At 38.8% G+C, this 144,179-nt stretch overlaps 1 protein-coding gene and 2 long non-coding RNA genes across 3 annotated transcripts; 2 read left to right on the forward strand and 1 right to left on the reverse strand.

Annotated features, from left to right (window-relative positions):
• Positions 1–1,038: 1,038 nt before the first annotated feature.
• On the forward strand, positions 1,039–15,473 carry LOC121521712. Its single transcript, XR_005992878.1, has 3 exons — positions 1,039–1,146; positions 1,344–1,422; positions 15,263–15,473. It is a non-coding gene; the product is annotated as an uncharacterized LOC121521712 (long non-coding RNA).
• A 27,626-nt stretch (positions 15,474–43,099) lies between these two features.
• Positions 43,100–103,428, forward strand: LOC121521711. The gene is made up of 6 exons (XR_005992877.1): positions 43,100–43,182; positions 76,058–76,232; positions 96,594–96,702; positions 101,926–101,972; positions 102,288–102,383; positions 103,080–103,428. It is a non-coding gene; the product is annotated as an uncharacterized LOC121521711 (long non-coding RNA).
• LOC121521710 (transforming growth factor beta-3 proprotein-like) lies at positions 58,478–77,675 on the reverse strand. The gene is made up of 7 exons (XM_041805855.1): positions 76,929–77,675; positions 69,062–69,225; positions 66,194–66,323; positions 65,979–66,086; positions 65,383–65,548; positions 65,116–65,269; positions 58,478–61,024 (listed from the first exon to the last, which is right to left on the reverse strand). The coding sequence occupies exons 1-7, from the start codon at positions 77,272–77,274 to the stop codon at positions 60,866–60,868; spliced, it is 1,227 nt and encodes a 408-aa protein (XP_041661789.1). The 5' UTR covers positions 77,275–77,675; the 3' UTR covers positions 58,478–60,865.
• Positions 103,429–144,179: the final 40,751 nt, after the last annotated feature.

Genomic DNA, 144,179 nt, shown 5'->3' on the forward strand with positions numbered 1-144,179 from the left:
ACCAAACAAACACAGCTGCTGCTTATGGAAAGCATCACCACCATCAGTCCACCCTTAAAAGTGCTGTGAAGTACATTACTTGCACCACTGAAAACACGCAGCAGTTACAGTGCTTATCACGTTAATATGATATCCACAGATCCAATGCTGCAGATACAATAGCTTTTAGAACATTTTATCATCTTTCAAATCGTGGTTTTGATTTTACAATCTGTAACTTTACTGTTCTGGTTCACATGCACTCATCACCCACCAATGACAGCAGCTGGATATTGTTTTATGTCACAAAGCTGTACACAGGCCTAACAATCCAGAACCAAACAGCAGACATAAGATGCCTATCTGCTGGACACGGTGGGGCCTCAGAAGAGCTTAGATTGAAATGTTCTCATAGGGGCTTCAAGACCACAACAGGACCAAGTTGTCAAAAAATATTAAAGAGATACACAATGGTTTTGAATTTTGGTTAAATAATATAATCCAGTCATTTTTATATTATCTAGCATAAATATAGAACTAATATTACCAATTAAATATTTTGATGCTGTAAAATGGTATACACAAATTTGTCTCCATATAACAGCCTGGTCTTTGGTGTCAAACAAAAAGTGTAATATTGTGTTGTAACTTTTGTTTTATTGGTCTATATTGAGCCATAACATACATAACATGATATGTAGCTACATCATTAGCCCTTTTAATCCAAATAAAAGTTTGCAATTGTATCAGGGAAAATCAATCTAAATTGAACTAAAATCAGCTGATTAACTAGTTCAATTTAGATAGGGTAGTTGATCCTGGAAAGTATGCACTGATGTTTAAAATTTCGTAAAATTGTCACCCAGATTAATCTTTCCTAAATAAAATGTGTGGAAGAAATTTACGTTACCTTTCATATGCAGCCCACTTTTGTGGAACAGTCCATCTGAATCGGGGGTTTCTGGTCTTGGCATAGCCATTGGCTCACGTTCTATTTGTGGTATCGCCGTCCTTGCACCCCTCTGCTCCGTGAAGTGGTTCCGTCCGGGTAATGTTTGACATCGAGCGGGAAAATAATCAAACGTCATATTAACTGAAAATGCAAAAACGGATGACAAAGGACTGTTAAACACAAACAAGGTGTAGCGGCCGTTAAGGGGGACAAAGGTAAGAAAGTAAAGAATTAAAAAACGATGTGTGTTTGAAGATAAAGTCATAAAAAACGTTTTATTGTCGACTTTACCAGACACAAATTTCCTGCAGATGATAACCAATGTATTAGCTTCATTCTCGCAAAATTAGCGTTAGTCATCCCCTATCATCAAATGAAGAGGAGTATTACAAAGTTACCTTCTCCTGGACAGGTGAGCAGCCGCAGAGTGACTCCAGCAGACCCCCAGGTAAGAGAGGAGGACTGTGAAGACCTGACAGCAGGAGCCGAAGGTAAGCTAGCGATGTAGAGCTCAGGCGGCTCAAACTGACCGTTTTTAAACTGTTTGAGTGCTTCGTTTTGGCGGTTATGGTTTCACGCGCTCTAATTTGGTTTTGCTGGCATTAAAATCAATTCAAGAAAGTATTGTGAAGAAAAGGAAAGTGTAACTGTTATGTTCCGACTGCATGTAAGCTGTACTACTGGATAAGTAAACTAAAATGAGTTTTCTTAACACTACGTGCTGCATGGCAAATTCTGAATTTGAGAGGTCTTGAAGGTTGTTGGAAAAGCTCAAGTATATAAAAAATTAATATTTAGATCATACAAATTATTTTTTATACATCTGGAGGACACTCTATATTGAATTTTCACAGAAATTTCTAAAAAAGGATTATTCCATTTTATATTTTTTGTTCATTTAAGGTGTCTCGCCATGACAGAGACACCATGACAGACATGTTTACTGTTGCAATGAAAATGCTGGAGGTTACATCAATAACCTCTGTGTGAACTAGTGGGAAATGCTGCTGAAATAGGTTGTTTGCAGTCACGTGATCCAGAATGTCTAGTGGGGGTAAAGTAGTGGGGGACAGCCATAAGGAATAATTAGGAATGGAGAAAAGTTAACAGCTTTAAATTGACATCTAAGCTGGAATTATCATCTGAAAATTTCCATGTACATTGAGTACAATCCCTACATTTGACAAAAAAAGTGTTTTTTTTTATGACAGTTTAAATATTTACCCAGAGTGTTGGCATTTAATATCACAAATTACTCAGTCTCAAGAATCTAGGGGAGTCTTGTTGTGAGCTAAGAGGTTAATTGAGTCCCTTTAGCATATAAAAACCCTCATTTTGTTACAAACATGATTTTAATTGAAACAGTGAGCTGTGCCTAATGATCTGGATCTCCTACAGAGACATATTTCCCGTCATGACAAGCGAGGCTGGAGGTTGGTTAGACGGACTTCAACTGAGGACACTCGGCTAAGAGTTCAGTGTGCTAAACCATAACAAACATAACGTACACCTTACAGAGTGCAATTTTTGTTGGAAAGACTCCCCGATTCAAAACAAAAATAAGCAGCAGAGGTAGGCCAATCTGTCTCACTACTGATCAGTTGTAGGTACATGGCGGTAACCAGATTCAGTTCACCTAAAGCAAAAATCCTAGTGCCATTCTACTCTTTGTACAGTCAGATTACTTGCACAAAATGACATTATGTAAGTCTTAATGTCTGTTATGAGGAAGGCTAATAACAGTAAAACTATATTTTGAAAGTATGTTATTCAAAAAGTGAAGAAAAAAACTGAAAATACATCTACATCTACTGAGACAATTACTGTATATTTAGGACCATTGGGGGCTCTGATTTTATTCCTCTGTAACAAATATATAAATCAATAAGAAAAAAATGGATTACAGATATAAATCTTGACAGCACCTGCTCTCATGGTCCGTGGTGCACAGTCTCTGTCCTCTTTGATTTACTCTGCTTAAAAAAACCTGCTGTTGAGTCATTGTCTGGCCTCCTTAGGCTTAAACTGATCCAGGATCCTTTGGCCGGCTCTCATGTGTTCCTCTAACTATTGGACAGAGCAGGTGTGTGAATCACCACGCAGATCTCTGATTTGCTGTATCAGCTGTCCGTCCCTGTGCCCTTTTGCCCTTCTGGCTGACTACCATGTAAAGTGTTTGGATTTTTAGTGAAGTAAGAAAGCGACATTCCTCTGGAAACGATTCCTTGGCAAGAAAAGATCAACTGTGAATGTGATCATTGGGTGAAAAGGGAAGTTACATCACCCCTTTGATAAGCCAGGTTAGTGAGTTATGATCAATCACAGTCCGAGGCTTCCACAGGGCCTGATGAATGTGAAGCAGCGCTAAGAGCCGCCTTTGGCTCTCTTCAGTCAACTACTGAACTCACCACCTTTACACACTGGGATTTCTTTTGAGAGTTTATCAAAAAAGACATTTTCCTAACACGCCCAGTATACAGTTAGTAAGCATGATGTTCTCCTTACTGAACTTATCAGCCTTATGCTTTCGTCAAGTAAAGCTTTTTTGGGTTAAACTACTCGTGTGTCTACATGAAAGCTCAGATTTTGGAGCCACTAAATACAGAGTAAAAGCTTTCAGGGTTGAACAGGCCTCCTGGCAGCTAAAATGCTGCTAAAGTTAATTTTTCAAAGCTGTAATCCCCCTTTATCCTAGTTTACCCTCTGCATCAGTGCAAGGGAAGTTACTGGTTATTATTCTAATCCCACACTGCAATTAGCCCTCTTTTTTTCAGGGCCCTTTTTGTATTCCCTTCAAAACATCAGTCATCACACAAAAATGTCTGAGTGATGCAACTGATATCCTTCTAAGAGAAATACAGGATGATGATGATGGGGTTTTCCCCTTCACTTACTGATTGGCCCGCTGGAAGCAAAACTGAACTCAATCTCAAGCTGAAATGAAGGTTTAATGACCCATGAGGGGGAACTTTGGTTGCTTTATCAGCAGATAGTAAACTTATTAAATAAAGAATAGATTAATGTGAATGCCGTGTTTTTCTCTAGTAGGACAAAGCCTTTAATATTGTTCTCATCCACTGATGCATGCATGGTTTTATCTAGGTTTCAAATCTAATTTGACATAAAAGACTTCACATCGGAATGAACCACAAACACTCCAGTTGATGGAGGACTTGCCATAATGATGGAAGTCATGTGAAATGTAAAGTTAATGATGTTCTTAGATTGGTCAGTTTAAATCCAGTTAAATGCACGTTAATTGCGTTTAGTCAACTAGTCTAAAATTAGGTAAACACTCATAAACCAAAGAAAGTTGAGGTACTAGCTATTTAACATGGGATCCAACCTTGATTGGGTAAATGGTGTAATTCAGCTTTGCAGAGTGTGGCTATTGTTAGTTGTACTAGCACTGCCAGCATTCAATTCTCCTGACATCCATACCCCTCACAAGCTGCAACCTCTGGTTTTGAAAAATGAAGCCAGTGCTGAAGTGCAAGAAAGTGCAGTACAGCGAGTGTCCACTTGAGGCTGGCTGCAAGAACACAGGAAGTCACATACACACTACATGTTAAAAAGTCTGTTTTTTATACACTAGAAATTAACTGGTTAACTGCCTGGTTAAAAAAAGAACCATCTCACTAGCTAATGTCTTCATGTACTCACACTGTACAGGGGATGAATTCTTTTATACCACAATTGTTTTGATTATATTTAGGAAAAACCTCACTGCGCACTGATTGGCTCATCTCATTTGATTGACAGATAGCTTGACAGGCAGACGCTACCTTTCTGTCAACCAGAATGCTAGCTAGCTTAGTCAGTCTATGTACACATTATTCCTCATTTTCTAGATCAAAATAGAGGTAAACCCTTCTGTTCCTGTGAGAGGCAATCATTGCTGACAGTCCACCATTGTTTACAAAGGCTACAGCCATAGTAGTAGCATGTGGCTGTCTCACGGTTTGATTGTGGATCTGAAGCAACAAAAATATTAAGAACTAATTTATCAGACCACTAATTTTGGTGCGTACTATTGTGGGATTGGATGTTCGAATTGGGCACATCCCCAATTAAAATCATAAATAGAGTGCTTGCTTTACATCTCTAAATACATGGATGTGAATTAAGGCAATATTTAGCTACTCTGCTTTGTGGAAAAGTTAAAAGAGAGGAAGAGGATCTAAAGGGTCATACTGGATTATAAACTTAAAACTGAGAGGTAGTCTGGTTTAAGGCCATGTAGGCCTTTAAAAACTAATGCAAAAAGCCAACATAAATATGAAGACTAACAGTGAGACTTTAAAGTAGAAGTAATGTGTCTGGTTGTTTAGCTGACATTGAACAAAGAGCAATGCAGAAGCATAACTCTGAGCTGACTTTCAAAACCCTTCAGATGCCATCCACAAGCTCTATTTCTGTGCAAAATAAAAGGTCTCTGTAATTAAAACTGGCTGAACTCATCAAAATAAGCAGTTTTCAAAGGTGCTTAATTTTTAAAAGTAAAGAATATTAAATTCTGCAACGTGGGCGAAATGCTGCTAGTGCTGTGGTCATGGTGATTAGTGCTGTTTTTTTTATGCCATATCAGTACATTTTACACCTTTGTAAAGTGTCTTGAGATAACTTCAGTTATGAATTGGCAATATTCAAACGATGATTGATTAATTGATTGATTGATTGATTGATTGGTGTAGGCACTGTTTAGGAGTTTGTGAAGTGTTGAACTGTGAAAAGTTTTTATTTAAAAGATGAAATGTTCAGTCTGGAATTAACTTGGTTTAAACAGTAAGGCACAAGTTCTCATGTTGGATTTTCAGATGTGGACAAAAGTGGCACAACACAATTTAAACACTATTTCATTTTTACAAGAACTCTGTCACCTTTCCAACAGCTTTCCTGTGTTTTTAATACTAACAAATTCAGTTCCTATAGTCCTCTCTCACTCTTTGGCACAAGTGTAAAATCCTTCCTGTGACTCTTTCCTTTCCTTTTGGCCACCATCGCTCTCTTGAGATGACGTAAAATGCTTTGCTGGTTTAAAACTAATATTGTTGTATGGGATTTGCAAGGAAATTAGGGTTTCGCTTGAAGCCTGCAGGGCCCTTCGACAAGCGGTTCCCAGTGAAAAGTGATCTTATGGAGGACTCAGTCACCTTTATGTCTTTTAAAGTGAACTCTCATTTTCTTTGCAATAGGAAGAGTTTGCAAAATTAAAAAGCGAATAACAATGTTTTCATTTAATTTAGGAAAATCTTTGCTTAAAAACACAATTTCCAAGCCTTAAATAGTGATGAAATAGATGTGAATCACACACTGCAGTTTGTCGTGGTTTCATGTTGATACATTGCAGGGGCATTTAAAGTCACTAGCGGTTATATTCCTCATTTGCTTCTAAAACCACGCATTATAAAGTGGCTGCTACTTGCACTGCGTCCTGGTGTCTGTTTTTGAAACAGCACAAGAAAAACAGTGAGCTGCCATGATCTCTCACTCTGCTCCCCACATCAATCCGCACTGTGGACTGCAGATGCCTTTTTTCCCTCCATATGACTCTTATTAGTCTGATATGAAAATCCGGCTTCTTTTTGATTCTCGTGGTCCAGAGCCATTCTCACTGTGTGTGATTTTAAACCTCACATGTGTAGTCTATGCTGCCTCTGATCAGTCCCTGGCCACCCGGCCACAAAAAGCCTTATTTTCTTTGGATGTACAGTGGAGTAGTTTCACACAACCCTGGAGTTTAAATAAAGCCAGTTTGATATTTACAGTGGGACTCTTGGATCAGATTCTTGTCAATAATTGCAACAGTGAATGGAGACTTTGGAGGTTTTTTTACATGCAGCCATTGACCTTTTTCTTCTAGGTCAGGAATCAAAATTACATTACAGCGTGCAATAAATGTTTCATATAGTACTTCCATTAAACTGAATGACCCTCAGCTCCTTTGAAGTCGGTGTAGCATTGGGAGCTGCTCAAGAAGCCGCGGGGAGGGAGGTTTCTGGATCAGGTGTCCTTACACTGTCAACACTTTAAGAAATAAAAGCCTCCCTGCTCCTTCCTCTGAGAAAACGCCCTCATGTTTTCAATTTCCCGGCGAGCGGTGGACTTTTGACTCCTTTTTTCAGTATTTTTCACACTAAAAATCCCCTAATGTTGGAGTCTCTTACGATATGTTAAAGCCTGTAGAGCAGCTGACATGTGCACCAGTTTTAGCTTTAGCAGCTAACGTCATCCCTTCGTTGCTGCTGATTATTAAGCAGCAGGAGTGAAAGACCACTGCGGTGAGCTGCTCTGTGGTGTGTAATCTGCCTGTAATTTAAGGCTCATGTTGTGTCATTCAAGACTTGAAATTATTGAGGACAGAAAAACTGTTTTTTATTAAAGTGATTGGGCAGTAAGTAAACAAAGTGATAGCTTGTTAGGAGATGTGATATTTTGATTGTTTCTGTTTTGTGGAAATGAATGCTAAGCTCAAATCAAGAATTTCTTTTGTGATGAAGTGCTTTTTTCTTTTTTGAAGCCATTTAGGGCTACCTAAGTCCTTTATTACTTTTTAGTTCAAGCATTTCTAGTATTACTTTTATAACCAATCTGACATTTACTTCTTGTTCTTTCCGCTTAATTAAAAATCTTAAGTTGAATGCATCAACAATTCCATGAAATGGTATTTTGAACAAAAGATATGAAAGGAACAAGATGGCCACAATAACAACAAACTAATTCTATTTTAGAAATTGATGACACTATTTTTGATAAAGGAATTTAAAATCATTCCATTGGTGTGATTTCAGTGGCTAGGATAAATACCCTAGCCATGGATTATATCCATTTACTTAATAAAGATGCAACTCCATACTTTATATAAACTTAGCACAAAAAGTAAGGAAATTTGTGTTTGGTACATTATTTCTTTGTTGTAACAATGCTTCTTGGCAATACGTCTTATGCCGTTGGAATGCCTGTTTATTACCCTTTTAAATGGTGCCACATTTGTAAGGAATGAACAGCACGAACAGCACACCCAGGCTGATCCCACAAGTGTTCAGTGGGGTTGAGATCAGGACTGCTGGCAGGCAGAGTTCGGTTCCAGACTGTGGAGATATGGGATTGCCACTGGTTGTAGAATCTCATCTCAATATCTCTCTGCATTGAGAGTGCCTCCAATGATGACAAGCCTCATTTTTCCAGTGAGGGGCATGCCGCCCCACATCATCACACTGCCTTCACCAAAAGATGTTTCTCTATCAGTGCAGCAATCGGCATAGCATTGTCATCATCTTCTCCACACTTTGACCCTCTGATCCAACTGCCGTAGGCAGAATCTGGACTCATCGCTAATCATACCGTTCCTCCAAATGTTCAGGTTCCAGTGCATGTGTTGCTGACACCAGCACAAATGGGCTTGACAGTGAAGGGCAGTCATGGCAGGCCTCCTGGCAGCCCTATGAGACCAGAGGTTGACTGATGCAGTCTGTTCCAGATTGTCTGGGCAGAGAGCCATCGGCCATATCGTCCTGCAAACCCTGACTGCAAATCTGTAGAAGACAGTCTATGGTACCTAAATGCTGACAGGGTGAGGAAATGGTCTTCTTGGGACGCCCTCTTCACAGCCTGTTTCTGACATCTCCCGTTATATGGAACTTGGCCTTCAGTTTGGAGATGGTACAAGGGTTCACTCCAAACAATGCTGCAACTTGGTTTTGCAGAACACCAGCTTGAAGTTGCCCTATCGCACCGGCCCTATCCAGATCAGTCAAACCTGGCATGCTGATTCTTGGAGCAGACACCTACTGACCACTGTAGCAGGGCCCATGTTCACAGGTGCTGCCAATCAGGCACCTGATTGAGGGCATGTGGAGGTACCAGAAGCTCAAAACAAGAGTCAATACAGCAAAATAAGCTGTTTGGCATTGGCATTGAAGAGTTGGCAAATTGTTCATGGGTGTAACCCACATACTCAGCTCTGCTGCTCATCCCACAAATGCATGTTCCTTACAAATGTGGCACTATTTGAAAGGGTAATAAACAGGCTTTCCAATGGTTTAAGATTTATTACCAAGAAGCATTGTCACAACAAAGAACTAATGTACCAAACACAAATGTCGTTACTTTTTGTGCTAAGTTTATATTATGTGCACATGTGATAATATGTTGGTTTCTGGGTAAGTTGTATCCATGTTTCTTAAAAGGCCAAAGCAATAGAGCCAGTTAGGCAAATGTTATTATTGGACTGTTTGTTATTTATTTTTTGTGTTACATTGTCTCACTGGACAGCACTCCAGTTGAATTCCAGGTCAGATATGATTGTTTCTTTTAATTACCATTAGTTCTTGGGGTGGGAATCACTAGTGGACCCACAATACGATATTGTTATGATACTTATGCCACGATTTGATATTATTGCGTTTCTAAACATTTTGCAATACACAGAGTATTGCGATAGCATATATTGCGATATATTGTATCTATACCATTTTTTCAACTGTTGAGCTGATTTAGCATTAGCCTTGCCTTCACTTCCGATCAATAGACATCTGCAGTAAGATGCTGCAGATGTTTTATCATTAAGTGGTGGCAAGTGTTCCGTCTGAACAAACTGGGGAAAAAAGCTGGCTCTGTGGTTGGAATCAAGTTAAACTCATTGAAGGATGTGGTAGAGAGATGCACAATGAAGAAGGTGGAGGCCATTCTGGGGAACATGAATCATCCGATTCATATCACCCTAAATGACCAAAAAAACAACAGTGGTGGACGGCTCCTCTCTCTTCGTTGCAGGATGGAAAGATATAGAAGATCTTTCATACCATCAGCAATAAGACTATATAATTCTACCATAAACAGATGAGACTCCAGACAGATGAATTTCCCTTCGGGGATTAATAAAGTTATTGTATTGTATTTTACTGTTAGCATATTACCACAGCAAATAGATAGATAGATAGATAGATAGATAGACAGACAGACAGACAGACAGACAGACAGACAGACAGACAGACAGACAGACTTTTTTGATCCTGAAGGAAATTCAAGTTTCAGCTGTTCCATTATACACATAACAAGGGCAGTAAATACAATGGAAATGGAAAACAATGCGGCACTCCTTGCAAACTTCATGTGTCGTCCATATTGTTCGTGCCCTGCTAGCCTAATGTCCTTTTCCTGGTGCTGCCATATTGGTTGTACTAACTTTCTCCTGCTGTATGACCGTCAACTCTGCCGACCTCAATGGACAAAGGGCGCAACAACATCATCAAATGAACAGAAAAGCAACTGATGCTATTTACCTAGTATCATAGACTTCAGTTCATATTGGCAATGAATTTGAAAAAAAGATACTTGGCGGAAGATTTGATGCGATATATCGCAGCGCAAAGTGTTGTGATACCATGCTGTATTGATTTTTCTTATGCAGCACATCAACATTAAGTTTTGTTGAGTAGCAGTATTTTAAACTTTGTTACTTAACAGCATTTTTCTTTTATTTTTAACTAAACTGAAAAATGCTACCGTAGCTCATGTTCCCTTAGAAATAACAACCCCGGCACAGAACCACATTACTTCACTACTATTTTCCCCATGTTCTGTCAGGAAAGGGGAGGCGTATTTAATTGCTCTAAAAAAATTTAACTTAAGATTTCAGCATAAATAAAGTTCCTTTACAGGCACAATAAAGGTATTTCTATAATGACATGCACCTAGGATTATAATGATGATTGAATGAAGTATACAAAATGACTGTGAAAGGTTAAATGTAATTCATTTATGTTTTTATTTGATAGAGACATCAATATTTGAAATCAGCCATTCATTAATTGCATCAAACAGATAGGACAATGACAGTCCAGACCAATTTTTGTCTCTGGCAGATTAATGGCATAACAAATAAGAAAATATAAAACAGCACATTATCTCTGGTGACTCAAGTTCACTGTTTTTGGCAGATTTGATTCTGCTGTTTATTAGTCACATTTCTCCCTGACATGAGCAGTGTGATCTTCCTCTGTCTGACACTTTTTAATATCTTATGTGTATTTCTCCCCAGATTCATAAGCAACATGTGGCGTCTGTGTGATATGAGTTATTGCTGAAGCTGACCATTTGATGTTGCTTGAATATCTGTACCAGATGGGGCTGAGCTGGGTGATGCACTTAGAGGCAATTTGCAAGTGAGACATCTCTGTCAGCCTATGATGGATGAGTTTTCCCTGCTTATGTTTAATGTGACATAAATAACTAAATACAGCCGTACACTCACGTCATTTCTATGTTAAACTGATTTCACTTGATTTTTAGAAGATAGTATGGAAAATTCAGGCTTCTATTTAATTTGTAGACCACATTGTTATTCCCCTCCTGGCATGTTTCTGATAAGAGCTTAGAAATGGAGAAAAGGGAATAAAGAAGAACAAATGGAGGGAAAAAAGTCATTGGGAGCAGAAAGGTGCTGCTAAATGGTGACGCTCGTGTGTGGTCTCTCCATATCAGATGCCCTATAGGAGGACATGCACGCATGCTGTTGATATTTAAAAGCCTTGAATGTTTGTTTAAAGTGAGTAATTGATACTTGCCACCAGAAGAATTTCCCCCAATTTGGCACCGAGTGTGAGAACAAGGGGAGTCCAGTTTGCCATGTCTGCCTGCTGTCGGCATGTGTTATGCTACGGGAAATAGGCTGGCCCAGGTCCTCCTCCTCCTGCTTCTATGGAGTCCACAGCAGCAGCAGCACCAGACCACACATACTGCTACTTTTATGGTTTTCAGCCGAGGATTCCTACTGTCCCTGCCAAATTGCCTATTATTGAACATTTCAATAAACAAGCAAAGAAATGTAATGCCTTTGTTTTGTTTGGAAGCACAGTTGAAACACTTTAAAGTCAATTTTTAGGACACCAAAGAATGAAGCGTTTGAGGAGAGCGCAGACATCTCAAATTGAAAATTTAAGCTCTTACTGGAAGCCTGGAAGATTGGTAGCAATCCCAAGAAAAGCTCCTTAACTGAATTACTTTCTGAATTCATCTCTTGAATAACTTGCTTCTACTTCTCTTACGCTGCTCCTTCAGAGACAAAATGTCTTTCCACTAGAGTTGTTCCAACAACGATACCAGGATCTGAAAATGCCTCCAATACCAGCAAAATCGGGACCTGGGCCCGGCAGACAGCAAGTTCAAGGGGCTGCAAGCTTAGCTGTCACTAATACTGGCTTTGCTTACGTGATTCTTAACATGTACTTTGGTTAGGATTCCTTTATCATACATCAATTTAGTGGCTTGTAAAAACACTGAATAAAACAGCTTAATGTCAATGTCACACCTGGCCTATCAAAAAAAGACTCCCTAGTATGACTATGCAAAAAAATAATACTAATGATAGCTGTAATCCCCAATGTTGTTTTTATTTCCAAAACCATCGAAGATTATCTCAGGGAGAGCACAAAGGTAACGCGAAAAATCTTTAATATTATTCAACTATTAACCTCAGTTAAATCAAGACAGTGTTTCTCCCACCATTCAGTTGGGAAGACGGCCTGGACTGGAATTGGCAGATAAAAGGATTTCTGCTGATTTTAATGGCTGATATATTGGCAGTGCATTTCAACAGTATGTATCATATAGTGGCCATAAATATCTGCAAAATGTACAACTGCACCATTGGGTGTAGGCAGTTGCCCAGTAGAGGTGGGAATCTTTAGGCTCCTCAAGTCACGATTCGATTTGATTACAATTCATAGGGCTACAATTCAATTCTTAATCGATTATTGATGTATTTTGATGCACTTGGGTTTTTTTTTTTTTTGCCTTTCTGTTGTTCTCACTCTGTCCAACATAATAAAACATTCAATTTGTGTTTTAGAAAAAAAGAGATTAAATTTCCGGTATCCTCTAATGGAAGATGTGTGTAAACTGGAAAGTTACAATTGCACTGAACCAAAAGAATCAGCATCCTATCCTGTTACATATCTGAAATTACAAACATAAAAATGTATTTGTTCATAGATGAACAACTGGTAATCTAAATCCTGCTGTTATGCGCTGCATGTCATGTCACCTTTTTGTTCCTGCTATTCCATGGTATTAAATATTTAAATAATCGATTATTGGACATTTATAAATCAATTCAGAATCTTCCACCACGATGCAGGAAACCATTTTCTTCTCCCACCTCTATTCCCCAGGGTACAACACACTCAAGGGGCCACCGGGGAGCCCAGATCCTTTTGAAGGAAGTCCCACATGTAAAACTACCAGACCGTCTACCCTCTCACACTCTCTTTGCGCTGAATACACTTGGTGTTTGTGTACAAGAAAAAAAATAAAAAATAAAACGTATACATCAAGTCTGGGCATGTAATCAAAACATGTCCCACTACAACTTTTAAATCTCAGAAGGTTCAAAAATTATTTTACAAAATATGTGTTTCAAAGTTCTACTTTTCTTGTTTTTATATATGTGTCTAATAGAAATGAAAAAGATGTCAAATTATCATTCCCTTCAGTACAACAATTCATACTGAATTAGCAATTAGTCAAAATAATCACAATCAGATATTTAAAAAAAATGATTCATATTCTGTTGTAGTTATTTCACATAAAGAACTATCATATTTTACTGTATATCCCCCTTAGGTATCAGAAGTAGTACTCAGTGCTTTGAGTAATTTTTAAATTACCTTCCTTTATATTTGACTTGAGTTGGTTCATAGATTAGTACTTTTACTTTTACTTAAGTAAATTTTATCCAAAGTAACTTTACTTTAACTTGAGAGTAATAGTTGTGTACTTTTTCAATATCTGACTACAACATAGCTGTAGTGTAGTCAGAACTGAACCATATTTCTCTATGAAATAAAGAGCAAAACAACACTGAAAGCTTTTCATGATGGAAAAGATGTTGTCACTCTTCTCCCGGTCTGCTTCAGCATGGATTTGCAATCATTACGGGTAGGGTCTGTCAGTGTATCCTATGGCTGCTGCCACAGTAGCTATTAGCACTGAAGTAGCTGTGGGAAAGCGGCAGTTTAATCAGAACTGGACCATATTTTCCTTTTAAACAAGATTTCTGAACATTTATATTGAACGTGCTAATAATTACTGTCTTAAGTTGGAGTGGTCCCAATCATCTTCCGTGTAGCTAAGAGACGAAGAGATCACTTTAACACAACTCACACCACAAGAAAGTCTGGCAAGACAATCTTTAAAACTATTGATCACTTTTTCCTTTTCTTATGTATTCTACTGGCTCCTTTTAAAGAGATTTTTTTGAAATATTTACAATACTAAGACAATTATTATTCACCCTCAGAATTTTGATATTAGTTGACACATGAGTATGATGCTCTTATAGTGCAGGTTATGAATATATAGTAAACCAACACATCCAGTTTTCAAAAAAAAGTGGTTTTGATTCTGTGTAAGAAATCCCATCTTTATGATGACCTGAATGGCTTTCATCCATGTTCTACGTCAGTGGTTCTCAACTAGTTGAGTCCTGGGACCCACTATCAACTCCTCAAGGAGAATCGCGACCCAAATTTTGGAGATCTTCTTGGGCAGTCAGATGTGTTTAGTGAAAAATAGTAGAACTTGGGCCCAAGACAGTACACAAGGTGTAACAAAACAATGAAACAGGGAAAACATGCATGCTTTGTAGATACTCATGGACAATTTGCTGTCCGGGCTCCTATCTGCGACCCACTGAAAAGGGCTTCGCGACCCACTTTTATGTCTCGACCCACCAGTTGAGAACCACTGTTCTAGGTAATATGTTAACTTTTAATACAGAGAGCTGCATGCTGAGTAATCTCAAAAAGAGTCACTGATCAAGGAAGATGATACACCCTTGCAAAATTCATTGACTTTTACCCTGCGCCTGTTGTTACCCCCCTCCCTCCCATCATCAGAAGGCTCTGTCCTGCAGCCAGTCAAAGAAACATAACGGGTTATCAGAACGGGTTTGCTTTCCAGCCATCTGAGAATCTGTGGATCAGCACTCCAGTTAAAGGAGCACTAAAGTGGACGTGGCTGCTTTGATCTCAGGCTGTTTGACACCTTAAAACACAACATGAAAAAGTGCACCAAAAGGGCTTAGCCACGGCAGGATTCCTCCTCCGCTGTTATCTTTGCCAACACGGCGCTGCCTCAGAAGAGGGAGGATCTTTGCACTTTGTTTTCATTGTCGCCACTTACACCGCCAGCATCTCCTCTCATGCGCAAAATGGTGCTTGAATATCATTTTGATCATTTCATTATTCTCCTTTCAGCTGCCCTCATTCTTGTGTCAGTACAAAGTGTGGGCCCTAATCCTTTAATGAATGTCTTCTTCTGGGGTTTCAGATGGCAGCACATTCCCACCTCGGCACGCTGAACAGCTGGACGAGAGCAGCACAGGGTGTTTCATTTGATCCCACATTGTCAGATGTTCACATTTGCAGAGCAGCGATTTATCTTCATACATATCTGTGCTGACAGATGAGCTGGGATGAATGGAAGAGCAAACAGAAGCCTCACAAAGAAGAAAAATCAGTAGCTGGACAGACATCAGTGCACAAACTCACTCATTAAACATCATCGCTGGAAATTTCCTTTTGGTGTTTTTGCTGCTCTGAAAGACAAACAAGTTGTCTGACTTTTTGAGAATGGATAGGCCTTCAGTTCATATTTTAGTTTAATAATGCAAAAAGCTTGAAAATGTAGCATCCCATTTTAATAATGAAAATACTTCCCCAGAAGTCAGGGTCTATGCAAATACTTCAAACACTATGACAGTAAATTTGTGTGACAGAAACCAGAATGCCAACCATAGAATAATCAGTTTATCAAACTATCCAGTATTGGTGCCTTGTCAATTGGGGCATCCCTACCTCCAGGGATGGAAAAATATGAATACAGCAGTATCATTGTTCTGGCTTTGAAATGCAGTTATTCAAGCACTGGCTCCAAATATCAGTGTTTTGATAACTTGTTCAAAAATAAAGAAAATTTAAATGAATGTCCTTGTTAGCTTAACTGACAATTTCACTTCATTCTGACCAAAGAAGTTAACTATTAAAAGAAGTAAATTCTGCAATTAGTCTTTCATCCCAGGGTCATTATTGTATACAGCTAGTTTGATACTTTGGTCGATGTATCACTGCAGGTATGGGAAGCATTCATTTTAACTGATACTGATACCCTTATTGATACTCCCTTTCAAGTTTTTAAAACTCTATTCAAGGCAATCATAATTTTTACATAATGTTGAGGGTCTTTGTTGTGGTAAATTATAAAGTAATAGGAATTTGTAAGCAAGAATCGAGACTGACATTGTGTTTGTGGTACTTTTACATGTTTTTACATGTTGATTTGTACAGTGAGAGTTAGGGAGTGTGAAAATATTTTCACCTGCCCAAGGGGGGCCCAGCAGAAAAAGTTTAGGAAATACTGGCTAAAACAATGGTTAAAAGGTGAATTTAACTGATGGCTTGTCTGACAAGGTCAGAGAAGCAGCTGCAAACACTGTAGCTCCCTACACTCACTTCCACCTCTGCTAAAGATAAGTTACATCAATGATAAACATGCTATTTCCAACAGGTTCTTCACAATAAAAGTCACTACATTTTTTTCAAATGCTTTTATTGTGAATTCCCACATCGGAAATTGTGGTATTCTCAGCATCAGCTTGACAAACCTCAGCAGGAGGGAAATGAAACTTAAAATTACACTTGCAGAGAGGCATATAAGAACATTTGTCTGTGATCTTAGACATGAGTTGAGTATACCATCACAGGGTTGTTTTGGGGGAGAAAGGTGCATGTTAACACCTGATTATACATTTAAATCTCTCTTAGTTTTTGTAACGCCATGATCTTCAACTGTTAGAGCAAAGGGGGAGAAAAATAAAAACACCTTTATATGAATTTTAGGCCGTATTGGAAAGCTGTACTATCTACATGTGTCTATTCTTTGTTAGACCATTTCAAGCAGAAATCATCTGCGTACAGCTTGAGTTAAAAAGTTATAAATGTCATAATTCCATCTATTTTATATCTCTTGGTGAAAAAATAATTCACCAAATAGTCATTTACTTTGATGACCTTGAACACATCATAATGTAACAGCCTGTCAGATTGTTCAGCTTATTTACTTTTTTGAATAACACAAAGTTTGGGAGCCTTTTAATGGCCGATCTGAGCAGATGAGAAGGATAACTGTCCTCCAACAGCTGAAGCTCGTGTTCAGAGTGCATGCTTTCCCAGCTCAGCCTGAGCTTTCCATTTTTACTGTCATTTTCCTCAAGCCAGCAGTTGAAGGTAAAGCATTTTGGTTTGATATTGAGCAGAATGCTTAAGCACTTTGAGCTTATAAAATAAGATAAACCTTATTGTCCCCAGACGGAAATTTGTCGTGGACAAAAGTGCGGAGCTGCTCACAGTTATTACCGTCTCACAAGAACTGATTTATGTTTTTGCAACAGAGATATGATCATATGATGTTAAGTCACAGGACCTATGATAAGCTGATAAGCTGCATCAATAAACGGAAACATTATTGATTGGGTTCTAATGTAACCATATTCGATCTCCATCCTTAATTGTATGATTGTCTTGCAATATGTAAATTAGCAAGGATTCGCTGTATTGTGGGCAAGATTACGTAGATTGTTTGGTTTCATGAGTTTCCCTGCAAATCCCACCTGTCATGAACTTTGTAATCTCCTTTTTTATTGTGGAAAAAAATTAGAACGGCTTTGTTGGTGTGGAGGTACAGTGCTTAATATCTTTATTAGACCACCTGTCATATTTGTCTCAGAGACCATCCAGCATCATGAAGTGCTTTAATGCAGAATCTTTCATTTTCAGTGAGCTCTCCATGATTTACCATTTTGAACAGGAATAAGGAATTTCAAACTGAATTCACCCAAATTTTTTGCCGGCTCACTGGGCTTCTCTGAGAAGTCAGAAATTAATCAAGCATAACATTCAACCACTAAAACTCATTTTTCTCTTCAGGAATGCAAGTAAATAACTATAATTTGACATAGTCAAGAAATATTAATGTGCTTTACTATTTTTTCAGTCTTTTTTTTGGTAAATCAGTGAATTTGAAAATTCATGGATAACAATAAATATATTTTAACATTAAAAATATCATTTGGGTTAAAGAGCTTCTACATATTGGTGTTTTAACCATTGCAGTAACATAAAAAATGATTTTGGTAATTACCAATGCTGTTAATTTAGGGCAGCTGTGGCATAAATCTTACTTTGGTTAGGGTTAGGGCGGTCTAATAAATTTGTCAAGCACTGTATGTAGAGACATCAGAATGTAACTAATTCTATTTCTATATTAGTCTGAAACTTGTCACAGTATGTTCAAAGAAAGGCCCATGAAACCAAAATCTGATTAGAAACCTGAGTCAAGTAAGATTTGGGGTTCTTTCATTTCTGTTTAACAAAGCTGAATAATTATCAACCTTCATGATTCCTGGTGTGATCTTAATGTTTGATTTAAACAACATTTTGATGATCTTTCTCCACACACAGGTGCAAAAACAGTGGCTGCTGTAGTCATCAGGGAGGATGTATTTACCACATTCCTTGCATTCCTCTGAACACCACAGACCTGAAATTAGTGGGCCTGAAGGCCATCTCATCTGTGAGAACCTGCTGCTGTCCATGCTCCTTTTCCAGCTATCCACTGTCTTTGTCATCTGTCTGTACAGTAAGACAGCAATATATAAATCCTCATCCTGCTGTTGCTCCAAGAGCCTGACACAATGCTGAAACTGCAATTAGTTACATCATCCTAACAGGCCAAAAGGGCAGATAATTGTCCCTTAACTGCAGAATATCAGCTTAATAATAGCTCCCAAGGTAGGGTGAGTGAAGCCAAATAACACAATCACAGTTTCTTACAGCCCTGAGGGGAAAGCATTCTGTGTTTTTTCAGTTTCACAAGTAGATAAGATGGTGGGAAATTTCGTTGTGCATGGTTGGAGTTAGAAATACAGTTGATTGCTTATGGCAGTCACCTCCAGTGTTTAATAGCACCTCTTTAGACATCCAAAAGCCTCAATCAGGACAGCGAAATAATGAAACTGAAGGAGCCTGAGGCTCACTCAAACAACATGTCCTGTGACAGACTGTGTAACAACTTCTCAGACATGAAAACATCTATGGTGAAGCCTGGTGAAGAAGTCATGCCATTTCTAACAAGGTTTTCATGTCAAAAATATTGTTCCAAATAAGTGTATTTGAAACAAACAAGGTCATATGACATGAGAAACTGAGTCTTGATGGGCATGATCATCTGCTTTGAATGGCTAAACTTAGAAGTCTATTGTAATGAGGATATTCCAATCTTTTGTTCATTAACTGAGAGATAAAACAGCTGGAAAAAGAGTAATCATAACCTGAATTTGTAGCTCTAATAAAAACTTAAAAGACAGGTCCTCACAGTGTGTATTAAGTATATTATTTTCAAACAAATCCATGATATTTGTCTTAACCTAAAGTACTTTCAGTGTCTCAGCTTTACCAGACCAACACAGTATGTCATGCTAACTTGCTTCTATGATTATCTCTTTTTTTCCTTTGAACATGTAATTATAAAAATGTATTGCCTGTTATCAGCAGGGACACTGATTTTTGTGGTTTTATGTTCTGTGATTTAAGAGGTAGGACCGAAAGAAAGACGTGTTATGAAATGTATGACTTCTTAATCCCACTGCTTCCCATCTCTTACTCCAAGAACAGATACTTTGAGGCAATACGTTGTCTAAGGAATTTATAGTGTAACACTCAGATGCACTCATAAAGAGTAGAAGCAATGTTGGATTATCTGTCTTGGAAATGTGGGGGTGAAGGTGCAGTCCTCCCCATCCTGACGCCAGATAAGTGTGACGACAACCAGAGGTTGTTGGCCAGTTAATGAAGGAAGTCCTGTTGGTAGACTGGAGACACCCTTAAAATAGTTCTTCCAGTATGTTTCAGGTAACAAAAGCATTTTTATGTAAGGATATACAGGCAAGATAAAACTAAGTAAGACTGTTTAGTCTCAGTTAGGGGCACAATTCAGTATGAGTTTAGTTCAGTAGGAGGCAAAAGCAAGAGATCCTGTAAGGATATTTTTAGGATTCTCCTGCCAATGATTTTAAAGGGCCAGTCATGAAAGTTCCAGTTTGTTTTAAAACAACCTGTGATCACTGGTACAGCCTGCAGTGTAATGAACATCAGACAAAAAAGAGCAAAACAAAACAATGTAAAATAAGAAGCAATACATAAATTATAAACATCTCTTTATTTATTTACAACAGAAAAAACCCAAATAAATTCTGCTCATCAAAGAGCAATGTACCATATATAGTTTGATAAGTGTGCAGTCACTGATTTGGCAAATAGCAGCAGCTTTAGGTGTTATTTGTGCCATACAAATGCTGTTGTGAGTAGAGATGAGTGTCTACATGGTTCTGGTACCAACACAACTGATACCTACCAAATCGAATTACAACAGTTTACGATGTTTTATTTTGGTACTCATCCCATCTCAATGCGATCCCCTGCCACTCCAGATGAAAGGAAAGAAATGTGTTATTGACTGTATGGTTGATGTGCACTCACTTTATTTCTCTAGAGCAGTGGTTCTCAACCTTTTCAGCCTGTGACCCTAAAATAAAGGTGCCAGAGACCGGGGACCCCCATTGTACCTAAAGGTGGTTGAACACAGCCGTGCACATTAAAGAATAGTCATGTGCAGACAAGGCCGCTCATTAGGGGGAAAAATGAGAGAGCTTTCTGGGGCCCAGCCAAACTGGGGTCCAGCAAAATCATGGCCCATTGTACAGTGAAACTGTGGTATATGTTTATCAAAGAAACAAATATCTTTTTAATTCATTTGTGTAGTAAGTAGCCCTCTTGAAAATGTAAACTCTTTTGTTAAAAACAGAATTAAAATATGTTAAAAAATAGCTAAAATGGCTTAATAATGGCAAAAACAAATAGTGGAAAAGATGGTTAAATTGGATTTTAAAAGTAGCAAAAATGGGTTAAAGTAGCAAAAACAGGCATACTAAGTGGTAAAAGGGGATTAAAAAGGGGGTTAAAAAGTGGCTGAAATGGCATTACAGGACCAAAAATAGGTGGAAATTTGGTGAAATGGGATTAAAATTTGATATAAAGTGGCAAAAAAGGGTTAGCTGAGGCAGAAAGTGGAAGAAATTGGTTAAACTGGCAAAAATGGGCATATCAAATTCTGAAATGTGGTGTAAAAAGAGGGGTTAATAGTGGCAATAATGGGACAACAGAGCCAACAATTGGTGGAGATTGTCAAAATTTGCTTTAGAAGTGGCAAAAACGGGCAAAATTTGGCATAATTGGTGTAAAGTGGCAACAGTGTAATTTAAAAAATATTCTTAGTTTTTTAGGGCATCTGGAGACCTCATCTCAGTGTCTTGTGACCCCCAGTGGGGTCCTGACCCCAATGTTGAGAAACCCTGCTCTAGAGCATAAATGTCTTTCTATTATTTTGTTGTCTGGAACAATGTCTCTGCTCTGCTTGTGTTTTCCTACTGAGGACAGTCACACTGAATGACACATAAACTTTATTTCTTTAATGCAGTGCCAGAGTAAAATAAAAATTTTGCTTGAGCTTCTTACATGAAGAAGTTATCCCCTTTTTCTCATCACATCTTCTTAAAGGTATCAATTCAGGCACCATTTAAGTAATTTAAAAAGTGTTGATTTAGAACCACAGCAGAAAATAAAAAGATACCCATCCATATGTGAGCTAGTCATTGAACACAGCCTGGTTTATGTAAACACAGGATGGGACTTTGTGACTCAGCTTGAGCACTTTCAATACATGATTAAATCCAGGCTCCTTTTGCTACCGCATCTACACGTAGCCTTCAAAGTGTGTTAGCAATTTGCATCGGTAATGTCCTTGACCCTCTTCACTTTCACATCCAGAGGTTTCATAAAAACAGCACAGAGAAGTTTAGGAGAGGGATAAGAAGCTGGCAGGTCTTGTACCGACAATGTTTTTTCTTGTTAGTTACTACTTCCTGTAACTTTTCTTCCTTGTGTGTCTGTTTGTGCCTGCTTCTTCTTTGTTTGTTGTTTACTAGTTAGCAAACAGTTAGAGCACCACCACCTGAAATGCAGTGTGGATTTTCATCGAGTGACTGTATGGACCAAACTGTGGTGTCCAAACCGTTACACCCCTGGTCTACTGGGAATGAGGCATGTTTTCGGAATATCTGAATAGTCATTTATTTATTACAAAATTGAAGTATTCACACAGTTTCATCACATAAATACACATGATTAACGGCATGATAATGGTAACAGGAAGTACTAGCTTAAAGAGTTAATCATCAGTACCAGCTGCTATAAATATCAGCTGTTTTTTTTTAAGAGCATATTCTCAGGACTGTCTCAAGCAACCACCCTGCAAACCTGTTTTTTGATTAGGAGAATCAATTTTATTTTATTTAGAAAGTCTAAGCCCCATAGGAAATTGAAACATTTTAATTTAGTGTGTGCAGAGCCGACTGTCTGTCAGCAGGTTGTCAAAGTTGTAACTCTGGCCCATGTTTAAGTGCACCTCATGCATACTGCCATAAAAATATTTGCTCCTTAACCACAAGATCTGAAGGTGTTCTGAGATTTTTTTAAAAGCTATATTTCTCCTGATATAGGTACAGTTATTTGCCATTTCCATGATAATACCAGCACAAAGTATGCCTTTAAATTATGTTCCACCTGCACTATTGGCTCTATAAAATTCTACATATTGGCCTTGGGAACAGTGAATGGCCTTTAATTTGAGCCCTTCACATCCTCAGATGCATAATGAATCCACACCAGCCAGACACTAAACTCCTCCAGCTTCTGTAAAAGTCTGTGGTCTGAATGTACTTTATCAAAATACAGTATGGCCTCAGACATACCTCAGCATGTATCTGCAGTAAAAGGATAATGGAGAGAACAGAAGTACATGCTCCGTCTCTTTCGTTATCAATCTGTCATCCACCTCTCATTGTCCTCTAGCTCGACCGTGTCTTTTGCAGTTAGCTGTGCAGTCATTTTTTCCTCCTGTGAATTATCGTTTTACATTCACTGTGTGGTAGCTCAGAGGCTCCTGAGAGAGAGGAAGGCATTGCGATCTCATGGAAACTTTGCAATGGAAGCCAACAGGGAAGAGTGAGTTAGAGGAGAGGGGGATACAAAGACAATTTTACGGCTGGTTGAGGAAGATTGTCAGGAGTAAGACATTTTAAGAACCATGTCTCCTTATCTTATACCCCCAGTCTACAATGTCCAGTTATTCCCAGAGTGCCGTATATCCTGTTTGGATTAGCTCTTGAGCCATAAAGATATTTTCAAAGTCTGAAGAGCCAACTGTGTGAAATGTAGGCTTATAGCTAGGCTTGCAAATTTTATGACCTAATTTTTAGTCTGATTCTGATTGTATCAGCACTGGACTGTCCCTTCAGACTTCTGGGATTTTCGGGGGGATTTTTAACACCAAAAAATGCCCCATTTCCCAGCACATTTCTTAAACAGCCATGCAAGTTACTATATTTTGAGGCTTTTTTGTCCTGTTAACTGTTTGAGTTTATGAATGCCACAGATCCTCTGATAATAACCGGGGGCCTTCATTGACAAGATTGGAGAAGGAAACAGGCCTTTATTTCAAATTCCTCCTGGCAGAGTAGTATAATATCTCTGTAGGCTACAAAGCAAATATCATTATAAGATAACTTTAATATAAATATATCTAAATATTTTATGTCCTGGGGTATATCTGATAACAATCTGATATTAAAATGATAATAACAATAAAGTCTTATAATAAATGACCAGTGCTTTTCTTTTTTCAAGTAAGAAGAGGTTTTTATTGAAAGAGTACCTAAAGACAGTGCTGGAAATCAATATTTAAAATATAAAAAGATTACTTTTATGAATACAGTAAATGCATACAATGTTTGGTTAAGTTTCTCATTTTCTTCATTTATGTCACATACTCTCTGATGTTTAATAAGAAGATTAAACTTCATCTCACCCATTAGTTGAGCCTACTTAAAAAAAACATGGAAATTTGTTGCCTCAAAAATAACAAGTAAACTACACTTTACTTTTGTGAGTTAAAAAAAAAACATGTTTATTTTTAGTGCGCAGTACCAGTTCTAAATGAACCATGTAAGTATTCACCACTACTAATCAATTATTTTAAGTGCTCAAAACTGAGATTCAAATGTTGATTTAAGTTTGCAGGACTTCAGCTAAAGCTACTTTGAGTGTGCGACCCACTGAACCAGTAGTTGTTAATTCATTGATGTCAGTGCGCCATCCAACATTCATTGACAATAACAACATTAACATTTCCCCCCATAGGTGGGACCTCTTTAATTGAGACACCAACTTTACTTTTGGTGCATTTTATTTATTTATTTTATTTAACCAGGAGAAAACCTCACCACGGTAATCCCAAATCTCTTTTTCAAGAGTGTCCTGGCTGAAAACAGAGTGCATAAAGGTTAGGGCCCAAAGGCATTCTGGGAAAACTTTGCACATTTGTCAAAACTCAAATAATTTGAGTTATTAAAAAAAAAAACTTAAATTGTTCGACTACGGTTCACTTAAAACTAAAATGAGTGCTATCAAATCATAAAAATAGAGTTGAAATAGCTGTTTTGGATTTTAAAATTAACACAACTTAATTTGTTTAAACCAAATAAACTAAAGTAAATGAGCCCTTTAGCTGTTCCGGCCAAAAAGTACAAGTAACTTGTTTATAATAAGTATTTAGAACAGGTTACAAAAAATGAGTTAATTTAACTCATTGATTCTGAGTAAAATTGATGTTGCTGTTTATGGTGTGTCAGCATTCTGGTGAATTAATCATATTGGACTCTTGTAGGGATGCACGATAATTAACGGTACTGATAAATTATTGGCTGATACTGCATATTTTTTACATATTTTTATTATCCCGATTAAATATTAATCGATAGAATCCACCGATAATAAAGCGTTTGCTTTCTTGCTCACAAGGCTACACATTCTGAAACAGGTGGCACCACGGTACGTGACCCGCTGTTAAGCACCAGAGAAGAAGAGGAAGCAGCCTCTCCATTTGTTAAGCATGACGGTCTGATATCGTTTGGTTTTATGTCTGATTTGACTTTAGTCAGCTGAATTCTTGTTTAGTTGATTGAAATGTCCGATTTGACCACTTGTCAAGATACTTATACATTTCAAGGGAAAGGGGGAAAACGTATGTCAGTTGTCTGAGTATGTTATACTTTGCTTGATACACAAATGTTTAACTAAAAAAAGTTAACTAAAAAAAAGTTATAAAGTCAGAATAGTTCTTTGTTTTTTTTATGTAAACACAAGTGATTTAGTTAGAATTCATTATAAATATCTTTGCTCACTACATATTAATTCCTTCTTACCCCCAGATGTGCATAAACACATCGAATAAACTTATTTTTTTAAAAACAACAATTGAAAAAAAATGATCAGTTCTCATTGGTTATCGGCCATCAGGAGTAGGAAATTCTTGGTTATTGGTATCGGTTAAAAAAAATACTTACCGTGCATCACTAGACTCTAGGTTCATTATTCTGTGTCCTCAGATCACGTGAAAGTTTGACATCTTAAAAGCTGTGAGCCTAGAGCCATTTTAGTTCTTGAAACCACTGCAAGTACTGATTGTGATGGCACTGAAACATGTGAACCAGACCAGAACTGAAGATGAGCAGAACTGGCCCTGGTTCAAAAGCCTGAAAAGCTGCATTGTTAAAAATGGAAACACATGCCAATTATTATGTTAACCCTTGATGATACCCTGGCTTAGGAAATGGGGCTGGTCCATAGTTGTTTATGTGGGCAATGGCTCTGGCCAAAATAAGGGGGGCTGACCATTAACTGACTACCAGGCTTTATTTGAGGAGTTATAATATTGCAAAACAGCTGCCGAAAGACTGTAGAGAGTCTTGAAAAAAAGTCTGAGTGAAGTCACCTATTTGGTTCCTGAAGCCGTATTTGAAGCCAATCTGTGGTGGCCACCAGACCACAGACTAAGTTTTGATTGACATAATTATAGTCCTATCTGCCATGTCCCTAATTATGCATAGCAGCATTGTTTTTTGAACCAGGCTGTAAACACGTTTATTTCTGCTGTAAAGATGGACATTTTAACATCGTGTTTATGTATTCCAATACTTCTGCAGCCAGCCTCTAATGGACACTTAAATAACTGAAGTTTTATACATGTCTGCATTGGCTTAATTTATCAGAAACTAGATGAATGAACAGAGATCGTGTTAAATGGTGTAGTGTCATGAGATATTTTAGTTCTTTCTTTGGATGGATCTCTTAACTAATTGCTCCTTGAATAATAAAGATATCTATTGAACAACCAACTGAGCTTGGTATCTTAAACAAAAAGTGATTATTATGGAGTATCAAGACTCACAAGGGGAGAATATATAGGGATTGGTTGAATTTGAGGTAACTGCTTCTATTACAACGTCTTGACTTAAAGAAGGGACTGACTGACTGATGTAAAGGAAACCATCCCACTAGTATTATGCTTTGAAATGAAAAAATCCTTTGGGCTGACAACCACGATAAGATAAGATCCAACACATGGGCACACTGCTCTTTTTGATGTCATGTTAGTGAAAATATATCTTCTCTGCTCTCCCTTCCAACCACAGATCATCACTTGGGCCAAAGTTTTCTTTGCTCCTCAGGCTCTTGGCCAACATAATGTACTCTGATTCCAAAGGGTTTGTAGGCAGGCATTTTAATGGTATTCATTCTTGAGAAAAGACAGGCGGAGCATCAAAGCAAAAGCCCCTCACTCTTGTATCTTCTCCATGTGGAATAAAGTTGAAGTGAAACTGTATCTTTACAGATGAAGCCACAATAATAACCTCTTCCAGTGTGCTTTTCATGAGATCACCATACTCCCACAGGGATGCCACATTTAACTGGCAAATTAACAATAAGAAGATCAGCTTTCCTTGTAATTAATTTCTGTGGCATTTTTATGAACTTACTTTGGGCTATTGGGTCACAGTTAGTAAAACTTAAAGGTAAATGTAATGGTCTCTGAGGAAACTTTAGTGGGGGGAAATACTGATGAAATCTGGATATATTGGAAGTTTTTATAACACTGCAGAGCTCTCATTTAAAATTTTTCTTCACGTGGATTTTGAACCCATTTTTACTTTTGCATTTTCAGTGTTTATCTGGCCGTTTCATTTACCACAGCCTGCAGTGAGCAGAATAAGCTTAGAACTGTAGCTCACCAAGCATTACTTTCAATAAATGGCATGCAGTGCAGCACAATGTAAGTTGCATTGCCCATTACTGATGTAAAACATATTAGTCCTTCGAATGTAATGAGGCAAGAGAAGGGAATGAAAATGAAAGCAGAAAAATGGAGAACAGAGAAGGTGGGGTATGACGCTGGAAAGTTTTGATGGTTTAAATCAGGGCAGCACAGGCATACCTATCTCAATTATTTTAGATATTTCTGGATCTAGTAATGTAGTTAATCTAAAATAAGATGTTTGATAAAGAAGATCAAATAAATATGTGTTTTAATTCTTCCAATGAAATGTTGAATTCAAAAATCAGTCCTTTCTCCCCCAATTTCTGTGAATGCATAGACTGTTAGCCTGAAACATTGTTTTATTTTAGGACCTGTTTTGTTTATTACCTTCAAACATGACATAGCAGTTTAAGATTAAGCAATGGAACAAACTGAAAAGTTGATCTTTCCAGTATTTCAGACTACTATTGACATCCTGAAATGTTGTGCAATTCCTTTAAATGCAAATCTTGATTGTCTGTCTGCTGACTTCAAGCCAAAGCATCTCCAGCACCCTTATGCACCTGACTGCAGTATAGGTCATAAAGCCTACTGTTTTATTGAAGTACAGTCATGGACGAAAGTATTGGCAGCCCTGGAATTCTTCCAGAAAATACACCATTTCTCCCAGAAAATGTTGCAATTACAAATATTTTTGGAATACACGTTTATTTCCTTTATGTGCATTGGAACAACACAACAAATCTGAAGAAAAAGGACAAAATTGACATAATTTTACACAAAACTCAAAAAATGGGCCAGGCAAAATTATTGGCACCCTCAACTTAATAGTTGGTTGCACACCCTTGGGAAAAAATAACTGAAACTAATCTTTTCCTATAACCATCAACAAGCTTCTTACACCTCTCAACTGGATTTTTGGACCACTCTTCTTTTGCAAACTGCTCCAGGTCTCTCAGATTTGAAAGGTGCTTCTTGCAACAGCAGTTTTAAGATCTCTTCATAGGTGTTCAATGGGATTTAGATCCAGACTCATTGCTGGCCACTTAAGAACTCTCCAGCGCTCTGTCTCCAACCATTTCTTGGTGCTTTTTGGGGTATGTTTCAGGTCATTGTCCTGCTGGAACACCCATGACCTCTGATGCAGACCCAGGTCTCTGACACTAGGCCCTACACTGCAGCTCAAAATCTTTTGATAGTCTCCAGATTTCATGATTCTTTGCACACAGTCAAGGCACCCAGCGCCAGAGGTAGCAAAATAACCCCAAAACATCTTTGAACCTCCACCATGTTTGACTGTAGGTACTGTGTTCTTTTCTTTGTAGGCCTCATTCTGTTTTCTGTAAACAGTGGAATGACGTGCTTTTCCAAAAGCTCTACCTTAGTCTCATTTGTCCACAAAATGTTCTCCCAGAAGGATTGAGGCTTACTCAGGTACATTTTTGCAAACTCCAGTCTGGCTTTTTTATGTCTCTTTGTCAGCAGTGGGGTTCTCCTCAGTCTCCTGCCATAGCGCTTCATCTCATTCAGATGACGACGTATGGTCCAAGCTGACAATTTTGCACCCTGAGTCTGCAGGACAGCCTGAATTTGTGAGGAAGTTGACTAAGGATGTTTATCCACCATTCAAACTATCCTGCGTTGCAATCTTTTGTCAGTTGTTCTCTTCTGTCCACGTCCAGGGTGATTAACCACAGTTCCATGGGTTATAAACTTCTTGATTATATTACGCACAGTGGACAAAGGAATTTCAAGATCTCTGAAGATGGTCTTGAAACCTTGAGATTGTTCATATTTTTCCACAATTTTGCTTCTTAAGTCCTCAGACAATTCTGGGCTCTTCTTTCTCTCTTCCATGTTTGGTGTGACACACACAGGCACACAACACAAAGGTTGAGTCACTTTTATACATTCTAACTGGCTTCAGGTGTGATTTCTAGATTGCCAGCACCTGTTACTGCCACAGGTGAGTTCAAATGAGCATCACATGCTTGAAATAAAGTGATTTACCCACAGTTTTAAAAGACTGCCAATAATTTTGTCCAGCCCATTTTTTGAGTTTTGTGTAAAATTATGTCAATTTTGTCCTTTTTCTTCAGATTTTTTGTGTTGCTCCAATGCACATAAAGGAAATAAACACATGTATACCAAAAATATTTGTAATTGCAACAATTTCTGGGAGGTATATATTATATATTTGATGTTACAGGACAAAATCACACACAAGATTGAAGCTTTGTGGCAGATTTGTCCCATTTCCAGCTATCATAGCCTGTGTTGACTGCTTAAGCTAGGTCTTCATTTGTGACACCAGCTGTCCCCACCCACCTAACCCTTTGTTTCCACACCTCAACTGTCAACAGCTGCACTGGAACTAGCCAACTTAATTCACATAAACTTACACATTATTTTAAAGGTAACTGGAAGTTCTGAGGCTTTTTCTTTTGGTTTTCATTTCAGCATTTGTTTTGCTTGCCGTTGGACTGAAATGAAACCACTCGCTTACATTCAAAGTGTAGCAACGGATGGAAGCTTTGTTGGCAAGGGAAGGACGCTACATCTGAACAGACCTGTGAAACACGATGACACTGTGACAGGATCAATCTTCAAATGTGCGCATCAGAATTGGTTTTAAGGGTGAAAACAGCCCTAAAATAACCGCCTTTCTGGGTCAAATATCCTCTCTGGTGACTCATTTAATGTCAATATAAGAAGACAAGCTAAGTGAAATTTTAATCACGTAACATTTTGATGTCTATTCAGATTCTGCCTAACCTGGCATGCCAGATGGATGTGTGAAACACATCCATCTGGGAAACCTTCAATAGACAGTGTTTGAAAAAGGGCAGAGCCTTTGAAAAAAACTTGGGTGGTGATTGGATGAACGTTCTATCTTTAATATCTTTACAGGCCAATCAGATCAACAAAACACATGACGTAGCCGCTACCAAGACTAGCCACTACGGAGGAGTAAACTCCATAGAGAGCTGCATAACACGACTGTAGACATGTCAGTACACAACTTTTGTCGTTTTTGAAAAGAAAACAACTCACTGCTGTTCTTTGTTCGTCTTTTAACGAAGAAATGTCGTCAAGTTCTGATAAAACTGGCACTTTAGCAGCATCCACGCTAATGCCTTCTGCCACTATTCAAACTGATCTCTTGTTGCTGCTTGTACACGTCATGACTCTGCCGCGCCCGAAAGTACTGCCCCTGGACCCTGATTGGTCCAGTCACTTTCTAACCAGGCCCAAACAGTTCAGACGGGAGCTTTGCAAGATGGATTTGCCAGTAAGAAACACAGAAATGGGCGTATCCATCTGCTTTGCAAGGTTAGATTCTGCCATTTAAGTCTATAAAGAAGCTGCACGTGTGTCAGTTTGTATGGATAAGTTAATGACCTTCTTCCTCAGCCTCTGATGTCTGGTGATATCGGGTGATTCCAATGTTACTTCAGATAAAAGCAACCAAATACAGCTCACTTTCACCTGCAACATAATTATTATTTATCATTTAAACAAAATAAATGATAATAAAGTTTTTTCAGTCATTTTAATGCTCAAATGTCTGGGAGAGAAATTATGATTTGGTGCATTATGATTGCATAATGTCTGGATTTATTAAACACTGTACATATCAAGCTTTACACAACTTATGACTCCATCTTCTTTTATTTTCACAATCTGATTTAAGAGACTAATCCCATTTTTTCAGCATTTTTATTCAGCATCCTACTTTTCTCAGGTTGACATCTGAGTGTAAGATTTATATGTAATCTGATTGGAGCCAAAGAATCCCAACAAAAGTCTGTTATAAATCTGTTCTGCAACCACATCTGTAGATATACTTGATCATAATAGAGAGCCTCCGATGGATCTACCATGTGGTGCTAACCAACAACATACCTGAAAAACCTCCAAATTTCCCTGCTGTCTATTTTTAACTCTACATCTTACTGGATGTGCTTTTGTAAAAATCACATTTTAGGACATATGGTATGATTTAGAGTTCAGATCATTTGACCAGCTTCAAAATGGGAGTACAAACAGGAAATCTTATCTGTGCTCTTGTTTCTGTACCAAAGGTTCAGATGGGAAAAGTACAATCCATAAAGAATGAAGATACTGAGTGAGTGGCTTAAATTGTGATGAAAATAAGAAACAGGAGTAAAAAAGGGTAATTTTCTCACAGGGTTATTCTTAGTTCCTCAAAGCAGTGCATTAATCATGTATCCTTTCACATAATCCTGTACAGTTGACTTTTATATACAGTAATAGATCTTTTCTAAGGAAAGAAATCTGGACATGAAATCAAATTCTTTCTTCTTCTTTGTTGTAAATTCTTGGCAGTAAGCTGTGATTAAATTGGCAATTGCATGGCCAAGTTCACGAAACCTCCTTTAAGTAAAAGCATCCAAAATGCTGACAATCCAAGAAAGCTAATTGAGAAGCTGAAATAAGGAGTGCTGAAATGAAAGGGTTCTTTTTTATGCCCTAGCAACCCCCTGCCTTTTCCACCTTCATTGCTGTAAATCAAAGCCAGATGAGGGGCTGTGCACCCCTGCTCCCCAGAGGTAGAACAACTCTGTTCATAGTTAGCAACTACATGCTAATGAAAGCTCAGTGACACTGTTAGGGCAAACCTGCTGTACCCGTTCACTTGTTCTCTCAGCTCTGGCAACATGCTCCATGGTTGTCAACGTTTCAGCTTGCAATTCAGTTGCAATCTTTATGTGGGATCCCCTCCCAGTTGCATCTGAAAAGCTGTGATTGATCTGCGCTGTGGGGCTGTGATTATGCAACCCAGCGGTTTTTATGTGCTTTGATAATTTAACTCGTATTAGCAAGATGACACATTTTTGACTCAAGCAGTCAGTAAAACCTCGAACGTGTTTGCCATTTGATCGCCTCCCAGCGCAGCTCTCTCCTTGTGAGGCCTAACATTTGGAAGAGACGCTCTGCCGGGGGATTAATTCATCAAGCACATCTGATAAATGTTGTTTGATGGAAATGGTAAGCAAACTATCAGTGGAGCAGCAGACGCCTGAATGTCACAGCCACCCAGAAGGAAGGGGACACCTACCACTGCCAGGGAAATTCATGACAGATACTGTTTACTTCCTGACTCCTGCTTTACAGCGTGTGGGGTGGGGTGCCGTCTGGATTTCAGACTGCACTGTTTTGTTGCCTCTACATATTTGGATTAAATGTTCAAATAAATCTTAGTCAGTTTGTCTTTAACAAGGAGCCTGGGTTTGTCATTCATGAATTTAAAGAGATTTAAGATTGCCTGTCAAGTTGCAGAATCAGTTTTGAAATCAAATACCGGCTTCTTTTACTAGACAGCAAGCAATTTTCTTTGCGTTTGATGGTTGATCTGCAGCCCAATCGATGAAAAACAAATTCATGTGAATAAGCTAATCTTGAGCTGGTTTCTCCTGAGCGGAGGTAGGAATTATGTTTGAACCTGAAATTTAACCATTATGTCATTAAAGTACAAAATGATAACAGATGGTAGAGCTGCACGACTAATGGTGACTACACACTAGAGGATTTTAAGCCCAGTTTTAGGTTATATTTTCCCTCTGATCGGGGGGTGTTACCTGATTTGATGTCCAAATAATCCTCAAATGTGTGGTGTCAGTACGATTATTTTACTGCTCCCATCTACGTCACAGTCTCCTCAACCCAGAATCTTAAATCAAATGTGTCTGATTAAGAAGGAATAAGAGGAAACTGGGTGGCATCACCAAACAAACATTTCATACTTTTATAGCTCACAAACAAAAAACTAATACTGCCTTCTCAGCCAGGATTCCACCCACAGTCTTGTCCTTTTTTGGCTGACCACTGAGGCCAGCCTTACACAGGGGTCTGTATGTCCCTAACTGACTGCCTGACTGGGTAACTGAGTGGGTGACGATACTTTCAGAGCCTTACAGAGTTGTATCTGTAAAGAAGTAGCAACATCTAATGGTACTTCATGGAGTATAGTTGACGCCATGCCCCGGTAGCAGGATTAAGTTGTATTCTACCATAATTACCTCAGATGTAGCTTCAGCATAGCATCACTTTTACTAGAACTGATCATGTTTCTGTACAAAATAAAGAATAAAAAAAACACTAAAGGCTTTTCATGATGGGAAATATGTTCTCCCTCTTCTGCCAACCTGCTTCGGCACGAGTTTGTTAGAGATGCGGGGGGGAAAGGGTTAGTTATTGTGTGAGTAATTGTTTATAATGGTTGCTAGTGGAGTAACCAAGGTGTAGCCACTGCAGCAGTTTTGTCAGAACTGGACATTATTTCTTTCTTTAAACAAGGGCAAAGAGCAACACTGACAAAATAGATGTTTCTTCTTCTCCTGGTCTGCTTCAGCACAAGTTTGCTATAGGTGGGGTTTGTGGGTTCGTCCAATGGCTGCTGCTGCGGTAGCTGTTAGCTTTGATAGAGCTGTAGGAAAGCAGCAGTTGAATCGGAACTGGGCCACATTTCTTTTAAAAGCAAGAAAGCAAGCAAGCCACACCGAGACATATCATGCAAATATTCAAGACCCATTTTTTAGAATAGTCTACAAAAAATCCTGCTTTCTTCATTTTTGTACATTTTCCCTTCAGTACAAATTCAATCTAATATTGTTTTGGTTATAATATATAATGATTTATTGCTTGTGTTTTTGGAAAATAAATAAGATGAGGAACTTAAGGAATAATTGCATATCAAATCGCAACCGCAATATTGGGGAAAAAATTGCAATATTAACAAATTAGTTTAGAAATTTTAGGCTGGACCAACAGACCTACATTAGCTGGAGTCTTTTTCTTTTTTAATAATTGTTTTTTACACTTCAAAGTGTGCTTCAAGGACTACAATTCCTTAACTTTTTCATACTCAAACTTTAAATTGTGTGTTGGCATAGTGGCAAAAGTCCAATATTGTGCATCCCTACTGAAAAATGTATATTCTTAGATGAGGATGAATACCCAACACTGTAGCTTTTTCTTTGATAATTATCTCTTATGTTGTCTGAGATAGTTGTACTACTCAGCAGTCCTTAATCAAATGGAGAGGACTCTCCTGTATATCATGCCCCAGCGCAGAGGTTTTGCCCCACCATAGAGGTCTCCAGCTGAATGCCCTAGCGTAGAGGTTTGCTCAAGGGCTGCAGCCAGACCCTCTTGATCAAATGAGTGACACAGTGGAATGACAGGTGTATTTAGGGGGCCACCCCCCCATGTTTGGCCAGTGGTTAAGTGTCATTATGAACCAAAAAATCCAGCTTTGGCAAAAGATGGGTTGCAGAATATGTTTCAAACATAGACTATATGAAATTGTCCCTAAAGTTAATATATATACAGTGCTTAACAAATTTATTAGACCACCTGTCTCAGAGACCATCCAGCATCATGAAGTGCTTTAATGCAGACTCTTTCACTTTCAGTGAGCTCTCCACGTTTTACCATTTTGAACAGGAATGAGGAATTTCAAACTGAATTCACCTTTTTATGCCCAAATTTAAGCCGGCTCACTGGGCTTCTCTGAGAGGTCAGAAATTAATCAAGCATAACATTTAACCACTAAAACTCATTTTTATGTTCAGGAATGCAAGTAAATAACTATAATTTGACATATTAATAAAGAAATATTAATGTGCTTTACTATTTTTTCAGTGTTTTTGTAAATGAGTAAATTTGAAAATTCATGGATAACAATAATAATTATTTTTTAGCATTAAAAATATCATTTGGGTTAAAGAGCTTCTACATATTGGTGTATTAACCATTGCAGTAACATAAAAAATGATTTTGGTTTTACCAATTTTTACCAGTGCTGTTAATTTAGGGCAGCTGTGGCATAAACCTTACTTTGGGTGGTGGTCTAATAAATTTGTTAAGCACTGTATGTATATATATGCAGTATATAACTGTAATTAATAATTGGGATCTAAATATTGATTAGAATGATCATGATTAATATTTTTGCCAAAATCGAGTAGCTCCAACAGGTCTTGTTCTCTCCCTAAAGGAGCAGGCCCTTAACATGATAGATCTTACTGAAACTGTTAAACAGCTAAAACACATAACTTGATTCAGTTAAACACTGGCTATATGGACTAGTAGACAAAATTGGTTAGGCATTTTTGGGTTTGTTTGACCATCTTAAATGATGGGGGGGCAGGGGGTTAATCCCTGGAAATTCCCATAGACATTTTACTATACGCTCACATTAAATGTCTCTGGACAGTTTTATTTCCTGAGAAGGGAGGATTGCACTTAGATCTCCATCTTTTGTTTAGTAGCCCCCAGTTCTTATCAGAATGTAATGGATAGAGGGAAATCTAATCCAGGGGTAGAGATTATGGTCGTCATGGGACTTCAAAATAGTCAGACCCTGCATTTACAGCACTGATGAAAGATTCCGGCCTGTATAACTGATCAGATGTAATCAACAGAGATGAGGTGTAATTGTTAAGGCTGAAAAGAAAATCCTGCTCAAGTAGGTTCCCTCTACAACGTCTTTCTGGGTTAAGAATCGGACTTGTCTTTCAAATGCATTCTTGGAAAGGTTTCCTGGCAGCAATCATAAATATCCAAACTGTCAAAAACACCTAAAAGAGGAAACTTTGGTAAGCGTTAATTGCACATGTACATAAACAGAAGCTGTGAGAGTCTGTGGTTACTAATTGCAGGTTATAGAGATAACTATCATAGAGATAACAGAGGTCATTTAGTTCTCATCCTAAACCTATCTTTATAACTGGATCTTAAAATGTGTTATTAGATATTTAAAAAATGTATCATAGGTGAAGTTCTTTAAGTCTTTGAACTCTTACTCAAAGTTGTTCCTGTGTATTTGTAAAAAGAAAAAAAAAAACAGGTGCAGTTTATCAAAAATATCTGATGCAAATTGTAAATTGCCTGCACAATAGCTTTTTTTTTTTGACAAAGAAATGCCAGTATCAGAGTCCTTGCAACTTCACTGCAGACAAATGACTGTGCGGTTTTACTCTCTGTGACAAAGTGTTTTGAGCGGTTTAAGTGGTAGCTTGATATATCTTCTTTGTGAAGCCTGCTGTACAAACTCAAATTAGCAGTGTGCAGACCATAAATTAACTGTAGAAGAGGAGCAGAAAGACTTCTCATGCTTCAAATACATCCATTATGGAAAGCTTTGAGCCAGTAAAATGATGTATTTGAGTGTGGAAATATATAAATTAATGAAATGCTAATGGCTCCATGACTGAATACTGTACCAGAAGTTTAAAGAATTAAATGTTGCTTAATGATTGTCCTTTTCAATATTAACCAGAAGTTTCTCTAAAGGACGGATATGTTAAAACTTTGCATTTTTAATCATTTAAAGAAAAAATGAGAAGTGGAATTCAGCCAATGCATGAAAAAGTTTCCATTTTCAAATAACACTAAAAAGATTAGATAGAAAAGCATCTGTTTGAAATTGAGCACATATTTAGGAGCCCCAACGAGGTGGGTTCAAACTGTAAGGATATACAGTGCCTTACCCACCAGAGTTTGAGTAGTAATCAAGTTTGTTCTGACTTAAGTTAGGGTGAATACTAGTTCCTCCAGATAAACATCCTTATTTCTTGGTTAATTATATCACTCAAGGGAAATTTTTGTTATGAAAACTAACTGGGACCAATTGGTCTTTTCTCTGAAGAGCATCTGTTTATCTGTTTCTGGCATGTCTCAGTACCACTGTTAATAGTTTGTCCCACTAAGGCTTCACTCTGGCTTAGTTTAGCAATTTGCACAAGAATAAAGAACAGATTTATGTTGAAAAAGTGTCAACAGCACCAGGGTGAAAAAATAGGGCTGTTAAACACACTAATTAATTGTGATTAATTGCTGAATTTCAATAGTTAATATCCATTTATCTCTTTTGAGTTTATTTTATTGGTTTATTTGGCAGGGAGAGATGCAGTAAACATAGAGAACAGAACAACAATTTTCCATGTACTACACCACAGCATTTGTTGCTAATGCTAATTTCCAATGCCTGTCCCTGAGAGGGAATCATATAAAACATACAGAAAACATAATTACATAAGTCATTTAATGCTACATTCAGTTTACTCCATATATCCAAGACTTGGAAGTGTACAATACATATGTTGTGCAAAGATCTATATTCACAGATATACAAACATACTTTCATACGTACATTGAAAATGAAGGGGAAAAAATCAGTAATTAAAAATATATTTAGAAATGTCTTAGAGACGTCTAGGATAAAAACACCATCTCTGCTAACACCATACCTATCTATAACTACATGATTGACTCACTTTTAAAATTTCTATTAGTTTTGATTTGAAGTTTCGCTGACTTTGGTTTACTTTAAGGTTGGTAGGAAGTGTATTCCATATGTTAGCTCCCTTAAGAGCACAGGCAGTCTGACCTAAAGAGGTGCTCCGAAATGGTACTTTACAGTTTCTTGCAGCTGTATTCCTGGTTAAAGATCCGACTGCTTGTAAAGGTTGCACCATGCCACATAGGGCCTGAGGAGCTTGACCATGTAAACATTTGTGGATGAAATTGGCATTTACAAGGATGTAGCTTTTAAAACTTAGCATGTTTAGATTAATCAGAGCATGACAGTGGAAAGATCTTGTGGGCTGTTTATTTAGTATTTTTAATGCACGATTATATAACCTTTCTAAGAGTTCAGTCACTAAGAGACTTGCCTGTGACCAGGAGGTGAGGCAGTAACTGAGGTGTGAGAGAATCATAGCGTGCAAGAAAGTTTTGGCTGCATCAAATGTTAGGCAGTCTCTGATTTTACACTGAAGGTGTACAGATTTACTTTAATAATTCCACAAATTCTCTTGATGTGATTGTTGAATTTCAGTTGAGAATCCGACATCAGACCTAGATATTTGACTTCAGAAACCTGATTTATTGACTGACCGTTAATTTTTACATCTAGCGTAGTCAAACTGGGCCGCTTACCGGACAAGAAGCATATGCAGACTGTTTTGTTAACATTTAGTGTCAGGCATGAGTTTTCAAACCAGCGGGATATTGATTTCAGATGGGTTGACAGTTGGTCAGAAACCACATCTGAGTTGCATGTTTAAACTCCAAGTATTTTACATTGTCACTATAATTTAGCCCATAGTGACAATGTTTAGCAGCATCTTGATTTAGGAATCAAATAAATGCCAAGAGATGTATTAACTGGTATAGACTTAGATTTAATATTTAATTTGGTGTTTCATTGCTTAACCAGTGTGATCTCAAATGATTCCTTGAAGGCAGGAGACAGTGTAAGATGTTTATTTTTTCAAACACTGTCTCTGTAACTGTTACACATTTAGAATCAAGCAGGAGCGCATGTACCAAATGACACTACCAAATAAATGATGCTCAGTGTTCACCAGTTAATTTTTCAGCATTTATGTTTTTTAGGTGTCCCAGTTTAACTGTTTTCTCTGTTTAAGTAACCCAGTTAAGGTGAACAGTTAAGCTGAGAGGTTTTCTCAATTAACTTTTGTTTTTCTTCCACTTTGTAATGTGTATTGTCTTGAGCTAAGAGTACTTAACTTCCTGTTCAGATTGAAAGTCTGCTTTTATTGAGAAAGAATAAAGGAGCTTCTGGTAGCTAACAGCATCAGTTTAACTCTGGAAAGGGGACTAAATGAAAATAGCTATACAATGTAACTGTAAGAAAGTAAAATGCTTGATATCACAAGGTGCACATTACTTTTGACTCTTTAATGTCCATCCCTGTTGGAGCAGGAAGATGTCATAATGAGCATCAAGCTGCTGTACCACTACAGTAGCTGAACTATAGAGCTCGGAATAGCATTGGATTAATTCAGATACTTCAATGTGTAAAATTCTGACCTTAATATTGTCACAACTAATGCTGTTATACTTACAGACCTAGTATGTCACAAGGGGAGAAGGAAAAAACATCTTAATTCTTATTTGTTGAATGGAGAGCAGAGTGTTGGTGTGTGTCTCTCTCCTTATCAATCTGTTTCTAGGGGCAAAGGGAAGGGCTAGATGAAGGAAAAGAGCTCCCCTTTGCCATCATCTAGGTGAGGGAAGTACTGGGCTGAACAGGCTGTGTGATGTCAAATGAGAAAAGGTCTATATGTCAAGGCAAACTGAATATTGACTGAGATTCACAGCACACCATTAAGTGAATTTTATCCTTGAGTTAGTCGTATTTAAAGTCAGCTGAATGAGTTAATGGCATCGATTTTGAGTGCTTCATCATTTGCACCATTCTGAGCTCCAATCCAGATTATTTTGTTCATTGCAAGCTGTGTTTTGCTAACCTTGCAAAGCAGATGGATACGCCCGTTTCCTTGTTTTTCACTGGCGAATCCATCTTGCAAAGCTCCCATCTGAACCGTTTGGGCCTGATTAGAAAGTGACAGGACCAATCAGCGACGAGGGGCAGTACTTTCAGGCACAGCAGAGTCGTGACGTAAACAAGCAGCAGCAAGAGCTGGTGCAGTTATGGAGGAAGAGATTAGCGTGGATGCTGCTAAAGTGCCAGTTTTATTGGAACTTGACGACACTTCTTTGTTAAAAGACGAACAAAGAACAGCAGTGAGTTGTTTTCTTTTCAAAAACGACAAAAGTCGAGTACTTACATGTCTATAGTCACCATGTTTCGCTTTATTCCTCAGTAGCTGTGCACGCGCAGCTCGATAGCAGCTATGTCATGTGTTTTGTTGCTCTGATTGGCCCAAAGAGATGTGACAGACAGAACGTTCACCCAATCACCCGCCGAGTTTTTTTCAAAGCCTCTGCCTTTTCTCAAATATTTCCTGTTGAAGCTTTCCCAGATGGATGTGTGAAAAAACTCCATCTGGGAAAGCAGGTTAGTGTTTTGCCATTAATGTGGTGGAGTTCAGTTGTGGAAAAATGGATTCACTTCAGCATAACATGTCAGAATTTATTTGCTTATCTTAAGAAGACATACCAAGAAAGTGTTGAAATGTGAGTATTTTGTATTTGGTGCTACCTATTGACTTGGTGTTGTCTCTGTCAAATAGACTCAAGTCCTATGGCATCCCGTTTATGGTCTCAAGTGGCCAACATAAACAAATGTTGTGAAACTGGGGTCTTTTCTCTCCTGATATTTGAGCTCTGACGGGTACTTCACATACAGTGTCTGTTACTGTGTGTAGGAACAGCATGAAGGAAAACTAATTTTAACTACCTTCGTTTTCTGGAAGAAATTTTACCAAACACATTTCTCCAGACTTCAGTTTGTTTCAATTCCAGCACAAAAAAAAAATCACAGACCACTTGTACTCAAAAGTAATGGGCATCAAACAACTTGGCAGGGTCCAGGGTAAAGATCCAAGAGGGACTTCAGTCCAAGCTAGTTCACAATGCTAGCAAACAAACTTTAACTTGAATGATCCAGAGATGTCCTCCTGCAGGGGGAAAACTGTTTAGCCTTTGCTGTGCTGTTGCTATGACAGAACAATTTGAAGATAATATTACTGTATGAATAAATACTATGTCATCAGTATTCTCTGCAAGTTTGCAGTGTTCATTTGGCAAAACTTTTTTGAGGTTGATTAATCCTTCATAAATTTGCCAACAAGTAAGTGAAAACATCATGCCATAAAAATCAAATTACCGAATTGAGAAACCTATTAAAACAGCCGAATTACTCAATAAATATTCTCAACTGGAGACGTTACTTGTTATTCCATCTTTGGAAGTTTTAATAGTAAAACGATTGTTCGATGCAGGGTGGGTCTCTGTTTCCAATTACGCTGATTATGTTTGCGGTGCTGAAAAGATAAAACTGAATTAAAATGTTAATCCGGGAAATAAGAGAAACATGTTAGTCACTGGGCTGGAGAAGTGGCCTGTTGGACGGCCTACAGCTTGACTACAAGGATGTTTGTTATTTGCCTTTTGCAAACATAACAAAACACAGCTGATCAGCTCGGTTTACAGCCACAGAGAAACCACTATTTAATTTGGAAGAGGATATAAAGAGATATGGGCCTGGGGTCTTAAAATGTAGGGGTGAAAAGCAGTAACAGAGGAAGAGGACATCTTATTTTGTATGTTTTTGTTTATATTTGCTCATCTGGACAAATTGGATTATCCACACATTCGAGAACAGAGAAACTGGACCATAAAGGGTTTGTCTAAGGGTGTTTAATTTCAGTGAAACACCTTTATAGGACAGAAAAACTCTTAAGAGTTCAGTTCCTCCTTGTGAGGCTATTTCCATAAAGACATCAGTAGACATATTAAGTGGGCAGTCTGCCAAGTCCAAACCTCTTTGTTTTGTGTAGGAGCCTGTCTGGAGAATGTGAGAGGGGTCTGCCCATATTAGTTTTTGTTTACAGTGACGACAGGATGTGGCTTGAAAACTATGCTATGTTTGTTTAAGTATCATAGTGACTTGCGGATTATAAATCCTACATGCGCAAGCCAAAGCATCTCTCTCACACCAGCAGTTTTATCTGATTTTGCTGCCACATGACTTACAGAACTCTGCAACTGCTTCGGTGTTATGTTAAACACTGAAGAGATTAATCTAGGTTGCAGAAGTAGACAAGCTTCTTTTACACCCAGCTTCTGTAAGACTATAATAAACAGTGTATTTGGAATTTTAAATAGCTATGGATTAAACATGTAATTAAATGCAATATTAAAGCCCCTGTAAATCAAAATCAGATTATTACTTAGACACACCAAATATGTTGAAACAGCCACAAGCAGAAGACCCCATAAGATCACAGAGTGGGGTCAACAACTGCTAAGGTGCATGGTGCCTAAAAGTCCCCAACATTGCCGATTCCATGGCCGAGCAGCTGCGTGCAAGCGTCACATCACCAAGTCTAATGCCAAGCGTTGGATGGAGTGATGTAAAAAACTCTCACACTGGACTGTGGAGCAGTGGAAATGTGTTATGTGCAGTGATGAATCACGCTTTCTGTTTGGCAGTCAGATGGGTGAGTCTGGGTTTGGAGAAGTTACCTGGTATGGTAACATGATGTGAGAGAGCCCAAAATTAGTCACCCCCCCCCAAAGCTACAATGATATAAAACCACATAGCACTTTGTCAACATACAGTCTGTTGTTTAGCTGGCCAACCGTTCCTTCATCATAAATTAGCAACCTGCAAATTACCGTGTTTCTGTTCAGTGTTAGTTGAATTTGCCAAATCTCGCAGCCACAGTGGTGGACACGTTATTAATGATATAAAAGAGTGATTTGTGACAGAAAACAGTGTAAATTTCAATTTTAAAAATATGCTATCAAATATTTCCAGAGGATGAAGGTTGAATGAGTTAACACCCATAATATATTCACAATTATCAGCACCGGAGGCTGAAAGCTCAACCACGATGCAGGTAGCTAGTATGAGTGCAACAACAGATATACAAAAGAGCTGCACAGTGCATGGAAACTTTGTGTTATTAATAGGGATGGAGACTGTGTTATTTTTGGAAATGATACCCTAACCGGCACCACAGCCGATACTTTTTTATTGTTTATTGGAAAGACAGAATGACCATACATTTTTAACATAAGTGGTATAAGCTGAGCAGAGCTTAGGTTAAAAAGGTCATGAGTCCATCTGTTATCATTATTATATTGCTGAAATAACATCTTCAGAACTGCAGTTCTTAAAGTTTCTTGTCAAAAATAGTATCTTTTTCTTGATGTGAAGTCTGAACACATCGCTAATCGTCCCTTTTACTGAACTGACCTTGAATGCATCGTAGTATAACCTCTGTCTTCTCCATAACTGAGCCAATTCAAGTTTATTCTACCGATTTCACCACAGATTTTAACACGGACTATTTTTGACTTTTCAGCACTGATATGAGCACATAAAGAAGTAAGTTGATCTGATTGCATGCTACTCCCAGGGAAGCAGGAGTCTTCTTTCAAGGCAACGGTTGAAGGTACCACAATTTTGTTTCATTTGATGCACAATGATGAGCTTTTTTTCACCCCTGCAAGAGCTAATATGTTTTTGCCCCCATTATAAGATGAAATGTTATATCACAAAACCCATGAGGCTTGTTAGCAGATTGTTTAGGGTGTTTTATATTTCAAGCTCCATCTGTAGTTAATAATTAAAATATTCATGCAGAAAGACATTTTGAACTTTTTCTGTCATAGACCCTCTAACACAGACTATGTTTTACATACTGGATTCAGTGATAGTGTTTGGCTCATAGAACAGTTGTCTTTCTTGGTTTGATATGTTGGCTCTCTAGATGAAACTAACCTTTTGGTATAAAGGCCCACACACTACTATAGCTTATACACACATGTACACACATATAAGTGCAGACTTCCACTGGGTATTAAGGCCTGTGGTACAGTAAAACACACACACTCACCCATACACACTCACACATTCACACTGTATGAGATGTAGAGCAGCCAGTCGCCTATGGAGCGCTGCCAGCCAGAGGAGTCGTGAGGTCTCGTGCAGATTAATGGGGAGACACAAAGCAAACATGTTTCTCATTGACTTTGTGGATGAAGAGCAAGTCTTTGCTTCTGCTGGTTACTTGGCAACACACAGACCCAGGCTGAAATATTGTGTTACTAATAGGAGAGTAATTACAGCACTTTCAGAGATGTACAACTTCAACTTTTTCCACTTTTCGTGAGTAATATTGGCATAGTGTTTTGTATTAAAATTGAGAAAAGCCCAACAGTGCAGTTTCCTGTATCCACAGGATAGTGATGTAAGAAGCAGCTGAACATTTGAACAGTTTGGATATAAAATACTGCACTCTGAAACACAGTTTGTTTCCTGAGTCAGAATGTAGCAAAAAAAAAAAAAAAAAAATTATACCTGAATTATATGGGATGATATGAAGAACCCATTTCAGCATACAACATAAGAAAATAACACCAAAATTTTGGTTTAGCTACTTTAATTTCTGTGTCAGCTCAGTCTGTAGGGGAAGTGGCTTCTGCAGATAATATTACTCCGGTTGTTAAACCTTATTCGGGAAAAACTAGACGGAAACAGAGCATGTTGACATCAGATTAACAGATCTTCAGCAAAGCTGCTATTAGTGGGGATTTTTAGTAGCTCAGTATTTACAGCCCCTCATTCGTTCATAAGTCACAGACACCGCCCACTTCTTTTGATAATCGTGGACATAAGACTAGCAAAAAGACTTCAGCAGGTAGATGGTTGTAACGGAAACTCAAATCCATGCTTGGATATGCTCAAGTCACACTTGATCAACCCATTTAAGCACAACTTTGAAGACACCAACACTGACATACACCACTTTCCACATTATTATGCAAATCACATTTTTCTCTTATTTTCCTAAATATTAATGCAAATGACAGTCAGAATATTTTTCAAGTCCTCAGCCGTTAGAGCATAATTCAGATGTTTTTGAACAAACTTCATCATGATAACCATAATTTAAAAAAAAAAAAACTCAAAATGCACTGTTCCACATTATTAAGCAAAACAGAGTTTTTAACGATTTTATAGGTTGTAAAGAAGTGAAAATGGTCATTCATTGAATTTGCAGCATTAGGAGGTCATATTTACTGAAATCAAAAGCTATTTCAATCAAAAACATCTGAACAGGCCAAGTTCCATGTTAACATAGGAGACATTTGTGGCTGATTCAGAGCATTTACAGACGGGTTTGTGCAGATAAATACTATACAAGAACTTTATTTATCCCCGAAGGGAAATTCAATCATCTGGGAGTCTCATCTGTTTACTTTAGAATTATACAGTCTAATTGCTGATGGTATGAAAGATTTTCTAAATCTTTCTGTCCTGCAGTGCAGGGATAGTAGCCGTCCACCACCGTTGTTTCTTTGGTCATTGAGGGAGATATGAAGTGGATGATCCATGTTTCTCAGAATGGCCTCCACCTTGCTCAGTGCGCGTCTCTCCACCTCATCCTCCAATGAGTTCAATTTGATTCTGACCACAAAGCCAGCTTTTTTTAACCAGTTTGTTCAGATTCCTTACATCCTTGTGTTTTACACTGCCTCCCCAGCAGACTGCATCATAAAACAGAACACTTGCCACCACAGACTGATAAAACATCTGCAGCATCTTACTGCAGATGTCTATTGATCAGAGTCTTCTGAGGCAAAAGAGGCGGCTCTGCCCCTTTATTATTATGCCCAAAGGCATAATGAGGAAGGTTTCTGACAGACAAAATAATCGGATCAAGAGAGCAGCTGCTAAAATGTCATTACAAAGCAGCAAACAGGTATTTGAAGCTGCAGGTGCCTCTGGAGTCCCACCAACCACCAACCAGGTGTAGGATCCTCCAGAGGCTTGCAGTCATGTATAAACCTACTATTCAGTGCCCCCTAGCCAATGCTCACAAGCAGAAACGGTTGCAGTGGGCCCAGAAATACATGAAGACTAATTTTCAAACTGTCTTGTTGACTGATGAGTACCATGCAACCCTGGATGGTCCAGATGGAGGAGAAGTGGATGGTTGGAGGATGGCCACCATGTCCCAATAAGGCTGTGATGTCAGCAAGGAGGGGGCGGAGTCATGTTCTGGGCCAGATTTGTGAGGATAGAGCTGGTAGGCCCCTTAGGGTCCCTGAAGGTGTGAAAATGACCTTGGCAAAGTATAGAGTTTCTGACTGACCACTTTCTTCCATGGTACAAAAAGAAGAACCGTGCCTTCTGTAGCAAACTTTTTTTCATGCATGACAGTGTACCATCTCATGTTGCAAAGAATCCCTCTGTGTCATTGGCTGCTATGGGCATAAAAGGAGAGAAACTCATGGTGTGGCCCCATCCTCCCCAGACCTAAACCCTATTGAGAACCTTTGGAGCATCCTCAAGCTAGTTCACATCAAAACTGCAGCTCTGGGAGGATATTCTGATATCTAGCAAAGAAATAAATTCAAGCAGAAACTCTCCAAAAACTCACAAGTTCATGGATGCAAGAATAGTGAAAGTGGTATCAAAGAAGGGCTCCTTCTAACATGGAACTTGGCCTACCTGGCAAGCTCATAAAGTCAGTCTGGAACAAGCAGATGCCCAGAATTCAATCTGCAAACACCTCTACTTATATTTACCCTCTGCCGTGGCTAATATATTGAGCAAATTCATGCAATACTGCCCAAACACAGCCACATTTGGCCGATAATAATAGATTATGCTTTGTCGTTTTATGCATACAGATTTCTCCACATTGTATAAATTTCTACTATGCATAGAAATGATTAATTTCAACATTCTTATCTCCACAAGATATGACCTTAAATCAGTTTTTCAATGCAGCATACAATGCATTCAGATGCATTTAGATGGCAGCTGTTGTACCTCTGTTATGGCACAACAGCATAGTTCTCTCTGTATCCTATGATAGAAAAGGACAGGATAGGATATGATACAATATCACAGGATACAAAACAATACAGGATAGGATATGACATGAAAGGACATAAATTACGTAACGCTGTGTAACGTAACACTGTGTAACGTAACCCTGTGTTGCGTTACGCTGTGTTGAGTTACAATGTGTTGTGTGACGCTGTGTTGCGTTACAATGTGTTGCGTTACGCTGTGTTGCATTAGGCTGTGATGCCTTACGCTGTGTTACATTACGCTGTGTTACATTACGCTGTGTTACATTACGCTGTGTTACCTTATGCTGTTACATCACACTACGCTACATTACACTACACTACATTATGCTATGTTATGTTACGCTATGTTACGCTGCATGGTGTTCGTTGCGCTTTTTGTTATGTTATGTTGCTGTGCTTTGTGTCAGGTTTCATTGTGTTAAGGGGTTGTATGACGTGTTGTATTGTGACACATTGTGTTCCATCGCGTTGCGTTCGTGTTGCGTCACGTCCCATTGCGTCACGTCACGTTGCGTCACGTCACGTTGCGTCAAGTCACGTTGCGTCAAGTCACGTTGCGTCAAGTCATGTTGTGTCAAGTCACGTTGTGTCACGTTGCGTTGTGTCACGTTGTGTTACATTGTTACGTTGCGTTGCTTTGTATTACGTTGTGTTGTGTTAGATTTTGTTGTATGTTGTGCTGTGTCGCATTGCATTATGTTATATTACGATTAGTGCTGTCAGTTGATTAAAAAAATTAATTCAGCAAATCACTTCACTATGCTGTGATTAATCATGATTAATCACAGCATTTCTTTAGTTTTAGTAATTTTTAGATTTTTAAACGTTCTTATTATCAAGTGTTTATTGTCATTATTTTAACTTTATGTACAGCTCTTTGAAAGTGCTTTTTACTAAAAAATTTTATTATTATTGTTATTATTATTTATAAATTAACATTTAAAATACTACCATTATATTTTTAGTTGAAAAAAATTAGTACAGGTATGGTGTTAAAATGAAGAAATATTAAACAAACTAGAGTTTTTAAACTTATCTGTGGTTTGTAAATCAGAATGTCTTAATTCACTGCGCAATAATATTTAACTACACACTGCCCAGCAGACAAACACATCAGGCACAAAATAATTTCTGCCGTGAAGTGAATGATCTGGTGTGCTGTTACCCCGAGGTAGCTGAAGTTGCTGACTGATGTCCAGTGGTCTCTTGTTAGTGCAATAAATGTAGCTCGGGCCAGCTGCTTCACTTTAGTTGCCTTTTTAGGAGGAGGACTATGGGAGGAAGTTGTGGTCAAACTTAGTCATATGATTAAATTGCGTTATCTTTTTAACGTGGTAAGCTTTCCAGATTAATCAGGAGTGTTAACACGTTTATATTAACAGGCCTAATTATGATACAATATGATTTCCCTGTAAGGAAACCCTTCAAGACTGCAGTGCTGCATACATATAACTTCCTCCACAGTTTTAATATATCGAATCATGAGGAAGAATTTATTTCCATTTGAAATAGTATAACTCTGAGTGCAAACGACCTAGTGGTTAGTACTGATATCTTACTTGTACTGATTTCTTAACAGTTGAACCCCATCTGTGGCATCTTTAGTCCATCTAAAAGCCATGTAATTGAAAATATATGCTTCAACTTAAACTTAGACCATGACAGGTGGGCTTTAAAGTGCACTTAAACTGCAGCTGGAGCACATTATGCTTTTTTGGGGTTGATGTATTACAAAGGTATGGCATTCAAAGTGGTTTTAAAACGTTAAGGGATTTTGTGTATAAAGACAGATTTCTAGGATTTACCTGCTTTCCATTTCTTTTTTTATTCTAAGCTATACTGTATATGAAACACCTGAAGACTCTAGTCTTTCTATGGGCCAACATTAAGTGAAAACCATTTTAATGAGCCCTAACCAAAAATGATAACAGAACTATACAGTACCTGTGTTTAGGTTGATGGTATTTCCATATTTAATTTTTTCCAAAGACAGGGTTCTATGGTGAAAGAGAGGTAAGAGAGCCTTTTTTCTCAGCATTTCTTTCATCTGCTGGGGCCTCTTGCAGCCCATTGACTCGGCCTTTTTAAGCTTTGTGTTCTTTAGCCTTTATCCAAGTAGAATAAATCTCTACTTTTTTTTGGAGAAACCGCTGCATAGCTGTTTTCACCAGTTTGATCCCCACCAACTGTGAGAACTAGAGTATGCCCAGACACGCCGAAGGATAATAAACTCAGCAATACCACTTCAGCCCTGAATTTGAGCGTGTGCAGAAGTAAGCACCCTGCTGACACCGTCTCCTCTACCTGTTTGAGAGGAGGCAGCTGTATATAAGAGGCTGTTAAAGTTCTGACCTCCATCATCAATCTGGTTTGCACTTTTAGGATGAGTTCTGGGGAGCAGGCCGGTGTAGCCATTACCTTGAGGGTAATTTAACAAAAAAAAGGCTGCCCAGGTTTTCACATTAATTTAACATCCTTTTTGCCTCACAAACTACGTGAAAGCATGTTTGAGCACAGAGACACACCATCCCAGCAGAACACATACTGTACATATGGGATGCTTTAAATACCACATGGACATCCTGCTTTATCCTCACTCCTCATGTTTCTTTGGGAGTTTATATAGTAGTTAGTAAAGCATGGGGCCCTATAACTTGATGTAAATGGAGAAGGTGTTTACAGCCACAGAGAGACAAACTAAATGAGCTGGAGGAAACAGAAACCCCACTTCTGGCAGGGTTACACAGATCTCCTACAGAAAGAACTCCTTTTATTGTTTTATTGTCAGGATGCTGTACAGTTTGAAAGTTAGGATGTGATGTCTCTCATGATGTGAGAGCTGACTTTGCCATGCTGATGAAGGATTTTCCCCCCCCATAGGTATATATCACAATTCCATTATAAATCAAACTTAAAACAGCCACAGTGTACATTTATATTCTACTAAACATGCAAAATGCATGCTGCTTCTCAAACACATTTAAGTTTGAGCAACAACATTACTCTGCAAAAGGTTTGGAAAATTAGCTCTTTTGATTAATTTTTTGGCCAAATTCTGTTTTTTTTTCCTCCCCAAACTCCATTCATATGTTCTAATTTTTTTGTATTCTGTTTTTTTTTTTTTTACTTTAAACCAATTCTACCCTAAGAGAGAGTGTCCTGTTTACATTAGTGAATAAAATGTACACTGATTAAATAGAATTAACCTTAAATTTACTTATTTTATTAAATGTATTGAATTATCACACAAAGAAAGTATCTTTACACCCAATTGCACAATATAAATAACTTTTTAGTGTTTTCTAGTATTGCGCCACTTATACCACACCATTCTGCTACAAGACCATTGGTACAGTGCTGAATACATGCAAAAAGTATACTTCAAATCTGAGCTCACATACTAGAAGTATGAGTTTGAAGATCCACTACTATCATTATCCTGTTTGGGAATAATTTGATTTCTCAGAGCAATACAACATTGGATGAGACAAAAGTAGTGTGGAGATTTATTAGTTGGCATCAGGTACATTGCTGACAACATGTCAAACTTATTCATGTACGGGGAGCAGGTGGCCTGGTGGAATATTGATGTAACAAGGCAAGACTCACTGTAGAGCAAACACTAATCCCTTTGGAATTTAAACAGCCTTTTGCTGTTAATTCTGAGTGGGCCAATTAAAAATGCATTTGGTGTATTTTATGGCAGCAGATCTAAAAGCATATCAGTTGCTGAGAACACAAGATTTGACACACATTAAAGGTAACTGATCTGCAATATAAAATTGTTCTTATCTGAATTTCAGTGATTAAGTCATTGCAGCACTTTGAGAATGAGCAAAAGCTGCTGTTGTGCATGACTCTTCGAAGGGGTCTGCTGTAGTACTCACAACTGATGTATGGATATCCACTATACTGTCTCAGATGTGTTTTTGGCTGACCACTGAGGTCAGCCCTACACATGGCAATGTCTGTGTCTGAGTAAGTAAGTAACTGACTGAGTGATGCTAACTTATAAGCCTTACAATACAGAGTTGTGTTTGCTTGTACTGAATTCTGGCAGTGATGGCTGCCTCCACTATGTTAACTAGGGCCATACAGAGTTGCGCTATGGGCGGGGTTAACTTGTGCTGAAAGTCCTCTAATGGCTGCCTCCACTGCTGTAAATACTCAGATATAGCTTTAGCATGGCCTCTGTTTCACCAGAGCTGGGCCACATTTCCTGTGGACATGTGTTGGCACCTGCGCTAAAACACTCAAACAATGCATCTGGTTTGTCCAATGTAATTGTGATGTCCACATGAAATAAACAGTAAATACAATTTCTGTATGACAAAGAATAAAACAACCCTATAAGCTTTTTATGTTGGGAAAGATTTTTTCACTCCTCTTCTGACCTGCTTTGGCATGATTATGCGATAGTTAAGGGGGAAAGGGTAATTTCTTGTGTGAATGTATGTGTACGCTGGCTGCTCATATAGCGATTAGCTCTGAATCAGTCACAGCAGCACTTAGTCAAAACTGGACGTTTCTTTATTAAAACAAGTGAAGACAGCAACACTAAAAGCTTTCTGTAACACAGTGTTTTTGCTCTTCTGCCAAACTGCTTCAGTGTGAGTGTGTGATAGTTAAAGGGGGGAAGGGTTACTTGTTGTGCTTGTATAAAATGGCTGCTAGCCGAACATTAGTTCGGCCTTAGCCAGACCATCACATTTCTTCATTACAGTTAGCACTGAGAGCAACACGGAAAGCTTTCTGCGACAGAAAACGATGTTGTCCCTCTTCCCGCTTTGGCATGACTATGTGATAGTTACAGGGAAAGGGTTAGTTGTTGTATACAGCTAATGAGTTGTTGTGTCCCATCAAATGACCCCACTAGCAGGCCTGTCATTAGCTGGGACTGAGCCGCAGCTGCGCTTTTGTCTGAACCAGACAATGTGTCTTATCCAAACAAGCACAGAGATCAACACTGAAAGCTTTCTGTGACAGAAAAAAATGTTCTCGCTGTACTCCCGGTCTGTTTCAGCATGGCTTTCCGATCATGGGCAGTAGCTGGTCCCGTATTGTCCACCATAAGCTGTTAGCTTGTGGGACTGCTGTAGTTTACTCCAAACTGGACCGCTGTTCTTGTTAAAACCAGAGCAGAGAGCCACACTGATAGCTTTTCTTGTGTAGAGGAGAGGTTTTTGCCCTTTTCTTGTAGTGTTGTCTTCCCTTTGTGCACTTATAGCAAAGAATACAGAGGGCGTATTTCCCCCTCTGTTCTCTAACTGCAGCTGAGTCAATGTGTGTCTGTGTTTAACCAAACAGATGCGGTAGAAGAAAACCAGGAGGGGAGGGGGGATGATGCTGCTCAGGGCTCATCTCCACACATAGAAGGAGACAGACAGAGAGGGCAACATGTAGCTTTTTATATTCCAGTAACCACTTACTATATCTTTGGCTAAAAATAATAAACTACGAACAATCATGCCAAATTCACCCTGCCAGAACACACATTTCAGTCAGGCATTTCAACAAGCATCCCAGCTTGTTGCGGTCAGCCATATTACTAGGTTTTAACCTAATCTTGTTCAAATCAAACTTAACATAACCTATATCATTATAAACAATCTTTTTTAATCATATATTTCATTTAAAAATAGAGTGATGCGCTCACATGCTTTAACATCCTCATCAACATAGAGGTTAGGTTTTTGTTACAGGATCTAAAGAAGGCAGTGGTGCAGGAAAGTGGATCAGACTCTTTTTGTTCAAATCTTTTGCCAACAGCCACTAATAAAGTAGTATTTTTCTTTTCTTGTAACACCATGAGCGTGTGGCTGTCTCCATGTGTAAAAACTCATTTTGGGGCTCTTACTGAGGGGTTTATGTCAGCAGCTGATGAACCCAATGCCCTGACTTCTCTTGTCAGTCATTTAAATAGAGAAATAAGTGTAATAAAGTTTCAAAATACCTGCTGCACCATGAAAGTTGATGGGAGATCGTAGTACGTAGCATATCTTTGGGGAAAGTGTTTTTGCCTTGCCCCATGTAAAACGTAACCTATTAGTCCACCGGGTTGAGATGTTGGCATTGAGAGAATGTTTAAAGTGTCCCACTATTTTTCAGCAAATTTCGTGTTTTTTCATATTCAAGCTTAGACTGTCACAACATCATGCACCTCAGATTTTTCTGATTTTCATACATTGGTGTCTGTCATCAGCTCTTGCCACAGATTTACCAATGGGCCGATGAGGGTTTACAAGGCCACCATCATTCAAAGGTGACGTTCCACTGGTGCACTTGTGCATCACTAGTTTTGGACAATTTGGACAAGGAACAGATTAAACAGATGTTAGATCCTGTTTCTTTAATATCTTATACCAAGCTACGATAGCCTTTATTTTGTTGAGCACACTTAGCATACACAGCAGATTACCCAGGGATTGTATAACCCACAGTGTGTCTGACATTTTTCTTTAGGTCAAATGTGACTGGCTGAGTGTCTTACAGCACCATAGAATGTGTAGGCAGTATGTCAGACACCACCATGTAAGCACTGACAACACTGAGGTCTAGCTAATGCTAACAGTGCAGCTTACAAGCCACACACCTCCCCTGCTGCATCTGTGTATCAGGGGAGTTACAGATGCTCATGGAGAAAATACCAGCAGTAGGTTTGCTGTGCTTAGAGGCTGCTGTTGAAAATGAACAGGATGAAATAAAGTGCATTTAGATTTCTAGGGGTTTTTTTTGGACATTTTGAGTGTATTCAGAGTCTCTTTACATACCATGAATTCAGAATTAAGAAGCAAAAAATCAAACCAAAACAAACCACAATTTTATGTGTGCCATTACTCCCCTGGTTTTTGCTAACATAACCTGAACACAACAGCTGCAGTAAAGTGCCATTCATGCTGGACTGTGAAAGACTGTTCTTCACTAGCCCTGTGATGGTCAAACTCAAAACAGCCTTGCAAGAGTGCTCTGGTGAGGTTGAGTTGTTCCAACTACTGGTGAGAACTCTGATTCAGGAAGTTTCAATGGAGTGATGGATTCATGCATTTTGAAGCTTATCAGACTCAAAAACCTGCTTGTTTGACTCAGACAGGATTTGAGAACACCTAAGTTATGAAGGCAGTAATTCAGATGAATGATGGAGCTGTATTTTTCCAAGTTTAGTTGCTGCCTTAGAGTATAAAATAGAGCAGGGTTTCTTTGTATAGGTAAGACATTTGCCTGTATATTTGTCTCTTAACAGTTAGTCAACCTTTACTTTTTCTTCTTCTCAAACAGCAGTCTGTTATTCAGCCCAAGCTTCACTCTTGGATCATTTCTAGAAAAAAAGATCCACATAATGCCGTATCCTGATTTAAAGGGTGTGCAAATTATAATCTCACACTATCTCTGTCCTCTCCCTTTCTCTCACAGACTCTATTTTCCCTCTCTCTCTCTTGCCACATGCACACACCATCCCTCTATTATTGGAATACTGTCACGGAAACACACACTCTGTTGTAATATAATGCTGTAGTTTGATCCAGACCTCCCATTCATTTGTTTAGCTATAAAGGTCTATGAAGTTGATATGTGTTTACATATTTGTTCACCCCTTCACTCTTTTCCAGTAACTATGGCCACTGGCTTGACTTGTGTGTGCATGTGTGTATGCACTCTCTTCCCATTGCTGAATTACACAACTCTTTCCACCCTGGGTCCTGAGAACTGGTCTGATGTGACCTGATGATTTTATTGCTGCAACAGTCGTTTTCAGGATGCTCTCTCTCTCTCTCTCTCTCTCTCTCACTAACTCACTCACACACTTACCTCCCCTCTCTCTCTCTTTTTCTCTCTCACTTCCCCCTCTCAATTTTTTTTCTCCTTCAACATCTGTTAATCTGCTCAGGGAATAGCAGCAGACAGAGTTTTCCAAACCTCTGTGCATTTACGTGTCGTGCAATTCATCATTGGTAAATCTTGGACAAGCACACGCTCTGCGAAAGTCAGACTCCTATCCAGAAACGGACCCTGAACTCAAATCAGATGATGGTTTGCTCATCCAGTAGCTGGGAGCTGGAAATAGGTTTAGCATCAGCACTTGGGAGGTTGGTTACAGTATGTTCTTATCTGCATAATAAAACTTGGTTAAGATGTACATTTTAGGCTTCATAGATTCACAATGTTTTAACTCTCTTTTTCTATGAATACTTTGTTAGTTTAGAAAGATGCACACCATCACTTATGAAATGGTCCTAACAATATCATTTCTCATTCCCTCTTAAAAGTATTGATTCAGGATTTCATCAGCTATCTTGAATCCAACCAATCACAGCAAATACTTTAAACCTTGCACTTTTCTCAAATAACTCTAATATTTCCCATCAAATTCATTAAGTACATCACCAAAAGCAGAAATGTAGAAATATCAGAGTGAGTCAAACACTTCAAATTTTTATTTTTTCTGGTCAAGTTTGGAGATTAAAGATGATTTTGGATCTCAAAGAGATACTGTACCTTCAGAGGCTTGGCCTTTTTTTTTTATCAGAGGGCTATTTGGGTAGACTACCCTGAAAATTCAATTTAATTCATTTAGGGCTTTCCTCAAGGTCCATAATTAGCACATGCATACAATTTTTAATCACCTTAACAGTCTGCTGTCTTGTCCTTTTCAACACACTTTGGTTAAGTAACATCAGTGCCTCCCTGCAGCCACAGTGATGCAAAATAAGTGCACCACTGTTCATAATGTCTGATTTTAATTTAAAAAACTCACAGACAGCTCAGTGGACAGTCAAAGTCATCCATCCATCCATTTTCATCACAGCTTATCCCGTTTGGGGTCACAGGGTCAAAACCATGCATACTTAATTATCAAACATTTACCTATTTACTTTCCCTTGTTTTCTTTTCAATCCATAATAAGTTCTTTGTTCTATGATTCAGGTCATGTCGCCAACTATGATCTACCTGAAGTTTCTTAATTTCTTTCAAAGTAAAAGCAGGTTTGTTTCCAAACAAGAAGTTACTGACCTTTAGTTTAAGACAGTAAAAAAATCCCAAATGAAACAAAAAAGTTTCAGATGCAAAGCAATGGAAGTGCCAAATAGGCCAAAAAGGTGAGAGGAATCGTAATTAATAATAGAAATTCTGAGATTGATCAAGGTTTCATTTGACAGCCCTAATTTCAATATTTGGCATTGTCAACAATTAGAAAATGCCCTAAAACAATTGCAAAGTTAAAAAAAATGCTACTGCAAAATAAAGTACTTTGGGCTGCAACAATCAACTCCATAAGAAATCTCTCTTTAACAGACAAATAAAGCCAAGTTATTAAATGTATAGGAAGAGGTCCCTAAACACTAACTGGCCAGCCAACTTCCATTAAAGTAATAGCAGGAAAAATCAGCTGTACAAATGTACTCTTACTGGGGGTCTACCAGTGAAAAAAACACCCACTTTGGGCACGTTTAAGAATGAAACAGTAAAATGTTGTTGCAAAGAAGCTGGTGTGTGGTACCCTGCTGTCCTTTGCTGAAGGCAAAAAGTCAATCATGCATGGGGCACGGCTGCTCTTTACCAGAAATGAGTGTTTGTTCATACAGCACTGTCTGCAAAGCCATTAAAGCCCCGACCCCTGTTTCAGACCTCGTCCTGCCCTCTGGTCTTTGTTCTGTCATCAAGGCTCATCTCTGATTAATCGTGACAGCAAACAATAACGGGCACACAGAGAAAGGGAATTCTCTCTGGCCACTTGTCAGTCCGTATTATTTCAACCCAATACTCCCCCTTTTCCTCCTTCCCTTATTCAACCACAAAATCTAATGCACAAAATACATGCTAGCACTTTGTATGAAACATCCTGTTAAAATTCTGCATATAAATACAACTTTTTTATTGATTCTATCAGTAAAAAGACATTCATATGACAAAAAAAACATCTGTGTAAGAAAACTGTCTGAATCCACCTGTTAAACCCTTTGACCAACAAAAGTTAGTGTATAAAACATAAGGCCTTTGCAGTGAGAAATGTTAATATGATCATTAAGTTCATGATATTTTTTTTTCTCTTAAAAATGAAAAATTTACTGTCCTGTCATTTATGGACGAAGTGTAAGGAATTTAGTTTTCTTAAGATACTGTCAAGATGCAAGAACTTTAAAGTTCATTATGATTCTGGTAAAAATCATACTTTTATACTTTTTTCAAAAGATGTATAGTTAGAATTTGTATACATTTATTCACAGCAGAAGACAGTGGGTAGAGTGAGAAACAGGAATGAGAAAGTGGGGAGTGACTTGCAGGGAAGATGCCAGAGGCCAGACCTGACGTACAACCTAATTATCAGGTCATTGAGAAATGTAATTTAATTTATTTACAAAGGGACAATGTACAATATTAAACATGTGTTGCAATTTGAGAAGCTGTACTAGTTAGCTTGGAGCTCATTTACATCCACCATCCCATTGAAGCTCAAAATGAAAACATCACAGTTATAAAAGAGCACAGATTAAAAACAAGACTTTAAGACAGAACATAGTAACTCAGGTATATGATATTGATACCTGTTTCAAACCTAGGACAAAAAAATAGAAGTGTTTGGCACCCAATATTATTTAACTTCCTGTCTTAATTACCAAAAACTGCAAGCAAACCCTCAGTAGCAAAATAATGCCAACATATCTTATTACTATAATTGGCGACGTGTCTGTCTGTGTGAATGTCTCAAATTGTCCTTGATACCTCTCAGAAAACTTCTAGGAAGTACTGGTGTGAAACTGGTGCCTTAACAATCATTAATATGTACAGATTTTGTACAGATCAACAATTCAATTGTTGCACTTTTTGCTTTAGACTGCCCCTCTCTCTGTCCCCCATTACATGCTTTGATGCCTTGTGCCATCATCCATCTCAATGCCGAAGAGGAGACAGCTCTCACTCTCAAACACAAAGATGGGAACTATGGCTTGCTCACAAGTCTGCTGTAGAGGGCTGCATTGGAAGCAGGTCCTGCAAGACCCAATGCAAATCTTGAGGGAGCGGGTAGACAAAACGCAAACATGTTTGAATATGCGTCTTTAAATATGCATCTGTCTCCATGCAGCCAAACAGTGTGATGTTTAATTAAAGCTCCACAAAAAATGTCCATACCAAAACAGCTTTACTGCTCCCCTTATTACGTTGAAGGCCAATCACTGCACATACACTAGCACAGAGACGCTGAGCCATTAAGCAGTTAGTATGTTTTTTCTTTTTATTTGGGGAGGGGGGGCATTAATTTTAAGCAAATTGGCCTTATTGCACTAAGCATCTAACGGTGAGGATGGTAACAGTATGGTGTAAATAGAGTAAAGGTTAACCTACTGTCTGCGAGAGCTGATGGAAATGCACAGTTTTAATGACGCATTAACTTTCCAGAGATCAGGAAACAATTCCTTAGTATGACTTGAAAAATGAAGATGATGGTGATGTGTAAATAAGAATGGTAAATATTACCTTCACTTTGCTATTATTAAACAGTTACAGAGAGCTGTCAGTCTGAGGCTCCTAGCATTTTTTGTTTTGTTTTTTTGCTTTGTTTTGTTTTTCTAATCCATGTGGGGCACCTTTAGTCATGATGAGGATGTGAGTGTTGTGGTTGTTTTCTCAGAGCTTTCCTGCAGGGAGGAAACTTTGTCATGGTGGTGCTCGAGTGAACATATTCAACGCAGGATTAAGTCCAACGCAGGGCTCTAGCCTTCACAATTAAGACAGTGTAAGAACTATGACTGAACATAACGACACACATTCCCCTCACTCTGTAGCACTCTGATTTTGTTGTTTTTTTTTTTTTGTTAAGCGACAGCACTTTATGCTACTGTTATCAACAATATACTATGAAAGTATTGATTGGTTGTGTTAGTTTTTAGTAAAAATTTGAACAACTCTGCTTTTCTCCTAGTGCAGTTAAAAGTCAAACTATCCACTGGTTTGGTGTTCTTGATGGAGCTTTGAGCACAAAGAAAGTATTATTCTGGTAAAGAATTAACACCCTAAGTGTAACTGAATGTAAAATACATTTCTCAGGTTTATGTGTGATTTACACTAGCCATTTAGTGAAAAAATGACAATAAAGATATGCATGCACATGCATATGTACTAAACATAAAAGTAATTGCTTTTTGCCTGGGAAAGCTGTTAAGCACGATCCCTGAGAACGAGAAGTTAGATTTATTACTTTGCGAGAAAAAAACGTCTGCAGGAAACAGGTGCGACTAGTGAGATTCAAGCAAGAAAAATTATGTTCATATTGAACCAAAACATTCTGTGAAAAAAGGCATTTAAAATAACATTTCAGCACGGTAGACACACATGGTAAAACCATCAGGTCCCTAATTTTGAGTTAAACACTATAACAGATCTGTTATATTTAATTATGAAATAAATGCAGCACCAAAACGAAAGAGATTCTTAAGATTTAAAAAGGTATCAGACAAGTTTTGCATGTTGTGTTTTTAATAATAATCATGATCAACAAGTCAGTCAACAAAGTTGCTGCCACAAAGGTCACCTTAATGCCATCTAAAGATGACTCAGACTGGGTGAGAGTCAAACAGTACAGGGATTCAGAATCACTCTCCTGACACTAAGAGAAAATGAGGTCTAACTGTACATCCAGCCACCATCATGTTATGAGTCCCCCCTCCCCCCTTCATTTTTCTGCTCCATTAGGGCTTCACACTGTAGAAAGGCACCAAAACAAACAGAGACGGAGCAGAGGGAATGAAAGGCTTCAGTGTTTTGGGAACACTAGAGTCTTGGCTACGCGTGTGATTTCTTGTCAGCTGGCTGGAGTGAAGGGCGACAGGTGAGTTGATAGAAGAGAGGGTTTAAAGACAAGTAAACAGCTGCTTTTTAAATCTCTAAGTACATGTACGGGTACTGGTACATCTGGTGGGAAAGGGCTCTGATTTAACTCTCCTTTTAATTCAGGTCAAACATTTAATGGATCTCATACAAGTTGACTTACACATGCTTGGACTAAAGAGTTGCATATTCTTTCTAAGTCATGACAAAATGTAACCAACGTTAATAAAGTTTTTCCACTTAGAGCAGAGGGAGATGAACATCATTTTTATGTCCCCATAAGTGAAACAATCCCTATATGAAAAGTTGTATAACAGACCAAATCTGCTACTAATGTAAAAGAAATCTCATAAAAACCTGTTGCGTAACACGTGTTCTTTTTCCAGCATATTCTTTGATGTCCCAGGAATAATTTGAATCTGTTTGGGATGAGGACTTCTCGTGAATGGCAGAGTGTGTTCAGGGCTAGTTTCCATCACAGTTCTTCACTTCCATACAGGTCCCCTCTTCTCTTCTTTCACTTTCTTTCTTTCTTTCTTCTTCTTCTTCCTCCATCTATTCTCATTGATGCACCACAGAAAAAAAGGCCATTGCTGCCGGCTGGCCAGAAAAAAATAGAAAAGGAAAAAAAAACAGCTTGGCTCAACTTTTCTGTTCATTCACTTTCCATTGCAAATCCGACAGGCATTCTCTCTGCTCTCCTTTTCCCCGACCACAGCTATGGCTTTGGATACAGCAGCAAGTCTGTCCTCTCTCCTTTGTGTTTGAAGATGGTGTCCACTGTCTTACAGAAAGTACAAGGTAAAATCCAGACAGACAGAACCAATCAGGAGAGCATGGTTGGTTTATGTGACCACTGAAAACATCATCCAAATGCTAGAAACAAAAAAAATGGCTCTTATTACAATTTAGAGACTGTAAATTTCAAAATTATTTGTTTAGTTCTGAAGCAGAACATGTACTTCAAAGTCCCAGTCTTTCATTGTTCATTCAAAATCTCCTGGACATTTTTGTCATGAATACTGTAGATTTGCACAGGGCTCTCCACAATCAAGCTTTAGGAGTGTCTTGACAACCTTTCACGATCTAGAGGGATATTTTAGGATCAAACTTTAATTGCAAGATCAGATTTGGCTTGGGTTAGACTTCCTCGGATGAAAATAACTACGTGTCATCCAGATCTGACTTCGAGTGGAAAGGGAGAAAAAAAACACACACAAAAACACAAAAATAATGACCTTAAGTTTCAGAGCAAATCTGCTTCCTTAAAAAAGGTGTAACCTCTAGAGTGGTTCAGATCCAAGCCATGAGGCTACAGGGTCAGTTTAGGTATTTGTCACAGCTAAGAGTCCAAAGTCAATGAGCATGGGTTTCGTCAGTACCTTGTAAAAATCCAGCCATTCCACTTTGCCTCTCACATCTTCCTCAGCTACACTTACAGGACTTGACAATCATGTTCGAGAGCTGCTCCACTTTGGGGGTCCGTCCAGAGTAGTAAAGTATTGTGAGGGGTTCCAGGTCCTGAGGGACACAGCAGGGGGAGGCCGATGCCTCCGGGTTCAGAGTGTTGTACAGGCTCAGCAGCTGGTGGAAAGCATACAGAAGACATACAATCTCACTCTCAAATGCTACACACCATTGTGTTTTAGATTTCCAGCATTCATTATCTATTAAAGGATTAAGAGCCCTGTTTTGACAGCGTAAAATGTGTTGTTTAAAGCAGTGGTTCTCACTGGTGGGTCGGGATCCAAAAGTGTTTATGCATTTGACACAAAAAATAAAAAATAAAATAAAACAGCTTTGCATTTTTCCCTGAATTTATGCACAAAAGCACATCCTCGTTTATTATTGAAAACTCCAGATACACAGAAAGGATTAGAGTTCAGATTAAATTTAGGTAGTGTGAGGCACAGCAGATTTTTCTACCCTCAAGATAGGAACACACCAGCTTTGCACCTGGCCACTCCTCATTTGGAAAAAAATGAATAAATAAAATTACACACCTGGAGGGCGCAAGTTAATCTATAGTCCAACAATGTGAGCACTGAGCAACTGCATCAAGTAGAAAAACAGAAGACGTTCTGCACAACAAGACTCTCTTTGCCAGGTGTATGTTAGGGCCCTAAATTGTTGTGTAATTCAGTGGTTTTCAAACTAGGGTCCAGGGACCCCTGGGGGTCCGCCAGCCACAGCTTGGGGGTCCGCGAAATAATTCAGAATAAATGATTAAAGTAATGCCATGTCATTAAAAATCAAATGAGTACATATAGGGACCACAGCACCATAAAACAACCGTACTTGAGCAATGACTCCTACAATAGTCAGCTTTGGGCCAATAAGAACTCAGATGATTGTGACATATCACATAAATCTATCACTTGTCATGCATCAGTCACTTTGCTCAGGATGCATTTGGGGTAGAGGTCCAGCTAGCAACAATAGTTAAATATTTAAGCACGTCCACTTCATCAAGTGATGCTCAGCCCAAATCATTTAAACTGAGAAAACATTATGAAAACTATCTGGAGTTTGGGTTTATTGAGAACAACGACGGAAGACCAAAATGTGTTGTGTGTCTTCATGTGAAGCCATGAAGCCCACCGAGCTAAAGCGCCTTCTGCTAACAAAGCATGCACAGTTTAAGGACAAAAAAAAGTTTTTTTCTGACAAAAGGGTGAGGAATACATCCACCAGAAAACACGAATGGTGAACCTGACCACAACCTCAGAAAAAGCACAGAGGGTTTCTTATTTGGCTGCTCAAAGGATCGTAGAAAGTAAAAAGCTACACTCAACTGGACAAGAGCTTGTATTTAGGATGAAGAGTTTAAAATACAGCATCTGGCAAGCAAACAGCAGTTAACATATGTGTAATCAGCGTGAGGGTTATGTGGGGTTCCTTGGAAAATTTTCTGCCCTGTAAGGGGTCCCTAGCCCCCAAAAGTTTGAGAGCACCTGGTGTAATTGAGATCAGTGTCAGGACTAGACTGCAAATGACGTCTTGTAAATTAGACCAAGCTAAATGATTCTACCAATGAACTGTGTTTTTGGAAAATCCAGATTTTGAAGGATAAAAATCTAGATTTCTCTTGAACTTCCTTCAGGCTTTGCCTGGTTGAGTACAGGCAAACTGGTTGGAAACATTTTTATGGAATGAGAAACATTTGGATCATATGTACACCAGCTCACTTTTTCTTCTTCTTCTAACACACACATAATACACACATGTATTTGAGCAGGTGTGCAGTGAAGAGTGGAGGCAGTTCTCTGACCACACAGTGTTTCCCTAACAGACTGTAACTGGATGATCACTTGCTAAATCTATTGACCATTTAAGCATTTTTCTATTTTTTTATCCACACAAAATCCCATTCTGCAAGCAATAAACAAGTTGACAATATCTGTCTTTCTCTCTACTCCCTACGTAACTGTAGCAATATTAAGCACCAAAGAAAATGAATTAAAATTGTGAATCAGGTTTGCCTTGAAAAAATTAGAGATATTCTTTTTTAAGGCCATATCAACACCAGGCCATGCTGGTAATACATTAAGGCAATACTGAGAATTCATCATGGATAATTAGTACAAGATAAATTAATAATTTATAACTCATAATTTACCAATGTCAATGTTAATCAGATCTGTGAATGGTTTGTCTGAAAGGCTTTTGAACCAATATTATTGAGCAATTTTGTGGTCAGGAAGTTAACCTTGTCACCAAGGTCTGGCGGAAATTTAACATTTTACCATCCCTACAGCAAGTGTATGTAGCAACTCAGAGATTACCTACTGTTTAATGGACCAACATTTTTAAGCCTGATCAGTGAATTTCACATACTCTGTCCGTGCCGTGTTCCTGTGCACACGGTGCTGTTCTACAACCAACAGCACGCACCCTCACCCACAATTTCCACACAGGACAACTGCGCCGCGCACCGAAGTGCTGCGGGTTTGGTCCGACCAAAGGCGAGCAACCTTGGCAACTGGAAGCGAATCTAGAGCGCTCCGCTGTGGCGCACAGCCCTGATCAGCAGGAAGAGATCACTAGAAAACTGCGAGTTCATGCAGGAATAGCATATCCACAGCGGACTATTCTACCTTTGGTGCTTAATTTATCATCCTTTCTGGTATAAGTCCATGATATTATTGCTTCCACCATCGGGTGAGTACATTAGGAAGTTAAAAGGTTAATTTTTGCCTAAAGGATTTGTGGTTTTATGCAAAATTCTTTGGCTTTTTTATCCCCGAAAGTTAAGTCTTCCTCGTCAATGGTGCCGTTGTAGCACTGTGACCCACTGACCTCTCAGTGACCCTTTGCTGTCGCTGCAGGATGAGATGTAATTTTGATACAGTGATGATTTACAATCAGGAGTCCTTCGTATTTTGAAAGAACTGAATATTCAAGATATAAATTCAAGATATTATTATTATTATTATTATTCTACGCTTGTGACTTCCTTTTCTGGAGCTTTCTGATTGATGGGTATTAACGCGGTTTGGCAGCGGCCGGCACTGAAAATAGAGCTGCAGCGTATCTCAAATGAAGCAGAGCAAAGTGTCGGTCCAGGCACGTGCCGCTGCCGGTCTGGAGCGCCAGCTGTGGAAATGCTCTGATAGACTAGAGAGGGAGCAATTTGCTCCGCAGTACGATTTGCCAGCAGTTCGCGGTGCGTTCCCTGTACGTGGAAATTGGAGGTCGCCCACTGGATGCATTTCTTGAGTGATGTACAGTGGAGTGCAGCCTTGAGCAGCACAATATCGAAGGAAACAACAGTTTGCTTTTATGAAACTAATCTACTGTTTGCTTCATATTCTGTGACTGTTTTTTGCTTCTAAATTGGGTGAGTACATTAAAAGATTTATGTTTTCTGGAAAAGATGTGTTGACTTGAAGATTCTGTGGTTTTCCTCATTAGTTGACTTTTTGTCTTCAGTGGCGCTGTATTACCTCCATGACCCACTGGCTTGTGCCACACAGAATACCATCTACTGTTGATGTAGTGAGGAGATTTAAAATTGGGGGTCCATTCATTGTGATGTATTGGAGTGGTGATTCTGGCAGGCACCACAGACAGACCAGAGCATGTGCAGTAGACAAGCAAAGATCGACAAGAAAGGGAACAATTTGCTCTGGAAAGCGCTTTGCATGTGGATCACTGCACGGATGGACTATGTGGAGTTAGAGGGTCAGTTTGGCAATTTTGGTATCTATTTTTGGGGTAGAAATGTCAAGCATGGCTAACAAGTACTATTAAGTCTATCTTTGTTGATACCATGCGTCTTTGCTGAGTTGTAGACTGACTTTTGTAAAGGAAGTATTCTGGTTTTGTTTGTTTGACAAGTATCAGGAACTAACTGTTTGCAGAACAGTTCATGTGAGAGTCAAAGAGGCAGAAACAATATGCAGTTATGAAATCCTGGCTCCCACTGATGATCTTCCCATTACAATTTTGAGTGTCTTTTTTACTGTTATCTGCTTCTGATAACTTTCTGTCTTTTTTAATGCATTGACACAATACTGGCCATGTGGAAAAACTCTGGATGCAGGCAGAGGTCCCACTGGTGGAAATCTCATAGCAATCTACCACTAGGAGTTCTATCATGAAAAAAGTTTTAATTCAATAGTTGCACATTTCCCAAACTGCACTATTTCATATCCTTGGAGGAGTCTTCTTACCGAGCTATGTGTTGTATCTGAGCTCCTCAGATAAGGGCAGGGCCCAGAGCAGTAGTTAGCATCATAACCGCTGGGCTCGTGGATCCACTTCCAGTCCAAGTCACGTCTGAAATCAATGTGGAGCTTACGAACACAGCAGCTCTCCTCTGTGGTTCTGCAATGAGGATACACAACACTGAAGCTATTCTAAAACGTATGTTCTAAAAGTATCTTTCCATATAGGTTTTGGTACAATTCTAAATTTCTTAATCTTTTTTCTGTCCTTACGAGAAACAGTAGTTTGTGTCCAGTGCTCTCTTGCGTCGTCGGGAGGACTGAGAATCCAGGCGGTGAGGTGGGATCATCATGAGGATGAGGTGTGGTCTAAACTGGTCCTTTTTCTTGTTCAGGTGATCCAGATCCAAACGTTTATACTCCTCATCTCCATCTACGCCTTAATTATAGACACAATTTAGCTACACTTAAAACCGATAATTAAGTGGCTTTTTCTTTTACTCAATCTGAATATATAGTTTTGCTAAATTGTTGACTATGAAGTCATCCCTGTAATTCTGTTACACAATGCAGAGATAAAAAACACCTTAAGAAAGAAAGAATGAAGAAACAAAGAAAACACTACCTCCTTGTCTGATGTAAAAGTTTAGGGTTTTTTTGTAACTAAGGTAAAAATTGGTAACAAAAAAGGAGACAGTTCACTTTGTAAAGATAGCAATCTACACTACCTTTTGTTAAACCTAATACTATTCAAAGTGAGACACAGTCATGTTCCTCTAGACTTACAGAAGAAAGGCATTATAGTTAGGAAGATGGTTCAAAGATATAAACAGTTAAAGACCCAACATTAGAAGATAAAACTCACCCACCTTTAAACTTCACGTCCAGCACTTCACTCTCATTATCAATGATGTCACCATTTGGGTTGAAGGTGTGGCAAGGACAATGCACACTGATTTCTAAACCCAGATTACTTCCTGATGACAAACAATTTTTAAAAAGTAACTGTCAGTTTTAAGAGAAGCTACAGTCATGATGTATCTTTAAAACACAAAATTGGAAGAGAAATGAAAGTTACAGTCACCTCTGTTCATCAGCCATTCTCGCACGGTTTCAGTCACATCAAAAGAAACCCACTCTGGAGTTCCTTTGGTCAAAACGTTCTTGGCTGCAAGGTAGCGTTGTTTCCTAATGTGTTCGTTTGGCCTTATAATCTGGAATGTAATAAAGTCACAGTGAGAAGTTTTCCCTCACTGCAATAGCATGTCGAACCAAAAACATGAATACAACATAAATTGTGCAGAATATTGGTATGAGAAGATACTAATACATGTCAAACTTTTCTCAGTCTTATTCTATATTACTTATAATGAACCATGCTAGGTATGTGGTTGGATAATGATAGCACCTTACTTTAACATCCTAATTGATAAACATAAAACTAGGGCTGGGTATTGGGGTATAGGGCTGGTGATTCAGTAAGAAGTAGAAATACACAATTTACCTGTTGAAAATTTTTAATAATTATTTTCATGCCCATGTGAACATATGTGGTAGGTCAATTTACATTTTTTAGCAATAAAACATTTGAAAATAAAAATTTGCACAATAATAACTTATTTGTGCATAAGGAGTACAAAAGTAAAAAACATGCCAGTTCTGTATAAACACTGAAAAAGTAAAGAGCATGTAAACTTTAATAATATTTCCTTCCTCTTGGAAATTTTGATAAACCTCACATAACATGGTTATGGTTGGTTGTTGTTTGGTCGAGTGCGGCCTCCATCCATACAATGCGAATCACACGCACAGTGACCCCACTGGCCAGGAGGTGAATTGATTCAGAGGATTTGCTGAATCGATATTGAATTGAGGGGGGAAACATTGCAATGCTTTGATTAATTGATATTTTTACCCACCCCTAATAAAAACAGAACCACATGTTTTATACATAGGTTTAGCTTTGAGCTGGCTGGAGATCACCACCCATATTTACCAGGGATCTGAATGTCTGTACGTAATACATAATGTGATGCATATTGAGATACATCAGCAAAAACAAAAAGTATCATCCTGCATGTTGGGACCACCAGCACCATCATCGTTAGGATCCATTCTTTGGGAACCATGTCTGTATGAAACTGAATGTCAGGCTATCAAGAGGATATTTCTGTCAGGGGGTTCCAGTCTGGCTCAGTTTGTAGATTGGCGCCCTCAGCCCTTTACTGCATGTCATCCCAATTTTACCCTCCCTATATTCCCCATCTCTCTTCAGCTTTCTTATCCAATAGAGGAAAACAGCCCTAAAAATAATCTCAAAAATATTTTCTGTCTAGACAGAAAGGGTGGGCTGACCAACCAGCCAACATTATAAAATGTGACTCAACTGGGAAAAATATTTTTATATAGTTCATTCGTTGTCTTTATTATTTGTAATTTCAAGCCAAGTCTGTGCATGTTCGCTTAAAGCCTGGCCCATCCAGTTCTGTTAGCTGTTTTTATGTACCAGAGTCCAATTTAAACCTGTCACTTTAATAATTAAGCTGTTGCATTTAAATTTTAAAATAATTCAATCATATAAATCAATTTAGATAGGTATTAATGAGTGCAACATAGAGGCATGTGTTACAGATAAACAGATAAATAGTGCAGTGAGGATGAGGAGCAGACATGCGTATATCACTGAACACATGAAGCTCTTTGAAGATCATTAGTCTCTTAACAGGCAGATAAATTCAGAACGGCTTTCTCTTATTTGATTCATTAGCTGAGCTGCACTGGATTCAGAACAGCTGATCAATTTAAGTATTTGCTTCTTTTTACGCTACCTTTGCATAATTGCATGCCCCTCTATCTCTCCTTAATAGTAAAGTAGAGGAGGCTCTCAATGCCACTTTTTAGCAGCTTTTCCCACTCATTAAATTGAAAATATACATTAAAAAACAGTGATATAATGTTTTGTAAATAAACTGCTTGGAGTGTTCTTTAAGATTTCTTAATGTAAGAAACATGACCATCAAAGCTTGGCAACCTCTAATAATTTGTGCAGTCGATCTGCACTGAGGAGGAGTTGTTTAAAGTTATCACAATCAAAATACTAATGCTGATAAATAAGGATGTCTTTGATTGCCTGGGTCTGAGGGGAGGGGTGGGTATTCTGCCCGACCCAGGTCAAGGCCAGGCTATGTCAGGCCAGTCTCGGCCTTGGGCTCAGGCAGAGAGTCTACAGCTATGTTTGTTCATACTATGAAGAGTAAACTGTTTCTTTGGGTGCTGCTGTAAGTATAGATTTAAGTGGGAGACATAAAATCAAATGTTTGTTTCAAAATACTGATTTTCTAAGTAAGTAGCTGTGTAATAAGCGGGGTAATGTATAGAGAGTGGGTTGTTATCATGAAGGTATGTCCCCGTCGGGGTTCCATTTAGCAATAACAATCCATCCTCAATATATTACCACTTGCATAATAGGGACTTTATGACTTTAATACAGCCTAGAATAGTGTGTTGAATCATGTCATCGCTCAGCAGAACAGAACCTCTTTTTAACTGCTGAGTCAATGTTGAACACCGCCGCAAGTACTGAAAGTTGAAGACCGATACATAACCAGAACCAGGTTCATATTAGATGATGGCTCCCAGCACTGTACCACCTCTGCCCTGGTTCAGAAAACATTCTGCAAGCCTGTTGATCTTCTTTGGCTTTTGGTCTGGCTGTATCCATGCCTGCAACCACAATCTGATTTTTGTTGGCTCTCTTAGTCAATTAGGGCTCAAAATCATGTGGAGAACAACTAACCACCTTACGTAAGAAATGTCTCTGACAGGCTAGAATCGAAAATATTTAATAACTAAAATCTATCAAAGAAAAGTCACATTTAAACCCTGTGTTGCCTTGGCTGGATTTTTCCCTTTGATCTTGGTAGAAGTACAAGGAAACGGTACCTTTACGCACCTGGTAGAGCTCAATCCGCTGTTCGTTCCTCTTGGCGCTCGGGTTTGGCACCCTCAGAGCACGAAACTCTGCTCTGAAGAGGTTGGTTGAGTTCCTTTCCATGGCGGAGACGTTGAAGCGGAAAACTTTCGAGGTGATGCCTTTTGGGCAGTAGAGCAGATCATCTGGAACAGAGAGAACAAAATAAAAGTTTTGACAGAAGCCCAGCATTCAAATTCTTATCAGGATCAGATGTAATGGCAGTGTCAGTCCAAAAAGCTACACCTACTTTAGAGGATAAAATCACACATTCTGCCTTTGTAGTCCTCCTCATACAAGAGCAATTTCTACCCAATCTGGTGAGAGAAGCATCGACATACTTATAACATTAAAGATAAATTCTGGTCTATTCAGTTGCATCACAGACCTTTTTCAAATTAGTTATAATTCTTTAGTTCTTCTCTCCCTGGCAGGACTGCTTTCACATTGTTAACATTGTGCCTCCAAGAACACGAGAGAAGAAGTAAACACAGCAACCACTCAAGCCTACATTTGTTTATGCTCTGTATGGACAATGGCGTCCATCCTGCTACTGTGGATGTTTTTATTACGTTTGATAAGCCAACAATAGCCCTTGTCCTACTTGTACAACTACCATGCACATCAGTGGATATTATAGGCCAAACAGCTATCATGGACTGGTTCCCTGTACTTAAGCACAATTGTGTTCACATGAAGTAAGCCTCAGACCACCTTTTGAAGCAGGTTTGTGCTTATACTGATCAAATGAACTGGACTTTGGGGTGAAGTCTACTCAGATCCAGGCCTGGATACCTAAAAAGTGAGACCATCCACAGTGATGAAAGTGAGTCTGAACCATTTTTCTGTTCCTAACTCCATCTCTCTCAGTTTCTGTAGCTACGTCTTACAAGCCTTGCAAAAAGAGACAAAGTGATGCTGGTTCCATCTTGACAGATGACATTCTGTATGACTGGTTTTTAAACTTAGGACCCGTAGCCTCAGAAAACTGCAAGCAAGAACTACAGTGTTTTTAATTGATACTTTCATGATGTCAGAGATGAATATGGGCCAGATCCGATCCAATATTATATTAATGTTACTTTTATACCGGACTGATGGCACCAATCCATGTCACCGTTCCAAATTCAGACGCAATCACTGTTAGCATAGCAGAGAGCTATGAGACAGCCACTCGGTCTGACTCCACCCATAATATTTCACTCCAACACTAAAGAGAAGTCAGATAACAACCCAGACATCACCCGCATGTGTCTGTTAAACGTGGTACTTCTGAAAAATCTTTTACAATAAAAAAGTCTGTAGTTGATGTTTTCACCGAGTGCTTTTATTGTGAACATCCACATTAGGAATCGCAGTGCTTTCAGGATCCGCTTCACGTTTGTTGCTTTCTGCTGCAATATTCCTTAATCATACCCTATTAGGTCTCTTCCCCACTCTCAGGGACGAGAGTGGGGAAGAGACATGCGGCAAAGGGCCTCAGGCCGAATTCGAACCCAGGCTGCTCGCGTACATGGTGTGTGCCTTAACCACTCGACTACCGGTGCGCCCAGGAGTTTTTCCTTTTTATTCAGTAATATACTTTTAAATATTCGGTTTGCTGCAGTCTCCCTGTGGTTGTTTACAGTTGTTGCTGTTGTTTTTAAAGTACACTGTAGTTTGAAATATTTAATTTATAAATATTACATTTGTTGCTGATACCTGTTTCTATGTGAAGCCAGCACAAAGTTGAAATAAATTCACTGGGAATAATATTAAGTTTTATGCATTTTAAAATATGGTCTTTCAATTTCAAATACAGTTTCAAGTTTACTAAAGCTTTGTGTAAGCGTACACATAATACCAAAAAACAATAGAATATTAATTATGATCTAAAAAAAAAAGTATTGGATTTTATATCGGTTATGTGAGTACAAATGGAAATCAGATCAGAACTGAAAAAAGTGGATGGGCCCATCTCCAGTTTGAGACAGTGTAAAAGGACGGGTGAACCAACAAACACTTTGCATAGAGACTATTAATGGAAAAACTATCAGTCGATATTGCCATGTGGCCATGCATTCTTGTGTGACCCAGAAACAAACTTTAACCTTTATCCATTTTCAAAACTTGAATACCTCTTAAACAAAGAGCTTTTCAAGAACTGTTTATAAACACAAATAACACAAAAAACACAAAGCAAGAAGGTGCTCTACCAAGGAGAGGTCAACAAGGACCTTTAAAACAATGCAATTATCTGTCTTTAAATAATGGTTTTCCTTTTTCTGCTTCTATATTTACATGAAAGTGTGTAAGAACATAAAGATTTCATCAAATTGCTCTGTCTGTCAACACTACAAAACCAAAAACTATTTAACTGTATAATAAAGCACAGACAAGTTTACATTTTTAAACAGTTGAGGATAAGTAAATATGGTTAAATTATTATCAAAACGCTGACAATAATGCTGCCATAAACAACTGATTACTGTATTTAGTTAATTCAATTAGCATCCAGTATTTAAGCCTTTGTCATCACACAGCACAGATTACCGTTTGTACATATAGGCATTTTGGGAGGAGTGGGTTGAGCAGATGGGCACATTTCTACCAGATGGATTCCTCTGATGCATGTTTTTTTTTAGTCATGCTCCACTGAGAAAAAGTGCCTAATACAATGTATAAATATTTACTATTTTACTAGATTGCAATGGGGACTTTATAACTAATCATAAGGCTTAAAGTGTGTAAAGAATAGTAGAATAACATGAAAAACAAGTATAAATCAAGACTTTCTATTAACAAAAGACTTTAAAACCTCTAGTGGAGAATAGTTTGCAAACTCTTGAATGGCTGGCACTTCATTCATCAGCCTACAATGAATGATCACTTGGTTTCCTGCCTTATCAAAATTCCTCTCTGTTACTCTAACACGCTTTGTCTATATTTGGTGGAAATGAATGTTGTAATTGAAAAAGCAACATTATTGAGGTTAATATGACTTCACCCCACTGCTATCTACGTATCAAAAAACGTGTTATCCTCACAGCCACTGAAATTTTTTGGACTCCAACCCTTCTCTGACCATGATGACTCTCCACAACCCAGCGTCAGGCATTGACATATGCCAGATTCTGTATGCGTGCCATGCTATAAAAGGAAATCTTTCTGATGTTTGCAGAGCAGCCTCTCGATGCAGTAATTTGCCAGCCTTCCAGGAGCTTTCTGCTTCATTTTCACCTGTCACAGACGTGTTTGGGTTCACAAAGCTTCCTCAGATCCACCAAAGGTCAACAGTTTACTTTAAAAAATCATCAAAAAGGGAGTCTGTGTTTGCCGGCATCAGAAGAGGAAAAGAGAATGATGTCACTGGCCCAGAGTTAAAAGTATACAACATTAAAACAAATTTATGTCCCTCTAACCACAAGGGGCAACACCCTGTAGGGTGGCTGTATCTTAATATATTGAATTATTTTAGAAAATATCATTTTCTGTCTGAGAGAGTTCGAAGAAAAACATTAGAAGAATTGGTGTCTATAGATAATTTTTTTTTCATTTGTGCACTAGTAGCACCCAGGACATCAATTTCAGGGTGCTTCTAAGGCCCCATCCACACTGAGACGAATCCAGGAGTATACGCAAAAGTTTTTTGTTGTATTGGCGTTTCATCCACACAGAAATGGCATTTTGGGTGACTTTAAACAATACTTTTTGTAAACAGGTTCCAGAGTGCACAAATCTGTAAACAGCTACCGTTTCGTATCCATGTGGACGGCCAACCGCATCTTTCTTGAAACGATTACGTCACACATAGTGTAGCTCTCTTAAGACGCCTGCGCAGGTCCGGCCAAAACAACAATGGCGGACCACAAGGGTGTGTTCGTGCTGCAGTATATTGTTTCCGTGTGGACAGGGCCTAACTGGTGCTTACTGTTACTAGCTAAAGATTGCGCCTGGCAGTACAGCTTTCCTTGGTTGTGAGATGGTGAGATGGAAAGAGATGGTGTGATCTCAGAAATCAGAAATTCCAAGATACTCATCCTGATGGCCCCCTGAAGTCCGAATTCCAACTCAGAAACTCAGAGGAACTTCAGCTACCTTGAGCAACCAATTCGTAGTACCTGGACTGCATCAAAACGTGTCTGTGGTGTCATTATTAGGACCGACATTCAGCTTCTGAAGTAAATTGAACTCACCATTGGACCTACAGCATAGTGCAGCGTTATGTGTGAGTTTTGTTGTATGGCATTAGTCCATACTAAACCCTACTTTGAAACTGGATAAGCTGTAACTGAAGTCATGTCATAGGGTTAGGGTTAGGCTGCACCACCATCTTCAGGAAGTTGAATTTCTTTAGAAGGCCTGATGCGGAAATGCATTGCAGTGTATTTTTAAGCTCTACACATGACCATGCTGTGAAAATAAAGGCATTTTAATGTTTGAAGAGAGTGCCTTGGAGATTTTTTCTTGTTTTTCTCCAAATATTGGTTATAGGTTACATGCACTTCTAATAATAATCAATGTCAGCCAGAGATTCTATCTTTAAGCATCATTTTGACCCTACCGTATAAACTGGACTATAAGCTGTCCTCATGAGTAAAACAAGAAATTTCACTCATTTTATTTAAATGGTTATGACATAAAGCCCTCTAGCAGTCAAAGTTAACTGTAAAGACCAAAGAATGCTGTAATTTAGGCTGGCCACACTCTAGACAATTTTCAAATCTTTTAATGATTTTAACAGTGAGGGAGACCACATATGTAAGGACAGTTTCAAAAGGTTTTTCATCCTATAATCCTCTGTACCACATTAGGAGACTAAGCTAGACCATGAGACAACACACCTGCCATCTGTAGTAATGATCTCCTGTGATTGTTGACCCAGGAGACTGTGCAGAAACTTATGTGGCTTAAGGAGATGTAAAGATAAAAACAAACATCTAGGACTATTGAAATTCTCAGCGAGCAGTCCAGGAATACATTATAGTTGCAGCAAAATTTAAAAATGAGGAAAACGATGAGGGTGAAACCCTGTCTGACATTAAGGTACAGTTGTGCACTGCTTGTTGACAATACTCAGTCTGCTTTCTTATTGGTTGTTGTGTGTATTACATTGGAAGCAGTATGGCCTTAAATCATAGATGCTTGTTTCAAACATGTTTGCTATTTATGGTTCAAGGTAGTGGAGGCTCCAAGGTAGAAGGGAGCAGTAAAATAATCCTGTAAGGACACACTTGAGGATTATTTGGATGATGAATCAGCCTCGAATCAAGACACACCCCCACGATCATCAGAGGGGGCAACTCTAGCCTGAATTTGTGCTTAAACTGTGTAATGTGTGGCCAGCCTTAGTGCTTTAGAACAGTGACAGCATTGTATAAATCAAACTTATGTGGATGGATGGATAAAGCAACAAACCACTGAATTAATAGACTGCCCATAGACATTCTCAACCAAGTGCTTCATGCTGTCACCACGACAACAAACTTCTTGTTACCTCCAATCATGACGTTTCCCCAAACCTTACCAAATCATGTTTATGTCTAAACGTGACCAAGCTTTAAATATATCAGAATATTTATATTTTTCACTTGATAAATGAAACTTTTGCTTTGCTTTTATTTTTCCTATTCAAAATAATTTCATGTGTGTTGATGCTTCACTTTTTGGACTCACCAAATAGAAAATCTTTACAGCTTTCTGCAACAGAGCTTTGGATAAGTCACTATTTGTCAAGTAAAGATAAAGTCTTGTTTTTTAAGCTAGTATTTGAAAAAGTCTTTCTTTAAGGGATTCTTAGAAAGGGATTTTTTATGTGTTTTATGAGCAAATCTTCTGTTCTGTTCTGTCACTGACACTTTATTGTATTTAAATGTGAGAAACACCAGCTGTCCCTGCTACAATAAAGTGAGTTCAGTTCTATAATATAAGTGTTCTGCTCCAACATATGAAATACACATTAAGCTGGCTCAGTGTAAGCATGTGCATATATCGGGTATTTTAAAATGCATACTTTTAGGTATTAGATCATCTTGGACACATAAGAACACAATCTGCCATGCCAGTACCACATATTAATGATTAAATAGTAAAAAATGGAGAATATTATTGGCTTGACGACATTTTAAGTATCTGAGAACTGGAGACGTTGACTTGGGCACCTGCTGATATGTTAGTGCAGCTGTTGGATTGACTTTCTCCCATTTTTCCTTGTTTTCTAGCAAATCTCATCCAAAGCAGGCTGAAAGATAATAAGAATAAAGAAACAGTGGAAATCTATACATGTGTACTTTGTAGTGTCTGCTGTTTTTGTCAAAGCTGTTCAGTTAGATTCAAAACAGAACATTTCTGAGGAAAATAGGTCTTTTGAGAAACACCTGTTGATTTCAAAGGGACTGTGATGCAATGGTGTTGGCTTTGCTCCGGACCATGAGGCCCTCTTTGGCTCCTCTACACGCACAGAGTTTACCCTATTCTACTTTTTTTAAGTAATCCAGACTCACTCAGAGCACATGCTGCATGAATCTCCTTCAAGTGCTGACACATGTCCCTCTCAGTAGAGGTTTTCAACTTCAGAACTTTTACTTTTGTTGAAGAAAAAGTCGCCAAATAGAGGTTTAACACAAATCATTTCGAGTATAAACAAAGTGAGCTAAACAGGCATTTGCTGATAACTTGATCAGATATTTCATCGATAAATAAAGCCAAGCATTGAAATGTTACCTAATGTAACCTAGTGAAAATAAAATGACAACACAATGGAATTATTTGGGTTTAAGGGGATGAATGTGGGCTCAGTTTCACACTCAATTTAGCCAAGTTAAACCTGAGCAGATCTGTAAGTGATCTCATGCTCCTGGGCCACCTGCGTGTGTAATCCACCAACCAAAACTCCTTAGGGATCGCTTTAATCTCTGTCTTAATCCTCACAATCCAGACTAACGCTGAGGTCCCTTTCCTGTCCACCTCTGCTAACTTTTCCTACTTCTTGTCCTGAAGGCATCCCTGTGCGTCTGGGCAGATGTCCCTCTCATTTGGGCCTGACTGGAAAGGAAGTGGGAACATCTGGGGAGAAGGACGGGCTCGATGGAAGACAAAAACAACAAGAGGAGGAAGAGAGCAGTCAGGAGGAGGAGAGAAACTTTCCTGGAACAGTGGAGATAGACTGAAACAGGTTGGTGAGCACTACAGTAAATGTGCATGGCAGGTTCACAGAACATAACTCAACTCTGACACCTGACACTTCTGACACTTCTGACACTGTGTGGTTAAACACACTCATTTAGTGATAAATCATAAATACTTATTTGTATCTACGTCTTTTCACTGCTGCATCACTGGCCTGTTTGAGCTTTATAGAGTGATGTGAAAACCAGAGCAGACTCATCTGCTCCAACTAAAGTCTGTTTACACGTGTTATGGACAGGAATGTTGTGGCAGCATGACTGAAAAAACGGATCCAATGTGCAGGTTAGTTGTGAGGGTGTGATCCTGCAGCACATGTGTACTATGAATGATTATATTGTGTTCATATTTCAAGTGTTGAAATGAGGAGTATTTGCATATTGATTCCTATGTTTTAACAAAGAATTCAAGCTACTAGTGAAGCTATACTAGCAGATAAAACTATTTATAAGGCATAAATGCTATCCAAAAACTAACCTCAGCATACTCCAGTGATAAAGAGAGGCAAAGAATCACAAGCTGCAACTATTTCTGATATTTATCGGTGACTTGAACCCATGCTGTAGTTTGGAGATTTGTGCGCCTGGCTGGCACACGGTGCGTAATTGCGCACAGCTGACCCGTCCACTGCTGAAGAGCACAAGGTACGTGCTATAGCCGTATATTTATACTGTGTAATACTTACTGTTTTCGGTTGGTCCATAGACCATGTTGAATTTGTAAATCTCTTTGGCATAGTACTCCGTCTCCGTGTTATCCTGACCGCAGCTCTGCTGCCGGTCCCTCCTCAGCTCTTCCAGCAGCTCCTTGGTGCTGTTATACAACGCCTGGATCTGATACGGGATCTTACTCGGTCCCAGGGAGTGCGGGATAGTCGTCAGCCGGAGTTTACTCAAAATCTGCCCTCGTATCGCCTCGACCCTCTTCCGTTTAACATGGTCGATATCCACGGTGGCACAGGTTGACAGAGACGAGCTCAGAGTGGCACAGTTGAGAAGGAGGACGAACAGTAAAACTTTTCCCAGATGCATCTTTTTCTCTGCATCTGGTTCGCTCGGTGATTAAAACGGTGAGCCGAGGTCAGCCCGTTGCCTTCTACTCAGCTGAGACCTGGTGTTGTTTCTGTCGTTTCTTCTTTGTCTAATGGTGAAAAACTCCTCACTTAGTTCGTTTTTGTGAGACAGTCCTTGTCGTTATCAGCAGAATTCCACGTTTGTGTTCGCCCATTAGACTTTACTCAAACAAAAGTCCCGCATATACGACTTTTATCCGGCATAAATACGTCTGTAGAAAGAAGCAGACTTTTCTTTTGCATTCTCACTCCAGAAGATTTACCAGCTTGGTGTATTTTTCCTCTTCTCTGTCTCATTAACGTCTCGTGCCGCTGTGTACTGTGTGAGCAGGCAGACCGCAGACTGGCAGGTTAACGAGCTATGAGCGACTCAGCGCGCTCAGTGTGGACTCACATGTTTTTTATACAGAAACTTTCTGACGTTTGATGGAGGAGGGACCGTAGACACCCGGGACAGTCCAAATCACAACAGCACTCACTTCGACCCAGCATCTACCCCTGGGACTTATTACACATATCAATACGCCTGTTTTTTTCTGACTGCGTCAATCATGCGAACGAAGAGAAAGTTCTAGGTTCAAGGTTAAAGACTTTCATTAACGAAAGCGTATGGATCAAAGAAAAATACGTTTTCTTGTATTTATACGGTGTTTATTTCCTGGTGTTTTTCCAAAGTCTCGTGAGATTTTTTAAGTCTTCTGTAAGTGGTGTTAATGTTACTTCGAGATTTCTGTAAGCATGATGACGGCCTGGGTCTTGCGCCCTCTAGCGGCGCTCTCTGATGTACTCGCATGACTCATTAAATTTGAAAAAAATTTCCCTTTTACTCGATTAAATCATCTAGCTTTTTAATATTTTATATTTTTATTTATTCTACCTATATACCTTCTGAAAGATAAAAGCATCCCTTTGTGCCCCCTCTTGAAAGGAGGATTTGAGGGTTTGAAATGGTCAATTCAGTTTTTACATAAAGGCCTCCTACAGGTTGTTGTTGGGTAGAATTCTGCTTTCCCTCATGGAAGCTCTAAAAAAGACAATTGCTGTTACTAGACGTTACGAAAAAATCCATAAAGATAAATCACAGCGTGGTCCATCATGTCTGCTCCTTTGCTGGAGCACTTCTTAAAAAGACCCACAAAATAAATATCCTGTTGTCAGAAGCAGCTCTTAAATTACAGAAATCCTTCCAGATTTCACATTCTGGTGACATGAGCACATTAAAGTTCAAAAGAACCAAAGTTTCGTCTCTGTCAGTTCACATTTTCCCATGCCCTCTGCAAACTGCTGTCTAACACTGAAACTTTTTTTCTGCACTAAAGTCTGAAGGTTTATTTGCAGGCCTTTGACTTATTTTATCTTTTTGATTCCCCCCCACTCCATGGTCTGTTTTATCTCTATTCATAGAGCCTATCCACATTCTCAGACCTATTTTAGGTCAAAGCTCACTCAACCACTGGAGGCCCCGTATCCAAACATGGGGTCTGGTATTTCACTATGTTTCTTTTGCCCACCAGTTTGCATAGCAAGAATGATTTCATAGAATGTCCAAACTTGGTAAATATTTGGCTATGGATTATATCCCCAGGTGCCTGTATATGAAATCTAGTTGAATATGAGGTTTATGTATTTACAAATTTTACATAAACTAGGTCTTTTCATTCTAAATGTACCACTTTTTAAGTGTGGACATGAATTTGTATAAGTTTTCCTCTTTTGCATCCAGATGTTTTATATGCAATGAGATTTATTTCACTACGCCTGTAAAGGATGCATAATATAGATAAAAGATCCCCTTTTTTGATTTTGTAAGGAGAATTTAAGAAACATGAACAGTTTTTTGACTGACTTTTGAAGTTGTGTAAAAGCAGGACTGAATCAGAATGTTTTTCAAATCTTTCAGCCTACAACTTTTAACACTTTTAATTAAAACTCAATAATGAACCTTTAATCAGACAAGTAATGGAAGCTTTTAACAACCACAGTTATCTGTATATCTTGTCCAGTGTTTGTTTCTGTCCATTGTTTGGAAATGTGTTCCCGTAACATCATTTTTGTTCTGGCTGAAACGTCTTCATTCATAACTTTGGCTCAGTGATGTGTGAGCCGTCCAAACCCTAAATGGGAGTTTGAGCGAGGAAAGAGATGTCTTCAGAGCCATTGTGAGACTATTTTGGGACAAGCACCCAGGTCCCTGGTATCCCTCAGCCACTTTCCCACAGCCCTCCCTGCATACTTTGCTACATTACTCCAAGGCTTATCTTAAAAGTTCAGGAATAAGTTAGGGAAGAGTTAAGGAAAAATGTGATGCATCAGAAAGCCATTTTTCTTTTGTTTTGTAACATTTTATTGCTAAATATGGAAGATTTTCTTTACAAAAGACTTTTCTCTTTATTATATTTCTTTTAACTGGTGTATTTCAGGCAGTGAAACATGTAAACTCAAAATTAGTAGTTTTTTTTCATTTGGCAAAAGAAGTTAATCATTCTATATCTGTAGCTCATTTTTCCCAAACTAAGGCCTAGGCAACCCTGTTGGTAGTTATCAGAATAAGACTGACACATAATACACAGTAATTTCCCTTATTTCTATCACATACTTTATTCATGAACATTCATGCCTCCCGCAGTAGGCAAACTTAAGTGACTACAAGTGACAATAACTGAAAGGTCCACACTGAACCAGGAAGTCCTCCCATCATGGTTAGTATACCATCCACTGTACACTGTAAACCTGAATAAGTCACCAGAAATCAAAACTATTGAGGAAATTAATTGCCTCAACAATTTTGAGTACAGCTTACTTTAACATCTTCAGCAAATCAAACCCTGGTACACTGTAAACCCTAATAAGTTAATAGAACTTAAAATATAAGAGGAAACTGATTATGTAAGAAATTAAAGTGACACAACAGTATGTGTTTACTAGCAGGTACTTAGCCATCTTAAGTCATATCAACTTCATTTTACTTGTCAGTTCTGTTAGGTTAACTTACTTTCCTGTCCCTTGTAATTTTCTCTTACATTTTTTTCCCTACCTTCACTTCAAACATTTGTGCCTCCAGGAGTAGTCTAATTTCTGTGTCCTCAAGTGGCTGTGACTGAAAGCTGTGCAGTAATTTGAAAAGCACATCTGGCCATGCCACATTAGCATTATTTCATACAGACAGGACTGCTCTAACTGGGTGAGTAACATTACTCATGGTGCAAAAGTGTCTAATGCCAAAAGGAATTCTGGGAAAACTCATAAATTAAGGGATTATTGTCAAATAATTTAAGTACAATAAGAAAGTAACTACTTAGCTCAAGTACTGGTTGCTTTATCAATGAGGAAAAAATAGCTGTTATTGCTCAGGGATCATCATTTACAACTCTCCAAGGTTTGATTTGACAAAATTTCCTTAAGCAAAGATCCAGAATATCATTTAATCTGACCTGTAATGTTAAATGTAATATTTAATCCATAAAATAATTGAGTAAATTCAACATTTTTGTCGATTGAGTTTACACACCTTGATCTATTTATTTTGGGCTTTGAGGTTTACAGAGGTGGATGAAATGATAAGACAGTTAGTTGATAGAGTCTGTATAGGCCTGTTGGGACTTTCTCAATGAACACAGTTACAATTGTTGTTAATGTTTGACAAAAATGTAGGCCTTTTTAGTGTGGATCCTAAGGGGCTCAGATTTTCTTCGTATGGGGGGCTCAAAGGAAAACAACGTTGGGAACCACTGCTATAGCTCTATGTTGCTCCTGTTTCTGTCTCATCCTTAATGTTGGCAGTTCTCCATTATGCCAGCAGGTGATGCTGCTTAACAAACAATGTCTGCTGTCTGTACTTACGCTGACACTGCAGCACAGAAACTCAATACTTTTAATATTTTCAGTGGAGTTGTAAAATGTATATTTGATATATACTTTAATGAATGCACACTAAAAAATGTTATGCAATATGGCATAACGCATGCATATTTGCGTAGACTATAAAGTCCAACTTTTATTTAAGGCATTTAAGTTTTACTTTATGATGGAACTTGTGTCTTTTAGTTATGGTGAAATCCATTGGTAGCTGTACCTAATAAAGTGGCCAGCTAGTGTAAAGTGCTCAAAAGCGTCCTACATTTAGCAGTCAAGAAAGTCTACCACAATGTTTATAAGTGAGCTCAATTTTCCAAAAGATAAATGATGGATGAGTCACATAGTTTTAAAATAAACATTCACTGTATGAATTTGAACCTGCTGACCTACTTTAAAGTATAAAACTTAGATAAGAAGCTACATCATCTTCTTCAACACTTATCTTACATTTCTTCCTCTCTGGTTGTATCAGAAATGTAAAACAGCTGTGTTGAGCCTTTATTTCCGTTTGTCTTATCAGGTTTTTGGAGAGATTCAGTAATGGGATTTTGGGTCGTAATCAGGAGGCCGTTCAAACAACATCACATGGAATTTGTCTGATGCACTGAAATTATGTCATCCCGCCTGCACACACACTTCTACACACGATTCCAAACTGTCTGGGGATTCCTAGACATGATCCCAGACTTCGGCATCAAAGTTCACTTTTACTCCACGCGTCCTCCAGTGATGACCTCACCGCTGGGTCAGGTTTTAGTGAGTCACTCTCCGGCAATCTCTCCGTCTCGCACAACACACAGAAAAGGAATGCGGCTTCAGACCGGAGGATGAAAACAAAAACACATGCCGGTAGCCGCACACAGAGGAAAATGTCCTCGTTTTTCCCCCTGTAATGTAGGTTACATTCCTGCTGACTGGACTCGTCGTAACTACAACTGCTGCTCTTAAAATCTTCCAGCGCAGCAAGAATCTGAAACTGTAGTGTTTACAAAACCTCGGGAAGCATTTTTTGAAGATTTTATCATGGTTTTATTGAGTAGATGAGCACAGACGCACACATGCACTCTCAGTCAGACTGCTTAAGACTGTCTAGACGGAGTCAGACGGACCCCAAATACTAAGCAGCATCCTGCCAGATTTCCTTACTACAGCACAGTGACAGGCCAGCCCAGTACAGTCTGCTCCATCCTGGGGTAACAAGACTGTGAGTCATACTTAAGAAGAGAGTGGGATATGGCTGCCAACAGGAGACCCCTAAAACCCACTCCAGCGGAGACAATGATGCATATATGTCACAGCCATACAACGCAAATGACTCATCTGATTTGTCCAGTCCACCATCTGTGTTAGTCATCAGTTGTGTTAATACATACATGTAGGAAAGGACTACAACACTGGCTAGACGATGACTTAAGGTGAGATCACACAGAGTCAGCAAAAGCTTTTTGTCATTCTTATTGTTGTGACTGAGGTTTATGTCTTTATCTTGCTGGAGTCTCTCATATTTCCATCACACACTGGCAGCTTCAAATGGCTCAAACTATTATTAGAAATTGAGACAATCAGGCCAGTATACTTCAGTGTTTAGCTGAATTTAGCTCATAGTTTATACCTGTAGCAATGTGGTTATTTTTTAGTTATATTTGCTGCTTATTTTATGTTTGTTGTTGAAATTGTTGTGAATTCCCCTGCATGGACCAAGAACCACAGTTATTCAACGTTATACTGTAAATGTATTTGGGATTATTGTTTGTCATTCAGCCCGTTATTATACAACTTAGAAGTAGCACAAATTCAATCAGGCTAATTTAAATAATAACCTTAAATGAAATCAGTTTTTTCATAAAAAAAAAGAAAGAGCAATTGCTTCAAAAGTGTCTCAGCTCACAAATAAATCAAGAGCCAATTTATACAGCCCAAGAAAAAACAAAAAATTCAAGTACTAAAAAAAAATTAATAATTAATTAGACTGCCAGCACAAATTTATCAACTGCAATGAGATTAAAGGTCCATAAATTAGTGCATTATGTTTGAATTGCATCATTCACAACATTTATTTCCCTTTTCAGTGCACTTTAGTCAAGCAACTATAATGTACAGTTACTATAAAATGTATTTTCACTTATTTTGCAGCATTCATTTAGCCCTCTACCTTTACAAGCCTTTCTAGGCTGGCTGCTGAGAAGTATCCCCGCAACATGATACTGCCATCACTGTTTTTCACAGCAGTGATGGTGTGTTTGTGGTGATGTGCAGTTTTTGGTGTTCTTGTTTGATGGTCAAATAAAAGAACTTTCTTCCAGCTCTTCCAGATTTGATTTGAGTTTTCTTTAACACTTGCTTTCTCTTTGCCACTGTCCCTTAAAGCTTTGACTGGCGAAGAATCCAGTCAACAGTTGTATGCAGAGTCTCTCCCAGCGCAGCTGCTGAAGCTTGTTACTCCTTGAGAGTAGCCATAGGTGTCTTGGTTGCCTCTCTACACTAGTCTCCGTCTTGCATTGTCACTCAGTTTGTGAGGAAAGCCTTATCTAGACAGATTTACATATGTGCCATATTCCTTCCATTTCTTGATGATGGATTTAACTGAACTTCGCGATATTAACATGCCTAGAAATTTTTTTTTGTATCCATCCCCTGCCTTATACTTTTTTAAAAAAATGTCTCTGAGTTGCTAGGAGTGTACTTTTGTCCTCATGGTGTAATAGTAGCCAGGAATACTGATTAATCAGGGACTGGACATTCTGGACACAGCTGTGAAGATACTCATCAAATATGTTATTGCATCCCTGTTTTTTAGTTTGTGTTGATACAGTTTGTGTTTTCACAAGTGTGCCCAAGTAGCATTGATTTGAATTGGTCGAGACCAGCCTCTCTGAGATTTCCAATATTCTCTGAATACTCCATTCATTCTGGCTCCTTCTTGCAGCATGAACCTGCTCCTAACTGACAGGGAAAGAGAAGGGTATATGACTGTCTTTCTCCTTGACCTCTGGACTGCTGGCTTCAGCTGTAGTTTGTGAGATACTCTTGATGGTTGCCTGCTTAAGTTGAGGCTATTCTGTTTTCTAACTTTTCTCGACTCTTAACTTGCAGTTTATAATAATTTAGATTTTTATCAAGAACAGAGGCATAGCATTCCACATCACAACTTGGCCACAAGACTTCCTGTTCCTGTTTTTATTTTTTATTTTTATTTTTTTTTAGAAAAACAAAACAAACAAAAGATGTATTCAACACAATATAAACAATGACAGTAAATAAACTATCAGATCTAAGTCCACAACCATTGGCACATTTTCACAAAATGCACACCAAGTAAAGATATAATAAATAAATAAATAAATAAATGAATAAAATAATAAATAAGAAATATATGAAAATCATAATAATAATAAACAGAAATGAGAAAAATATGTAATAATAAAACACAATTAAATTAAATAAAATTATTTTTTAAAACAAATGTTACTACATCAGACAACTACGTAAACTTGAGTAGCTAAACAAAATATTAGAGGGAAGAGTGACATAAATTCTACTGCTTATTATCAGTTAAAGTAGGATTTAATGTGTAGATATACCTAGTCCAAGGTGTCCAACAACTTACGAAGTTCTCTTGTTCGAGACTAAGCCTGAAAATAAGTTTCTCCATTACGAAAATATCATGGATCACATCAAACCAATTGTCAACTGTGGGAACTACTTCTGACATCCATTTTCTCATGAGAGCTTTTTTACTTGCTAACAATAAAATATTAAACAGATATTTATTTTAAAAACCTTTAATAGTCTCAGTTCTAAGGCCTAGGTACAGAGTGTTATCTCATTTAAAGAAAAAAAGATTTTTACTTTAAGCAATAAACAGTTTAGTAGATAAACAATCAAACACATTTCTGCACAACTTTCACACCACTGCTGCAGCCTTTCTTGGTCTACCACATCGATTTTATATTAAGATAGAAAGAGCAAGCCACAGTCAAACCCACAATCCCTCATGATAACTTGTTATCATGATGATTCATGTCCAAGTGCTCATTTTTCTTAAATAGTTTTGTTTCACTCAGTTATTTGATGCAAAAAAGAGCAGATGTAAAACCATGACTGACAGCTCTGTTGAAAAATGTGGCTCCATGCACCAGTCTCAACCAGATCAGCAGAGTAGAGGAGGAAAGTGACAGAAAATGTAACTGAACAAACAATGAAGTCATTGAATTCTTGATAAACACGTGTCAGTTCAAAAAGACACAATAATCTGTTATGCTGATGCACTGTACCTGAGAAAACTCTACTGTTTTATCAGTTAGCTAAATGTGAGCAGGGCCTGAAATTCACTTTTTAAACTGGGGGTGGGGGGGTGTCTTCACATGGGGGCATAAAAGTACAGTGCAGAGTTTTTAATTTTTATTTAAAAAAACAGACCTGTATTATTGTTGATTCCTCTATTTCACCTTTAAAAGCAAACAAAACCAGCAAAGAATAATTAGTTATGTTTGTATCTGAATTTAAATGCTTGTCATCTCAACCACTGGATCAGTGTGGAATATATTTACTGCTTGAAGACCAAAAGTGCCTTGAATTACAGGTTCTAGATGCAGGATTCAAAGTGAGTTATATGGTTGATTATTAAAGTTCAGCAACATGTTTAGGATTTTTTTTCTAAGTTTGAGTTATTTACAAACTGTGTAAATACAGGACAAGATGCACTATTTTGTTTACAGGATCACCAAAACTTACACAATTAAAGTGTCTGATAGTAATTTTAGCTTTTGATATCATCAGTCAGTGTGACCTCCAACTCCTTTTTCTTCAATCATCATAGTTGAGACTGTAACTGTTATCTCTGGTCAGCCTAAAACAGTATTTTCATTTCTTAAATTCAGTTACTAATGCCTGATAACATGACTGGCATCATTACAGTTTATGCAGTGAGATTTATCTTATTGCCTCATATGTTGATGTTAACTTCAAGGTTTACCTTTTTATTTTTATAGACATTTTCCCCATGTAAACAACATAAACATCCAACAAATAAGATCGTTTGGGGACAGTCATCTAAGAAATATGCTTTATTACCCTGTTCATAATAAGCAAGACTATTTTTACAGCATAACATTATATCAAATACATAAATTACAGCATTCTGAAACTTATTTAGTATCTGTATTTCTTTTTTTTTATCTGAGTATTTCATGCTGTAACAGTTAAATGCATGTTCTGCATTACTTGCACTGAAAATCAGGGCTGATGTCGATACCAATATTTTAAATAACAATTTGGCTGATACTAATGTTGAATTATTGGTATTGGCTTGATTTTTGCTTTTGATAAATTCCTCATCTAGGCCAGGGACCAAAACGACTTCTTATTGTTGAACAGTATAATTCTAGCCTTTTTTCACCTTAGAGGGGACAAATCCAACTACATCAATACATAGTAGAACCGCTTATTTAAATTTATTTAACAATGAAAGATACTTAGAAAAAATAACTGCAACATAGCCTCATTAGCCTGAAATAAATCAGTACTTTCTTTTCTTTAGATCAACCTCAACATATGCTATATTGTTAGAAACAATCATGTAAATCCTTTATCCTTTTTAAAAACACAGCATGCTAAATATAAAATCTGCCTTTTCTGCTGGAGTAAGAGGACCAATGGGAGACTGTTCAAAGTGTCCCACTATTCTTCCACTAATTTAAACTAAATCATGTGATGCAAACTCAGCAAAAACTTGCTAGACTGCTTTCTGTCATTGATTTTATCATATTATAGCATTTTTGCCTACAGCAACATGCACTGAAGAGTTTTCTCTTGCATGTTTGACAAATGTCATTGACATATTTCACATTTTTGCTAATGGGCTGATGAGGGTTCACAAGATGAATTGGTGCACTTCAACTATTGAACAAAGCATTTTCTGAATAATTCCATTCATTATATTAAATTATACATTTTTAAGATATTAGTTTTACTTCTGTGGCCACTAGGGGCATGAGACCTTTAAACCAGCAGAGAGCCACACACTGGCATGGCTAATGTTTTGGCTATAGGCTGTTTTACAGGCAGGATATTTGGGAGGAAGACCACACCCTAATAAAGCCCTCTTCCTGGGTACCTTATGTCTGTAAGTCCAACATTAACCTCCGCTTTACTTCAGTGTTTAGTATCCGCAGACCAAAATGGGCCTTAGCATGCTAAACTTCAGGAGCTTTAGTTGCTGAAAAAAAGGTTGATGGGAGAAAAAGGAAACAGTACAATGATAAAATAAAGAAACTAAACTCTTGAAAGCTCTCCACATATTTCTAATCACTAAATTTAATTTTCATTTGCATATAATTAAGCATCAAAAATTGATTAAGTTTGTTGGAAGTTCTTTTACCCATGAGAAATCAATGTAATCATTTGTGCTTTCTGACTTTTAGGCCACCGTGCTCTTGGAGGGCCTGTGTGACGGCTTTTCCCATAAGACAGCACATTGTGTCTGCGTGATGTCAGAGGTGAAGCCTGTTCACTTTACATCTGGGTCTAAAGGGGTGCTGATGTGCTGAGTAAAGACATTTTTTAAAGCAGAGGACAAGGTGTCATTGGGCGACTGCATGAATATGAAAAAGCAACGGCCATGATGTTGATTCACACTCCAGACAAATACTGTCAAAGCTTTGGCTAAACACACTAAGCATTCTTTGATTAGCACTCAGTCAGACTGCAGCAGAGGGTTGCTGTGCACATTGATGTCTGTTGTGATTACTGATGACAGCATTTGTGCAAATGATTGATGGCAAGAGGCTGACAGCGATTCACGCTATGAATCAGCTCACTTTAATCATGTTACCAAACCAAGAGGGATTCTTTTTCACTGACTTCACTTTGTGTGTTTACTGTTTCTATGGTTTTTTTGGCTTTAAGTGCACAACATTCACTCTCATTTCTGCTGCTGGTTACCTGTATTAAAGAAGCACAAAGAGAAAGTTAAATTCTTTTTTCCTTCTAAAGCTCATCTTTGCTTTTGTATGGAATTTGAGAGAAAACCACATCAGGCTTTTTTCCATTTCCCTCCAAGTTTAACCCTCCACACCCCCACCTCTGTTTTCCCGTAAGTGCTGCAACTTGGATAATGAGGAAATTGGCTCTTGGAATCAACGCAGCGTTTGGCACACATGGCAGAGAAAGTGTCAAAACAACAGAGAACACAAAAAAGGAGCTCTACTGGAAAGTGTCCAATTAAAAACAGACACAGAGAGGAGATACGAAGGCTAGAGGTTAGTGTTTGAGTTCTGATTTAGACAAGTACAATTATAGCATTAAAGGGCTCTTTCTCTTTCTCTCTCTAAGTTGTAGGTTTGTGCTTACACATACATTAGTATCTTGCCCTTACATACAATATGCATGTATGATTTCACACAACCTCTAACACACACTTGCTCCCAGCACTGGCCAGGTTATTGCTGGCCTCCTCATGCAGAGTCTAGACAGGAAGCGGATCCATGCCAGATTAGGGATTTTCTCCCTCACACCCTCAGACTACTACACACACACTGCTGACAGTCATCTTTCTGCATGTTGGTGTGTATTGTGTGTTGGGAGTGTGTCAGACGGAGCGAAAAGGAGGTAAAAACAGAGACTTGGTGACAGATTCCTGTGCGTTTGTGTAGATGTGTTTATGTGCTCGTCTGTCTTTGTTTGAACACACAAAATAAAAAAACAGCCACAAAGAAACACATTTCATGTCCTGAGCTTATATTTTTCTAATTCTATTACTCATTTTTCCTCGACTTTCTGCCCGTTGAAGTGATGAGTCTGAGGTGCTGTGTGAAAAGTTCAACTCGTCCTTCCTGGGTACAGCAGCGCGGCACGTCCTGTAGCGCTTAGCTAAATTAAACCGAGCCCCTACTGTTCTCATCTGCTCACCTGTAGCCCCTGCCAGGCCCAGGCCAAGGCCTTTGAACCCTCACAGATGGGTCTGCATAATAAGACACGGGCGCACACGGCCGAGCGCCATCTTGGACATGTTTGATGAGTAGCTCTATAGGACGAGGAAAGTCTAAATACGGGGTGTAGGGGGATGCTAATGTGTTGACCTTTCTGAGCGGGTGAGGGCATGTGTAAATGTGTTTGTGCATCTGTGTGTTTCTATATTTCTCTGTGTGGCTTTGACTGAGCTTTAAAGAGTAAATACTAATAGCTGTGTGTGCTAATACACAATCTTTGTGTATGTGTTGTTGGCCTGAATCCAATGACCCCTGTGCTCTGTGTATGTCAGTCTGAGCTCTATTTTTCTCTCTGTTTGAATATGCATGGCCTCCTGGCTAGCTGGTGGTTGTAAAGAGCTTTATTTAAGATTTTTTGAATGCATCTTAAAAAAAACACACCTCACCTGCATGGTGTGTTTAAATATTTCATTATCAGAAGAAGAAACGCTTTGATACCTTCAAGAAATAGTTCAGTTTGGGGTAAATTTCCACTTCTCCCAGATACCTTTTTATGACCCTGTGCTAAGTTTGACTGTACATTGAACTTCCATTTTAAAGGAAGTTGCTGTTTGATCCCATTGAATTGAAATGAGAATATTTGCACATGCATGGAAAGGTTTCTCTAAGTTTCTGATGCTGAATGAGCAGGAAACAAAACAGTAAAAAGTACATTTTCCCCTAAACCTAACCCCTCCAGTCTGTAGAGTTAAACACCCCTGCTGTGAATGATAAATAAAGTATATCAGATTTTAAAATCTGCCTGCATTCCTCCCCAGGACATGACATATTTATTGTTGACAAGAAGAAACCCAAGTACTTGTACTTTTTCCATAATTTAAGGTTTAAAGTGCATCTTAAGGTGGTTGTCATCTGCACCAAAGTCCTTCTGTTGGACACAGCCTGAATATATGAGCATATTTACACCTTGTCTCTGTGAATATATGACATATGTGCTCTGGTCACTGCTGCATTAAGCGTGTATTTCATCACCTTCCTGGTTCTGTCTGTGAAACGGTCCTCTTCATTTCTCACATGAGTGGTTTTCTTATCAACCGTGCCCCTTCTCGCCTGCCCCCGGAGGCCGAGTTAAAGTCGATAAAACACCCAAATATTCTGTTAAACATGGGCGGCCTCTGCCACACGGCCGCTCCTTGCAATGCCTACTGGGTAATTATGGTAATAACTCAGCCGTCAGAGGCGAGGCCAGAGGGCCCGGGGATGACGAGGTCAGCACAGAGAGAGTGGTAGCAGTTGAAGCGAAGGTGGCGGGGTCAAGGTGAAGCAGGGCGGGGCTCTGGCATCGCTGTACCATAAACCCTTGCTGTCACATCAGAGGCCGGTGGATGTATATGGACGTTCCCTGTGATCCGTCCTCCTCCGTCCTCAAGATGCTGACAAGTGTTTGAGGAGCTGAGGCACTGACTGAGGCATTGTTTTTTAGGAAGGTCTTAATTTTGGCAGGGGAAGGTAGACATTGCTAATTGTTTGAGACATTAAAGACAAACATTGATGTGTTTTACTAAAGCAGATTGGGCTGTCCACTAAAATGATTTTTCTTTGTCAAAAAAATGAGACAGCACAGGACAAAATGTTCTGGCAGAATCTGATCTATTATGGTTGAAATGATCCCAGAGACAAAGGTTTACACCATGACTTTTTGAAATTGAAATGGACTTCTTTGTATTCTCTGTAGTGTCTGACTGCTCACACATGCTGATGAATATTTCATATGATAAATAACTGACAAAGTAACAGAACAGATTCAACTTTTGTATAAACAGAAACATACTGTTCATGTTTGACGTTGATTTATACTTCAATTGTCACAATCACAGACTTTCAAACATCAATGATATAGTTTTAAAATAAAATGAAACAATATCAACATCTTTGTAATAAACTCATTTTGCCATTTATTTTCTTTCTGCAATATAAATTTCAATTTAAAAGAAGGGAATTGAACCAAATAAATGAAGTGTCCATTTCTGTACTTTAGTTAAATTCTAAATGAAGACTGATAAATTTTTCTTCATATTTGGGTCAAACACTGAGGAGTATGAGAAGAGAAGAGAGGTAGCTAGAGCAACTTGTCTCTTCATAAACGTTACAAAAAAAAAGCCCTCTATACTTTGTCAGTTAAAGGCCCATCTGTGGACTTGTGATTAAATGAGAGTTCACAGTTTCAAGCTGCTGTGACTCTCATGCTGGTGTATCTGTTATGGCAGCAGCATCACTAAACATAGCAGAGAAGATTTGGCAAAATTTTCATGGGCGCAACCCATATACTCAGCTCTGCTGCTCATCCCACAATGCATGTTCCTTACAAATGTGGCACCATTTAAGACGGAAATAAACAGGCTTTCCAACGATATAAGATTTATTGCCAAGAAGCATTGTTACAACAAAGAAATAATTTACCAAACACAAATTTCCTTACTTTTTGTGCTAAGTTTATATAGACAGAGGGTTTACTTGCAAGTAATCTAAACAGGTCAGGCATAAATATGCTTTCATTCTATCACGTTTCAATTTTTTCACATTTTTAACATTTTTAAGACCCAGTGATGCTAATTTACAATGCTTGAATATTCATCATACATATATACATTCAACATGACTTTTTATGGCTTTAAAACAGCAACCTATTATCCACAATATCTGATCTGACTGTGATTATTTCACCCGATCTGGGATCAGTGCACAGAGCCCAGAGAGAGAGAGGGATAGGAGGAGCCTGTGGAGATGCCTCCCTGACTGCTGCTGATTACTGCTCATAGAGCTACAAACCCTCACCTGCTGAGTGAAAACTGGACTTTGAAGCACATGTCTGAGCTCCAACAGTCGTTCTTCTGCATGTCCGTTCTCTCTGAATCCATGCATAATGGTGACGCCTTGTAGCGCTGCACCAAGACCAACAATGTCTACCTCTCATGTCATAGGACAGCCTGTGTCCAGATTAGGATTCAGTTTTCAGTTATGAAGAATTTGTTTCATCGCTATGAGAGGAATTTTAACCGTTTGACAAGACCTGGAGTTAAATATGCTACAGTATATAGAAACAATGTTCCATTTAAACGTAAGTGATCAAGACCATAATTGCACGACTTGTTTACATAAATTAAATCGTATGTAAATTAGAGCCAGACCGATATGGGCCAATGCCGATACCGATATTGGGGGCTAAAAAAAGCCGATATCCAATGTATTGGCCAATAACCAATATTTTGGCGGATATATGAAATAAGAACATTGATATACACAGGATATGTAATACATGAACACCAATGCGGACATGTGAATAACTAGTTGCATTTATCTTTGTTTATTTCACGAAGATGAAACTTAGATGACATTAAAAAGCTGTATAATAGTCTTATACTGTGGCTGTGGACCATATTAGACACGAAAATGATAACAGGAGAGCCATATTTACATCATTGTGGCAAATATGACATAGAATATGTTGACAATGTGTTTCTTGATAACCCTGAGGAAGACCACAAGCTTAAATGGGCCTGTTTTATAAAGTTGTTCTCTAAAGATCTACTATTAGTGAAACTTTCTGTCTCCACACTGGTAGAATATGGCACAGGAAAGATAAAAACCGTATGAATGCTTTTCTGGTTTGTGCTTTTCAAAGTAAAAGCCCAGTTTAGCATTTCTATAGAGAAACTCTGTTTACTTGTACAGAATGCTTTTATTTTGAATAGCTCCCGACACATTTCCTCTGTACACTGAATGAAGTCGCTTTTAGGGGGGTTTATTGAGGTAAAACTTATGAAGAAGGACAAAATTTTGAGAGCAGGGAGATGCGGCTTTCACACAGAAAACTCGCGCCCTGTGTGAAAGCCGCACCGGCAGGAACCGGAGCTGACACACACGGCACACGCAAGCAGCAAGACACGATCCCAGTCTGAGACGGGCATTAGTCCTCTACTCTGCTGCAGTCGAACTGTGCGAGGACGGGGCTGCCTATGAGTGCTTAGGGACAGGGAGGGGCCCACGGCTGCACCTGCTGCTCACCGAGAAGCAACAACTTTACATGCTGTCACGTCAGAGTCTCCAAAATTCTCCCGTAACACCAGAAAAAGTCGCTAGATTTGTCGCTAGTTGCTTTTTTGAAAAAGAGTCACTAGAGGGGTCTGAAAACTCGCTAAATATAGCGACATAGTCGCTAAGTTGGCAACACTGAGTGAGGGAGAGCTGCTGTTGCACTCTACGTCTCAGGGGGAGGGGCCAGGCACTCTGGCTGAGTTCAGCAGGGACACACAGATCGACAGGAGCAGAGATGAGACAATCCCCACGCAGCAAAAAAGTTAATATTTAGGCCAATGTTGATTAATCTGTGAAACGCTATAAACGGCTCGATTAATCGGCCCACCGATCAATCGGTCTGGCTCTAATGTAAATAAATATAGGCTAGTTGATATTAGTTTGGCATTACAAATTTATTGTAATGGGGGATTAAATCAGGTGGACATTGAACTGAGTCACTCACCAAAGCAAGATATGATGTCTGCGTTTGTGGTTGACAGACTATTATGCAGGAAAAGTATATGCTATCATGAAAGCAGCTGTTTTAATCCCCCACAGTGATAGAAGTTTGGTTTTACAAGGCAAAAACCTCTGATATTTGTTAAGATCTGAGATGCAGAAAACTAGAAAGGTGCGGGCAGGGCTGGACTCTATGGGAATCTGTGCATCTGCACACAGTGGTTTAATTCTTTATCTTTAAAAAAGAAAAATCTAAATTAGACAAAATAAATCATTGTCCTTCAGTCTTAAAAATCATGCAGTCTGTATCAGCTTCTTTTTAGACAGCATGTTTGTAGAGCCGAGGTGATGAAGCAGTTGCACTGCTGTGCGCTCTGCCATCTGTCCTCATTTATTGCATCATATTATTACCTTTCTTTGCTATAATTATAGAAGAGCATTATAAATTTGTGATAATTTGTATTTTAAACATATAAGAAGGTACATATTGAAAATTGATATATATTTGAAAATTTCCATCTTTTTTCCAAATGTCTCACGGGCCAGATGACACCAGCTGGCGAGCCGGAAATGGCCCGTGGGCCTCCATTTGGGAATGGCCACTCTACTTGCATGGTGCATAGTTCTCTGACTACAGATGGTGATATCAGACTGACTTTAATGTAGATTAATCATGAAAACAAGACTAACATTGCATGTCCTGCGATGTGGCCTCTGCAAATGCACACGTCACCATTGCAGTCGTAGAACAATGTAGTGTTCAGCCCTGCCACACTCTAAACTGCACAAATATGTTTTCAACATGAACATAGTTGTTCAATCAAGTAGTGTGTAGTAATGCTTTGCAGTTAATCAAGATTCATTTTTAATTACTGTTAAATCAGCCGAGGATCACAAAAAAAAGATACTCAAAATCATAAGATGCCATGAAGACATATGCTGTGTTGTACCCCATTTTTCATATATGGCAAATGAAACCGCCTCCCTTCCAGGGGTTAAAGTAACTACATTTACCCAAATCACTGTAATTGAGGCATTTTTTTAGATACTTGTACTTTTTTGAGTACATTTTAAAAGCAGTACTTTTTCTTCCACTTAAGTAAGTTTTAACCAAAGTAACTCTACTTTTACTTGATAAAAATACTCTTGTATTTTTTCCAGATTTTTTGACTAGACAGTGGCACATAGAGAGAGAATGATTCCACATCGCATCCCCTAGTAGCTACTCAGGATTCATAACTTAAAGTAGAACTTAAAGTGACTACTTTTTACTTTTACTTTACTTGATTTATAGACCAGTAATGGAGATTGTATTCACAAGTTTAAAAAGTATCAGAAAGTACTGGGGATTTATATTATCTCAAATTGTATATTGTCACTGTGTATTTAATCAAAGGTTAATACTGGGGAGAAAAACATTGTCTTAAATTTTACAGCATTTGTTTAAGAACAGTTTAAACAGTTTAACCACTGAATAAAAGCAAAGTACTTGTGCAAAAATAAGTCTGCCATTATGTGTGTTTGACATAGTTTCCCATTGTGATTTCCTGATTTGTTTTTAGACACAGACGCATTAAAAATAGAAACACCATTACAAAATAAAAGCACGCAGTGACTCATTCATTGCGTTTTTGTGCATGTGTGGCTCCAGCCTTTCTTACATAACTTATATTTAGACGTAAAGTTGTGCTAGACGAACAATGATGGAGACACAATGTTCTCCCATAGTCTGCCCAAATTTCTGGTCATTGAGGGAGACCACAGGAAAATGTTACCATCCAATCACCATTTTGGCTCCTTTGGCTTTTTCTTAATTTCCTTGAACCTTAAATTTTCCCTTCTGGTACTACTCGTTCATCAGCCAAGCCAAGGCTTTGTCTGGGTCACTGCAGTCACTTCGCATTGAAATTTCTTCTCTAAAGGATATATTTAGACTAAAGGGGAGAGAAATGACAAGTGTAATCATTTCCAGTGGCACATCCCTGTATTCAGACTGAAGTTTAAACTAAAAGTGATCAGTGGTAGGACTATTATCACAGGAATAGAGAAGTCAGGGAAAGTCTGAGTAAAAATCTGAGGGAACAACCCCACATCGCACCAGGAAACTCTCTACTTTAGTTATTTAGAAGCATCAGCAGAATAAATGTTGATAGGTGTGATCTCAAACATTACTTTTCTTCATACGTATTAATTTCCTTTTGAAAAAGGACTTCAAATATCTGTTCAAATCCAGTTTATTTCTGACTCTTATTCATGCTTACATACTGTAGTTTATACTCTGCCGTCCACCATGCGCTTCAAGGAGACCCCTGACCTGCAAACAACTATAAATATTTATTTGCGTCGGCTTGTCTAAAAATAACTGTATTACAATGGAGTGTCCTGGATGAAGTCCAGGAGTGGTGTGCAGCGAGTGAGCAGCAGTCAGCATTCAGAGTCCGGCCCTGCATGTCCACAGAGAGAGCGCTCCCTGTCAGGAGGCAGACATATTGATAGCTTTGTGGTCAACAGGAAAAAAGTCACTTAGCCATAGATCCTTTGGGTCAGGGGATGTATTTCTGGAACCTTCAGACGGAAACAAGGAGCAGTTTGGGAGGATTCGGAGTGGTTCTCCTGTGACACCCATAAACACAAGCCTTATCCTTTTACAACGTCACTGTGCTGAATTCAAATCAATGAAAGTTTAGAAATGAAGCAAACTGAGCAGAGGTCTAAATGTGGATGAAAAAGACTCAACATATCCATTTATTCTGTTACTCTGAGTGCTTATGATTCAAAATCAAAACCAATGAAAAGAAAGGCAAATATGATCATTTTTATGCAGTAAAAGCAAAACGCACCACAGCTGGTCAGATTTAATTTTTATTTGTTTCCCTGTAAATGCTATCACTTGTGTCAGGTGAGGTGAATACCAGCAACTTACAAGAAACATCCTTTTTTATTTTTCCATTTTCCACAGCAAAGACTTGCAGTGAGTTGATACATCTGAAGACACAGCAAGCTTAGACCTACCGTTCCTCGCAAGACCTCTGATCTAAATGTAGGATTGTCGACTATTTCCAACTAAGGTAGGACAAAATATGTAGATGGCAGTATTATCCTGTATTATCCTGATTGGTGTGGTTATCGTATCGCTGGTGCCAAATATCAGTATTTTAATTTGAGATAATACAGCACTTCTGACACAGATAGCCTACTGGTTAGGTTGCATTAACTGTGGAAAAAGTGCTCCAAGCAGGCAATGTGGGCTCAAGTCTGACCTTTCAAAGTTATCATTACCAACTATCTTTCCTAGTTTCCTGCTCTATCCACTGTCCTATAAAGGTAAATAATAAAAAACAAAAACCTGGGCTCCTAAAGCCTTTTTCTTTACCTTTGCATTAAATTTACACTAGAGCATAAATCACATGTCCTTAGCCTTAAACTTTATGCAGAGGCCTATGCACCTCGCTAACATACACCTCCTCAGAAACGTGAGGAGAAAAAAAAAAGATCCCAAGCCCCATGATTGGTCCACTGGGAGGCATCACGTGAGTGCTCTTAGTAATGTCCATAGGCATATTGTGTCTACTCTTGTGTGAGATAAAAGGCTGAAGAAGATAGTCAAAACTACTTGTCAAATATCAGACATGTATGTTCTTATCCATGTTTCTTAGTAGCTGAACAAGTGCAAAATTCCCCCATCCTCTGCCTCAGCTGATTCAGCAGCCATACTTCATAGCCGTTTCAATTTATACAGATGAAAATTAAATTATTCGCCACGACCCCCTTTGGAAATTTCATTTTTACAAAGTATTTCCCAAGTGGTGTTAAACAGAGCAAGGAATTTTTTAAATACGTCCTAGTTTTCTTTTGGATGTGGACATTATTTTACTTTATACACAGAGACAAAATTAATTCACAAAAACCAAACACTGCCAGGGTGTAAATTATTAGCCTCTGATGCTAATAGTCAGTTGTGTCTCCTTTTTGCTTTATAACAGCCTGCAGTCATTTGTTGTATTTTCAACGAGTCTCAGACATGTCTCTTGGAATCCCAGCCCACTCTTCTTTTGTGAATCTTTTAAGATTCTCTAGATTAAATGGTCTTCTTGCATGGACTCTGGTCTTCACTTCACACCACAGATTTTCAATGGGATTAAAATCAGGGCTTTGTACAGGCCAGTCAATAATTTTCACTTGGTCTTTGGTCTTCTGGAGGTGGTTCTTCACCAGGAGCCACGTATGTTTTGTAGGCCTGGGTGATATGGCCTAAAATCATATCACGGTATTTTTCTTGCCTTTGACTGTAACGGTATTATATCACGGTATTAAAAAAATTTAAAAGATATAATGCCTGAGCTGTCTGTCACAAATCACTCGCTCCGCCAGCTGTAGGAGCGGATATGCCTCGCGCATGCATCACAGCACAACGTAGGCATTTAAACCGATGATGCCGGTGTTACAGAAATCTATTCCATGGCAAAAATTTTACCGGTGACAGTATTAATACAGGTTTATCGCCCACCACTAATGTTTTGTGCCATTGTCATGTTCGAAGTCAAAGCGACGAGCCAGACTCAGTTGTTTGCCTTCTATCTATACGAGATTCTCAGTTCCAGGCGCATTGATGCATCCCCACAGCATGATGCTTCCACCACTGTGTTTCACTGTAGGGACAGTGTTCTTTTGGGTGATACACCTCTCTCTTTCTCCAAACATAAACAACACCTTTAAGACCATAGAGCTCTAGTTTGGTCTCATCTGACCAAAGGCCATGCTTCCAGTATGAATACTCTTTCTCCAGGTTGTCCTACTTCAGTCTCTTCTGCAGAAATGAAGTTTTTCTTGGTTTGCAACCTCGCAGTCCATGCCTGTGCAGAGCTCTAGTGATGGTCTTCTTTCAGACTACAATTCCTGACTTGTCTTAGTCCTTAACTAGTGTCTTGGCAGTTGTTCTGGGTCTTAAAACACATCTCTCACTAGTTTTCTTTCCAGAGTCTTTGGAATCTTTCTCCTCCTACCTCTGCCAGGCTTGTTCTGGACTGTGTGGCTCTCTTTGAATTTCTTGATTATACTTCTCACTCCAGTTCTTGACACTTGGAAACGCTGTGATAACTTTATATATCCTTCTCCTGCTTTGTGAGCATCAACAATGATTTCTTCTGTTTTTCCATGATGCTTTCTCCAGTGATGGATCAAACCCTTACTGTGTGTTAATTAGAGATAATCCTCAGTTCTAACGTGATTTTACAAGCTTTGAGCATAAAGTAAAAGCAGTCATCATATAACAGTGGTTTGTGCTATGGCTCAACAAAAAGGTTATTTCTAAAGGGGCTACTGATTAAATTAATCCACATGTGTGTAAGTCCCTAATTTCAGAGGGAGCTCCATGTTGGCTGTTTACATAACAACAAGAAAGTGGTGTTTTCAAAAGTTAGCATTCATAACTTTCCGCTTTCAGGCATTCTGATGTAGACTAAACAAATGGACAAAATGAGACAAAAAAAACAGTAACAGTTTCTTAACAATGCTTATGCTATGTTAAACTGTACAATCAGAACAGATTACCTAACATTAAATTACAGAAAATACATAATTATTTTCAACACACAGGTCATATCCCTCAATGCACCTGCAAAGATCTGATGGTGTATGTCAAATGCTGCTTTAAAGATGATTTTTTCTGAATAAGAAGTGCTTTAAACAATTAGTAACGATTATTATAGTAAGTAAGGAAGAATGTTTTAAATATTTCTAAAATGAGATACAAATGACTGATGAACAGCTTTATTTGGCCTGTGTGTTTTAAGATGGCTCGCACAGGTAGAGATGCTAAGGTTGAGAAAATTAGGGCCAATACAGATTCGGATGATTAAATTAATAACTAAGCCAATATTGATTCTGATAGCTATGGTTTATTTTTGTTTGTTTGTTTTTTGGTGTAACATTTATTATATTTCAACATTTTCTTTCACATTTGACCATGAAATTAGATTCAAATTTGTCTAAGTGAATGATTATTCGGCCCTGTTAAAAATATATTATTTGGATCAGCAGTTAGATTTGCCAGATGTCAGCATAAAATTGATTGGGTGCCACAGATAAACATCTGTACCCTAGCCTGATACTTGTAAACGGGGCAGATACCAAAGTTGAACTGATGCATCTGTGCACCCTAAGCTCAGGTCATCTGGGCCTGACATTGACTACTGTCATAGGACCTGCAGTGCTGCGTTCACTGACGTGATGGAGTTCCTGGAGCACCAACTACCTGTGAAGCATGCTCAGCTCAGAGACAAACAGATTTAAAATCATCTCTGTAGAGGATAATTCTCTTATTCTCATATTGTCTTCCTCCTTTGGGCCGTCTCGGCGTGCTGGGCAATATTGAACCGTCTGCCGGCCCCCCTTCAGTATGAGACACAAGTCTCCCTCCGCAACTTGTTCCTCTCCTCCCCAATCCCTCCTTCACCCCCAGAATGCAATAAATGTCCGGCCATCATTTATTTTAATTCACTCCCCTCCTGCACAGATGAAATGGATTCGTAACCTTGTAGGACAAGGACGTGCATGCCGTCTGCCGTCAGTTGCTGAGTTATTCTCTATTCTTCTAGCATAGAGAGGGAGAGAGAGAGCGAGAAAGAGGCCCAATGATGAAGAGAAATAGTCTGGCATGCAAATTGCCCGCTGCCATGTCCAATGAGGAGGCCTGGCAGAGATTGTCGCCGTAGAAACTCAGGACAGGGTTAACGAGGCTGCGGGAGAGACGGAGCTTAAAAAGACAGCAGCGGCAGCGGTGGAAGAAGGAGGGAAAGGAGTGTGGAAAAAAACTCTGAGTGTGATTTATTTGCCAAATGAAGGCCCGATGAGTGGATTATGGCTAGCCTAATGACAGAGAGTGTTTAGAGGAGAGCTAATTGGACGTGACCGAGGAGGAGAACACAGAGAGCAGACAGTGATGGGGAGAGGGTGGCGTGTGTCATTCAGCTGACTGAAGTTAAACTCAGACGCAGGAAGTCAGACATGTAGTGTGCAACCTGGATTATCTTTATACATTTGTGGATATAACTTGGAAAATTGCTAAATTGAAAAAGAGCTCGAATTAAATGTATATTCTTTATGAAACCATAGTTATGTCTCAGCTTATCTGGCTAATATAATTATTTAAATACAAATTTAAATGTATCTTAAAGTCACTTTTCTGCCCTATTTTTTATCAGTTGAAACTGAAAGGAGAAAGTGGAATCTTGTTTTTTCACATTTATTTAAAAATTGAACATTTTTTATTTATCAAAGAAAATAACTGAACAAAAGTTTGATTAGTCAACTAAAGATTGTACGATGAACCATTTTGACTCGACAGATGTGTCAGTAAAATCCTAGAAGAGCCTTGTGTGCACTGGTCAAAACTGGCACCAAATTTAGTTTTCTTGCACAATTTCTCCATTACACATTGTGTTATTTTTTGTCACTTAATTCTATTGTTGTACATGTATTTGTTGGTGGCATAGCTTAAGAATATCGCTGGCATCAGGCCAAAAACTCCTCCCTACATTTTTCATGATTTTGATCTTTTTTCATAAATCAGTGCTATTGGTCATCCCTTCCATCTGTCAGTGGGCTTTAACAAATTTTAACCCTGTTAATCCCAATACCTTGAATAATAGCCAGGAAATTCTAATTTTTTTTCAAAGTTAAATGTTTATTATCCTTTATTTAACCACTAGGTTCCCAAACCGGGGTCCAGGACCCACTTAGGGGGTGCCTGAGATTTCAGGGGGTGCACAAGGCTCTGTCTGGCCTGAGGTTCTTAAAATAAGATTGGCACACATAAAGTCATGGTATAACTGTTAATTCTTGATGTTAATTCCTACCACCTTGCATTACTATTTTTTCTTTGTTTTTTACACCAGTTCTGGGGGGGGCTCAAATTTTCTTTGATAAAAGTAGGGGTGGCTCAAAGGAAAAAAAAATGGTTGGGAACCACTGATTTAACCTACCGAAATCCAAAAAAAGAAAAGTTGCCATAAAATTTCACATACATATTTTTTTTTCTATCACAATTGATACATGAGGCATTTTTTTGCAAGTGATAATCAACTGGAGGGCATTTTTATGATTTATCTGATAGTATACAAAAGGTTTTAAGGAAATTATTGATCATGTTGATTAGATAAAGGTCTCACAAATTTGTGAATTGAATATTATAACTGGATTTAAAGGGTTAAGCAGTAAAACATGTTGAAAATATTCTGACTTTGACCATTCAGTGTTAAATGAATTGAATAACACTTCTTATTACCTGATAGGTGGTGATTTTGGAGAGACATGGTTGTGGCCTGACGACAGCAATGAAGTCAGTATGATAGGAGCTTAAAAAAGTATCTTTTTATCTAATCTTTTTACCTGCAGAGCATTTATACAATAGGTAACTGCTCTTCCATCAGTACACATTCTGCATTTATCTATTTGTTTAACCAATAAGAGTTTCTGCACAGGTCAGCATTTGCTTGCCTCTCAGCTTTGAGTGTTCTCACATACTAAAATCAATGATTTATACACTTCAGTAGTTGTCACATATTTGTCTTTTATATTTACCCTTTTGTTTATTTAGTGATCAAGATTGCAAGAAAGTTCAGAAATCTGAATGGTTTTATGTGATAAAATGCAGCTCCTGCTTCCTCAAGCTGGGTCATCATCCACCAGCAACAGAGCATCGGCCACTAGAGGGTAGTATTTAACTACAAGGAGCAGCATTCAATTACCAGTAAGTCAAGCTTTCCTCTGTGCATGCAATCTCCTCTGATTATGGTCTGATATGTTTTTGTCTTAAAGTATTCAACCAGGATTTACTGTAAATCCTCAAATGAAGACCAGGGCCTTTATGTACAAAATTGTACAAGGTTCCAGGCTTTTATAAGAAGGAGGCTCATTATTTGGAGTCAGGCTTTTGTTTCTTATTCTCACTGGGAAGAATAACAGTTCATAGTTTTGTTTTAATGTAATCAAATGTAAGAGACCTTATATAGCAATAGCCTAAAATGAAAGAAAAATCATTGAATGGGGGAAATAATACTAAGATGATGATAATAAGATTTGACAGTTTCATTTTCTTTTTGTTTTCAGTGAGCTATAAGATAGTCTGAAACAACATAGTGTTTGTAAAATGAATATTAAACCAGGAAACAGTTGCTTTTTCTGTCTTTTTTCACACTTTCTTATTTAGTGAGATTAATGATGTTTAATTCATCTGTGCACATTTAAAATCTGAGCTCAAATAATGACAGGTAACCTTGTGTGTTATTAAACAGATTTTAATGTCGATCTTAAATCAATGAATCTTTGCTGGTTAGTGAATGAATGTGTGGGGATTCTGATCAATCAGGTTTAGTTTGTTTATTTTGCATGTTTTGGATCAGATGTGAAACTGGATAACTGCTGAAAGATGTGCTTTGTGTCCTAGTGACCACGTTTACCACCATGGTGGTGTTGAAGCATACAAGACACACTGATCTCAACCACCTGTAGCGGGAAGGAGAATGACGAAATAACAGCCGGTCCATATTTGAAGAAAAGCTCTTTTTTCCTCTCTTCTTTACATGAACTGTTTATGCTGTCATTGACTCGCTCCGGTTGTCCCCTTGGTAAACTCTCCTGTCAGCACTGCTCGTCCATGTGCCTTTGTGTATTTCCGGCTTCAGTCACAAGCACTGTCTGAGCAAAGGATTTAATTGGCCGAGTAGCATCACGTGTGGCGATCTCAAGGTCAAGAAAAGTTGCACTGTTTCAAATACACTCCTGTTTGTAAGCATTAAAAGCTGCCCTGTTTAAGGATAAAAACACACTGTAATAAAGATGTTTATCCTCTATTATACCCTGGCCAATAAAGGCACACAGACCCTCATTTGTCCATGCCTACCAAGACCACGGCCGTAGTTTGAGGTCCAGCCACAGTTTGACTCCCGGGCTTTATTAGAGGAAATACTACCATGGTCTTATTTTTCTTTAAATCATGTTGATTCATCAAAAAACTATATTTAATGTAATGTCTGCCATTTAAAGAACTTTACAAATGTTATGGCTCTTTATATTAGCATATGACTGTTATTTCAAATCAAATCTAATGATTTTGAATTTTTTATTTGCAATAATCTAGCACAGCAATAAGAAATCTTTTGCACTGAATGCACTTACACCTTTAGAGCCACATAAGGCTTACTGTGTTTTTTCTCTAAATTTATTCTTAGAAATAATCTATACTCTATGATTTAATAGACATGGCTTCTGTCTTCATACACCTATGTTAAACAGGAACCTCCTAAATTTGATTAAACATCTGATTTCCTCATGTAAGGTTTATTAAATCAGCCTCTCACTGCCTAACATTTAAAACTAATCCTGTCTTTTCTGTTGGCTGAATGCATATCCTCTTAGTGATGACATTTCCTTTGTGTGCCCACTGAAGTCCTTGGGAAACATTTTGCGTTGCATCCATTTGATCTCCGCAGCGTCTCTCTCATTCCATGAGTGCAGCGGCATGCACATTTGAAATGGGTTAGGACACAAATGGGATTAATGCTTGCAAGACATCTCCTAAAGCGTTTCCACCTGTAATGTTGTTTGCAGATGCACTAAATGAGACGTCTCAGCAGGGGCGAGCGCCTCCGTATGCAGAGCAAACAGAGGGAGGCCTGCACCGGGCTGCACTGTGACCTGGCTGATGCAGCTCCTACTTTCTGGCTCCACTTTGGACGGGATGCAGCATATAGGGAAAGAGACAACACGGGAAATGTGATTACACGCCTGCCTAATGTAAGGGAATCTCATTTGTTTTGTCGGCCGTTTGATTGTTCCTTTCTGCGCCAGCAAATTCAGGAAAATACGATGCAGATGTGGATGGGGGCGAGCAGTCGCTGTTACCACCCAATCTTTTGAAAGTGTGTCCTGACTTTGAAAAGCTCAAACTTATTTTGCAGTAAAACATTAGTAAACTACTTTGAGTAAATCCTGTGTGTATTTATCCAGCTTTTTGCCAAGTAAGCACACTATATTAGATGTTGCAAGTCAGGAATCCTTTTTCTCGTTCATACAGGTTAAAAATACTCCTTCACAGTCCAAATATAACCGTAAAATGAAACCTAAAAACTGATACCAGCATGCAGACTGAGGTCCCAGAGCGGGTTTATGACGTAAGGCGTCTGCTAAGGGAAAAGACTTCCCTAACCAAGATGAATGAGTGATATCGAGCTTGGGCATGACAAATGAGGCCTGAAGTGTCGCAAGTGTTTTATGACGCTCCCAAGAGTCCTTATCTCCCATAACCCCTGACCCCTCGACCTTTTAAACCACAAGGGTGATTACAAGTGGGCAGCCAATGAAATAACGGCTTCACTATGACCTGGAGAGGATGTTTAACACAGCGTCTACAGTCCAGCGAGAAAAATTTATAGTGTTTGCTTCTACCTGCTATCTACTTTGACTTAAAAAAGGAAGAAAAAATGTACAAAGAAAAACCATTATGTGAATTTACAGTCAATGTCTGATAGGAAATGTGGCCTTCACATTACTGATTCCTATATTTGGTTTTGATGTGATTAAATATTTATGATTGTGAAAAACACTGTTTTTTTGCCAATATGTTGAATTGTACTAACATAAGATTCTCTATTTGCACCAAAAACACTTTCACAAAACCAGTCAAGTTTTGGAGGTTTATTAATAGATACCCAGTATCCTACGTTAGGCAGCAGTGCAGACCAATATGATTGTTGTATTGGTATTAATATGAGTACTCTTGAGCTATTTTCATATATGTACTCTTAAAATTTTCAAGCAAGGAGGACTGTCCTGAAATCATCCTGAGCTGGTTGTTTACACGTGCACTTCACAGCAGGTGACTTTCCCATTTTGGATGAGAGTGGGGCATCTGAGGAGGCAGCACATGACACGAAATGAACAACACAAGAGCCCACTTGCTATAATAAGATTTTTTTTTGCCTTTATATAAATTAAAATCAAAGTCCTACACAGAGATGCACAGACTGAAAACTTGGCCTGAAACAGATGTGTAAAAGACAAATGTTTTTGCATTGCTTTTTTTGATGTAAGAATCCCAAAATGCAGACATTTTCTTGCATATTTGACCACAAAAACAAATCAGTGTTAGTCCAACAGGTCACTTCTCCTGCCTGATAAAAACCTCATCTCTAAATCAGAAGTTGGGTGTACTTGTGACAAGGGATGTGTGAGATTAGCCAGATAAAATGTTAATGAGCTTTTTGTGGTCAGCACCATAATTATGAGTCTAATAACCTTTTTCTTTATCATTTAAGGGCTATAATCCTGACCAAACACTCTGTCTTCACTTTAACTCAGACACCCGTCACTAGTAGCCACTGTAGCCTTTCCCAATGACTACTACTTTGCTGCAATAATACTCTTTACTCAGACTTAAACAACTGCTAACTGATAGCACTCATGGGAACAGCGTAATTCAGCCCTAATTTGATCTAGAAAATGGGTGCAGAGGCTGTGTCAGGTTTGTACTTAAGCAGATTCTTTGCAGATGACGTCCCCTAAGTGGTCTTGTTTGGTTCAGTAGAGTTTTGCCATGGTTAAGCACATTAAACTCTGATCTTACCCGTGTATCCTTAGCCGAGGTCCCTCTCACCAACCTCCAGACTCTCTTGTTGTGACAGGAAATCCATCTCTTTTAAGGGATCCAGATCATTTGGTTCAGCTCTGTCATAGTCTCAGTCTGTAGCTGTTTGGTTCCCAAACAGCTCTTCATTTGGTAGCAGTTTGGCTTTTAACATGTGAATTAAGTAACAACAAATGATGAAGTGAAAGGAAATTGGCACTCAAACGGGAGGTAGCTACTGTGACTGACATCAAAGAGCCGTTTCGTTGCAAAGGCTCGTTTGTGAAAGGCTCATCATCACATTGTAGCTTGCCCTACAAGGTTTATTCTGTTGATAGTCTATCACCCTTTCAATTAAAAACATGTTTGTGACAAAGAAAGGCATTTTATATGTGAGGCTCAGCAAGACTATTTGCTCAGCACATGATTCCTCTATAGACTCTTGTTTCGATCTGACTAGAGAACGCTAGATCCAGGAAGGCCTGTAGGACTGAGTATTTGTGATACTGATCACCTCCACACCAGGTAAATCGTCAAAACTGTGGTAAAATCACTTTTTGGTAAAGTATAGGGGTCGTATTCAATGTGCAGAAATGCATACATTTTCTGATGAAAAGTGCAGCGTAGAGGGCCATTTGGAGCTGTTAAGTGTTAACTTTCCTCCATTCTCATTCATTCCATATGGCTATCCCCCACTACCTGGCCCCAGCAGATATTCAGGGTCAGGGACGATGGTTTGGCCTGGGAGCACGGCTGGTAGATACAAGCATTACATTTACACACAAAAAAAATCTGATGTTCTGATTAGGCATTTTTTTTGTAAATGTGAATGGGGTTAAATTAACAGATGTGTAAACAATGTAAATACAAAAAAAATCATCATATTGAGCAATTTTCCACCTGAGTTGTGTTCAAAGTGGACCAGAACTGTTTGTGTGTTCAGCAGAGCGTCGTTTGCTGTCGGCTCCTGTCTTCAGCGGTCAGCAGAGTGATGAGCAGAAGTCTCACTTACTGCTCATCCTCCTCACCTGTCATGTAAAGGACTATGATATCTGTTCCTCATGGGACACATAAATGCGTGACATGGGCTTTTTTTTTTTTCCTGAAAGCAGCAGCACTGACAGTTTGAACCCTGGGGCAGGTAGTTTATTGAGCACCACTGAAATAAAAGAATTGTTGTATAAGGAAGAGCTAATTTTAGAGTATTTTAGAGTTTCAGATATAAATATAGTAATAGTTATAGATATAGAGCTATAAAAGATAAAACTAGGTTTAGCTGCTGGTGTGGCGTTTGATGAGCTGTTTGTTGACTGACAGGATGAATTTTGGGTGCAGACAGGTAATTGATGTACACACGCAGTTGTAACTGGCTACTGCAGATGTACATCATTTTCCGTAACATTCCAGTCTGAGATTAGTGCCTGGTCCCAGGGGTCTCGCTCGTCACTCCATTTCCTAAATTGACAGCTGGAGAAACTCTATTCCAGCCGGCGTGATAAACGACACGGGGCGTCAGAGGAGTGTGTCGCAGCAGAGAGAAAGGAGTGATAAATAGGGGAGGAGGGGAGGAATCAGGGCAGATGAAAGTTGTTGGGCACTGAGAAATGACTGACAGCTCATTATGGAAATCCAAGAGGAGTCTAACTTGTTTGTTTGTTCTATTTTGTTTTATTTCTTACATTCGCAAATACATGGACCCGGATCATAATGTTAAACAGGGTGTCAGCTCAAGGAGCGCATGCACAGAATGTAATTTTGTCTTGTCACTCTGATTGGCTCATCATGAATGAACTGACAAAATGCTCCTCCAATTACCTGCCAAGAATTCTTTAAAAAGTCCCAAACACTTTCTATGGAAGCTTTCCCAGATGAATGTGAACTATATCTGTGCAATGGATATATGAAACAGTCAAAATGGCGTGTCAGGTTAGTGTTTTGCAGAAATTCTGTGATTTCAGAGTTGCTGCTATATTATTATTGATATCGTGGGTCACATTATGTATCGTTTTGTTTCATTTCCTATTGTATCTTAACTTACACTGTGTTTCCCACCTTTTCCTCTGTAGTAGCTGTTGTTCTTTTTAGGCCTGATTTATACTTTTTAGGGATGCACAATCTTATCGGCGTGATATTAGTATCTGCATATGGCTTAAAAAGTGAATTATAACGGCAGAGAAGAAAAAATATTGGCCATGTGAACAAAGTTAGTTGAGTTTTAGGCTGGATCAACAGACACATCAGCTGAAGTCTTTTTCTCATCCTCATTCCTCATACTTTAGAGAAAGGATGTTCCCAGACGTCTATTTCCCTATTTGGTTAAACACCCATTTAAATTGCCTTTAATCGACTAATCTAAAAATGAGAAAAGACTTAGAGAGTCAAATTCATCACAGGGTCATTGTGTCAGTGGGTGATGTAAGCCTGATTTGTTGTGTAGAGCGTGGCTTACATTAGCAGCTAGCTCTGCCAGCCTTTGCAAATTAATATCATGCTTTGATAGGTGGCCTCTTTTCACTTGGGTTCTAGTTCCAAAAACTATCATATTGCATTGTACCTGACTTTCTAAGCACTAAACTTCTCACATGTACATCAAGCAAAGTGCAGGGGAAAGCTTTGGCAAGAAAGCAGCACCCATTACCGAAAATTACAGAGGCTACTAGTGGCGGGAGGCTTCATTACAGTTTTCAGAAGAGTATTTGTTTATAATAAAAGATTAGTTCAACCAACTCCTAAATCTTACGCCAGCTAATTTAAAATGTGGATTTAATTGTTTAACTTCACACGTCCCCACTTAAAAGTGTGTTTAAAGGACTGAAATGTGTACATTTTAATGCTGTCAAAATGTTTGATTAATTTCAATTAATCAATTACAGGAATAGAAAATGTGATTAATAATAAATGCTGATTAATTGCACTCTGATGCCATCTAACATCCTGCTAGAGTAGCTTTGTAACTGTTTGGAACATGTAAAATTTCTCTTTCTCCTATTTTTTATAATTTTATGGAAAAAAAATCCATATTCTACAGGTAAACACCATCCTAGATTCACTAGTAACTAGACAATCTGTCCTCCATCTCTACTTCTTTAGTTTCAAAAGCTAATAAAAAGTTCTGATGCATTCAGAAACATGTCTTTCTGATTGTTTTGTTACCATTATTATTTAATTTTACCAGTAATGCAAATTTTCTAAAATGATCAACAAATGCAAGTAATGAAGGAGTGATTAATCATTTGCAAAGCCTTTAATTAATTAGATTTTTTTTTTTTTCAAACTGACAGCACTTGTAAATTTGCTCATCCTCTAACTTTAAATGGTGTGTTTTATGGACTGAAGTTTTAGGCCTGATTTTTTTATTTAAATATAAGCATGGATATCAGTATCAGCTAAAATGAATTTGTAAATGGCATCTCGTGAAACATCATAGACAGACATTTTATCAATCATGAGGGAAATTCAAGATAGTTTCTCATCAAAGCAAGAACTGCCTCACAATGCCATGACATAGGCACAAAGCATCAGCCATCATGACAGAGTCTGATATAAGCAGAAATCCCCATGAATGATGCCCACATCACTGAAACATTTGTGTGGCAGCTAATGGAAAAACACATCTGATCAGTGATCAGTTCGAATCACCCTAACCTCTGGTTTAGGTTGCAAGTGATCTGTTGATCTATAGACAGTTTATCATCATGGTGTACATGGTTATCATGCAGGTATCAACTGGTAGCTGTGTATAACATCAATCAGAAATTTACTGTCATTTATTTTACAGCCTTTACGCATCTTTAGTTGTGTGTTGCATGTTCAAGTCTGTCAAACTTCATAGGAGGAAAAATATCACCAAAAAATACAAAAATATTTCCACAGATCACACCAACTTGAGTCATTTCAGGAAGAGAGTAAGGGAAGTTTTTGCCTTTTTCCCCATCTGCATCTGCTTGTTCCCCATCTGCAGCCATCTCTCTCACACCAACACAGTACTGGGAGACTGGAAGTCATTCAGTGCTACACAGCAGACCAATGACAGGGCTATTCTTAGCTACAGTGTATGTTTGGAAATAGATCTGATGCTTTAGTATAAACTAAGCTTTTGAATTTATGCAAGAAGCAACTTAACACTGTGATACTAGAGATAGTCATACTTGACCAATGCTTTTCACTCTTATAATGATCATGGTACCTGGATATGTCTACTTTTTTTAATAAGACACCACCGTTTTTGTCATTTTCATGACTTTTTCCTTAATATAACCCCTTTATCATTTACATTCATAGAGTAAATCTATAAAGTCACCCATCAGGACATTAGAGAGCTCAAGCCCACCCTTGAGATCGCCTGTTGGCATTGCTTTATTAGGTATTTTCCCTCAGAACTCTTACCAGCTTCTTGCAACCTCACTCAATTTAGTTGTTTTAGCCCCCTATGGCCGTGTTGCTGATTTTGAATAAGTGCTCAGGGCATGAGGGGTCAGCTGCAATTTCAGCCGCAGCTAAACTGGTCTATTCTAATGTGAGATCTGAGGTGACTTTGACTTTTGATTAATGACAGTTCTCCAAAGGACATATCACCAGGAAAACTTTCCAGAGCATGGAAATCACTTCCAGTCAAAGGAGAAAACATCTATATCTTTATGCATACAAAATTCAGCACTGTCTGACTGCATTCAATGTGAAATAATACCCAGGTGTCGTTACAGGAGGCAAACACTGAAAGTGTTTGTTATTAAAATATTTGTACTTCTCAGGCCCCAAAGGCCCACAATGCCTTTCTCACTTATGCATATTTCCATTATAGTGACATCAAGCAAACAGAGAAATACTGCTGCTGCTGCTGCCGCCGCTCTCCTGTTCCCTCTCGAGTGCTTCTCTCTCAGGCTGTGAAAACAGCAGCCCCAGGGAGTTTTCGTATCCCATGAGCCCTTGGGGCACAAGGCCTGAGGACACGCTGTGGGGATGTATTGAGGGGTGATGTGGGGAAAGCAGAGCAGCACACCTCAATATGAAAACTATAGATAAATGTAAAGAAGATGGCGGTTGAATTGAGTTGTCCCATTTGGGATTAAAGCAAAGAGATTTATGGATAATTATAAAAGGCAGGAGCAGCACATACAAATACTGACAGCACAAAAGGATGCGCTACAGTTTGTGCTCCTGAAAAAGTGGCAATACAATGAAAATCTCTCTCTCTGTCTATCTCTATCATTTTAGCTGTGATAGTGCCAGACAAACTGCTTTATCATCACCATAACACAAAGACATGCATGGTCTATATCTTTTCCCATACCTCAATGACTTTAAAGGAAAACATGTTTTAAAACAATAAAATCGCTGTTTTTTAATGACCAGTTGTATTGAAAACTATCTGTTTTACAAGACAGGTGCACAGGAGGTATCAAAAGAGAAAATCTTTTTTTATCTTCACTAGTATAATATCAGAGGTTAAAATTCAGCTATCCTGGCAATCGTCATACTCACCATACTGTGAGCAGATCTCGACACAGTAGTAATACCTAAAACCTGACAATTGGGATTTATCGGTCACTGAAAATCAAAGATCACAAATCAATATAACATGTTTGGCACTGGTAATCTGAAAAGTTAATCATGAATTTAAGGTCTGATCCCATTAATAAAAACAAAGGGAAAATGATGTTAGCTGACAAAAGGTTGAGGAAAAAAAGAAAGAAGTTGTGGGACTTGAAACACATAGTGAAAGTAAATATTACTTTTGAATAATTGTGAGGTTTGTCATTTTTATACCTGGGTGAAATAATTTGACAAATAATCAAATTGAAGTTAAATTTTAACTGAGATACAAAATCATATTCTTTCCCTCTGTGTCCACTCTGTCCTCACTCTGCTATGCTTGTGATGCCGACAGAGAGCTTTATTAGAAGTATGACTGTTGCATTGTGGGACAAAGGTCTCTGTGTCTGTACTCTCCTGTATGATCTTATTATCTGTCAGCCAATTTAACAGAGAGGCCTTTGGGGAGTGACAATGAGGATGTAGCAGAGGAGGAGGGGGCACCCTCACACACACACACACACCTCTGCTCTAATTCACACTGACCTCTGCGGCCTCGCCACAATGCCTGTTTTCGTTTTTGATAGAAAAATCGATAGCCTTGCTGGCAGAGAACAACCTCCATGAAGAATTAAAACAAGGAAAGTGTTGGTTGCGGTCAATCATTTCTCTGTCCACTAACACATTTACTGATGCAGCCATGAAGGATTGTCATCAGACTGTTGTCTTCATCGTGAAACTCGAGCTGTTTACAAAGCATTAAATAGTTCATTCATTCTGGCCTTTCACAGGAAGCTAGCAGTGTTGTATGAGTTACAAAAGGCCTTAGGTAAGTATTAAAATGTCTTAGGGTAGGGTTGGGAATATTTTTTACTTTAAAAAGATTGAATAGGAATATATCTTTAATAAAGAATGGAAAAAACACTTTTTAAGTTGTATATTATTCATACTGGCTGTACAGGCTTCTCATTCAGCCAAACTTTACTTTCAAATGTGGAGTGTGGTGGCTCCACCTCTGCTCTTCACCTGTATGGACTGGATAATGGGGCAGGTAACGGGCAGTGAACTGTTGAGTGTCGGTGATGCGGTCATCAAATCTGTGTGAGAGCATGCAAGTTGTAGAGTAGTTTAACTACCTTGTCAGCATAATCCATTGATCCGCTGATTACGAGGCTGAAATCAACCACAGTCTTGGACTCATACATGGGTACGCTGAGCAAGACAGGGTCACGTTCCCCGTGTCTGAGACGAAAGTCAGAGTCTTTCGGTCCTTGGTTCTCCTGGTCTTACTATACTCTTGTGAGACCTTGATGTTGGCTGATGGCCAGAGGCCCTGACTGGACTCCTTTGTAAAAACTTCTCTTCACTGCGTCTTTGGGTGTTGCAAGACCATGCTTCTAATGATGACATGCTCAGGAGTGAGAGGATGGGAAGAATTAGCTACCTGATAGGGGAACAGCAGTTGTACTTACACTGGTCCAGTTTCCTGGGCCCGATCCAGCTCTCTCCATATTGATCGCCCAGAACCAAGCAGGCTGTGTCCAGACGTCAGGGGCAACGGCATGCATCTTGGACGGGGCAGCTGGGTGGATACCTGGAGAGATGGGGCATAAGCCTGGTGTAGGCCCAGAGGAAGGCCATCAGGAGGTTGAAGCAGCAAAGTGCTGAACTGGCATATGCTCCAATACCTGATTTAACTCTGACCTGTAAAAATGTTGTGACCCGTTTTCAGTTTAGGGGTGTGTGGATAACAGTCAGAAAAACACTCAATAAAGATGATCTTATCTACTTTTCTTTCTTTGAACTGAGATAACACAGGTATTAGATGCACAACTTTCATACCTCCAATTTGCACATACAGCGCACACACTGCGAACCTCCGGCAAATCGTACTGCGGAGCACATCGCTTCCTCTCTAGTCTATCAGAGCATTTCTACAGCTGGTGCTCCAGGCCAGCAGCGGCACATGCCTTGACCGTCACTTCGCTCTGCTTCGTTCGAGATACACTGCAGGTCTATTTTAATTTTTCGTCAAACCGTCGATCAGAAAGCTCCAGAAGAGTAAGTCACAATCGTAGAATATCCGTTTCTTCTTCAACATTACGTCTCATCCTTTAGCAAGAGCAAAGGTTCACCGAGAGGTCAGTGGGTCACAGAGCTACAACAGCACCATTGACCAGGGCCGTTTCTGGGCATAGGTGATGTAGGCGGTTGCCTAGGGCTCCACGGTGAGGGGGGCGTCATCATGAGCCCTGAACATTTTTAATAAGTCCATCAATGTAACAGATTATCAACTCCTGCACTCCTCTAACTTCTGCGCCCCTCGTTCGTGAAACCATCCAGCCTCACCTTGCTGCTCTCTCTCTCTGTCTCTCTCCGTGCGTGCCCCCAGCCCACGCACTGGGAGCCCAGCAAGACGTTGAGAGAAAACAAGTTTTCCTTTTCCTCATTCACACAGCTTTTAACGGACAGGATTTAGAGATAAGAGTCCTGCGTTGGACAGCTAACACCCTACCTGCCCATTCCCCCTTATTTCCTGACCATTAACAACTGTTGGTGTGTGTGTGTCATCCCTCCCTCCCACCTGCACCCACAACATGCGTGTCCAATTCCTCCTAAAATCTGAACCTCCACGTAAAACACGGAATGACAGAAACTGTGTTCAGTTTTAGAAATGATAATATTGCGTTCACTTAAGCACTGCCCTTGACAAATGTTTTTTCACTGTTCTAAACCAAGTTTTCTCACTGAATGAAGCCCGAAAGAAAAGTCTAACATCCTTGATAGCCATCAAAAAACATCTGCAGCTGACACCCTGTACTAATTTAACTGGACAATATTGAGAAGAGTAACATCAGGGTGATATTTACAGACTTTATGTACACATCCTTTGTTTTTTAAGCCATAGATGGAATTATTTCCTGATCATTGTTGTGTTTTTGTTTTTGACACTGTGCTGATATGATGTGTAAATCTTGTGTGGTGGATAAGTTTGTCAGTCAGAGGTGGAGCCATGGGGGGCTTGTGGGGTCCATGCCCCTAATGTTTACTCAAAAGCCCTGAACCTTTAACTTTGGTAAAAGTAGGCTACATTATCTCTGATAACTGATGAATCAAAAAAAAAAAATCTTGGATTTTGATAAACAGATTGACCCTGCTGATCACAACATGGAAATTTCATTCTTGTTGCCAAACTGAAAAAAAAAAACCCTATGAGATGGTTTTTTTTTTTTTACTTTAAAAAGCTTAAAAACACATGCTACAGAATAAATAAAAACCGTACCCCTTAATACTTTTTTAAGAAATATGCATCTGTAACCACATTTGGCGGGGGGGGGGCACCAAATTTTAAGTTTGCCTAGGGCACCAAAATGGCTAGAAACTGCCCTGCCATTGACGAGGAAAAGTTAACTTTTGAGGACATTTAGCCAAAGAATTTTACATGAAACTACAGATACTTTAAGCAAACATTAGCCTTTTAACTTTCTAATGTATTCACCCAATGGAGGAAGAAATAATATCATGGACTTATACCGGAAAGGATGATAAATTAAGCCCCAAAAGGTAAAATAGTCCGCTGTTGACATACTTTTCCTGCGTGAACTCTTCCTGCTAATCAGGGCTGCGCTCTAGACTCCCTTCCAGTGGGCAAGGTTGCTTGCCTTCGGTCGGACCAAACCTGCGGCACTTCGGTGCGCAGTGCAGTTGTCCTATGTGGAAATTGCAGGTTACTTGTGTATGACAGTGTAACCAACCTGGAAAAAGTTTAAGAAATAAGGTCTTGGTATTTCAACCTGAAAATGTCGTTTAGAGCACTTCTGATCTTTTTTAAGTCATTCACCAACTGATGTTTTCCTTTTTGCATTCAATGTGCAAAGAAAGAAAGATTAGTTATGGATTCATAAGATGTTTCTTTTTTTTTAAGAATCATGACGACAGTTATTTAATGTCTACTGAATTACCAACTGATAATGTGAATCACTGAGCTGGACCATTATCTTTGTTTGATATATATTTATGTTTTTATCAGGATGCTACATCAGTAAAGGGCTCCACGGTTAGCAACAGTCAGAATTTTTTGGTGAAAATTTGCGTTGTCTGTTAGCCAAACCCCAAGACAGACTTTGATCCTAACATGGCACAAAATTGTCAATTTTAAAAATGAAATAAGGGCTAATCAATTATGGCAAAAACTATAATCATGATTATTTTAAATGGTAATGTGATCAAAATTATGAAAGACGAGTATATATCAGTGTCATATGCATTTATTGAAGCTAGACACCCGTAACACCTTGAAATACAAGCAATAAATGAAAATGTGTGGAAAAACCAGGAATATTGTTTAAAAATGTTTTATAATAACCATGTAAAAGTGAAAAAATGTGGCTAAAATATAAGAACAGATACTGAAACATTTACCACAAAATGTTGGATAAAACGGACAAAACAACCGCAATACAGTATGCAAAGCAGTTGTCGCACAATCATAACTGTCTTGTTTTAATAATTGTGGAAAGCCAAAATTGTGATAGAAATTGAAACTTGACTAGTTGCCCAGCCCCATTTTCAATTGTCAAAATCTCATAAAGCAAAAAGTAAAATTTTACATAACCTCCATTTTTTTTTTCATAAGTTCAAACCACATTTACCTTTTATTTACCTACATATACACCATTTCCAGAGATGATACCAGATAAATTAAACAGGGCTTCAGATTTGTGGGGAAAATGTCACATAATAGAAATATTTGTTCACCATAATTGAAGTGTGTACCTCATCAACTACCAATAACTGTGGTATCAGATATTTTCCCAAATATAGCCAATGGTCCAAGGTCAGGCAGCGTCCACAGGCCTCTCTCATGCCAGTCTTGAGGCCATTCTGAACAGATGTTGGCTCAGCCAGCTGGACATGGCGACCTTGAGGAAATCTCAAAGGGGTCTTCTTTGGCAGCATGGGCACCCAACTCTCCCCACTGGCAACGGAGACCCAGTGCAGCAGGCTATAAGCTAGTGGTGTGTGTGTGTGTTTGTGCATTTGTGTGTGTAAGAACGTCTACAAACCAGCATTGTGTGTCATTCAAGCTTCAGTGAAAAGGTAGCAGTGAATCAATCACATGCCCTGTGTAACACCGCACTAAATGAAATTCAATGGACTGATTGAGTGAGTGATGGATGATTCACATACATACAGCCAGAATTAAGTGATGGAGAAACACTCAGAAGGAGAGCGGAGGAGGTGAGGGTTGGTTAGACCTCTGAGGACTGCATGTGTTGTGTGTGTGAGTGTGTGTTTAGGAAAAAGTGTAGACGTAGAGTGTAAAGACTCTGAAGGCTGAGCGCCCTGAGGAACGGCTGTGTTCGTACCCCACATCTGCCATCCCAGGATGCAGCAGAATGTGTGTTTGGACTCGCTGTGTGTTCAGGAGTGTGTGTGGCTACCATCTGGGCAGAACATCAGGGGCACGCCTGGACTGCACGGTGAGCCAGTCCACTTTTAATCTGCCCAGCGCCCTCTCCCCACCAAGGAAGGTCACCGCCTCGGCAAGGACAGCACCGTCACCCCTGTAACACAGACAGCGGGGGTCGGCACTGGCGATCCATAATAGATGGCAGCTGGCTTTAGTGTATGTCTTCACTTTGCCTGGGGCTGCGGTGTTAGCCCATCTTTCATTCCCACTACTCGGCCGAGCTAATGTGCTGTGTTAATGCTTGTGTGAATCAGGAGGAGTGCTCAGTCGTGTGTCTCCCCTGTAGCTACCGTGCGCTCGTGTCATTGCCAAAATAGGACAGAAGGTGCTTCAACAAAGGAAACATTCATCTGGAGGTATCACAGCACGACCACAAAATCAACCTTCATACGTACATTAAGAGTTCACAGCATTAGTGAGAGACAGAGGGGAAGTGATGAAGTTTTACGGGACAGCATGCCTTTGGTAAACACAAAGTTCCTGTGTACATGACTTCAGATCTTTAAACAGGCCTTTTCAGTCACATTTTTAGAAGGGTCAGATCTAAAAACAATCATGTTCCCTGTGCCAAACCTGTAATGGTATAGAAGAAACAGCAGCTAGCTGAGGATGTGGCTTGTTCTCCAAATGTTTCTTTTCTTTCATGTCAAGTTTGGTCATGCAGGTTTCTGTGATATCTCATGTCTCTTTATTCTCCACTGGGAGAAAAGGATGGAGCATTTACCCGAGTCTGCAGCTAGGAGATCATAAGTTATTTTCACTACAAACCGCAGGTGTGTGGTCTTGAAACTTGCTGAACCGCCAGGTGTAATTTGAGGATTATAACATCGAAAAAAAGTTTAGGGGCGCACGGATAGCCTAGCGGTCTAAGGTGCTACCCGTGTACGCGGGCGGTCTAGGTTCAAATCTGGCCTGTGGCCCTTTGCCACATGTCTCTCCTCACTCTCTCCTCCGTTTCCAACTCTATCCCCTGTCCTCCTCTATAGAATAAAGATGTCTTTCATCTATAAATTGACAAACTTGGTTAAATGATAGAAGGCTTTGAGCCTAATCTCACTAAAAGAGTGATAATTTATCACTTTAATTGTGATGTCTTTGTGAATACTGCTTTCTTAAAGATTTTTTGTATTTATTCACAAAAAAGCTCCTGTAGAAGCCGGAGAAGTGGATCTTGATGTACAGGTTTGAGCTACATTTCAAGGAGCAATAAGCCCAATTTCACAGGCTTTATCTAAAGTAGCTGTTCATCCTGACTCACCCGTCAAGAGCATGTTTTTCTCTCTACTTGCCAGAGAGACCAAAACCATTTTAAATGCAAATGACCTAAATAAGATTAGCGAGGTAGGCAGTCCGCTCCCTGTTAATTATCACACGCAGTAGTCAATTAACAGCGCTAACGATGGGACACTTAGTGAGCGTTAACCCAATTTAGCACGGCTGAGAGCCGGGTGGACACAGTTGCAAGGGGGTAACTTAAGGTGGGATCTTGAGGAAGAGGGTGGGGTCACATCTTTGTTGAGCTCTTTCCTTTTAGAGGAGAAACAATCATTAAAGACATGGGCTGAACTCAAGAGAATGGTCTAACACTCTGCTATACAGTGTGTGGTTTCTCTATGTTTGTGTGTGGCTCTCGTCTCAAAGATGAGGACAAAATTGGCACCATTTGCTCTTTCAGGGTAATTAAAGTTAGCCAGGATGTGTTAGCAGAGATGATGCTCTGCAGTTAACAGCATTAGCCGTGGCAGCCATGAAGGCATGCTCTGATTTAACACTTGTCACTAGACCTTGGCTGTAAGAGGCATGGGTGACTGACAGGTCGAAACCACGGCCTGGTTTGTGTGTCTGTACTTGTAGGTGCGCCACAGCATACAAGAACATGAGGTGACAACACTTCTATTAGAAAGTAAAGAAAAAAAGTATGTCATTTCTTAGGAGTAACCCTGTCAAATTAGGACAGTGTTGGAATTGGGATTTACTTGGATACTATACCCTTCAGTGTTTCCCCTACCATTATATGAGGGGGGTGCCCCACCCCCCTTGAAGGTTAATTTTATGTAATTGTATTTTTTATATAGAAAATACTATTCTGTATTGTTTACACAATGCATATAATTCTGAACCTGGGTTTTCTGCTTGATTCTTTTGACTTTATGAACAAAGATAAAAAAGAAATAAAACACACACGCTCACTGACCAGAGAGCCTCGCCTCCTCCTCCTGTGTCAGAGCTGGGGTCTAATGTGTGCTGGGATGCTGTGACTCAGTCTCATGAGAGGGACTTCTCCAATACAACTGGTTTATCCACTAAAATTGTGTATGAACCGATGTCCTGCTTGTTTTACACACAAGATATTTAAACGAGCGCTGAATTTGGGAGTGAGATTGCAGAAATTGTACACAATTTTTTTAAATTCTCACAAGTCTGACACTTGTAGGAAAATCCTGCAATCCCCCGTATATCACGCTACAAACTGACAAACCGGTGGGAAATGTGGTTAAAATTAGAGACGGGCTCATGTCCACACCAACTCCCTCTTGATCTTCTTACCACAGTGGGCAGAAATGCGCATGGCCCTTCACAGGTGTGCCGTGAATATCAGAGGAGATCAGTTCCTATATGGACATTGACTGAGCGTCCCATCCGCGGGTCACTTGATGATCGTTTTATCATTTTAAAATTTGTTCATCAGGGATCAATAAACTGGTGGATGTTCCCTTTTGTCTGATTAGGGGATTAATTCAGTTTTCTGTCTGTAGACAGTATTATGTAGACAGTATAAACAGGCAGTTGTAAGAGGAAACCAGACCGGACATTTATAGACTTGTTATATTGACAGCTGTCATTAAAAAGAAACACATGAACACCATGATTCCTTTAAGTCGTTAAGTTTTTGTGTTGGTGTCTGTATGCTCAGGATTAGCCTGCTAAATGCTTAAAGTTGAATTTTTTTATAGTCAGCATCAGCATTAAAAGTCAGTTAATCAGTTCAGGACCATAATCCCGGTCAGATGCTCTGTCTTAACTGCAATGCAGCCTCCCTACCTCTAGTAGCCACTGTAGTTTTTCTTAATGACTACTGCCTCACTACCACAATGCTCATTATGGTATTTCATAGGTTTAGCACTACTTTGATATACAAAATGGGAACTAAGTTGTCCAGAGGCTGTGTCAGGTTAAACTCACATATAACTGAACATCTGTTTGCATGATATTCAGCTCAGGAATGCAGGTCTTCTACCGCCAAAGAAGAGCAAAGGCTGGTGGTGGTAGCTCTGTTAACACGTAAAAATCCAAGGGCCCATCGGCGGGCCCTGATGATTGACAAACACTTGTGTGAGAGTCAAAGTTTATTCTTTTAGGTACTGCTTCTTATTTGTTCTTTTATATTTACCTTCATTGGTGCTCAGTTCTGCTCTTCAGTGATGAATTTTTGGGGAATTTGGGTGGCAAATTTACTTTGAGCATCCTATGAAACAACCCATTTATCTTTTCAAAAGCTGCACTCAAGTCTCTTTGGGTTTTTGTCCATTGATCATAGCTGCTCTGTCTTTTACTTCCTTTTCCTGATTTGTACCAGTGTTTCTTACCATCACCTGTAGACCAGCAGCAGTCCATGAAAACACTCCCTCACTGTCCACATGATGACATTCAGGATTCTCTGTCAGACTTTCTCTCTCTCCAAAATGAAACATCTGCCCCGCTGACATAAATCATCATCACACTCGAGCCCTGCCCACCCATTTTCATCTGTGTAACCAGAGCTCAGAGCGTCAGCAGGAAGTGTATTGGTGAGAGCGGCCTATTGATCATTGATCTGGCGCCATCGATCCACACCTCTTCTGTGTCCCTCCCACCCTGACTTCCCTCCCTCCCTCCTTCTCCCTCCCTGCAGGCTGGAGGAGTGTGATCTGTTCAGATTCAGAGAGACTCTTCTGTTCATCTTTAGACTTCAGTCTCCCTGTGGAATAAACACATCAGCTCAGATAATGAGAATAAATGGCACCTCTGACTGCTGCTGCAATTATTCTTCTTTATCTTTGATTTATCACCTTTAATCAATATTTCTGACTTTTGGAGCAGGGATCACCTTCTAATCCTGCTGAAATTGCACTTTTTTGTCAATCAGGTTAATGTTTTTTGTCACTTCTGATCCAGAAACACGCCTCACATCCTGCATGGATAAAACCCTACTTTTTAATAACACAGGCAACAAATTTGGCCTGTTTTAGTTTCCTTTTATTGAGTAAGTAATAAGTTTGAACATTTTTCTGCTTCTTTCATTGCTTATATAATGAAAATTTATGTTAATTTACATAAGAAATAAATACACCAAGCTTTATCAAAAGTATTAACATATTTTTTCTACATACTTCTAAGGATATTGGCTGAAAATACCAGAAGATTTACACATGTATACTAAATCCTGATCTCTTTATTAGTCGCACAAATGGCCGACAGTAAAAGCCACAATGTATGATGAGCAGATCAATATACACGTAATTTACAAACTGCAGGGCAGGTAATCAATGAGCATAAAAGTGTATGAAATATACATTACATGAGTTCTGCTTCAGCACTGACCACAGACTGTGATAAATAGTCAGGCCATTTATTTTTGTCAGTATTGATTATTCAATCCACAGAGTTCACCAGAATCGTCCGTCTTCTCTTCTCCTCTTCACTCAATCTCATTCTGAAAGCTGATTTATGATCCATGGGGTCAGGAGCGCAGATGTTGGTTAAAACACTTCAGAGATGAATAAAAGTGGTTTGAAGTAAAGAGGCTTTAATGTGATTTTAAAAAGTGGCCCACTTTGTTTGAAATGAGGCCTTGTTTGGACAAGGTTTTAAATTTTAGCTCCAAAAGAGGCAGCTTATTGTTGATAATCATAAATATTGTACTCTGTCATGCTAATAGACATTATCTTTTCCACTTTTAGTTTCACCTGATTTGTCACAAAACCTCCTTTAACTCAACAAACACCTTATAGAGATGACTAGAAATTACTTACTTAGACAAACCAGCGATAGCAGAGGCCAGAGGCATCATGTTTCCTGATTGTGCATCCATATGTCCAGACCGTTACTGTGAATACTTCCAGGGATTTCAGACTTTGCATACACGTCCACTTTGACTCAAGGATGATCTGATTAAAATTTGGAGGTCAAATGTCAAGTTCACTGTGACCTCAGATCTTGTGAGCAATATTTCAAGAATTCATTGAGGGATTTGTTAAAGTTTGGCACAAACCTTGGACTTGAGGGCGAAATGATCACATTTTGTAGGTCAAAGGTCATGCAACCTTATTTTTACTATTTCTGTTTTATTAAGATTCAATTCTGTCCCAACTTCTACTACCTGAATTATGACTTTTTAACCTTTTTTACATTTTTAACTTTTAATGACCTCGTTTGATCTGCAGTAATAAGACACACACACACACACTTCCTCACAAATACTAGCCAAACTGTCACTACAAATATCACCTCATGTGCATTTCTAATGCTATCTTCAAAGTAACAGATCATTGCTGGAAATTACAAGCCTGAAAATCCACATATAGAAACACCCAAACTGCAGTTTTAAGTTAACTTTACATTTTAAGGAGCCTTTGCTCCCAACATAATTACTTGTACAATGAAACAGGTATTATCAATACCCAAAAAAGTAAATTATGTTTAAAGAAAAGGGGATTACATTAAAAAGGCTTTTTTGTACTACAGCATAAATAAATAAATTCATTTTTGTTGCTCTGATAAGAGTGGTAATTATTCAGGTTTAAATAAAGAATATGATTTTTAAAGCTTTACTCTTAATTTGGCAGGACCCAGAAAGCTCCCCTATTTATCCCCCTTTATGGGCGGCCTTGTTCTTTTTTAGAAACAACAGCCTGTTCTTTCCCTTACCAATCAAGGCTCCTGTGTTAAAAATTCAGCCACTCTGTTGATATGCAGCCATTACTTAAAAGGGTATATATACGTATCAGTCTAACTAAAACTCTTCAGTTTCTCTTCAAAAATACACCAAAATAAAGGTTTATGTTATTGCTCAGGCTGACTTGACTTGACCAGAGAACTCCTACTTGGAGGGCACCAGCAAAAACCACTGAGCAATGTCAGTTCATTTAGCTTCATCATAGTTATATCTTTATGTTTGTGTCTATTCTATTATAATGTGTAACCTTCTAGCTGTGGTAAGGACTGGTGGTGTTAGAAATTAGGTGGTGGCCCCTACAACATTTGGAATGGAAAAAAACCTTGCTAGTTGGTTTTGCTAATATCCATCCTCACCTGACAATTCCACCAATAAGCCCTTTTAATCAAATTTTGCCCAAGTAAAAGAGTTAACCTTCAGTATCATTATAAGTAAAACTAACATTTTTCTCCATTTCCTAGATTACAATTTAACAGATATTCATTTTATGCATCAATATGACCATTATACACTGTAATCCAAAGTTCCAACCCATCACACTGACAGAAAAAAAAGAGAAAAACACCCAGCCTTCTTTCTTCCCTCAGTGCTTTCACTGTCCAGCATTTTAAACCTCGCAAAAGCATATAACCAGCAGTCAGTAGTTCTTAGCTGAGTTTCTTCAAAGTCTACACCACCCAAACATGGTTATTGCTTGCCATTGGAATAACAAATGCACTATGCTCCTGATTTAGTGCAGCACTCTGGCCTCTGATGTATATTAATACCACAACACTGCACCTCTTACCTGGAGTTCATCTTTCATCTGGGTAAAAGAGGTGGAATTGAAAAGCAGTCCTTGTTTTTGCTGGAAGCCAGATCACAGTCATTTATTGTGTCATGAGATTGGGCCAGCCCCCCTGCACCCTGCACGTCCTTCACCTCCACATGCAGTGCCACATCCTATTAGAAGCAAAGTATGTTTGTGCAGTATAAAGATGATTTAGGAAATCTTACTATTTTTAAATAATGCAAAATAACTGGAGGATATAATCTGAAATTTGGTTTAGATATGTTTCTGTTTTTGAATAAGTGATGCCTCTTTTGTTCTGAGCTCAGATTTTTGGGCTCAGTCCTGATGTAAAAAATGACAAATTTGCATTTCATTCCATTTTATGCATATTTTTAATCATGTCTCTCTCCGGCTCTGCCCAGCGCTCCCCTTTCAGTCTGCTGTGGTTCTCATTGAGTGAGTGGTGCTGCAGCTCGGCGCTCAGTTAAGTGATGACTGCTGGTGACAGATTGTCCTCCACCACATTGCTAACACTTCTCCCAGACAGAGCGCCTGTCCCTCTTTCATCTCGTCCTGAGTGGACGTGAGGGCTCACCCAGCAGTACAAGACAAATCACAGTTTCTCCATGCCATCGCTCTTTACTGCAACCAGCCAGTTTACCTTTCAGATGACTGTAGTTTATTTGGTTACAGACTCAGCATCACCTCAGCCTGCTCTGATGACCCCTGAATGTTCACCACTTTGATGACTATATGGTAGTTTGTACATGCAGCACTTCTTAACCAACAGGCCTCCCATGCCCATACGTTGTAAAGAAAAATGGTCTCTCATGGTAAATTTTTCCACTTTCATATTTGTTTTTGTTTTAACAGTAGCAACACACTAAAGAGGATTACATGACATTTTGATGTCGCTCACACCTTGCAATAAACATTCAGTAACCAAGTGGAATGCATGCATACTAACAGAGTCCAAACTCTGCATCATCAGTGACGACTAGTAATCAGAGCTCTCACTCATCCACCTCTTACTCTTCAAATACAGCTCAAACATTTTCTCCATGTAGGTATCCCTGTATGCTGTAATATGCAGTGAAGCAGTAGGCAATATGAATGATTGGGGGCACAAGTTAAGGGGCTAGCAGTGCTTCATTGACAGCTTTTCTCTTTGTTTTGAACCTGCTTTTAAAGAAATACTATTTATCAAACTACCTTGTGAGCAGGGATGCACAATATTGGATTTTTGCTGATATCCAATATGTATGATCTTTGCAAAGTAATATTAGCCCATTCCAATATTTAAATGTTGTTCAGCACTAACCTTTCTGTCCTTAAAACACACAACTTAAAGTTTGAGAATGAACAAATCAAAAAATTGTATTCCTTATAATACACTTTAAAGTGTAAGAAAAGAGGATGAATAAACAAAGAATTAACTCCACTAAATTATTTGTTCATACGGCCAATATTTACAGCTGATATAGGTAGATTTTTAGAGCCTTAATGACAGTTGGAAATATCAGCAGAGATGTCAATAACAGTGTTTCACTTTCAAGCCACTATCTGCCGATACCGATATCATGCCAATGACATTGTGTATTCCTACTTGTCCATTACTTGTTTAATTGAAGTGAAAACTTAATTCAAGACACCAAGTTATGAGAGAGCCATGGATTTTTGCAAGCCAACTCTTTATGTGACTCTTTATTAACCGTTTTTCTTGTCTTTATTGATACTGTTGTATTTACGATTTATAAAAGCCAAAATGGTGCTAAACAGAGAGCCATCTGGTAGTCAAAAGACAGGCTGTTATTACCGAGTTCAGCCAAATAATCCAGTTCTAAATGAAATAGTGACGTGCTATTTAGTAAACAAACTTTACTGGTTTGATTGAAATGACAACTCCGTATAAGACAAACGATCTTTAAGAAGAAATACAAGTAGTGAGTGCTGGTACGTGTTATGCCTTCACTATAAAACCAATGTGGATGAAGGCATCTCAGACTACTTCTATAAGCAGTCTGAGCAATCGGATATCAAATGTCTGCAGTACACATTGAGGGGAGTTCACTTCAAGCATTCAGGTTACCACATGGTATCCAGACAGCTGAAAATGGATGGTAATACCTGGTGATGTGAGGCAAAAAGGGGGTATTTGTTAACCAATGGCTAGAAGACAGATAAAAACATCAAACATATAGATAATTCCTGATGTTAGTGATACTTTGATTGCCTTTGTTTCAACCATATTCAAGGTAGTGTGGTAATTCAGATTTCTGCTTTAAGACACTATGAGAAAAACTGAAACAGAATCATCCTCAAGGAATAGGAGAGGAAGGTGAAGGTGGTCAAAATAGGCAGAGCGGGCAAACTTTATCATGACTATAAAATCAGGATGGATTTCATTTTGTGCATAATGGATAATGATGAAGGCCTGTGCAGGATAGATATTTGGCTCTGTCAGGCCAGACCTGGCCCATTTGGGGATCATAGTTTTAGATGGTGGTGCTATGATAGAACAGTTGTGAGGAGATCGGATCAGATGACTGATCAGATCAATCTGATCCATGACCAGCTGCATGATAATGGCTCAACCTGAAGTTCACCAGATAGATTTTTCAGCCTTAAATTCTGATACCAGTCTGCTTGATTTTAAAGTGTTAAATGACTGAGCTCAACATTTAAAACAATTAAAACTATCCTTGAACAAGGGTAAACTGAATCTTTCTACAGAAGCGATCTTTCCAGGGCTTTTCGCCTCAGCTGTAGCAGAGGTAAATGAGTTGTGTGTGCAGAGGTGTGTGAGTTCTCTACCTGGGTTTTACTCAGGAGGATGCAGGTGTGAATATGCTGCTATGAAAGAAGAGCTTTGGCTGCGGCTCCTCTCATGATTCGTTCACTTCACAGGTGCTCTCGGGGAATCCTGAGGCCACACTCCCCCAGCCACCGCCCCGGGCAATTACGCTCTTTTGAAATGCTAACAGTTGGCATGTACATGTGTTAATGTGAGTGTGTGTGTGTTGCTGTCTGGGTGGGTGGGTATAAATACAGATTTGTGTGTCTCCATGCACGTCTGTGGATGTGCATGCACGTGGCTGTAACTTATCTTAAAAGCAGCTAAATCCACCGGCGCGGCGGTGCAGCAGCAGTCAAATACAATCACATCTGAGAGCTCTGCTACCTTGTGCTCACTCGGTCCATAGAAGAGACCCTCCAAAACGCAGCGCCCACAAAGAACATACCTTCAATTAGCCAAGCGATTAACATTTTAGAGGAAGTCTGTGTTTGGGTCCCCTGGGTGCCCTGCACTCGGCACCAGTCTCCTTTTCATATTCAAATCCACGACATAAAAGTTAGCCATATCTAATCCTGAAAATGGCTCTTTTACTGTTTTGTAAGGAGATAATGCCTAAAGTTTTTGCAGATATTATAATTGCTCAGTTATGGAAGAAGGTGTAGTACTTTATGTTTAACAGTCGTGCTGTGCCGTAGGTGCTGCTGGGAGTCAGAGCTGAGGGAAGCTGCACAGAGCCATATGATATTGTCTTTTCTAATTTATTAGGCGATTAGTCAATCACACTAACCTCTATTCATTTAAAGCAGAGCCTCTGTGGGGGCAGCTTCAACGCTTGAGTGCATCTGTGGTCATTATCATGTTGTGCTGTGTCGTGGTCTTCTCCAGAAGAGACGCCACTATTGATTTGTTTCATTTTTGTGTCTGGCTGCTGTCACTTCAACATGGCATCTTGGTGCTGGACAGGCAGGGGTTGCCCATCTGCCTGGCTCCAGAGTGGAATGTGACGGGGCGAGGGGTATAGTAAACTTTGTGTGAACTTAACACCACACTCCTGTGCTGTTAGGACTAGATTAAACTTCTCATATGTTTAACCCTAGGGCCCCGTAAAGTGGAATTCCTCCTAAATATACAGCTCACCGGATGCACTGAGGTGTTTGCGTTGCCTTTTGAGAATCCGCTTTTTGATGGCAGAATACCATCAACTTATATTGATGCTTCACCCCAAAGTCTGTCGATTTAAATTCTGTCTGAATTTGCATTTTAACTCTTAAAATTGTTCATTTTCAAGAAGTGGCCAAAGACACAATAAGTCAATTGCTATTTAATAACATTTTCACAGTAAAATATGAAAAAACAAAAGGAGATGAAGCCAAAAAAGAAAGGTGGTGAATGAAGACACTGACTCTGTAGAAGGAAACACCCTCTGAAATGCTGAAATTATGTATTGATTTTGCTCCTGTCTTTCGCCTCGATGCCTCTGGGTAATTACCTCTCCGCTGCTGCTGAGCTGAAACATTGAGATGTCTCCGGATGTTTTTGGGGGGTTTTTACAACCAAAGAAGGAACCACATGTCTACAGCATCATCAGGACATAGCAGGGATGAAACTTTCACATTTCATTTATTTTATGAACTTTAAGAGAAACCAAATTGTTGTGTGAAATGTTAAGGCATAGTCATGGTTTTTCTGGATGTTGATTTTTCCCTCTTAAAATGCAAATCTAAAACTGTTTTCTTAGGATATTTCTTTACCAAAATGGGTGGAGAAATAACAGGAAAACTGGACACTAGTCAAATCAGTCATCAGTATGGACATTTCCATCCACTTCTGCTTTTTTTTTTTTCAAACCTTCCTTTGTCTTCGTTTTTTAAACAGAAATTTTTATCCCCTGATTCTGATGTGAGGTGTTAAGGCCTTGTACACAGAGTCAATTTTTTGTCTATAAAAAGAAAGCCGATCTATGGAAGAGGATTGGGGCTACAGTTGAAGTAAGAATTAATGCTGTGCACTTCAATATTAAACTCAAAATAGTGAAGAAAAAAGTCTAAATTTCAAGAATCAAGTTGAAATACAGACTTAAGATTAAAGTGAAAATTTCAAGAATAAAGTTAAAATTTCAAGAATAAGTTGTATTAAAATTTCGAGAATTAAATCAATTTTTTCTAATTAAGTCAAAGCTTATTACTATTAAAAAAACAGCAGATCTTAGACACTGTTTAAGAGCTAAAAGAGAATTATGGTTTCACGTTCATCGATACAGAGCATTTTGTGTGAATTTCTAAGTAGTTACAGAGGCGCAGAATCATCTTCACTCAATTTGCCATATTTACTGAAATTTCACTGTGACTACTAGATATCCAACTAATGTTAATTTTGCGGTATCACGTTGATAGAAGCATGTCATTGTCAGTGTGGACATGTGGCAGTTTCAGACAATAGGTCCTCCGTAGGTTTGGGCGATATGGCCTAAAAATCATATTAGGGTAATTTTTTGCCTTTGATGGAAACGGTGTTATATCACAGTATTACAAAATTAAAAAGAGATAATGCTTTTCAATCCAAATCCAATTGTTAACCCCCTTCTCCCCTTAAAACAAGCCTTTAATGGCATACCTAATTTATGTCTAAGCATAGGAACACAGAAAAAATGTTGGGTTTTTTTGTATCTCTAAGTTTACTTCTGTCTTACTGCACTCCAAGTTTCACATTTCATCTCTATCCTGAAGAGGTGTGTTCAGCTGTTAATAACTTGAGCATGTTTCCTGGTGTACACCTTCACAATAAAAGCGTATCAGCAAAATAACAGCCGCGGACTTTTATTGTGAAGAGCTTGATGTAAGTAGTGTGTTTAGCATTGCGTTAGCTTAGCTTTGACCGCCGTACCGGAGAGTTTTTGCAGCTAGTTTACAGCAGCTTTTCTGACCTCATTTAACAGCCCGGATCTTTGACTCATTGTGGACTTAGAAAAGAAAGTCAAAAGTTAAAATAGACCTTTAAACAGTTGTTAAGCCGTTGTAAGATGAAGAGCTGCAGCGCTAGGCTCTGAGACCAGCCAAAGCAGCACGCAGCTTTTGTTAAGCCCCAGGCAGGCTTACAGGACGCCACACTGACTTCGTTGCGGTAGAGCCGTCAAACTTTGAGAGGAAAGAACACGTGTTTTTGCCTGCTAACTGTGCTTAGTTTCAACGGCAAGAGTGGGTGACATAAGATTAGTTACCTGGCTACATGTAATATTAGAGCTAAACATGCTATTGACTGGACTCAGCCTGAGCTGTCCATCACTAATCACTCGTTTCGCCAGCCGTGGGAGCAGATATGCCTTGCGCGTGCATCACAGCACAACGTAGGCATTTAAACCGGTGACGACAGTGTTGCAGAAATCCATTCCGTGGCAAGAATTTTACTGGTGACGGTAGTCATACCAGTTTGCCGCCCACCTCTAGTCCTCAGGGCAAAAAGCGTAGTTTTTTTAGTGTAGCAGAGCGAAGGGAAGTTCGAACTACAGTTACCATCAGCTGTTGCGTGCCCATCATCTTAATCTAACAGCGCAAAAATGGTGGATCCTAAGAGTATTGATAAAGTTTTTGGATCGTGGAAGCTCCAGCAACTTTTAAATCTGTCAAAGCATTTTGGTTTCTCAGTGTCAAGAAATTAGAGAGGAGAACAGATGACGGACAAACAAAAAACAATATGCAGACGCTGCTGGACTGCAATGACTTAAGGAGCCACTTGGCAAATCATCGCCCCAAGATATGTGAAGATGCAAGGAGCAGAATCTGTTAAGGCTAAAAGACTCTTGAGGAAGCGTTCACAATCCTACTTCCCCACAACAGCTCAAGGCCTCAAGAGATCATGAGGTGTATTGGTGAATATATCACCTAAGACCTACAGCTGTCTTCACCAGTGGAGAGCCAAGGTTTGAAAAGGTGAGTAAACATGCTGAAAACAAAGTACAGGTGTATATTTTTAAGCCTTATGCACACCTACGTCATTTTTTGCACATATTGTAATATTCAAAGTGGAATTGTTTTTGAATAAATGCCGACACCACTTTTTGTTTTTCAAGTCTTCAGTTTTGTTTTGTTTTGTTTTTTTTTTTGCATAAAACAATAAATACAGTACTGAGGACCTGACACCAAGGTACAATTGCAACGTGAGATTTTGATACCGTTACATCACCAGTGAATGCAAGTAAATCACATCAGACTCCGTGTGCAAAGTTTGAGTGCACATTACAGATGTTTTTAAAATCTTTTTTTTTTTTTTTAAATTACAGTAACGTACCTCTTGGGCTAGCGCTGTGCAGGTAAAGTCATTTTTGAGTTGACAGGAGACGCTTACTGCCTTATGGCTGACACAGCTCTGTCAGGACTCGACTGCATTCACACCTCATTCGAGCCATGCCAGAGTCCACGTGAATCGCACATGAGACCACCTACCCAAATGGGCCTGGGCGTCATTCGTTTCCATTCACACTGACATAAACAAAGCAGACTTTGGGCTCAAGTTCACTCAGATCCAGGACTGGGCCCCTAGCATGAAAGCCACCCTATTCTTTAAAGGTTTCAACAAACAGGAGCATAGGCGTTATTATTAAGCCTTATAATTGTGTTGTGTCAAGCAGATACACACCCACTGCTGCTGTTGAACAGGTGTCAAACAGGCTGTCTCAGAAGAATTTTCCAAGCAGAAGTTTGCCTGAGAAATGACAAAGTTACTAACAAATATTTCTGTCCTCCAGCAGCTGGAACATTATGTTTTTAATTTTGCATAATAAATGATTATTCTTCATGCTAGAGTTTTTTTTGTCAGCCCTGCACTTGTGTCAGGATGCTTGACTGCCCTCTGAAAATGGCAGACAGCGAGCACTCTGTATGAAACGTCTTTTTTGGGACAATGAGCCTTGTGGGCTTTAGAGAGGGATGAAGACAAACTGTGGATGACAGTCCCCAATTCCCAAGATCTCGAATAAATGTTTTCCTCGTTTTTGGCCCAGAAAAAAACTCAATCCATCAAGTACTTATAAAAAAGGATGCTCTTTATCCAGCCGTAGTTCATGAGGATAAAAGGCACCTAGATTAAGGTTTGTTAAGGTTAAACTGTCTTTAGATCCGGAGTTGCTTTATTAAGGTTCAGAGCACTTTTATAAAGTGACACACGTCTTGGTGGAATCAGCGAGCGTATCAAACATCAGACAGGAATAAAACAGGAGGAAATTGATTGAAATTCCTTTGATGTGTTATTGTCTCAGTCAGTTGAAAAATGGAAAGCAGAAAGAGCTGTGGTAAATTGCTCTGTGAATGTGTCTGCTGAAACCAATACTGTTTTCTTTGCTTTGCTAATTATTAATTACCCATCTCCATGCATATGTGTTTATTCCTAATTGTATTTGATGGATGAGTGGCAGCTTTGACACCTCATTAGACCAGATTAATTGAACGACACAATATTTATGTCTCGGCAATGGCCAGTTATCCTACCATCTATCATCGAGATGATCTTGCTGATTGAAAACCACTGGTCCGTGTAATCCTAATTATTTGGAATTAGAAAAGAATTTATAGCTTCTTGTGGCGTTTTTCTGTGATGACGGCAAATTGGAAACATTAAATGCATAACGAGGGAGAAAATGAGAGGAAGACACAATCAGGGAATTAATGGGGGTGAATGTCGGAGAGGGGGGAAGGGCACGTAAAACAAACGAGGTGCTCGGCGTGTACAGTCGAGCCGCAGTATTTCACTGCAGAGCGCAGACACAGACAGACGTGTTTTCTAGACATTCTGGCATAACATTTGTCTCCTTCTCATAAGTCTGAGAGGGAATACCCTCAGGATGACTATTTAGAAGAGAGTTCCCTTTCTTCACATTTAACTAAACCTGTATATTCTCCAACTCCCCATCCTCTCACTTCCAAACATGCTCCTGCAGAACATCTCGATCCATATTCTCGTCTTTTATTGAAAAGTTGGCTGAGTGCTGGAAAAACATTTCCACTGAACTTCATATAACCCTCCTCTAACTTCTGCAAAGCTTTGCGCCTCCTGGGAGGAGCACAAACTAAAATCCAGCATTTGAGCTCACAGAGAAGCAACAAGGCCCAGAAGAGTGGAGCTTTTACTATCATACAATATAAGGAAAGCCTCAAGGAACCGACTCCTTTCCCAGGTAGCGAGAACTTCCTCAAGCTTATTTTTCCAACTTTTCAAGTTTTCTTTCACCATTAGCAGGCTCCCATGTGGGCTTGAAAGCAAAGGCACTGATTGAATTAAGCTGTTTCCTTCTTTGAGACATTTTGACAAGCTTTCTTAAGCATAAGGCAGTCTCTGCTGTAACTACAGACACATACCAATATGGAGACACACACGATCCTTGTATATGTATGCACATACAAATTGAATCTAAGAAACTATCTATAGAAATCTGCTGACCAAAATGGCTCAATGGGATATAGACCAGAGACATTCTTAGAGGCATACTATAATGCCATTTACACCATCGTATTTTAATCAATTTAACTGGCCTATTTAGATCTAGTTGGCTCAAAATGCTCTTTTCTAGTGTTAAAAATAGAACAAATGGTCTTTTGGAATCAACTGGGGAGAGTTTAATCTCATTGAACAGAGCCACAGCCAGACGTTTAGCTCCACAGTATAGAATACAAGATTATACCGGCCTGATATAGCCCTTCCACCACCCGTTTATTTTTATCCTCTATTAAGGCAGCGATATCCTTAAAGGCTGCCAAAATTATCCTGTAAAAACGCTGACTGGGAAATATGAAAGGTTCCAGGCGCTTCTAGTAAGCAATCTGCGCGCATGGCGGAGCAATGTGACTGCTGTGCTTGCTATACCAACAGGGGTGACCCCGGCTGGATGGAGAGGTGAGACTAAATGAAAGTCATCCCCGGGATCTTAGGAGAGCCAAGTCTAGAGTATATAAGCCTCTCTGCGAAATGAGATGTACTGCCAAAGGGTGCTGATTTACATAAATGTTTGTTTTTAGTGTTAGATTCATCAGCCGAGTGTACACAGGCGGCAAAATGCTGCTTTTTTAAAATCTAGGGTTTTTTTCTTTCCTTCACACTAAACAACAGGACTACACTTTGATCAAATTAGATCATTTTCAGCAGTTAAAAACAAAACTAAAAAAAAAAAATCATAACCATCATCTCAGAGAGACGATTTCTTTGACAATTCTCTCCTCCATGGAGGTAATTCATACAGAATCAGCCTCTGTTATCGTGGGATTGGGGCAAACAAAGGATAATTTCCTTATCAAATGCCATTTGAAATAGAAAGTTTTGTATTTAAGTTAAGCACTCCTCTGAGTGCGGCTGGTTATTGAAGAGTTACCAGCGCCCTGCGGGTGTTCTGAGACATTCAACTCAGTATGAGCTCAACCTGCTGCTCCGTGACAGGAATACGATGCCTTTTTTTTCCTCTCAGACATTTTTTATGAGACTTTCTCGTAAAAAGTGTCATCTTACCCATATGTGTACAAATAATAGGGATGCACAATACTGGATTTTTGTAAACATCCAATATGTCAATATTTGCAAAGTAATTTTAGCCAATATATATACATATATCAATATTTAGATGTAGTTGAGGCCTAAAACTTCAGTCCTTAAAGCACACTATTCAAAGTTTATGGCTATAGAAATTTTAGACCTTAAAACACACTTTAACTAATAAAAATGATGATAAAGAAAAAGACTTGAACTGACATAGGTCTGTTGTCCAGCCTAAAACTCCCATAACTTATTTGTTCGTACGACAAGAAAAAACAGCTGATATTGGCAGATTTTTGTAGCCAAAATTTCGGCACAAATGTTCATATCTGCCAATACACACAAAACAATTTTTCAGCTAATATCTGCCGATACCAATATTATGCAGAAAACGACATATATCCCTTAAAAAAGGCATATTTTTCCTTGATTGCAAACTAACTGCTGCTTATTTTATCCTACTAAAGTTATCTCAATAAACTCTGGATTCCTCAATCTAATCAAACATTAATAAAATCACCACTACTTTGGAGAAGGACCTCAAAATCCATCCTAATCAAATCAAATCTTTACATGTAATTGGCTAAACCAGTATAATATACTTAATTGAACATATATATTAGTTTAATAAGAAATGCAGCTCCAAAATATCTCTTCCATGTAAAAGATGTTAGGAGGTGGACACTTAACATTCACAATATGGTAATGTTCTGTGGTAGCACATTTTTTAAAGTGCCATGTTCTATGTATGTTCTGGTTGATTTAGTTGTATTTGAAGGTAAATAAAGTCATTTATTCTGCATTGGATATTAAATACAACTTCACAATACATTAAAAAAAGGGTCTGCTCAATCCACAGACAAAAGAAATCTACCGGCGGTAGTACATATAAAGAAGCCCAATTCCATCAAGAGGAATTAGTCTGGATTTTTTAGCAAAGTTTATGTTAACTAAAATATTGTTTATTACCACTTTTTTAACATTAGTGCTTACATTTTTTTCTTAAAATTGTATTGCTTCCAACATTGTATTTTGCCAATCGGCGCAATGGTTAAGATTTGTTCTTTTAACGGTTGTAGGAGCCCTACCAGACTTCATGCATTCCCTGCAGATCCTTATCTGGTTCAACAATGGCTGCAGGTGGTAGGACAGCCTCTCAATATCAACACTAGCACTACGCATATTTGCAATCTGCATTTTTCAGGTGAGTGCTTTGAAAACTATATGGAGTATGAGTCTGGATTTGTTTCACCCAGTCATCTTCACCAAACTTCTTCAGCGCTTAGTCCGTCATAGTTACAAATGTTGGCTTACAGAATACAGAAGATTCCCTGTAATGAAAGGTAACTAAAACTGAAAAATGATCTGACTACTAACAAAAAACTTGTACTGGAAATCATGCTTTAATAACACTCAGTCATAATGCTTGCTGTATTCCTCACACCTTATTTCCTTGTTACGAGATAAATATTCAAGTTACAGTTGTGATCCACTGCATACTTTAATTTCTCTTTAGTTCTTGAAGGCATTCAGTAACTGCACTTATCATAAGCACCAGAGAAACCTGCTCTTCCCTGCTATCAACTTGCAAGGGAGAGAAAGAACAAATTGACCTGATCCAACACACTGTTGAAAATGAGGATGTGGTTCTGAAACAATTATCAAACTCTTTTACAGAAAACTGTTCTCTCTGTAAATTCCTCTTCAAAATGCAGGCTACTATGCTACACCTTGACGGACCTCAAAGCCAACAAAATACTGGACATCCAGTTGGTGCAGGTAAGGAAAGTTATTTTTGTATCACTGCTCAAAATTGGCCATGTCAGGGCATCCCAGATGTGCTGCTATGATGGTATGCCTTCTACCAAAATTATTTACCTTTTCATGTGCCTTAAAATGTAACGTAATTACTTTTATTTTACAGAGCAGTAAGGTTGGAAACAGCATGAATGGAAAAGAAAGGCTGTGAGCGAAGCCTCAGCGTCCTTGAGAGCAATGGTGTGACTATCACAACCACTGTAACAGAAAGAAATACTGGGGTGCAGAGGCCAGACCTCTTATTGGTCATCATTACGACTCGTCACATTGAGAAAGTTTACTTTTCTCAGTTTTCAAAGTAAAATGAAACATATTTATGTTAATAATATATTTGCTATAAAGTCTCATTCTGATCACCTGATGCCAGAATTCCCTTATTTTTAATCTTGTGTGAAGGACTAGGAAAGAAATTTGATGCATTGGAAAAGTGAAGACTTGCCATGACATTGGTGTGTGGAAGGAGAGTGTGGTAAACCGTCTGACCTGGTCAGCATCGTCATCAGAGGAGACTGTGGCTAAATGGAAGTCTGCAGCAAACCATTTTCAGGATGTCAAGATACATGACACTGAAATCTTTCCCCACTGCTTGCATCAGCCTCTTGCCGAGGACCAGGCCAGGTAATGGCTAAAGCCAAATATGTTATATTTATAGTATTTCTACTAACCTGGCACGTTAGATGGATATGTTTCACACATCCATCTGGAAAACCACTCACAAACAGCATTTAGGAAAGGGCAGAGCCTTTGGAAAAAAAACTTGGAGGGTGATAGGATGAACGTTCTGTCTGTCACATCTTTACGGGCCAATCAGAGCAACAAAACACCTGACGTAGCCACTACCAAGCTGCGCCTGCGCCCCAACTGAAGGAGTAAACTCCATAAAGAACTGCATAACACGAACCATGGCTACTCTAGACATGTCAGTACACGACTTTTGTTGTTTTTGAAAACAAAACAACTCAATGCTGTTTGTTGTTCTTCTTTTAACGAATAAATTTCGTCAAGTTCTGATAAAACTGGCGCTTTAGCATCATCCACGATAATGTCTTCCGCCATAACTGCACCGGCCTCTTGTTGCTACTTGCTTACGTCACCACTCCGCCACGCCCAAAAGTACTGCCCCTCGTCGCTGATTGGAGTTTTGCAAGATGGATTTGCCAGTGAAAAACATAGAAATGGGTGTATCTATCTGCTTCGCAAGGTTACTTTTCTACTGTATTTAAAGATTTAGTCTGAAAGTCGTTGATTACAACATCATCTGGGTGGTTGCCCCCTGACTGCTTTTTAAAACATTTCTGTCCCAGTTATATCCAACATATATTTTTTTATCACATTTGAGCTCTTATGCTGTCCAAACAAAACACTAATTTTGACCCAGTGGAATATAGAAAAAAAAAAAAAAACAGTAACACAGTGGTACAGAGGACTACAGTAGACAAGGTTTTACAAATAGAAAGACTCTCTGCTACATATTTAGGGAAAGCTATTAACCTTGCAAAGCTGATGGATCACTGGTGAATCCATCTTGCAAAGCTCCTGTCGAACTGTTTGGGCCTGGTTAGAAATCGACAGGACCAATCAGCGATGAGGGGCAGTACTATCGTCACGGTGAAGTCGTAGCGTAAGCAAGAAGCAACAAGAGGCTGGTGCAATTGACCTATGGCTAAGTCCTGCCCTCAAATGCGATGAGCCAATCACAGTGCGTATACCACTCCAATACAATCGGACATCGGCTGCCTGGACGTCCATTGAAATGAATAGGAGAAAGTCTGTTTTCATCCAGTTTTATGAGTTTTTTTTTTTAGATTTTTAAGTTTAAAAATGGTCAAATGGTGTTCATGGGGTACATGCGACTCCAACACAAGGTATCCTGAGAGGCTGGGCGACGGAGTGTATTTTTTACCCTTCCCTAAGCCACATCTAAACCGAGAAAAGTGTCTTCCCTGGATTCAAGTTTTGCGGTAGACCACATTAACTCAACGTGGATAAAATTAACAACATCTGTTCTAAGGTAAGCCAACATCATATTTAAGGCAACATATTTTCACTTTGCTGGAAAGAAATATAAAGTTATCTTTAACATCTCTAACGTTAGCTAAAGTTAGCCTAATGTTAGCTCCTAGCTGCGTTGTTCGCTGTGTCACTTTGTTTGGAGTTCGTTGGCATTTTTTGTTCTAGTTTTTGTACTTTGGTGATCGTACATCATTGTTAGCTGTTGTCCAAAGGGCTCTAGTTATACTAACATCAACTTCTGGTGCTTAGCGTCGTTAACTCATCTGTAATAGCCGAGATAACAAGGTTGGCAAACGTTATTTTAAGGCAATGTAAATATACTATAGCACCAAACTAAGAGAGAGACACTCTTGGTAAAGATGGTAAAAAGGCTGTTATATTTTTTGTCATATTCTGAGCCAAAAACCTTAACTTCAGTGGCTCTTTGATGCTGATCCTCTCTCTTGTGGTTTGAGATTGTGATGGCAACGAGATGCAGTTTATCATGTTTGCACTGGGACCTGTGAATTTGGGCTTGTAACTGAAGCTTTTTATTGACCTTCTCAGCAATAAAATGATTAATATATCCCTCCAATGCGTAGTTTAGACCCTTTGGTGACTTCTAGATGATATGTGATCTTTCTGTCTCCAGAAATCATCAAATGCCTCCTGTGAAATGTCTCCTACTGTGACAACTGCAATAGCGCCCGTCACTGAATGTTCATTGTTTGTCCGAGTGAGTTGAGGGGGCGTGGCTTAGCCATAGGTCAATTATGGTGGAAGAGATTATCATGGATGCTACTAAAGCACCAGTATTATCAGAACTTGACATTTCTTTGTTAAAAGAAGAACGAAGAACAGCACTGAGTTGTTTTCTTTTCTAAAACGAAAAAAAGTCGTGTACTGACATGTCTACAGTCCCCATGGTTCACATTATGCAGTTCTATATGGAGTTTACTCCTCGGTAGTGGCTACGTCATGTGTTTTGTTGCTTTGACTGGCCCGTAAAGATGTGACAGAGAGTTAATTCAATCGCCCTCTGAGTTTTTTTTTTTTTTTTTTCAAAGGCTCTGCCCTTTCCCAAACACTGTCTATGAGTGGTCAGGCTAGAAAACCATGTGTTTAAGAAAAATAAATAAATAAATAAAACAGCTACCTTAATCGTTAAAGTGAGTAACAAAATCTGGTGGGAACATTCAGCACCTACTGCACCAAATTACAACACAGACTCAGTGCTTCGACCTTTAAATGACAGGCCTAAAATACTTAATGGAATTTAACAGAAGTGTACACTTGTTTTATTTAAGTACAAATGCCTTTTATTTGTTCGTTGTCTAGAGCAATGTTTCTGCTCTGCTCACATTCTTCTATTATCTGTCTGAGATGCAGCACCATGAGAAGTCGCAGATGTTTTCCTCTACTTATCTCTTGGCTTCTGTTTAATGTATTTCTCAGAAACATTAACAACGTAGATGTTTTTTAATTCATCTGCCAACTCTTAACACATGTAAGGAGTCAAGTTGCTCTTCAGGCTCATTTATGCTCCATTTACGTACAAAAATAGAGCTGTTTGTTTTGAATGAGACAACCCTTAGTGACCACATGCTGACGTGGGTTAGTAGTAAATGAATTTTAATGTCTCACACAGGCCTCCACATCTCCTTCATTGTCCGTCCGTCAGTCAGTTATCCACCCAGCTGTTCTCTTGTAGTTGTCTGTCTCTGTGCCCAGGTAAGCAAACATTACATATGTCTGTAGTTTCTATTACGCAATTTCTCCTGACAAAGGTCGTGAAAACTTTTGCCATTTTTCAAAGTATTTTTCTTTGAAGTTTGCTGCTCTGGCTTGAACAGTTTGCTTCACGGCTCACCAGTGCCCCGCCATTAGTAATGGTATTGCAATGTTTGGTCTGTATCTGTAAATGTCAAGAGAACAGACAAAAATCATACTAAATTAACAGAGTAAAGACTGAAAACTGTGTCAGTGTCCAGACATGTTTTAAATGTAGAGAATAAAAGCCTGTTAGTGATTCCACGTAAGAAAATAGCCTCTTTTTATAGTGATGCATGGTATGGGATTTTATTCTAATATTAAAAAATGATTTTAGCTTTATTGATATGTAAATGTAGTTTAGACCTTAAACTTCAATCCTTAAAACTCACAGTTTTAAATTGTGAGGATGAAGGAACTAGATGGTTTCAGTCCTTTAAGCAAAATTTAAACTGCAAAGGACAATGAGGAACTAAGAAAAATAAGACATTAACTGACATGGGTTTGTTGGCCCAGCCTAAAACTCCTTTAACTTGTTTGTTCATATGCCAACATTTACAGATGATATAGGCAGATTTTTATCGTCAAAAGTAAATATATTTTAATCACCAAAGTGAGTTACAAATATCGGCTGGAATTTTCATATCTACTGATAATTTAAATTTTCTGCCAATAATATGCTGATAATATTTTGTATCTTTTAAATTATCTGGATAATTATTATTTGTTTATATTTGTAGCTGAGGGAGAGATCATTAATGGTGATATAACTTGGATTAAGATTAGGGAGAGAGGGGTGCACCACAAGGCCCAATTTTTCTTAGAAAAATTTTTTAAGACAATCAAACTAGGCACCTTCTCCCTTCTTTTCTCAGTTTTTTTCCTTGTATTTTTAGTCTCAGTATGAATTGTTTTTATAGCTATGAAACCAGACAGTAGCAGAGTGGCACACAGCAAGAGTAGCATTCCAGTGTTTCTGTTGATCAGATTGATGAAGGAAAGAAAAAACAAAGAAAAGGTAACTGGTTTTCACCTGGATGAAAGTGTAGTCCCTTTTCTTCTTTTCTTGCGGTCTGTGCCTTGCAATTGGCCAAAGTTTTACACAATAGCTGTGTTTCCATTACAGTTTTTCACTAAATAAAAGCATTTTTTTTTTTAATTTCAACTAAGTACAATTGTGCTTTGAATGTGTTTCCATTTAGGCGAGTTTTGGGCACGAGCCTTGCAATTCTCATAAAATCTTATCTAGCGAGACTCTGTTGCAAGGAAGCTGGACGCTCAAAACCTGTTACGTGTTGGTACAGTTGTGATTACAGTGATTACAAGCTGCCTTGGTAATTTTAAAGAAAGACGAAGGCATTGGATGATAGTTCAGAGACAAAGTCCGTATGTATGGCAAAAGCCAAGCATAAGGGTATAAGCAGTGTGCGAAATACCCGGCCTCAATCAGGGGGTCCACCCAAACTAGTGCTCCAGTTTCAGGCGGAAGTCTTACACAGCATGCAGTATACAGGACCACAAGTAATGCATACACGCACATTAAACACACATCACCCAGTCTAGCATCATCATCAACAAAGCTGCACACAGCTGCAGGACCACAGAGCAACTCTGCTCTGTGACCATATAGGACACTCGCGCGTCCCTCTCGTGTGGGTGCACGCTCACACATACACACGCATACGTGCACATATGAACCCAGCCAACCAATGTATGTCGAAATATATATTTCAGTATGAAGCACAGCAGGTCTATCACAATCAGTTAATTAAGTCTGGGTTTAATAGATTTTTTTTGGAGACCCCAACTCACCGGTAGATGTGCTAGCAGCTGCCGCGCCAGAATTAGCTCGGGATGTATCTGCACCATCTTCATCACTGTTTCGGTTTAGTCTTTTAGATGTGAATCCAAAGTTTTCAAGCAAAGAACTCTGCTTTCTCTTTGACATATTTCGCTGAATTTAAGCACACTGAGTCCACAATTTCAGGAGAGTAACCAAAGCGGTAAGAAATACACAAGCTGTATGGCAGGGTTAAGGTCATTGTTGCGGAGCATTAGAAACAATGCTCCCCATGTTTGGAAGCTTTATCAGACATTATTCTTCCGTATTCTTATATGTGAATAAATTCTTTACAATGAACTTAATTAAAACAAACATGACGTGCTTTCAAATGGCATTTGTAGTGACAATAGCAAGTGAAAAAAATGACGTTAAAAATACTTCTCAAGAGACCCCCCAAAATTTTGCAGTTAAGGGTTTCAAGGGGTCTCTTGTGTCAATTAAGGGGTCTCAGACCCCCCGTATTTAGCACAGTGGGTATAAGTATGATGTGCTCTTGGTCTCCTCTTCTGTCCACACGAACCACGCCGTGTTGTCTCGGAGAAAACTGGTCATGTGACACCATACATCACGTCCTGTAACTGGTTGAAAAAGTGATTCCATTCCACCTCTGCGATTTATTTCTATTTCCAAACGTCAGAAAAACCTCAAGTTAGCGTAAAAACCTTTTAGCAATATTTGAGAGGTTTTTCAAAATTCTGATGTTGCAATTACCGTTTTTTTTTTACCTCCACCAAGGAGGTTATGTGATCGGGTGGGTTTGTTCATTTGTTAGCACCATAACTCAAAAAGTCATGGAGTGATTTTCATGAAATTTTCAGGAAATGTCAGAAATGGCATAAGGAAGAACTGATTAGATTTTGGGACTGATCCAGATCACTGTCTGGATACAGGAATTTTTTAAAGGGTTTTGTACCATTGGAAGATAGGGCTAATGGCGGAGGTCTGCGCTGTTACCATTTTACACCAGGAGATGGCGGACATGAGTAACTTATTCAAAGTTTTGGATTTTATAGAGTTTGAAAGACATGCCCAGTCGAGGAGACTAGTCTGAGTATAACAGAGAGAAAGACAGCAAATTGTAGCTAGAATACTCACAATGCTGGGAGGAATAGAGGAATATTTACCCTCTGCAATGACTTCCAGTCATCCGGTGAGACCATGGGTGCTTCCGCCATGACAGTCCACACGTAGTGAAGCCAGTGCTTTGCCTCACCGTGTCTCCACCCCACCGGGGAGGGAGTTATCAGCAAATTAGATTTTGGGAGTCATGCGGATCACCGTCTAGATCCAGGAATGTTTTTAAAGGATTCTTCACTATTGGGAGATAGGTCTGATGGCGGAGGTCTGCGCTCTCTGAGTGCTTTTCTAGTTTTTATTATGCTGTTCGGATTTCTGGCATTTCTAAGAGGAATGGAAACACAGCTAATGTGCGTTACACACAGCAGGGGTATATCCAGACTTTTTGGTTGGGTTGGCCAGGTCTTGTCTTATGAATGGCTGAACATTTTTTAACTTTATCATTCAAATGCACTGTTGAAATTGAACATAAAAATTAAATAGCTACATAAATAAATAGAAAAACTAATGTTAAATAAAATTTACAAGTTTTGGTAGGACTGGCTTGATTTGTTGTGGTTGGGTATGTTTTATTTATTATGTTAATTTGTTCTTTTGGGGTTTTTTTGTTGATAATTTAAAAGTAAATTTTTTGTTTATTTGTGAATTCAAAGTTGTATTTGCAATTAAATAAATGTTTTAATGTCATCAACCATTATCCTTTTTTTCCTCTTAAAAGTATTGAGGCACAATTTAGACAGTGATTCCATTTTAAAGCATCAAAATAGCACCACTATCAGGGGAAAAACATACCCAGGCCTTGTCTCAGTTTAATCACCATTTTAAATCACAGACTTACTACTGAGGGTTGGCATGACTTTTCGTGTGGATCCATTCTCATTTAAAAAATGGACGGAAAGGAATAATTATCTTCTAATGTTTTTTTGAAACCTTTCCTATCCTATTTTTCATCTATTAAAACTACAGTATAATACCAGAATGCTGTTTATTTTTATTTTTATTTTTATTTTTCAGACGTAGTGAAATGTAGTTTTGTGGCCATGAGTCTTTATCCTGGTGCTGTCTTGTCATAGTTACCTTGTTTTTTTTGGTTTTTGTTTCTATACAGTGTGAAATTAATACAATTTCGTTTAGAAAGAAAAACTTTAATTTGAGATACATTTGTGGCTTATTTGAAATGAATGTGTGCCCTTATGAAAGAATAAGCATTCTGTGAAGAGGTCCCTAAAGCCTATGCCCTTTAAATTTGCCCCCACAGTCAACTGTTTTGACCTCATTATATTTTGTTTAATCTGTTTGTTCAGCAGGTTTTCCCTGTGACGTTACAAATATATCCCTCTATGCCAGTGGTTCTCAAATGGTATGGCAGGGCACACTAGTGTACTTTGAGGCAAGTCTAGGT

The sequence above is a fragment of the Cheilinus undulatus genome, linkage group 14, assembly GCF_018320785.1.
Source record: "Cheilinus undulatus linkage group 14, ASM1832078v1, whole genome shotgun sequence".
Classification (NCBI taxonomy): Eukaryota; Metazoa; Chordata; class Actinopteri; order Labriformes; family Labridae; genus Cheilinus; species Cheilinus undulatus.

Coding starts and splice junctions, on each gene's coding strand:
- LOC121521710 (XM_041805855.1), bottom strand. CDS start 77,274: ATGCATCTGGGAAAAGTTTTACTGTTCGTCCTCCTTCTCAACTGTGCC. Junction 66,087..66,193: donor AGAATGGCTGATGAACAGAG/GTGACTGTAACT, acceptor GTTTGTCATCAG/GAAGTAATCTGGGTTTAGAA. Junction 65,270..65,382: donor GACACAAACTACTGTTTCTC/GTAAGGACAGAA, acceptor TCCTCATTGCAG/AACCACAGAGGAGAGCTGCT.